Below are 136,894 nucleotides of genomic sequence, written 5' to 3' on the forward strand. Positions count from 1 at the left end.
TAAGACATGTAAATGTATGTAGGATATGCGTATATATTTTTAAAATATGCACATGACGAAAGAGCTAGAGCGCTATAGACGCTGATGTACCTACATGACACACGTATATGTATATGATAAAAGAGCTAGAGCGTTATAGACGCTGATATATGTACATGATATATGCATGTGTATACGGGGAAAATGGAGGTAAGGGCAGAGCGTTATGAACGCATATCCACCTGATCAGTTGGCATTACATGATATGATATCGTCCCGGACGCGGGATGCCCGGACGCGGGATGTGTATATTTATGGTTAAATGGATCGGCTGCCGACGCCTCGGCAATATGAGATGTCCTATTTTATATGTATATGTATATGAACAAGGAAAGATTCTTAAAGGAAAGCTAAGTGCGCATAGCACCTGCCAAGGGTACATATATATACAGGTTATGTTTCTATCCCAGGACATGTGTTGTAACTCTCTTATGTCATTATACATGATTCATATTTTCTGTATATTACTATTCATGCCTTACATACTCGGTACACTATTCGTACTGACGTCCCTTCTTGTGGACGCTGCGTTTCATGCCGCGCAGGTCAGCAGACAGGCGGATTTGATACTTAGAAGCTCTACCAGCAGTGTTGACAGTGCTCCAGTTATTCCGGAGCCTCACTTCCTTGGTACTATTTTGTGTATATGTATTCGGGCACGGCAGTACTCAGCCCTTTCTATGTATAAGTGTACTACGTCTAGAGGCTCGTAGACAGATATGTACAGTTAGTTAAGTATAGTTAGGTATATGGTGTTTTGGCATGCTAATGTTAATGTATAAGTGATAACGAAGTTTATTAGTCTATGTTCAGAATGACGCCGCTAATGTTAATGTTCAAAAAAAAAATGGCTATGTTTACATGGCTTGCTAAGAGGTAAAGGTAAAACGATAGACAAGGGGTGCTCGGTACAAGTATCGGGTACTCGTCACGGCCCCTAGACGGGTCGTGACAACTGGTTGACCATTCCGGTTCTAATGTGATCTAAAATTAATTAAGAATTCACGTGATTATGTATTGAAGAAATAAAAGATTTTTCACGAATTTTTTTGTGCTACTTGTTCTCATGATAAATTGAACATTTTACTAGCTAAAGTTGTGATTGAATCCCTCAATTTTGGAACATAAAAAGGTGAATATGGGCCCGTTCACCTGCCATGTGGACCGTTTTACTATTATATGGTTTTATAGTTGTATCTATATTATGGTCACGTGTACATTTGGTAACTTGCAATTTAATATTTGGAAGATTGTTTGCCCAAATTGTTAAATTAAGAATATGTTTCCAGACTATGAAATTATGTTGATAATGATGGTTTATATCTAAGTTGGTTTAGCAAAAATTGGATGCCTCTAATTATAACTAAACAATTGGTTATGAGAACTAACCTCCCAAAGAGAGTTTTGATATGAGACGCCTTATTTAATATGTAGCATCGCTTGTATGCATCAAGCCAACAAGGTTCCCCAATCACAATTGGTTCAAGTTCTGGAACCAAATAATTCCCATATAAAAATGTGAATGTGTGATATATGAGCTAATTGCTCCACCAAAAGCACAAATATGGCTCCCAAATAAGGTTGGGGCAAATGTCAGATTCCCTAACATTAGGGGGAGAGATGATAAACAGCTGGAATAATAAATTATATATAATGAATTATCACCGGTATGATCCTCGTTTAAAATATAATTCAAGTTAACCGCTAGACGCATTTGTGGGCCAAAGTGAATGAAATATTCCAACTGGAAATGCTCCTAGTAGAATTAAAGTCCTTGAAGGGTAGAGTCTATGGTACGCCTGAAGCGTGGTAGACCCAACGACTCCTAAGTTAAAACTCCTTGAAGAAGGAGAGGAGCAAATGATCAAGATGGTCATGATAATAAGGCAAGTACTTTAAAAGAGCACCACAATATAACACTTCATAAAACCTTGGGAAAGGTTCGGATAGCTGAAAATGATGAAAAATGAAAAGATCTCAATAAGTTATGTCTCATTGGAACCGATATCAAATGATCGTTGACGGTATCTTTGATATAATGTAGCTCTCAACATTATAAATGGTGACGAAGATCTGGAATTCAAATCTGTCAAAAAACGGGGACAGATATATGATTGGCCAAATGAAAATGCGCAATTCAAGTATATTTGGTTTCATACGGTAAATGTGAAATATTTTGGAGCTAAAGTCCAAACACTTGAAGGTATAATGTCAGTGGGTTATCAAGAAATTTTTGTTTGAAAAGTGAAATGAAAAATAAATCCGTAAGATATAATGTACGGTTCGTGCCTTGTGGCATAAAGATTTTTTTCAAAAGTCCAGACATTATTGTACGGAGATGTCTTCTCATGTGATGGATGCAACGAGGTTTCATGCAGTCTGGCAATACATGAATAACTTGAATGCGTATAATGAAATATTTTCTTGTCTAGTTAGACAGTGAAGTTTATATGAAAATTGTTAAATGATTTAAAAGGTCTTAAAGCGATTCCATTGAGTACCCAGATGATTGTAAAATTGCTTAACATAAAGAAAGATCAATTTTGGATCTCATGAAAATTGTCAGAAAGTACCATCTTAGTGCAATTGGTGCACTGATGTATCCTGCTATTACTATCCATGAGATAATGTTTTTATTGATATGCAGGCAAGATATATCCTCACTTTTACCCGTAGAGACATCAGAGTGATCAAATAGTGATATAAATTTATTGATTCTAACCAATATTATCAAGATTTGTTGGTTATGAAATGCAAGACAGTTATATCATCCCTATAAAGTTCGAGCTCGAACAGATTATATGTGTGAGTATACACATATACGGGTGTTGTCATATCATTCGGCAGTCAGTTATTGCCTTCAAATATCAAAGGATTTTCCTTGAAGAATGAAGTTCCACTACATTATATGAAGACAATGTTACTTGAACATAATTCAATAGAAAGGATGATACATTGAAGGTGAAATGGCAGGAAATATAATTCGCGGAAAATTATTTTCACACTTGATCGTCAAAAGAGTGGTGAAAGCATATTCAAGAAATTCAAGTGACAAATTAGCATATTTATTAACTAAGGATTTACCAACCTCAACATTTGGAAAGTTGGTATACAAGAGTGGGATGCATCGTCTCCGGTAAATAAAGTGATGTTTTCATCAGGGGAGTAAAATACTCGCTGGACTGTTTTTCCATTAGCCAAATTTTTGTTCCATTGAGTTTTCCTGGTAAGGTTTTTAATGAGGCAGCTATCAAAGCGTATTATACTAGATATGTGTACTCTTCTTCAATAGGACGTTTTCCCACGAAATTTTTCTTAGTAATGTTTTAACGAGGCATATTATCTATTAATTAATGGACATCCAAGAAAAAGTGTTGTAAAATATATAAGTATATGTATGTCCATAAATATGTTACTTGGAGGCCAAGAACTAGTTACTAGAATTAGTTAGAAGGAAACCTCTAATTACAAAGGAACCAATATAGTTAGAATTGAATCACGTTAGTTTTGTTGCTTGGTGACGAAAAAGTTTTTTTTCTATAAATAGAAGAGTGTTTTCTTCTATTGTACACCAACAAAAAGTTATAATATAAAGTTTTCCCTTTCCTCCTAAAGCTTTTCTCTATATTCTTTGCAATGTATTATTTTATAACTTCCTTATAATATTGTTTATCTTTTCCTTCTAAACAAATTAGTAGTACAATTATTTTCCAATTAAAAATAAGTGCTACTTTTTTGTAGTTCTTGTCTAGCGATTTGATCGTCTACTCATGATATTTACTTAAAGTATAGATTAGCATAGCGGCTTGCCCCACGGTTTAATCTTTTCTATTAGTGGCTTAATTATGTGAGCAAATCAATTGTGAGTAGTGTCCCAAATTGTCCCTAAATTATGCTCATCACATACTTATAACTGAAACTTTTCCTCTATAATATTGACATTCTTATACTTGCTTTATTTTATTAGAAATACATGTTTGAACCTATACTCATGATATTTAATTAGAACAAACTCTGTCTTTGAGATTAGAAAAGAAACCAGTAAGCTAAGAAGTTTGAACACAAAATATTATCGAGTTTATAGAGAGAGATATATAAAATGTCTGTCATACAAAATGAAGTCCCAATTAATCTCACGAATTTGAAATGCTCAAAATTTTCTTCAAAGTAAGATCATTAAAATGAACAATTGGCGAGTATTTTATTTTTCTTTTAAGTCTTCAAGTAGCAGTGTGTCATCGGACTATAAATAAAGTGTAGCTTTTGGATGACACGATGGCTTCCAGGAAAGAAACCACCGAATTTAATTACTACTTAATTAAAGGTTTCATTTTCAGAATTATTATCGAAAGGCATTAACACAGCTAATATCAATGAATAACCTACCACTTCATAACTTTGATTATATCTTTATCATGATTATATCTTGGCCTTATATCTTTATCACTTTCGTTTCACTTTGTTTTTTTGGTCACTTTTACATTTTTTTTTACTAACTTAATCAAATAAATTCTTCAACTTTTCGCCTGTCTGATATGATGGCTTGACGAATGAATATATTCATAATTATTGTTGATAATGAGTCTACATTTTGTACGAACACAGCTTTGAGACTTGATCTGTCTTGATGATACCAAACATCAGTATTATGCGTTCCTAATTAACACAGTTTCCTTCATTTGGCAAAGATATATTATTAGAATTGGAGTAACATTTAAATACTAACCTTTAGGACTAATTAATAACTAAATGATCATTTAATGAGCATAAGTTTTTTATGTTTTCTTTTTCCTCTGAACGGGTTTTATTTTCATACATCTAAAAGCACAGCTTCACAGATCTAACTATATCTTCTGTAATACATTGGAGAGCAATTGTCTCAAAACTCCATATTATTCTTCCCTCGTTGGTAAACAAAGCAAAAAGAGTGTTCCCTGGTCACAATGTTCAGTCTGTATTTTTTCCTAAAATATTTCCATTTAAAGCCTCCAGAAAGGTGCAGCGTACTAGTTTACCAACACGTACACTACATTTCGGCGTCCTTAAATCTTGATATTGAACTTTATGATTTGAGTTCAAAATTCTACAACATTTTATTTAATTTATTGGATTTGAAAATTATTATTCGTACTTATTTAATAGATTCTTTAACAGACATAAATTTAAGTTAAAATTACTGAATTCGGCTGAACCTATAATTTATACACGACTAGTTCATCGCTTCGCGATCCTTGTGGATACAATAGAAATATTCTATATATATAAAACGAATTGTCCGAGATTTCAAAAGCAAAATAGGAATATACTAATATACTGTAGTATACTAACTAGAAAATTTGACGCCGGTATCAAATAACTTTGATGTTTATCGGAAATAATCTGTCTATATCCCACAAAAGTAGAGGTAATGTCTGCATACATCTTAACCTCCCCAGACCCCATTTGTGGGATTACACTGGATATGTTATTATTGTTATTATCAAATAACTTTGATCGTGGCACAAAGCAACCCCGGTGGTGGCAGCAAGCTATCAAGCAAATCGAAAGTGAGCATAGAAGCCTTCGGCCTTGGCAAACGCTGCAAATTGTTCACCGGAAAAATTGGCTCCAGCTTAATCTCCGGCGAGCCGAGATACTTAGCTTGCATATATTTATGCTTCCTCCATGGAGCCATGTGCATCTTGTTTTCCTTCATGCATTTCTTTGAAGCACAACACAGTATTTTAATTAAATTTCGAAGCCTCTCAACCTTTCCTACGTATACTTCAGGCAACTGTTTAACTAGGCGATTGTAGTCTTCGTTGGCACGTGCCATTTCGAATTCTCCCCGGAAATTCAACTCTATGATCACCTTCATTTCTCCATTTCTTGAACTTGCGTTTTGCACCACTTCCATGTATGTGTTTTCACCTTTAAAAGGAAAAACAATAAGCACAGAAGATTTAGCCATTTTACTTTGGTTTTTAGGTCGAATCAGAACAATAAAGGGCTGAAACTGAGTGAATCGTGACAACAAGGTCATTCTGCCACTTATAATACCCCATCACATATTTAAGTCATGCGCAATTTTTTTTTGTATAAATCAACATTTTGTATTTGCAAAGAGATAGGAGGTGTCGGGTACCTGATGGAATTCCGGTTGAGCTTTTCCACTTGGACTTGCAAATGTAACAATTGAAACCTGCGTTTATAAGGCGTTCCGTGATTTCTTTTTGCATACATTTCCGACAACTATCCATCACCATTTTCCTACAGGTGCAATTGATGCCACTTGATTTCAATTCTTTTAAAGCCCCCTTTGTTGCTTTTCTGACTCTCGATTCAAAAGAAGTTGTCCTGCACAATGTTGTCTAGAAAAAAAATACATTGTAAGTAAGAGGGACGAATTTAATTAATTTCTACGTATATTATTTTCAAAGAAGAAAAAGTGGTAGTTTAAATTGGTACTATTGTAAAAAGATGGTACCTGAAGAAGCTCCTCTTGTGATGCCCAAAACAACTTATTCTTTTCAGTATTGTTAACATTATTTTCATCTTCCTCTTCTTCGTCCATTATATCTCCACTGCTATAGCTAATACTCGACTCTAACGAACTTTTTGATGACTCAAACTCGAGACTCTCGTCTAAGAACCCAAATATAAGACCATCAGGGTCATCGGATTGCTTCATCGGAATTTTAGACACTTTTCCGGCCATCTTAACTATACTTTTTAAGACTAATTTCTCTACTCATATACTCAATTAGGCTAATTTTATTTGCCCTATGATTTTTGTGGCAAGAATTTGTTAGTTCTTATAAAGTGCAGCATTGGGACCCATTGGAACCCACTTGATCCAGGTGGACGAATTATTCCCCACGCATATGCGTATCAATTTTCACTTGTTTATTTGGCTGGTTATCATTATGGGATGTGTTTAATTAACTTAGGCGCATATTCACCGTGTATAATATTTGACTGACTACAACTATAGATGACTGTATACGAGTAAGATTTCAATTTTGTAACTTGAAAAGTACAACAAATTAGCAAAATAAAATTAAAGTTGCAACTTGCGGCAGTGTAGCTTCGAGAGGATTAAGGCTGATCTTGTATAGCTGGATTTTCCAATACTCGTCGTCAGTCGTCAGCTTGGAAATTTAATTAATTGGCTGTTAATTAATTAAAAGATTCCTTGAAGAAAAATTTTGGCATGCAAATATTAATTAAGTACCGCTTGCGGAAATCATAATTGTTAGCGCGGAAACGATAAAAACACAGTAATTAACCTGGTTCGGATCGATGTGATCCTAGTCCACGGAGAACGGCCGACACTTATATTAAAATCAAGGGAGAAAGTAAGTTACAAGATTGAATACTCTTAGGTTCTATGTTCTATCCTTAATAAATCCTAGCTAGCATGTATTTATACTACTAGGTCTAATTCATTACGAGAAAGGATCTAAATCCCAATCACACTCGAAAACCAACAAAGAAAAAAAGTTTCCTTTTATTTCTTTCCTCTTTTGAGTAGGAATTGGCTTGAATATCTTCTCAACTTCACAATCTCCACCTTGAGATGAATTTCGAGCTTCCATATGACGTCATTCAGTCCAATGTCTCTAAGCCTACGTGAGCTAACTCCGTGTAGGAAACAAGAGACACTAACCGAAACTTTGTACATACTAGTCGCTCTACCTTGCCCTGCTGTTCTCCATCCTGACGCATCAGTTGATGCGAACTCCTGCCAAATTCATACAACGATTGAACTTGACAAGAGAAACTACCTTGGTCAACATATCCTCTGCGTTGTCGTTTGTGTCAACCTTCAAGACCTTAACTGTGCCTTGTTCAACCACATCACGAATAAAATGAAATCTGATATCAATGTGTTTGGTGCGATCATGAAATCTCTAATTTTTTATCAAGTGAATAGCACTCTAGCTATCATATTTTAGAGTTGGTTCATGTTGAACCCTACTCAATTCTGACACCAAAACTTTCAACCATATAGCCTCCTTTACTGCTTCTGCTGCTGCCATATATTCAGCTTCTGTTGTGGACAAAGCAACTATAGACTGGAGAGTTGCCTTCCAACTTATGGCACTACTTGTAAGAGTAAAGATATAGCCTGTTGTTGATCTCCTTCTATCAAGATCACCTGCAAAATCAGAATCCACGTAACCAAGGATCGAGAAGCCTTCATTTCTCAACCCACAAAAAGTTAGACCAACATTCGAAGAACCTTTAAGATATCTCAATATCCACTTAATTGCTTCCTTATGCGTCTTACCCGGATTAGACATGAATCGACTTACCACACTCACTGCTTGAGCAATATCAGACCGAGTGCAAACCATAACATACATAATGCTACCAACTGCACTAGAATAAGGAACTTTTGACATGTACTCCACATCTTCCTTTGATTACAGTGCCACCAAAGAAGAAAGTCTGAAATGTTGTGCTAACGGTAAAGTAACGGGTTTACATTTATTCATGCCAAACCTCTAAACTACCTTCTCAATATACTTTTTCTGTGAGAGATGTACCTCACCGTTCTTCATGTGAATCTCCATTCCAAGAATTTTCTTAGCTTCACCTAAATCTTTCATGTCAAACTCCTTACTTAGCAGTTTCTTCAAATCATTTATCTCTGTCATACTATTAGCAACAATAAGCATATCATCAACATATAACAGTAAATAAATAGTTGAATTTCCAGATACCGTCATGTGATACACGCAGCTATCAAATGCACTTCTCGAGAAACCTTTAGTAATCATGAATGCATCAAATCTCTTATACCACTGTCGTTGTGACTGTTTCAAACCATATAAAGATTTCTTCAATTGACGAACCTGGTCTTCTTTTTCTTCAATAAGGAAATCCTCGGGCAGATTCATGAAGATCACCTCTTCAAGTACACCATGTAAGAATGTAGTCTTGACATCAAGTTGATGAAGCTTCAAGTCATATTGGGCAACCAAAGCTAGTACCAAACGAATTGAGCTATACTTCACGACTGGTGAGAAAATCTCATTGTAGTCGATTCCCTCCTTCTGACAAAAACCCTTAGCAACCAATCTCACTTTGAATCTAGCATCTTCTACACTCAGAATGCCATCCTTTTTTCTGAAGACCCATTTGCAACCAACAGTTCTCTTCCCCTTTAGTAGACTCACCAAATCCCATGTCTAATTCTTGTGCAGAGACTCCATCTCTTCGGTCATGGCTAACCGCCATTGATCAGCTTCACCGCACATAGTAGCTTTTGTATAGCTTGAGGGTTCCAGATCCTTTATTTCCTCCTCGGCAGTAGCTAATGCATAGTCCACAAGATTAGCTTGCGAAGGTTGAGGATAATATTTTGGATTAGGCTTCGGAGTTCGTTTGTCCCTTCCAGTAGCTATACTGTATGGTTCACCTTCAGGTACTACTGTGTGAGCTTTTTCATTGTCTGACTCCACCTGAGTGACTTGATCCTCCTGCTCGGTGAGCTTCACATTTTCCTCCACCGTTTTTGTTATAAAAACTCTGTCCTGCAAACTCAATAGAAGTCTTACAGGATCAAGCATAGAGGCCTCATCAAAAGTAACATCTCTACTGATTACAAACTTAAAAGGATCTAAACTCCATATTCTATATCCTGTTATCCCTTCAGCATATCCCATAAATATACCTTTTCGAGATCTAGGTTCTAGTTTTCCATCACTTACATAATAATATACGGGACATCCAAAGATTCTTAAGTACGAGTAATCAGACGGTTTACCTGACCATACCTCATTTGGAGTTTTGAAGTCAATCGCCGACGCTGGAGAACGATTAACAACATAACAAGTAGTATTTACTGCTTCCGCTCAGAACTCCTTAGGCACCCTGGCATTAGAGAGCATACATCATGTTTTCTCAAGAAAAGTGCGGTTCATCCTTTCAGCTACTCCATTCTGTTGTGGTGTATGCCTAACAGTTCTATGTCTCAATACAACATGAATCTTGCAGAAGTTGTCAAACTCTTCATTTCAAAACTCCAAGCCGTTATCTGTTCGAAGACATTTAATCTTTCTGCCAACATATTTTCAATTAATGTCTTCCAGTTTTTTAAATTATCAAAGACATCACTTTTAGCCTTTAAGAAGTATACCCAACCTTGCGTGAAAAATCATCAATGAAAGTAAGAAGATACCTTTTTCCACCCTTAAATGGAACCTGAGATGGATCCCATAAATCTGAATGAATGTAGTCAAGTACCCTTTCGGTTTTGTGTTTGCCTGTGCTAAAGCTGACCTGTTTCTGCTTTCCAAGGACACAATTCTCACAAAAATCAAGTGTACTAATCTTCTCACCTTTCAAAAGGTGTCGGTTGCTCAAAATTGCCAACCCCCTCTCGCTCATGTGACCTAATCTTATGCCACATCATAGTCTTGTCATCATCTGATAACTGTGAGGATGCAGCATTCGCACTACCTAGAATGGTGCTGCCCATAAGTACATAAAGACCACCCTCTAGTTTGGCCTTTAACATGACCAGAGAACCCTTGGTCACCTTGTAGATTCTACCTTCACCTGCATGCTTGTATTTGAGCTTATCAAGAGTACCAAGAGAGATCAGATTCTTTTTCAGATCGGGAACATATCGAACATTAGACAATGTTCTTATGATGCCGTCATGACATCGTATACGGGCTGAACCAATGTCTGTTATTTCATATACTGCATCGTTCCCCATAAGTACAGTCCCACTCGTCTGCTCGTAACTAGTAAACCAATCTTTTCTGAAGCACATGTGAAAGGTACAAGCTGAATCTAAAATCCACTTGTGTGTCTGAATGTCATCTATTGAAGCAGTTAGCATATAATCTTCTCCAAATGTATGAGCTACCTGAACCGTAGATGCAGTGGCTGTTGTTTTATCAGTCTTCTTATTCGGGCAATCCCTCTCAAAGTGACCCTTTTGATGATAACCCCAACATTCAGCATCCTTCCTACTCACCCTTTTCCTAGACTTTGACCTAGCTACTGATTTGCCTCTCCCTATTTGGGTCGAGCGACCTCTAATCGTCAAACCCTTACCATGGTCCTCTTTCTCACCATTGTTGAAATGGTTTCTTAATTAATCTAAATTTAATGCATGTCTTACCATCTGTAACGTGACCACCTCCTTACTGTACATCATTGAATTAACAATGTTTTTGTACGCCGGTGATAATGAAAATAATAGAGTGCAGGCTAGTTCTCCATCTCCCACTTTAATATCAGCATGAGTAAGATCCATAGCCAATTTATTAAAAGCATCAAGATGATCCTGTAAAGTTGTACCTGTCTTCATCTTGAAGGTGTGTAAACGCTGCCTTGACAACATTCTAGTTGTTACTGATTTCTTCTGGTAGAGATCTTCAAGTTTCTTCCACAAATTCGCAGTTGTTTTCTCGGTACTGACTTCACATAACACGCTGTCTGATAAGGATAATTGAATTGTGCTAAACGCATCCATCTCAATCTTCAGTTTCTCGGCCTCTTTCGTATTTTCGGGATATGAGTCGTCCAAAGCATAGACTGATCCTTCTCTCGGTAACAACGCCATGATCTTGATCTTCCAGATGTTGAAGTTATTACTTCGCCCATCAAAATTCGCTACCTCAAACTTCATAGATGCCATAGTCTCCTTGTCTCCTAGATCTCACGACCTGTAGGCTTTGATACCAATTGTTAGCATGGAAACGATAAAAACACAGTAATTAAATCGATGTGATCCTAGTCCACGGAGAACGGCCGACACTTTTATTAAAATCAAGGGAGAAAGTAAGTTACAAGATTGAATACTCTTAGGTTCTATATTATGTCCTTAATAAATCCTAGCTAGCATATATTTATACTACTAGGTCTAATCCTTTCCTAGAAAGGATCTAAATCCCAATCACACTCGAAAACCAACATAGAAAAAAAGTTTCCTTTTATTTCTTTCCTCTTGTAAGTAGGAATTGGCTTGAATATCTTCTCAACTTCACAATAATCTATTTAATGTTTCTAACACTATATATTTAAAATTTCGATTTTGAAAATGTCTCTTTTAGTAACAATTACCAACTGTGTTCATGCATGCCAATCCTAATCTCTTTTCTACTTTTTATATATGTGTGGCACTGTGAGTGTGTGCGCGCGCTTCTGAAAGATACAGACAGCCAAAGCAAACTTCATTGGTCGATACTGAACAACTAAAACTACTTCATTGGTCAATTAATTAAACAACTTGATTGTGAGTGTCTTTGGAAAAAGATATTTGTTATTCATGAGAGGGGCGTCCTCTTTCTCTCTCTCTTTTTTTTTTCTTTTTTTTTTTTTTTTACTCCAGTTTCAAATATTAATTTGTTCTAATAAATTGAAGTTATTTTACAATATTTGACGTTAGAAATTATTTGTTGTTTTCTCAAATTTTACAATATCTGACGTTAGAATAATTTGTCATAGAGTGCTAATTAAGCGAGATGCTTAGGGAGGAGATACCGTTAACATAGTAGATTCTGCAAATCTGTGTAACTAGAAGCAGAATTTTAGTAGGAATATGATTTGTTAAGGCGAATAAATGTAGATCAGGAACCAGAATATTCATTTAAATTTGTTGCCAGAATGTCATTTTACGACTTACGTTCTTGCTACTCTTAGTACTATTATTTACTCCCAAGAAAAGAATTAGTATGTTGGCCGTGAAAATAGTGGCACGCAGACACAATCACATGTAATTAGTATAATACTGGTATCTAGGAAGCATCAACAATGTGTATGAGCGGCTTCTAGTTTTTTTTTTTTTTTTTTTTTTCCTTGGGTCCTATGTTGTTCCACAATATGCTTTTAGCATATTCTTTTATATAAGATCCAATCAGCTGTGATCACTTCGCCAGCTAAATATAATACATCATGGAGTCATTGTTGGTACTACTTGTTATTGCTTCTCTTATTGTGTAATTACAACTTGTTCAGCAGATTAATTAGACTTGGCTTCATGATATTTTTTTTTTTTGGCTTATGATACCATACAACAGTTGGCGTTGTATAATATATCACGAGTAATTAATTAGTACTAGGTGTTAGAGTTGTGTGTAATTAGTACTTATGTGAGCGGTTTCTAGTTTTCTAAGGTCGTACGTATAAAATGCTTTTAGCATATTCTTATGTTTAATGGTCCAATCAGTGATGACTTTACCAAATATTCTTCCTTCCTCCTGCTCTCGTCCTACTAGTGGAAATAGATTTAGAACTTAAAAACAAGTATGCACCTTTTAATATGTACACATGCTTTAAAGAATTTTTTTAAAAAAAATATATACATATAGTTCAATTTCGAGACAATGAATGCATCAGCATCTAGCCATCTAGTGTTTGTACATTACTGTAGACTTGCATATGCTAATGTGACACAAGCGTATATCCTTAAGTGTAATCTTCTTTCTTTCTATTCAGCATGAATGCCTAAAATAAGCATGCAATATTGGACATATTTGAGCCACAGAATTCAAATTATTGTTGACAGAGTCGGACTCAGAATTTGATCTGATCTTTATGGTACTGAATTTTAGAATATTATATATATAGTGATTTTAAGTATTAGTAATTAGATTTTAAATCAAATTTTGTATATATATTTAGTGAATTCTTAATAGTTAACACATATATAAAGTTTGAGCCAAGACTGTTTGAGTTCTTCTAACTAACCATATATATATCTGATAGCCTACATTACATTAATTCACCCTTGGTAGCTAAAGAATCATCACGATAAGAACAGTTAGATCTTCTTCTCTTACCCCTTCTTAAGTCAACACGGTTTTCATTTGATTAGTCATGTTCCCTGAAAATATTGTTTATAACTTATTTTGGAAGCTGTAGTTCAAATTATTAACACTTTCTTAATTAACTTGGGAAAAAATTTCAGTTACTACCGAGAGTGAGAAAGGAGAAAAATAAGTTAACGATATATGTAGCCATGTCGCTCATGATATGTAGTATCTTAACTAAGCCTGAGCATCTACTGTCTAGAGTAAAGGAAATCGGCTTTCTATGGTCTAGAGCATCCACGTCCAAGTATGAATTATTTATTGATCCGATAGACCTCGATCCTATAGTTAAACTGTATATGACAGTGAAAAAGAGTTATAAGATAATTAACTATGAACTTTCCACCTAAAGTTATTAGATAAATGGCACTGTCTCACTTAAAGTAATTAGATAAAGGCCACTTTCTTGTTGTTTATTAAGGAAAAAAATGACACTTTTTTTCTGTTTCTCTTCTTGATCTGATGCCAGGATGGTACTTAGGAACATTTTTGGATTAAGTGGAAAAAACTAAAGGTGGGGAAACAAGTTGCAAGATTTTAAACCAATAAGGAGACCCAATGGCTTTAGATGATCAACAATCATAGAGGCAAAGTGGGCTAATGATAAGAAGCAAGAAAAACAAATTTAATTTTTCATGTATAATATATGTCGCTCTTAAGTCTATGTGTTGCCTAGCACATTATGTCCACATTGAAAGCCAGATAAGGTTTAATGAGATGAAACATTTGTTAGCGCTAATATTTTAATGATGACAAGTTGTGTTATTGTGAAGATTGATACTCAAGAGTGGGCACCTTCTTTTGGGATGGTCTTTAAATTTTGCCCCTCATATTTGCGGTCTTTAAATTTTGCCCCTCATATTTGTGGTTTTTAAGTTTTGCCCTTAGCTTGGATACCTGAGGTTCTGGGTTCGAATCCCCGCTCAGGCATAAAATAAAAAATAAAAAAAATCGCAAGGCAAGGCTGGAGGGAGTGTATGCCGGATCCGGCATAAAGTCCTTAAGGAAAAACTAAAGTTATGCCGGAGGGGACATAACTTTTCCTCAAGGCATAGTTTTAGTTATGCCTTACGGGGCAAAACTTTTTCATAAGAAACTATGCCTTATGGGGTAGACTTTTAATTAAGGCATAACCAAAAGTATGCCTCATAAGGCAGAATTTTTCCTTAAGGCAAACTTTTAGTGTTGCCTTAATGAAAAGTTTCGTCTTATGGAGCATACTTTTAGTTATATTTTATGGGGCACACCTTTAGTTAAGGCATAACTAAAAGTATGCCCCATAAGACGGAACTTTTCCTTAAGGCATAATTAAAAGTTTGTCTTGAAAAGTAAAAAAAATAAAATATATGTCTCAAAGCAAAGTCTGCCCCCTCCGGCATAACTTTAGTTTTTCCTTAAGGATTGTATGCCGGATCCGGCATAAAGTCCTTAAGGAAAAACTAAAGTTATGCCGGATGGGGCATAACTTTTCCTCAAGGCATAGTTTTAGTTATGTCTTATGGGGCAAAACTTTTCCATAAGGAACTATGCCTTATGGGACAGACTTTTAATTAAGGCATAACCAAAAGTATGCCTCGTAAGGCAGAATTTTTCCTTAAGGCAAACTTTTAGTGTTGCCTTAATGAAAAATTCCGCCTTATGGGGCATACTTTTAGTCATATTTTATGGGGCACACTTTTAATTAAGGCATAACTAAAAGTATGCCCCATAAGGCGGAACTTTTCCTTAAGGCATAATTAAAAGTTTGTCTTGAAAAGTAAAAATAACAAAATATATGTCTCAAAGCAAAGTCTGCCCCCTCCGGCATAATTTTAGTTTTTCCTTAAGGATTGTATGCCGTATCCGGCATAAAGTCCTTAAGGAAAAACTAAAGTTATGCCGGAGGGGGCATAACTTTTCCTCAAGGCATAGTTTTAGTTATGCCTTATGGGGCAAAACTTTTCCATAAGGAACTATGCCTTATGGGGCAGACTTTTAATTAAGGCATAACCAAAAGTATGCCTCATAAGGCAGAATTTTTCCTTAAGGCAAACTTTTAGTGTTGCCTTAATGAAAAGTTCTGCCTTATGGGGCATACTTTTAGTTATATTTTATGGGGCACACCTTTAGTTAAGGCATAACTAAAAGTATGCCCCATAAGGCGGAACTTTTCCTTAAGGCATAATTAAAAGTTTGTCTTGAAAAGTAAAAAAAATAAATATATGTCTCAAAGCAAAGTCTGCCCCCTCCGGCATAACTTTAGTTTTTCCTTAAGGATTGTATGCCGGATCTGGCATACACTCCCCCCAGCCTTGCCTTGCGAAATTATTTTTTTATTTTATGCCTGAGCGGGGGTTCGAACCCAGAACCTCAGGTATTCAAGCGAAGGGCAAAACTTAAAGAACACAAATATGAGGGGCAAAATTTAAAGACCACCCAAAAGAAGGGCAATCCGTGCAAAAAAAATGCTCAAGAATTGCCAGAAGCCCAATGAAGAATAACAAAGCAATAGGCCCAAGTTGAATCAAGAAGATCCACAGGCTCACAAACTTTTTATTGTGCGGATTGCCCTTTATTTGGGGTACTCTTTAATTTTTGCCCTTCAAATTGGTGGTCTTTAAATTTTACTCCTCGCCTAACACTCCAAGATTGTGGGTTCGAACCTCAATTCAATTAAAAAAAAATCGCAAGGCGAAATTTTGCAAATCTGCCCAGCAAAATTCTGCCCACAGGCAGAATTTGCACGGGCAGAATTTCTGCCTGAAGGGCAGAATTTAAAGACCACCATTTTGAGGGTTAAAAATTAAAGACCACCCCAGAAAAGGGCAATCCTGCAAATAGCCCGCTGATAAATCAGTCGGCCCATTGTAGAAGGTTAACTTCATTTGAGTTAACTAACAGCAGGATCCTACACCTAAAACGAAAGGAGATTTGTAGACGCTTCCTCATTAATGAGGAAAATCAAGGAAGTCTTCTATTAAGGAAACCACAACTGGTGATTGAGAATCAAGTATCAAGCAGATGGACTCACAAGGAAAGGTGATCAGAAGAAAACCAATCAAGAAGTCCACAAGGAAAAGATCAATCAATAATAAAAGCTCTTACTTCATTCATGGAAAATAATGATCCTCAATATTCGTATTTTCCAAGCATCAAATCTCTTGGGTTGCTTTCTCTGCTTAGAAGAGCCTAAACGACTACAACATATCAAATACTTGCTCCAATCAGACGAAGAAGATGTACTTCGTCTCAACCTTCACATACTCTTTGCTCTACTTTTCATAAACATTGTAATTCTGAGAGAGCTGCTGTGTAAACAAAAAAAAAGAGGAGAGATTTATTTTTAAGTTGGTGAGACATTGTATCGAAAGATTACGAGAGTTTGAGTGTAGACGTAGAAGCTTCATTCAAACTAACCTTTATACGAAACATTCACTTAAAGAGCTGCAGAGATCACCCTTGCAACCCAAGGGGACTGGACGTAGAATTCATTTTTAATCTGAACCAGTATAAACATCGCGTGTCAATTAATTTCTGCTATTTACTTTCTACTTAGCTTGTAAGCAGTCGACTAGTTACTCTAAACAGTCGACTCCCTAAAGCAAAAATTTACAATTAACCCCCCCCCCCCCCCCCCCTCTCCACCGCCCCTCCTCCTTGCACTTTCAACATTCTGTCATATTACCAATAGACTCCCTAAAGCAAAAATTTACAATTCACCCCCCCCCCCCCTCCCCTCTCCACCGCCCCTCCTCCTTGCACTTTCAACATTCTGTCATATTACCAATAGAAATTGATTTTTGTGCTAGACAGCTTACATCATTAATTAAGATGACCAGCAATAACAGGAAGAAAAAAAATAGGAATTAGCGACGGACAATTTTTATTTTTAAATAATTATAACAAAAATTCGTTGCTAATTCTATTTAACGACGAACCAATAACGAATTATAAGAAAATCCTATTAGCTACGGGTATTTGGCGACAGATTAGCAATGAATTTCGTAGCTAACTTTTATTTTTTTATAGTTATTATGGTATTTTCTTAAGTTCGTAACAAAGAAAAACGTAGCAAATAACTTGTTATAACTGGTAAAAGTACATAATAATGTAAAAATTCTTTACATTATGTATTAGCCCTTTATCTTAAGATAAAATTCTGAGTTTGCAGAACAGTTAGACAAGTTTTTAATTTAAGCACATAGCACAATATTTATTACAGCAATCGAACACCAGCAAAGATTATCTACCATTTCTTTATAGAACTCTTTTCACCTGTAAGACCAATAGCATAATGACATAATAGTCACTGATCAGTTTGCTAAGTGGTCTCAGTACTAGTTTGGATAATTAAATGCTTGTCAATTAGGATTAGGTAACTAATGGTGAGTGGGAAACACTTGAATCTTATCTTTAGCTATTCATAAAAAGCTATAATGAAGCTAAAAGAATATTGTTATTTTTCCTTTACAGAGATTCCTTAAGAATCCGTCCAGTTTATGAATCTTGCGACCTTTAAGTTGTTGCCCTAACAATTATTCAGATTCACATTTTCGATCTTAGATACTACGCAATCAGTGGCGGAATTAGAATTTTTACTACGGGGTGTCAAAATATAAAAAAGTAAATATACGATAAAATTAAGGGGGTTTAACACATAGTATATATTCATAAAAAAGTTTTTTTAACGTATTTACACAGTGTAATTTTTCAGTGAAGCGGTTGACACCCCTTCGATGCATGTGGCTCCGTCACTGTACGCAATAACAGACCATTTTGTGTACTAACCTTCTCACAACTTCAATACTCCCTTCATTCTAATTTATGTGGCATGATTGAATAAGCACAACAACAACATACCCAGTATAATTCCAAAAGTGGGGTCTGAGGAGGGTAAGATATATGCAGACCTTACCTCTATCTTTGGATAAAGATAAAAGAAATTTTAAAAAATATGTGATCATAATTCATAAACATGGCATAACATAAATATGGTTTTAAAACTTTTGAAATTTGTGATGTTAAATATTCTCATACCATTTGTGTGACTATAAAAGCTTCTCGACTCTAATTAAAGATAAATGATAGATTTAAGCTTAATTATTTCTAAACTTAGAAATTTGTCATTCTTCCGGAACGGATTAAAAAGTACTTAAATATTACCACATGAACCAAAACAGGAGTATATTGTATGTGTGAATGAAATAGAATAGTACATTGTCTAGTTGGCTAACCTAACTATGAATTTCTATCAATGTCGGGATAGACAGAGGGTCTAGGATAGTACGCTATCGAAGTAAGACTGGGGTACATTAACGAAGTTAGACCGAAATGAATATACATGGAGCTATGTCAACATACGTACATATTGTTTGATTAAACAATCAGGTATAAGTTATACCACGCTACATATCATTCACTCAGCTCATGACCAAAAAAGAAATGCGGTGAACGTGGATCGAACACGTGACCTTCAGATCTTCAGTCTGTCGCTCACCAAACTGAGCTATCCCCGCAAGGATGTGAGAATGGCCTGGTATCGAACTCAGGCTTGTACCGTGGCAGGGTACAATTCTACCGCTATACCTAGGGGTGTCAAATGGGCGGGTTGGGCTGAAATTGGCCTAATAAAAAAGGGTTGAGCTAATAAATGGGTTGGGCTAACATTGGCCCAAAAGTTATTAGGGCTGAGCTAATAAATGGGTTGGGCTAACATTGGCCCAAAAGTTATTTGGGCTGAATTGGGTTGGGCTGAACTGGACTAAAAATGGGTTGGGTCATGACCCGCCCAACTTGACCCAGTTTTTTTGAAGGGTCTATTTTCTAGAAATACATTTTTCGCAAAAAATATTTTTCTGAAAATTATTTTTACGGATTTTTTGTGGAAAATATTTTTTAAGAAAACAATTTTCGTGTTAAATATTTTTCGAGAAAAACATTTTCCGTGAAAAATATTTCCCTTCATATTGAACACACCACAAACTTATAAAATACATGATGCAAGAAAAGTGTATATATTAAACAAATAAACTAAATCTCAAGCAATAAACCCAAATTTAAGTAAATCTTAAAAATGGGTTAGAATTGGGCTAATATTGGATTAAGTTGAAGATCACTTTAAAAGGGTTATGTTGGGTTGGGCTGAAATCAGCCCAATATAAAATTATCTTGAGCTCAACCCATAAAAGTTTGGGCTGGTTAGGCGGGTCATCACCTTTTGGGCTAAATTTGACACCCCTAACTAGACCACTGGTCCTGTGTGGTCAACAAATATGATATTCACTTTTTATTATTATTTCTAATTCTAATTTCTAATATACATTAATATCCGTTGATAATAATATGTTTTGCGCTTCTTCAATTAATTACTTCAAGGTCTTTAATCCAAACGATGTATTCCACCATTGAGTTCTTTAATGTTTGTATGGTCTTAATATCCTTTTATCAATTCTTACGGTTGAGTTGATAAATAATTTTGGTAAGGGATAGTCTATGAACCGTTATTTTATTTTTTTATTTTTAATTATTACATAGGGGGTAGGGGGTAGGGGAAGGGGATTTAAACCCTCACCAAAAAGGTGAAAGCTCTGATAGCCAACCAACTGAGCTACTAGATCCCTACGAACCGTTAAATGTTAATGTAAAGGGCTGTCGATTTAGTTGAAGCAATGAAAGTTAAAAAAAATGTGCATAAACAATTTTTACCTACTCTAGCAATAGATCACATAATTATTCGACTATATTCATCTTAACTAAATTTCCTATAAATAACAATTACTTTCAGAAGAACTATACATAGAACTGTATATATAATTCCCAGTCTACCGCGATCCCAGACTAGTGACATAAATAGAATTGGTTGTTCTCTGCATCCCTTGAGCTTGGCATTTGCCTGCTCTTGCCTTCTCGAGCCTTGCTCGTCGTGCAGCTTCCTGGATACGACGATCGTGCTCTTTAAGCATTTGATCCACTTTATTTGGTTGAACAAGAAGTGGACCAGAGAAATGGATTGTGTTTCCCTTGTGACCATCGCCATGCTACATTGACAAAAAATGAGCTAGATATCATCATACTAGAATTCCAGAACAAGAAAGCAAATGTGAAACCAAAATGCTATTATTGAATGAAGGCCTATTACATTAGACAAGGGTTTATTAAATATCCAAGTGAACAAACCGACTTTATATTGTTAACAATCACAATGTAGGAGGACCATCAAGGGATGTAGTGGGATCCCTTAACCAGAGGTTTCAGGTTCGAGCCTCGAGATTATAGGAATTCCTAGTCATGAGTGTTTCTCCCTTAAATGAGTCCTACGCTGATCAAATCTGAATTAGTTAGGCCAGTGAGTTCCGGATACTAGAAACGGCCTCTCTACCTCCCAAGGTAAGGGTAGGGTCTGCGTACACTCTACCCTCTCCAGACCCCACGTTGTGGGATTTCATTGGGTATGTTGTTGTTGTAGTGAGTTCCGGATACCAGATGGTTAAACCAAATTAAAAGACAATCAAAGGGGCAGTTATGTATGCGAACTATGTTGGCACCATGGCCGAGTGAGTTAAACTATACTTTGAGAGGGGAAGTTTTAGCAGGCTCTAAATCATCTTGTAAGTGAAATACGGCAATAACAATATATCTCAATTACCTTTAAGCACTCAAGATTCGAGTCCTTTAAGGTCACAAAGTTTTTCATACCTTATGTTTTTACAAGTTACAATGTTTATAATACTTACCAGATTTGATTCTTTAATGCTGGCCCTTCCACTGTCAAATTGATGAGAACCAGCAGGATTTTGCATGTGCCGCTTCCAATCCTGCTTCCTTGAGTGTTCGTCAAGCAAGCGTACTGGCCTTTCTACTTGATGGCCAGATTCTAGTTGTGAAGCAACAAATCGGTCTCGAGCATCACCAGCCACAGTTGACCTAGATGCCACTAAAGTGGAAAACTTTGATAAGTCGGCTCTATTGGAACCAACAGAAATGTCATGATCGTATTTCTTCCCAGATTTTGCCCATCCAAATCCTGGAGCTAGAGGTCCTGAATGAGAAAATCTCTCTGCATGATTCTCCAAGTGATCTCCACCTCTTTCTTTCCTTGGTTGTGACGGTCTATGTTGTTCAATTGGAAAACCAGAAGCAGCTTCTTTAGGTAGATAGAAATGCTCAGATCGGCTCTTAGGATTTGAACTGCTCTGCCTCCTCTGTTACAAGGTATGAGTATTACTTGAAACGAACCAAATAGTGTCTAGATCATATAAATTGACAACTTGAGTAAAAGCATACTTGCACACAAATATGGCTACCGATGTATTCTTTATGAAGAAAAGGCTAAGCTTTATGTCAAAAGAGTGATCACATGTCAAACACATTCAAACTGGATCTTGTTCATTCTTTTAAGTTCACATGACCCATACCTAAACTACTCAAAAATTTCCAAATGGAAAAAGCCTAAATTCTTTGTTGCTCGGGATCTCCAAAAATATCACCAGGTGAGTGTCAGATCCTCCAAAAGTAGTGCATTTTTTGGAGGATCCGACATGGGTGTAGGAAAAAGATGCTCATCAAAAAACTAAGAGGTGGTATAAAATTTAAAAGGAAATTCAAAAAAATGCGTAAATAGTTATGCATTTTTTGGAGGATCCCAAATGCATTCTAACTAACCTCTTGTTACAACAGGAAAAAATTGAAGAATCATGATTATCTGGTTTCCTTTGGTCTTTAGGATCTGGCTTTAAGTAAAAATGTATCAACTTGTATACTAAAAATCAGGCCCCACATATATACCTGCATTGACCTAGCCAACTCGGCATTAGCATCAGGTGCTGCAACAGCTCGAGGTTCTTTTGATCCTCTCGTATGCCCATCACCAAATTGGGTCTTCACTCCTGCAGCTCCTTGCCTGCAGAAAACAATTTGGACAACTATTATGACGTATCCTCCAATACTTGAAAAGCAAAATATTATTTTAAACAAATGTTAAATCTCTAAGAAATGACTAAATTAAATAAACAAATATAAATTTCTCAGTACAAGCTAACCTAGGAAAGCAACAAATGAAATGCCACTGGACAATACGACTGTTGCACACTTCTAAAGATTTTCAAAACGACGAGGAAGCTATCGATAGAATTGAAAAGCATTTGCTCACACTATGAGAAAGACCAAAGTTAATGTGGACATCTTAAATTAAATACCTTTGAGCTTCTTCTTCCCGCAGCTTTGCATCAATTTCCTTGCTGGGAGGGTACTTTGGCAAACTTGAAGGATCACAAGGGAAGGGCTTTGTGGTGAAGAACTGTATGGTCATAACTTTGTTAATCAGCAAAATGGTTCTACAACTTTATTATGCAAATAATGAGATTCACCTTGAAGAAATGATATGACGCCGAATAACTCAGACAGACAAAATCAGACGATTCTTCCAGAAAATCACTTAGAATGAACCAATACGCCTCCAAAGGAACTATGTTACTACTTAGTTCAAATTTCAATATTATGACAGAGAAGCTCACAAGTTAACCCATGCGCCCCCATTTTATCTCACTCTTTTCTTTTTAGTCTGTTCCAAAAAGATTTAATATTTTTCTGTTTTCAGAAACTATTACTACGTACTAACATGACTGGTTGGGACCCCACATTATATAAAAGTGAATCTTTACTATGATAGAGAAAGATGAAGGGACGATTTGAACGCGTACTGACTCTCAATTAATTGTTGGTAGTACAAGCAATTCTGGTAATTTGCATATATTTAGCTTATATGTCAAAACATGTTACTTTGATTCTTAAACTTCATGCCAGTCAACCACCTTAAAACAAATTGGACCCAATTCTTCTCCTTGATGTTGTAACGATTAGGACCAAAACCTGCATGCCATTAGACTATAAGCATGTAGGATTCAGTCTTCAATTTTGTTTGACCATTTTTTACGGACTAGACTACAGAGCATCAAACTAAAAAGGGAAAAGGGCCTGATTTACCCCTCTACTTTGGGAAAAGGTTCATATTTACCCCCCGTTATACTATCAGCCCACTTATACCCCTACCGTTACAATAGTTGAAATATTTGCCCCTATTTTTAACCCCTGTCCACCGTGGCCAATGGCTTGGGCCAGGCTTGTCCACTGTGTCCATTAAAATGCCACATAAGAGGCCATGTCAGCAATTTAATTAAATGATTCCTAAAATTAAAAGACCAAAATGATGCTTTCTTCTTCAATATCAAATTGATTTCCACTGTTGCTAGACTCTGTATGTTTTCCACTGTTGCTAGTACATAGTACTAAAAACCACAAGAATTTTCAGGACAATTATCAGCTAAAATAATTTCAAAATTCAAGTATTAACAAAGGAAAAAAAGAACACCCCAGAAATCATTCCATAAAAAAGATCCCATCTTTGGCTATGAAAAAGTAGCAACTAAAAAATGAACTTACCAGCAGTAAGATAGAAATTGAAGAGACAAGAACACGGTACATGGAATCACAACTCAGAGTACTTTTCTGAAGGATAAGAGCAGAAACTAGTGAAGGAGGAGAGGAAGAAGCAAAAACCAGAGAAAAAAGGAAAAAGAAAAAAGAAAGCATACCACTTGTCCCAGCCAAAAATTCTCAGATGAGCTTTGAACATATGGTCTAAGTGTACCTTGGGTGGGGTCCATTTATCTGCACTTTTTAGTTTGATATTGAAGAAGAAAGCATCATTTTGGTCTTTTAATTTTAGGAATCATTTAATTAAATTGCTGACATGGCCTCTTATGTGGCATTTTAATGGACACAGTGGACAAGCCTAGCCCAAGCCATTGGCCACGGTGGACAGGGGTTAAAAATAGGGGCAAATATTTCAACTATTGTAACGGTAGGGGTATAAGTGGGCTGATAGTATAACGGGGGATAAATATGAACCTTTTCCCAAAGTAGAGGGGTAAATCAGGCCCTTTTCCCAACTAAAAATTGACGGTATAAACAGAGGGACAAAGAAACGCCAAGGAAACTTACCTCACTCTCAAGAGCACGGACAGCTGTTCCCCGAAGTTCAGGATCTATAGAAAGTAATGTGTCCATCAACCTCACAGCAGATGGAGGAAGATCCTTAAATGTTTCGCCAATACGCCGTCTGTAAGGATGTAACGGCTTAAATGCTGTTGAATGATGTAGTTTTTCTTTTTTCCAATAATTCTCAGATGGTGAACCACAAAGCTTAAAAATCTTATGCAGCTGCTCCACCTACAAGGAGGAAAAAAATCATGTATCTAAGGAATTTTCAGTTGATGAGCAAGAGCATTTAAGCACCTAACAGTGAAAATTACGTCATGAAATCAAGGTCAATGCACTAGTAGTTAAATGTCTAATTGCAGCTTTGAAAGCTCTCTCCAAGCCTCACTATCAGGTTCAAAAAGAAAAATTATATTAATAATCTATTATATACCTCAGTTCTACCAGGCATAATGGGTTTGCCAACATATAATTCTCCAAGTATGCAACCAGCACTCCACAAATCTACAGCGACTGCATAGTGAATTGCTCCAAGTAAGAGCTCGGGTGGTCGATACCAAAGAGTCACAACACGGCTTGTCAGTGGAACACTTTGGTGATGATCAAAAAAGGTTGCTAAGCCAAAATCTGCAATCTTCAAGATCCCGTTATTGTCGATTAGAAGATTTGAACCTTTAATGTCCCGATGCAAAACACCCCGACTATGACAATGATGAAGTCCACTAAGAAGTTGCTGCATATAGCATTTCATCTATAAAACACACAATTAAGTCAGAAATAAGTTAACCTAAAATTACGGAATAAAGCATAATCAAGGATCCTGGAAAAGCACCTGCGGTTCTGTAAATTTGATATCAGGAAGAGATGCGAGTCCAGTGAGATCATGTTCCATGTACTCAAAAACAAGGTACAAACTGCAAGATGATCTTGATGTAACCAAACCTTGTAATTTGATGATATTCGGATGATCAAGCCTACGCAAAATGACTATCTCCCTCGCCATAAATTTGACACTTTCAGGATCCATATTATCAAACCTCACTCTTTTGAGTGCAACAAGTTTATTGTTAGTTAGGTCACGAGCCTTGTATACACTACTATAAGTCCCTTGGCCAATCTGCAAGAACAAGAAGCTATTAGACAATAACCAAAAGACCTTAATTGCCAACCTTTAAACACATTGGAAAAGAAAACTAACACCTTAACGGAAATAGAAAAGGAAGGAAAATATTGCCACAGGCATTACAATAAATATAATGATTTTTAAACCATCTAAATCAAAACATTGTATTTAGCATGGCACATTCAAAATGTTAAGCGGTAATTTCAACCTAATCAGACTTCTATTCTTCTATATCATTAGTCTCCCTGAGACATGATTAGATTTGCAGACCAATCTTGAAACAAAATCAACTTCTCGCATTGCTCAATTAGTTCATCTGTCCCAATATATTGACACTTTTTCCAGCTTGGGACATCTTAAAATGTTGACATAATTCCACTATTAATATTATTCCATATAGCTTTTACAACTTTCAAAAACACTAGTGCGTATATTACTTTTGTGTGTCTGAGCTTAAGTGCTAGCACAAGAAAGTTGAACTATATATTTATTTGGTATATCTTCTTTAACAGATCAAATTTTAAACTTTCAATTGGATTTTTCTCTATCAAACTAAATTACTTCAACATTTTGTTGAACTATCAATTATATAATACCTAAGTTAATTTAAAATTTTGAACTTCGACCCAATCAAACACCACCATATAAAATGGAAAGGAGGTAGTATTAATTACTATAATTGCCTAATAGTTTAGGCGAATCAAACACAATTTTGATTGCTATCCAATCTAATTTTTCAAATGAATCACCCATAAAGAATGTCTGTAGAATTGCACCTTGTCTAATTTCTCGAAAGTATCGGCCTTTCGAGGAACCCATCCATTAATAGCTTCACCAGCCACTGCAGCAAACCAAGAAGGCCATCCAGCAGCAATTAGTTCCCCTTCCAAGGCTTTCGGGACGCCTCCATTTCCATTAAAACCATTCACAACGACTCCAAGCTTTTCTTTTATCTGCTCATAATGATCATCCCTAACCTTTCTTGATCCATTAGCCTTCCTATCAATTAAACCAAGCTTCACATCACCATTTTCCAACTTGTCTTTCACCCTGAAACTCTCCCCTCTCTTAGAAGAAACGGCTCGTGGTGGTGCCCGTTTTGCCAATTCTCTCCTCTTTTGACCGCCATCCCGCCTATCTTGGGCGGGCGACGAAGGTTTTCCACAAACGCCACCCATAATCAACCAACGAAAACCCAACCAAAAACTACAAACCCCAAAGACCAGTCTTTGCAAAAATCAATCTTTCCCCCATAAACATGGAACCAAAAGTCAAAACAACCCAAGCCAGGCAAGAAAAGTTCAAACCCAATTCAGTAGAACAGTCACTCAACTACAATTCCAAATTTCCATTGCAAAATTCAACTGCTTAAAAAAGTGTCAACTACCCATAAACCCTTGATGCCCCAATAACTACAACACCAAAAAAGACTCCAACTTTTTGCACAAACCACAACTTCACAAAAGAACAATCAAAAACCAAGAATCCAATCTCTATAATAATTTCTTGATAAAGTAACCACAACACCAAAAGACTCCACCTTTTTGCACAAACTGCAACTTCACAAAAGAACAATCAAAAACCAAGAATCCAATCTCTATAACAAATTCTTGATAAAGTAACCACAACACCAAAAGACTCCAACTTTTTGCATAAACTGCAACTTTATACACAATTCAACTAATAAACCCCAAATTTTCTACACAACTCAATTATGATAAGATTCTATAATACCTTGTTTAGAATGATAAACCCCAAAACCCCTTTAAGAGCTGATCAAACGGCTTGATCTCTAAAAATTCTCTAGGCAACTTCTGAGAAAACAGAAAAATATGGTTACTGCTTTTTTAAAGAAATTTAAAAAGCTGCTACGCTGCAGTTGACTGTTCAACACGCTTATATGTGAAAATAAGCAAGAAGATAAGACTAAAAACAACAGAATTTAAAATTTAAAAAAAAAAAAAAACAAGAAACAGATATAGATAGAGAAATAGGGGCCGGCACTTTTCTCTGTTTATAACTGTAACACTTTATTTGTGGTCAAAAGTCTCATTTGTTAGTAGTATTGAAGGCTTTGAAGGGAAGAAAATGAGCGCAACAGTCTGTCTTTGGCTTAACTATTTGGTAACAGAATGGTACGACCGCTACCCTTTTTTATTTTTTTAAAATTTGATCAGAAGTAAAAGTATATTTGCACCGTTTGTGTAACTACATGTATATATGCATTATTTTTTAAATGGGGGTATATATGTTCTAAATAATAAAGTTAAGGAGTATATATGCATTACTTTTTAAACGAAATATATCTATTCTAAATTACAAAATTAAGGAGTGTGAACACATTATTAATTTACTATAATCGGCGTTGGAGCCAAACACGGCTTATTTGTTGTTGTGCTGTTGTACCTTATTACTAGAGAAGGAAAGGTAAAGAAAAAAAAGTACATTAAATTTGATAAAAAGGGAGAAATAGTCAAACGGTCCAACATAGAGGAGTGAGGAATGGGCTATTTTTTTCTTGAAAAGAAAAATAAGGGAAGGAAGAAAGTAAATAGAATATTAATCGAGATCACACTCATTGTAGGTGAAGTCAAACCTCTCGTAAGTGGTTGCGTTTGTCTGAAAATTTTATAGCTGTTATAGTGAAGTACTGTTATGTATGTATACTGACATTTAATATTTGGATCTTATTTAACTGTTATAAACAAAAGTACGCATAAATTTATTTTTCTATACTTTTTTTATATATGTTATAAACGAAAACAAAATACTTGTTAATTTTACAATCTCAATTGATTTTTCTGTTTCATTAATAAAAGTTGAAGTGACTAATAAATTCATAACTAGTTATACCGTACTGAGGAGCATATGCATTTTAAATTAATTGAAAATTTAAATATTTCAAGTTTGACGTAAGAATTCTACAATTGTAGGTTGTTTCGTAAATTTTAGTCTCTTAGTGATAATATAACGCTTGAATTAACGAAGATTTTTGTCCAAACTTTCAGCAAAAAGGAATTCAATAGCTTTCTCTTGATGATGACTATCATAAATATTTTAATATTTTATTTTTATATATAATATATTTCTTACAAAAGATTACTTCCCCACTAAAAAAAATTCACTTAGTCATTTGCATACCTCTTAAGAAAATACTAACTCCCAAGCAAAAATAGGTAATTTGACTAAACTATCCCAAATTAAATAAGTATTTGGATTTGGTCACTTAATACCTAATAAGGGCAAATTTGAAAAAATAATGTTAATTATTTCTTGATTAGGTAAGTGGACACTCTTTTTGAATCGAAGGGAGTATTACACAATATTTGAGTATGGCTGTTATAGAGAAGTAATTTTACAAAGAGTGTACCACTATAATGAACGTCACTGCTGTTATAGGTAGAATGCTGTTATAGAGAAGTTAATTATAACATGAAAAATTGGTTCCGAAAAAAATCAGACCATTATAATGAAATGTCGTTATAATGAATGGCAATTATAAGAGGTTTGACTGTATATAAGACTCTCACCGGTTTAACTAGATTATATAGTGAATGGACCTATAATATAAATGAGAGAAGCTAGAAAAGGAGACAGCTTATTTTAAGAAATGAAATTGTTTACTTCAATAATACACATAGTGATAGGGCTAGGTTGTACTTAAGGTTCAATTGAATCCCCTTTTTTCACAAACAATTACTATATAAATAAGATAAAAGTAAAAATAAAAAATAAACAAATCATACATAAACTGTTGAATTAACTTCATATCAGAGAAGATTCTAACGTTAAGAGATGGATCTAAGTAGGCGTTTGGCCATGAAAATCAAATATTTTTTACTTTATTTGGTATTTTTGGAGTTGGAGTTGAAAATGGAGTTGTGTTTGCTTATAGTTTTTGCAAAAAATATTTGGTTATTTGAATGTATTGAAAGTGAAAACAAGTTTTTTGGTGTTTTTCAAATTCCAAATACAACTTCAAGTTGTATTTGGAATTTTCATGGCCAAACATTGATTTTCAAATAAAGCGAAAACGTTTTCCGGAAAAAAGTGAAAGAATTTCTTTTTTTTTTGCGCGGATTGCCCTTCATTTGGGGTGGTCTTTAATTTTTGCCCTTCAAATTGGTGGTCTTTAAGTTTTGCCCTTGGCCTAATACCCCGAGGTTGTGGGTTCGAACCCCAGCTCGATAAAAAAAAAAAATCGCAAGGCAGAATTTTGCAAATTTGTCCATGCTAAAGCAGATTTTGCAAAACTGGCCATGCAAGGCAAAATTTGGACCTTAAAAGCAAAAGTTAAAGACCACCAATTTAGGGACAAAAATTAAAAACCACCGCCAGCGAAGGATAATCCTGCAAATTGCCCAAAAATTTTATGGCTAAACGGGCCCTAAGATTTAAATTTAATGGGTTCAATTTGTCTTTATGCTTAACTCATTGTATTGTTAGAACGCAATTTGAGTGAATTTTCGCACATATATATTGATACTCTCTGTCGAAAATTATGGAGTCAAATAAACCCATAGCTAGCCAAAAGAATGCATCCGCTTCTAAGTATAGTGGCAAAGAAAAATCAAATTAAATGTCACTTGAAGTCATATAGTTCAATCCTAAGCGTGATATTTTAGTATTTTTATTTTCAATTTCCTTATATAAGTTTCATGCATTTTTACTGAACACAAGATGAAATTGTAACTAATAAGTTATACTGCTGATTTTTTTTTTCTGTCTCTTTACTAGGCAAATTAATTTGGGAAATACAATGATATACTTTTTTCGTCTTTTTTATTTTTTAAGTTCATTTAATGAATTGAAAACGCAGCTATGATAGTTTTAGACCTCAGAATTTAAACAGGTCTCTGTCTTGTTGGTTTTATTGTTATCATTCTTGTATTGAATACTCTTTTTTTTTTTTTTTGGTTAAAGATTTTGTATTAAAGACTTGGTCGCACTCCTGTTGGGGTTTCTTGATGACATATTAGGTAGCGATTGAAAGAAGCTTCTTTGACTTTTGATATATTGAGATTTTATTTCAGATGGGCCACTTATAGAAGGAGAGAATCATACATTGATATTTATGAATAATAATTGAATAATAGCTTAAGTATGAGACGTGCATTTTCTAAAACCAAACATAAAGAAGTACGCCGTCCATGCAAAAATGCTTAGTGATAAAAGTCGCAACTTAGAGGGATTGTAGTATATCACGAGTTCCAATTGTTTGAGTTATAGCTTTTTTGGCCAAGTTTTTAAAATTAACTTATTTTTTTTTTAAAAAAGTGATTTTTAAAAAAGTATTTTTTGTGAGAAGCAGTTTGTATTAGGCCAATTAATTTAAAAAAGCACTTGTGAGCAGCAATTAGCGTTTGACCAAGTTTTTAAAAAATATTTTTAAGTGTATTTTTCTTAGAAGTACTTTTCAAAAAGTGCTTCTGGGAAAAAGCTAGTATTTTTTTTAGCTTCTGAAAAACTGTTTCTGCTATTCCCTAAAAGTACTTATTTTCTCCCAAATATTTGGCCAAACATCTCATTTTCTTTAAAATAAGCACTTTTTGAAAAAAATAAGTAATTTTGGAGAAAAATAAGCTTGGCGAAACCAGCTATTAGTTTCTTCTATTACTTATTAATTATGTAAAAAAAGTGAGTTTAGATGCGCAATTTTAACGGTTGCGAGAACCTTCACTTTGAAAATTTGTTAAGATTTTTCCTTTTGACACAAAATATTTTGAATAATAATAATAATAATACGATTAAAGAATCTCCAATAATTAATTTTCATACGTGAAACGTAGATTGTTTGATTAAAGAATAAATAACAGTCAAATGTGGTTGTTTGATTACATTCAATCTCTAAGCCAATAATTAATAGAAGTAATAATAGTCCAAATGATCATTTAAATTATTTATAAAAGATTAAGTTGTTTCAGATCTGGAAAATTTCAGGAAATCCGTTAACAAATTCTCAAGCACATAATTAAGTATTAAGTTGATCTTATCTATTGATTTGTATTAAGGATTCCAACCTCTAACAAGCTCTTCTTTGACTTTTGTGTTTTATTGGGGAGTTCTATTTTTTTATTATTATGTTTTTAGGATGGGCTTATTTAAATAAATTAATATAAGAGGAGAGCATCCATTAATCGTATATATGCATGAACAACAGCTTGTTGCATTAGAAAATGGTATACATTGATTGGCCGAATTAAAATCTTTTAGCTAGTAATTATGATACTAATCCCCATAGAAAGTGATTATTTTAATGAAAATAAGGTGTATGACTAAGTCGTTAGAGAGTGAGACCTTTTTGACAGGGAGAATAACATTTTTGATCCCTTGGTTATTGACAATTTCTAATTTGGTCCTTGTGATATATGACTTGGCACTTTTAATCTTTAATTGATTCAAATATGTGTTTTTGGTCCCTTTTTGTATTGTTACTCAAACATGGAGTAACAATACAAACTTAACATAATATATAGGTATGAAATGATGGAACGATTTAACAACTCTGAAAAATTATGAATGTTCACAATTAAAGAGATTAAAAATGTACATTTCAAGTAATTAAAGTTAAAATAGAATTTAATAGTAAATATATGGTTGATTATTTGCCTCACTATGTAAGATCGCAGTGTAAAAATCTTTTCTAATGTTGTTGTTTATATGCTTTTCAATATGATGAAGCATATTCTTTTCTCCTCTTTCTTTTTTTTTTTTTTTTTGTGCCGTGAATAAACACTAATTACTGGTTATGCAAACAAGAAGCTTCTTAATTTGAATTTAAACTTATTGATGGCAGGGTTGATTTTTACTTTTCAAGCGAACTATTTTGTATTTTTTTTGTTTAATATTTATATATTTTACACAGATCGGAACAACACATCTATCAATTAAGAAGGACATTTAAAGAAGATAATTTTTTTCGAGCCTATCAATGCATCGTATTTTGTAAAAGTACTTCACCTAAGAAGCAAGATTTTTCAATGCGATTCAAAATTAGTTATGGTCCTAAAACCGGTACCATATATCAAGTGAAAAAAATAAAAATAAAAATAAACAATAAACAATAAAAAGAACTCTCATTGATTATTGTTCTGTTTTTATAGTAAAAGACGATTGAATAGGTAATTGTTGACTAATGAAAATAGACAAGGTTGTCCCATTTCACTCTTTATTTTTAAATTAATAACCATTTCACTCTTTATTTTTAAATTAATACACCAAGAAGACATGGGCGGAGCCACCTTCGGCCAAGGGTGGTCAGGTGCACACCCTTCGTCAGAAAATTACGCGGTGTACATAGGTTAAATGTTAGTTACTATGAGTATATATTTAATTTTGCACACCCTTAACACAAGTAAGAAGAAAATTTGCACACCCTTCGCCAAATTCCTGGCTCCGCCACTGCAAGAAGATCGATAAGAACTAAGAATGTAGTTATGTAGGAAATAATGTAGAAAATAATAGTGTCGAGTGGATGTTTGTGGATTGAAAATTAAAATATATTTCGGGTTCAGACTATTTTTTGCTTAGACTCTTCTTTGTATTATAAGGTTCAATAAATGTAATACTTAATTTCGAATCCAGAAATTATAATGAATTATGATTCGTGATAAATTCACAATTCATAAACTTTAAATTGAAGCTCCGACTAAGTGTAGATATCTAATTTTGATAAATAAAATATGGAAAAAATTGCCGGTAGAGTTTTGAAAGAAGCACTGAGAATTTAGACTATTCAAATATTTATGTTAAATCTATATGGACTATGGATTTAGGTTTTGTTAAACGATATCTTTTATAAAGGGAAGATAGTTAAGCAAAAGGTTACATCAGATGAGTGGAAGACTTGGTCTTCTATATTTTGCTAAATAAATATTTATAGCAAATCTCACTTTCATTGCACATAGTTATAGATAGAAACTTGCTTTGTTTTTCAATTAAAGCGACCTTTCTTGTATTATCAGTATGCTTAGGTCTTGCTAACCTTTAAAAACACTATAAAATATGTCTTTGAATTGACTTTTCTTGTAACGAATTAAAAAAGCTAATACAAGTTTTTAAAGGGGTATTCACTATTCAGTGATATGTATACGTAGAATGTACAAATATAATACACTGATAAAATTCATATGCATTCTAGTAGTTGGGCATCAAAGATTTTCTTGTTGTTAAACTCTATGAAGTTAAGCAAAAGAATTTTGTTTTCAGCGAAATGAAAACTATCAAATAATTCTTTTATACTGTATGTATATAGCATTTAAGGGGAATAAATAAGGCAATTACCAAAGGATGGGATTGCTCCTCCCTTAACTACGTGTCTTGGGTGTATGGAAAAATCCTTATAGGGAGCGCTTCCTCCCAAATGGGGCCCTATGCGGTTCACAGGGCCGGCCCAAGGTCAAAGCCACTAAGGCAATGGCTTTGAGCCTCCAAATTTTTGGGGCCCCATTTTTTTTAATTAAGCTTCATGCTAATTTATTTAAAAAATTATTGTGACCTATGGTATTTTTATGTAGCTTTTAAATATATAAATTGTTTTCCTAAAAAACCTAAAGATTGTATGTCTGAATTCACGATAAAATAAAGAAATTGGACTATTGAAATCCAAATTGTGTCACATAAATTGAAACAAGAGGTAGTGCACAATATTTATAAAAGAAAAAAGGAGAAGAAATTTTTTTAGTCGCGTGATTGATTGGCTATATTGTCAGTAAAAAAAAAAATCGAATTAATTAATTTGAATTTTTTTTAGCAACTTTGCATTGTGCTTGACGATTATAAAACAATAATTAATGACTTCACATCTTAAAAAAACTAGAAAAGTAGACTTTAAATAAAAATATATATGTCGATCTTTCTATTTAAAAATAAAATAAAATTAGGGTCTCCCTCTGAAGTTTGACTTTAGGCTCCAATCTTGTTGAGACGGCTCTGGCGGTGCAAATTCCGATATATTCAGACTCCAATACGGATACCGAACATCGGGTGGAAAATAAAAAATAAAAATAAATAAAAAAAGGCATAAACGCTTTTTTAATGATCAAATTCATAGACGGATCACAAATTTTGATACTACTTTACATTTAGACATATTATTATTATCTTGCAGTCCAACCTATTGAATAGGTAAAGTGGTCAAATGGTGTCTTATTAAAACTTTCATTGACTAATGATGTTTCAAATGGAGTTTACACGGGATGAGTGACAACGAAACAAATAAAACAAAAGCATTATCACCTAAAAGAAGAAGAAAAGAAACACACTAAGAGTTGTTTGCAGCTTATAAGCTAAAAAAAATAAGTTGGGGTAGTCTAACTTATTTTTTTGGCTTATAAACTGTTTTCAGCTTATAAGCTGCTTTAGATAAGCTAAGTTAAATGAGCTCAATTATTTTTTTCAGCTTATTTTAAGCACAAAATGATTTTAAGCTGATCAGCCAAACACTCAAAAAAACTGAAAACAACTTATAAGCAATTTATAAGCAACTTATAAGCCAATCTAAACGGGCTCTAAAAAGGATTAAAAGTAATATCGTATTTATCTAATTATTAGCTTCCATATTGATGTTTTACTCTTGTTTTTCGAACAAAATATGCTAAGAGAAATAGCAAAAATAAAAGATAGCACTCTTATTGATGTACTATTCCTAAAATTAAAATACTTTATTACTTTTTAAAATACTTATATCACTTATAAAATATGGTTAACAGGTACATCAAGTAAAATTAATTTTCGAAAAGATAAATTAAATTTACCTAAGATCAACTACATCGCAAAAAAGATTAGATGAATTAGCTATTATTGTCGATTAATAATATTATTGTCTAGGGCCGAAAAATGGCCACACCAGAGACTCGTTGTTTATTGTCGAAAAATAATTTTGTCGACGAAATTCAATATTTTCTGCCAAACCTAAAGTCATTTCACGCATTCAACAAACTCCATAGTTTCTAGATAAAAGCATTTATTTTAGTGTAACCTAAAGTCAATTCGCATTCATTGGTGAGAACTGACTACTGAGAAGCGCGACACTTGTAATGTTAGCATTGAGGGTCTAATAGACCCACATACATAACAACTTCAGGTGTTCAACAACTCCAACATTGTTATAAAACTATATAATTGGAAATAAACAAGAGAAGCAAACTAATAACTTTGTAGAAAGGAGAGAGAGATTGTATTCACTTCTTGTTGATATCTCCTCACAAATTGAGAATTTAACCATCTATTTATAGAGATGGTAAATCTCTTGATGAAGTCATTAATGACAACACCAAGAGTTAAAATCAAACTTGTGTTGCTTCATTTTCTTCATTTCATACATGCCACCAAATGTACATGTACCTACTCTTATTTAGGACATGTGGAAAACCTAGACTATATGGACATTCACATATATATTTTATAACACTCCCCCTTGGATGTCCATTGATAGATAATATGCCTCGTTAAAACCTTACTAGAAAAAAACCCAGTGGGAAAAATTCTAGTGAAGGAAAAAGAGTACATATTTCTAATAATATACATTTTGGTTGCCTCATTAAAAACCTTACAAGAAAAACCCAGTGGGACAAAACCTTGTATGGAAAAAAGAGTTAACATGTATTAACTCCCCCTGATGAGAACTTCAGGCCAAATATTTGAGTTTTCGCATTCCAATCTTGTGCACCATCTTCTCGAAAGTTGCGGTTGGTAGAGACTTGGTGAACAAATCAGCCATATTATCACTTGAACGAATCTGTTGCACGTTGATATCACTATTCTTTTGGAGCTCGTGTGTGAAGAACAACTTTGGTGAAATGTGTTTTGTCCTATCTTATTTTATGAATCCTCCTTTCAATTGGGCAATGCATGCTGCATTATCTTCATATAAGATTATGGGTATTTTATCACATTTCAAACCACACATTTCTCGAATGAGATGTATCATTGACCTCAGCCACACAACTTCACGGCTCGCTTCATGAATAGCTATTATCTCAGTATAATTTGATGAGGTATCCACAATAGACTGCTTTGTAGATCGCCAAGATATGGCAGCGCCCCCACAAATAAATACATAGCCTGTTTGAGATTTAGCTTTGTGTGGGTCAGATAAATACCCTGCATCGGCATAACCAACAAGATCGGGACTGCAATTGCAAGAATAAAATAAGCCCAAATCGATAGTTCTCTTTAGATACCTCAATATGTGTTTAATTCCGTTCCAGTGTCTCTTTGTAGGAGCACAACTATGTCTCGCTAACACATTAACTGAAAATGCTATGTCAGGCCTTGTGGTATTGGCAAGATACATTAGTGCACCAATTGCACTAAGATATGGTACTTCTGGACCAAGAATTTCCTCATTTTTTTCTTGAGGTCGGAACGGATCTTTATTCGCATCAAGTGATCGAACAACCATCAGAGTACTTAATGGATGTGCTTCATCCATATAAAATCGTTTCAACACTTTCTCTGTATAGGCAGATTGATGGACAAAAATGTCATTTGTCAAATGTTCAATTTGCAAACCAAGGTATAATTTTGTCTTTCCAAGATCTTTCATCTCAAATTCCTTCTTTAAATAATCAATTGCCTTTTTGAACCCTGCAGGAGTTCCAATAAGGTTTATGTCGTCAACATATACAGCAAGTACAACAAACTCCGATATTACTTTCTTTATAAAAACACATGGGCAAATTGCATCATTTGTATAGCCTTCCTTTAACAAATATTCACTAAGGCGGTTATACCACATGCGCCCGGATTGCTTCAAACCATTAATAGATGGCGTGCCTCGTTAAAACCTTATTAGGAAAAAACCCCGTGGGAAAAAGTCCTAATGAAGGAAAAAGAGTACACATATCTAGTAATACGCTTTGAGAGCTGCCTCATTAAAAACCTTGCCAGGAAAACCCAAATGGGACAAAACCTTGGTCAAGGGAAAAAGAGTACAATGCGTATTTGCTCCCCCTGATTAAAGCATCACATAATTCTTGACGATGATGTAACAAATCTTGTATACCAACTTATCATATCTTGAGATTGGCAGAGCTTTTATCAGATCTGTCAAATGACCATTTGACGAACTGGTTGATGATCTGCACCTTCCTTTCTCAGATAGAGTTGCATCATCGCCGTATAATATTGTTGCAATCAGGACAAATACATCATGACTTGCTTCATAATCTGTTGTTGTCTTTCTATGATTTGACTGTCATGACAATAATCCTTCATGGAAATAGATAACACATCTGGATTGAATTCTTATGTCGATCAGATGAATGCCCTGTATGTCCAAAACACTTGACAGTATTGGTTAGGACAAATATATTCATGTCAGGGCTTTCATTTGCAATATGTAGTTGATCTATTTCAATAACTCCATGTTGGAGTAAATTATATCATGCCTGTAGTTATAGCAAGATATATAAGTGCATCAACTGCACAAATATATGGTACTTCAGGACCATTTCAATTTTCTCATTTCAGCAGATATAATCAAGTGCTTTTGGAAACTCTTCAAGAGCTCCAATAATATTCAAGTCATCAACTTGCATAATAATATGAAAGGTTCTGATTATCATATAGAGACAAGGGTAAACATGATCTTATTGGTACCCTTCGTCAATAAATATTCATTAAGGCGATTTCAGTACATCAGCCTTGATTCATTTAATCCATTTAAGGATTTATAAACAAGTTTCCCAAGAATTTGTATATGCTTCAGGCATTTTGAATCCTTCAGAAATTTTCATATAAATTTTGTCAAGTAATTCATATAGGATGTGAAAACATCTATTTCTATTTAAATGATATGACATCTTCTGGTGTCTGGACAGCAGGTCAAATAAGCTTTATGCTTACCAAGATGCGTCATTTCACTTGATAATAATTTCTAAGTCAGCATGCTTTAATAGACGTAGAATTTAGATCCTCACAATCTTTTACAATATTGCGCTATATTATATCAAAATATTGTCGACAAGATATCATGTTGTATCGGTTCGCAATTCGACATAACTTACTGAGATCTCATCAATTCATTATTTTCAGGTACCTGAACCTCGCATAAGGTTTCATGAAGTGTTATGTCGTCGGCTCTTCAAGAGCACTTTGCCTCCTTATTATGATCATTTGCTCCTCCTTTTTTTTTCAAGGATTATTATATTTGGAACCGATTGATCTACCATGCTCCATGCATGTTGTAGACTCTGTCCTTCAGGGACATTAGGAGCATTTTGCAGATGAAATATGAAATAGTTGGGTCAGCAAATGCTTTATCTGAGGATCATACTGATGATAATTCACAACATATTTCTTAGCTGCTTATTCTCTCCCCCTTATTTTAGTGACATATGTTCCCATTTTCTTTGGGAAAATCCATCTGTGTGCATCATGGTATATCTATTAATCATGTACCACACATCAAATGCTAAAAGATGGAAATATCTAGTTCCTGACCCTGAACCAAATATGAGGGGAGAATTTAACAAAATTTATTAATCTGAAGCATACAAGTGTTGTTGTATGCAATATATCATATCTCAGACTAACATCTGAAACTCTGTTCTCATAAGCAATGGTTTAGCTATATTATGGAGGCATCTAATGCTAAACCAACTTAGATATAAACCAGCATTATCAAGATGATTGTCTTGATTACATATTCTGAAAATTGTGCTTCCAACTCAATCATTTTGAGCAAGCAACTTCGTAAATGTCAAACTTCCAGTTGACAATAAACATACATGTGACCGTCTCATAGATGCATCTATTTAAGACATCACATTATAGGTGAAGGGGCCCACATTCACCTTTTATATTTTTCAAAATTTTGGGGATTCAGTCCCAACATTAGCTGGTGTAATCAACTTATCATGAGAACAAGCAACACAAACAAATTCTTAAAGAATCTTCTAGTTCTTCAATATGTTTTAATACTCAATTAGCACATCAGATTTAAATCAGGACGATCAAAATGGTTTTGTCAACTGATAAAATTATCTGTACCCGTAAACTTCAAGTTTACTATGACGAGTGCTATTTCTTTTAATAAACTTCTGGTTTAGTATTGCATGAAATTGTATATCAATAAACTTCTGGTTTATCGTGGTATGTGATCTCATCATGCTCGGGTAACATTGCACTTGTGTATTTCTTACCCATAGTAACTTGAAGATATTTAATATTCCGATCATTTGTAGTCTCAATATGATAATCATTTTTATTGTTAGTAAACTTTAGGTCTACTACAGTGTTCCGATCGTACCAATTACGATCTACGATGAATGGTATTATCATATATAACATCTTCAAGAGACTTCAATTTATTTATCATAATCAGATATTATTTGGACATTGCTAGTGTCATGATACTTGTAAATAAATAATTATCTCTTCTGGAGATGGATCATGATATTTTCACAATCAAATGCACGTTTATATTTATAGGCTTTGCTACATATTATCACATTCACTTCAGGGAATGGATATGTATTTGTAACATTTATCAAAAGTTCTCATTCTTCAGGAATAGAACAAAATCATCTCTGCGTGTTCTGAGCATATCAAATTATGATAGCTTAATACCTCTTTTAAGATGTTGCTACTTCAGGAGCAAATCAAGGTATCCACATAACGTAGAGTATTTTTCTCTAACATATCTTCAATTGTAATCACAATATGCTTATGATAATATTATCACTTCATGTGACATAGGCATAAATTAAAAATTATCATAAAAAACATGATTAAGATAATTTAAATATTACATATCTAGATCATTACAAACTAAACTTCCGTGTTGTCCAGTAGTTAAAATTCCATGATTAACAAGAATAGATACAGATAGTAGCTATATTCAAAAAGCATTTGTGCAACTTATTGTAATAAGAAAATATTGAAGTCATTGACATATATAATAACATAATCAATAAATCTACCAGACTTATTTGAGGTATATGTAGCCATAAATTTACGTGACAGAAAAATACTTACATCTCAATTACTTTCCTTTGAGGTTGAGTAATAAAGCTACGAATTCAAAGTGCAAACCTTCCTCATCAAAAGGTTTTCGTAGACAGAGTGTTCGGATCAATATCATACCCCAATCAAAAGAGCAACTCGTCAATCTATTGGAATCCAATTAATAGTGGTAGAGTCTCGTACTGATAACGTGTTATAAAACTATATAATTGGAAATAAACAAGAGAAGCAAACTAATAACTTTGTAGAAAGGAGAGAGAGATTGTATTCACTTCTTGTTGATATCTCCTCACAAATTGAGAATTTAACCATCTATTTATAGAGATGGTAAATCTCTTGATGAAGTCATCAATGACAACACCAAGAGTTAAAATCAAACTTGTGTTGCTTCATTTTCTTCATTTCATACATGCCACCAAATGTACATGTACCTACTCTTATTTAGGACAGGTGGAAAACCTAGACTATATGGACATTCACATATATATTTTATAACAAAGATAAACTTTTTAAATGAAAAATAGTACTCCTCCGTGTTATATTATTTTGTGATTATTTTATACATCCCTTAAGAAATATTAATTAAAAGAGATTTTTAACTATTTTATCCAATTCAAATATTTATTTAGTTTTTTTTTATTTTGGTTCAAAATAAGTGTCTACTTACATTATCAAGAAGGAATTAAATTTATATTTTTTCAAATTTTCTCCTATTTATTCAAGGCAATAAATAGGCAAAAGTCTCATTAATTAAGGTTAGTTTAGTCAATACACCTATTTTTTTTTTCTAGGAACCAATGTTTGAGATGTGAAAAAGGTTAAGTAGACACTTATTTTCATCCGGAGGAAGTAGTATTTTACCCTTTATTGGTACTTGAACAATCGTAACATCAACTCATAATTGTCAAAAACAACTACTACTAAGGGTGAAATGAGAAAAACATAATTAATTTTATTTTAAACTTCTAAATCGATCAATAATTTGAGACAACTACTCTTAAAAATCACGACATATAATTTGAAATGACTATACGTTTGAACTTTTCTAATTAATTAGCTATACATCTGAATAGTTTTACTTTTAGTATTTTTAATACGAGAGCAAGCCTACAAAAAAGGAAAAATCATTACATTATAAAGGAGTGAACTTCTTGAAGAATAGATAAAACAATTTCATCATTGCCAATAATAACAAACTCAGTGTAATTTCACATATGGAATCTGAGGAGGGTAGTGTGTACACAGATCTTACCTCTATTTTGGGAAGGTAGAGAGATTGCTTCCCATAGATCCTCGGCTCAAAGAACAACGAAAAAGAAACAATAGCAATAAACTGATACAATAACTAGATGATATGATAACCGAGGCTAAAGAAATAGCAAGGGTAATCGAAAATAAGGAAATACAAGAATAAAACTAATACTCCCAGAATGGGAAAGAAGTATGTCCAATTACCTATTAACCTTCTACCATAATTCTCGACCTTCACACCCTTCTATCAAGGATCATTGTTTTCGGTGAGCTGAAGTTGAGTCATGTCCTACCTAATCACCTTATCCCAATACTTCTTTGGCCTACCTCTACCCCTTCGCTAGTCCACTACGACCAACATCTCACATCTCCTTATCAGGATATCTGCACATCTTATCTTCACATGCCCGAACCATTTCAGCCTCGCTTCCTGCATTGTGTCCTTCACGGGGCCACTCCCACGTTATCCTGAATATCTTCATTTGTAATCTTATTTCTCTTGGTATACCCACACATCCATCTCAACATTCTCATCTCTGCCACTCTCATCTTCTGGACATGAGAATTCTTAACTAACCAACACTCCGCCTCGTATAACATATTTAGTCTGACCACTACTTTGTAGAACTTACCTTAAGTCTTGGTGACATATTCTTATCACACAAAACACCAGATGAGAGCCTCTATTTTATCCATCTAGCCCAACACGATGAGTGCATCCTCGTCAATCTCCCCATTTCTTTGGATTACTGATCCAGATACTTGAAACTTCCTCTTTTGGGGATGACGTGTGTGTCAAGCCTCATTTCCACATGAGGCACATCATTGAATTTGCACTTCAACTATTTAATTTTGGTCCTACTCAACTTGAAACCTTTTAACTCCAGGGTTTGTCTCTAAAGCTCTAGTCTTGTGCTAACTCCACCTTGCGTCTTGCCTATCAGAACTACATCATCTGCAAATAACATGCACCAAGAAACCTCCCCTTGAATGTATCGCGTCGGTACATCCATCACCAATGCAAAAAAAAACGGGCTAATAGCAGATCCTTAGTGCAACCCTATCATAACTATGAAGTGTTCTGAGTCACCTCCCGCAGTCCTGGTCCGGGTCTTGGCACCATCATATATGTCTTTAAACGCTTTAGTTGATACGAACCCAACAAGCACAAGGCCTTTCACAAGAAGTCAAGCAAGAGAACTTCAAGAGTTGCAAGCCTTGTTCATGAAAAAGGATGCCTTGGGGGAGATTGGAGAGAAGACTTCGAGGATTTACAACATTTGAGAGTTGGCATTGGAAGAGTCAAAAAGTGGCTAGACGCGTAAAATGGCTAAAAGTGCAACTATGGGGCTAAAATTGCAATTGGAGGTCATACTTGCAAGTTATGGGGTTAGAATGGCAATTGGAGGTCATAATTACAAGTTATGAGACTTTGGATGTAATTGAAGATCCATGTGGGTATTTTTGCAAAAGAGCCACTTTAGGGCCTTTTGGTATAATAAACATTAGTATAAATAGCTCTTTTCATTCATTTGGAAGACTTAGCTTGGATATTGTGTGAATTTATATTTTGAGAGATTTAGTCAATAGATAGTTTGTTTGGTTGATTATTGACTAAGTGTAATTTCTTAGTTGTGCATTGAATTGCCAGTTCCATTGAATTCATATTAGGATGCTCATTTGTGGATTCATTTGAGTCTTTTCATTGAATTCAAATTACTTAGGTTCTTAGGGTTGAATCAAATTGGGAGAGATTGGGTTTGATATACCTAATTTTGCCCATAGATTTACTATTCTTTGAGTCTAGTATTTATCCTTCTATCTCTTCTTTTCTAATTTATCCAAGTTCCTTTTATTTTATTTTGTTGTTTTGAATTCTTAGAGTTTCCTTAGATTGAATCTTATCACTAGTGTAAGCTATAGGTTCACCTCTAGTCTCCAAACATCTCCATAGAACCTCCCTAAGGACTTTGTCGTATACTAAGAAGAACAATCTCATCATGTTGATTCATTTGAAAAGTCGTTTCATTTAATTTACTCGTCCCAATTAAGTTGATTATAATTCGGAAAGTTCTACTCACTTTAATTGAATTTTAACTCTCACCAGAAAGAAAAAAATATGAAGATTAAACTAAACTCTAGATTTTCATGCATAGAGCATAAGGTATATTGAGATTTTGCCGCAAATGGTCCCTTTAACTTTAAAGAGCTAGTTTTAAGTTTTAACTTTGACCTTTGAATATAATAAGGCAAAAAATTCGACAGATAACCTGTTAAATTTTTAAAGATTATTTTTATGATTAAATATCATTTCCCAAACTAATTAGAGTGTTAAGAAGTTACTCCGTATATATAAATCTCTAAATGATAATGTAGTAAAATAACTTAAATATAACCTACTAATGAAAAATGCACACTGGAATTACGGAATAGTACGAAGACGGATAAATCTCAAATACCACGGAAGGGAACCATCAGGTCCCCTTTCTCAAATGTAATCCCTCGTTTCAATTTGAATAAAGATCCGACAGTTAACTAAAAATAAAATAAAAACTTTGTGGTTTACAAAAATAACACAAATCGCATGAAATTTTTTTCACCCTAAAATGATAGACGCAATAATAAATTTTGAATCTACTAATTTATCTAAGAACCCAACAAATGCTTTATTCGAATAACCACTCAACTACATTTTCGAAATTTCTTCACCAATGAAAGTCCCAGCCTAGAAAAAAGGTTATGGTTGAAAATTTGAAATTCGTGTTACTATTTTGAATTTTTTATTAAAGCTACGTTTTAACTAATTGGTTCAATACCCAAATGACTTTCTTCTACCCACTGTAAAATGGCTTTTTATTAAAGCTAGGTTTTCACTTCCTTGCATATATTTTTACGTTTAAACAATTCAGAAATTAACATCTTATTTTTGGTAATGTTTATGGCTCTTTCATCTTTTTTGATAACTTGGAATCTCAAAAACTTAAAAGACTCAATTGCAATTTGCTTTACCAATTCAGAAAAAAAAAATCATGAAGTCTGTAAGCTCTTTACAGTGATAGTTTGTGGTAAAATACTATCTAGTTCACGACTTAAACCCCTAAGAAACTACTTGGGTAAGAAAAACTTACAGCAATAAACTAAAATATCTTCAGTTTTAAAATGCTACATGAACATCACGGGTCAAAAATACTTTCAAAAAATTCCACAAACAGAAAAATATTTGAGTGAATAGGTTAAATCCCTAAACTAACTATCATTTTACAAATTTCAAGCCTAAATTTTGAAGTGATTAGACAATCCCTAAACTCATTTATAAGATTTGTATCATCTCCACACACCTTTCAACAAGTTATCAACAATTATCCCAATTGCTAGTACACTTTGTAATATCCAATAATTCAAGTATGAAATTCGAAAAATGGTGACACGTAGGGGAATTTTAACCTGTTTTTATTTAACCAATAAACACTTTCTCAATTATTTAACATCACGGGGCATTTTCATATTTTATTACTCCGTCCAGCTCAAAATAACACTTCACTTAACCTTTTTATTTTTGCTTCAAAATAAATGTCCATTTAGATAATCAAGAAGAAATTAATTTCTTTTTTCAAAAATATGCCTTTATTTACTCGAGATAATAAATAGACAAGAGTTTAAATAATTAAGAATAATTTAATGAGAAGAATTCTTTTTTTTTTTGAAAAGCAGTAAAAGGAAAAAGATTGTACAGAAATATGAAAAGAAAGATGTGGGGAAAATGATTGTTGAAAATTTCCAGTGAAGAAACACAACTGCCCATCTTCCCCAAATAAATTATTGATTTAGCAGAGAACACTTTCGAGCAAAGCGCATTTATATTAGCACAACGCCGATACACACAATCCCTGCTTTTATATTTTTCTCAAAATCTAAAAGCTACGTATATAAGAAAAAAATAAAAATAAAATATTTGTTCATATAAAGTTATGAAGATGAAAAGAAACAATCGGAAAATTACCAATATCGGAGAGGTGAACTGTAGGCTGCTATTTGGGGAGAGGGTAAAGCGTGTTTATATAACAAGGATTAGGGTTTCAACCACAATTGATATTACCAAATTACCCTTATAATTGGGCTTACCCATGTTTACTCAAACTGACCTAAATCATATTTTTAGGTTAAAAAAAGTGTCTACTTATTAAATCAAAAAAGAATTAATTTTCTTTTTCTAGATTTGTTCCTATTAACTGTTATGTAATCAAATCTCAATACTTATTTAATTAGGCCAGTTAGTCAAATTGCCTATTTTTTTCTAGAAATTAATATTTTCTTAAGGGGTGTGCAAATAGCTAAGTGGACACTCTATTTTATCTGTAGGGTAATTTGTATGTGGGACATAAATTTATATTTTCGGCCAAAAATTAAAGACCAACCTATTTGAAGGGAAAATCGTGCAATTTCTTCATAAATATATTATCAAACAACTCAACCCATCCAACTTAAAATAAGTTAAATATTTATACTTTTGTTGATTAAAGTTAAAATTGACATTAGGCTTATTTCCGGTCAATGGTTTCAGCCTACTGAACTGTAGTTCTGGTCAAATGGCAAAACTACGGATTGTGTGTTTGTGTTTAATGAAAGATTTGATGATAAGAAGAGGTTATTCTTCTGTAGAAATGTTGGTGGGGGATACTTATGATGTTCAAATTAATGCAGTTTTTGATGCATTGGTCAGTCTTGTACACAAATTTGGGGCACCTAATAGTGCCTATGGTGAGATCATAACACACTTATGGTGTGATCAGGAAGTTAACAAAACAGTTTCAAATCTTAGCAAAGGCAAAAAGACGTCCAATAATTTCTTTCCATCGCTTAAGCCTTAATTGGTACAAGCACCCAAGGTGCGCACAAACTAGCTCGGAGTAGTACCGTTTTGCTTGTATTTCTTCTTCCCAGTCAAACAATTATCTATCCTAAATGAAATTGGCATATAATAGAAAGCTATACCGAGTTATACACCAATCTCAGAAAAGTTTTCGGGTTATAATCTGCAGAATTGTCCCAAAAGAACGGTAAAAATATAGTAATGTCCTGCAAGTAGACAAAGAAAATGAGAGGAATAATCTGCATATGTTTCATTTGATGAAAATTGTACACATCTATAACGTGAGAATTACAAGGAGTAAACCTATGTCCTACACTTCTTCCTTTAAAACGAATTTCACAAAGAAAAAAAATGCTGAAATGATATCGTAATATGTAAAGTTTCTTTTCCAAAATCAAAATGTGTATTAGTTCCTCGGGGCACAAAAATTCTTTAAATGCTCGATTTGTGTAGGAAGTAATCCATGAACTTTCGCCAGCTTGCACGACTGTTCTGTAATTAATCGATATGTTGATGGACTCTCCCATGGAACAATTCCATATTCGTCATTGAACCGTTCCATTCTTTCAACAAGGAATTGCCAGAAGAATGATCCTGCCCCAGACCTGTTCCTTTTTGAAGACTTGTATATGACATCAAGAACCATTTTGAGGAATCTATCCCGTTGTGCTGGTTCAAAATCCTCGTTATCATTTGACAAACCAAATTCAGTGAACAAGACGGGCTTTTTTAGTTCTCTGTCACCATCTTCAATGTGAGAAAGCATCCATTTGGCCGCGAATTTCAACATTTCTTCAAAGTTTTTGTGTTTGAACCTACAGAAAAAAGAGTCTCACGCATGAAATCTGTTTAGTAGCGACAGAAACAGAAAATAAAAAAATAAGTTAGCCGGTTCAGCTGCAGAAGCTATAAGAGTTATAGGAACATTTTGCTTAATCGGATAAATTTCCACAATAAGTCCTACGACGTGCTCCTCATTAAACCTTGATGAGTTATGCGATATTATGTGGTTTCTTAGCACTTCTCAGGAGTTACTTTTGCTGCAGCACTTTTATGAATTTACGAAATTCAAGAGCACTCAGGGTGTGTCCAGAAAATGTATTCTAATTTTCCCACATTTGGTTGGTCAAAATTTTCTGAGAACAAGTTCCTTAAAAATGAGGAAAATGACTTCCCTAGTGGAAGTAGGGAAAACAAGTTCCACAATTGGCATTCCACATAGATTGTCGTGGAATTTGATTGGACACATCCACATCCTTTTCAAGTCGACTTGGCTCACATACAGAGGCCTCAGATTAAAAGAAAAAAACTTCTTGGCTGGCTTTAAATTTGATTGCACACATCCTTTTCAATTCCTTAAATGCCTTATCCCTTTCTTTTCTTCCATTTTCACAATTCACATAAATAAGCAAAAGAACATCTTACCAATGGTCTGGGTAGACATGCACGGAGGCAAAATCAACAGTTGAAAGTATAGAGTTGCGGACAAAATCGGATCCAAGATCAGCAGCCCAAACTTCTGGATTGGCAGTTGTCCTTTTCGGACTTTTAGGACCATAGAATCCTTCAAGACCCACTGTTAGCAGATGTTTCCTGTCAATTGATTTCACAAATGTGGACATCTCTTCTATCCAGTCCTGGAAATTGGCATAAGGCTATTAATGCATGCACATGTAATTACGAAAGCAATGTCTATTTTCCATAAATGATATGCTGGAAATTTAATAAAAAGAAAAAAAGAACACTCCCTCGGAAATTCATATGCCAAATGTAGGTATGTCTAACAGTGAACGAATATAAATTCTTCTGGCAAGAGTTACAACCGATTGAATTATTTCCAATACAAAAAAAGTGTCAATCTTTTTTTTTTTTTTTTTGGGGACAGGGAAGTAACAAACTATGGATGTCAAAGTGAAGCCTCACAAGCTCTGGACAATAAGTACTCATGACATAATTGAATGAATTGTTCTCAAGCAAAATCCAATTGAACTGCAGAGATTAGATCAACGAAAACCACCAGCTGCTAGATGAACTGGCTAATTTTCTCACTAAACGATGGATTGCTCTCCTGTTCAAATGTTTAACTATTAAAATGAGGTAAAGTTTAGAAGTTACCTGGAGTGTGTCACCAGAAGGATCGGTCATGCAGCGAGGTTCATTAATTAGCTCCCACGCAAAGATGGTCGGATCATCCCTATACTCTATACCAGTGTATATGTTCCTCCTTGTTAGAACTGTCTGGAAAGACGAAATAGAATGATGAATTAGGTCAGTACTTTAACATAGAAAGTAGCCATGTAAGGGCGGACAGAAAGGCCAACAAAGGTGTCAATCATGGTATGGTCTGATCTTTGAACAATTTTGTAATCCTCAAAACATATTACAAGGGGTTAAAATAGATCAGAAAGCAAATGCGTCATTTTCTGGACAAACAAATCTGATGATAAAATTCAGGAAAATTAACATAATTCATTTCTTTCACGAGACAAACATCTTTGCATCAATTATGGATATTCAGTCAGCCTAGGAAACTACAACTGAGGAGCCCCACAGCCTTCTGAATCCCCACCTCACCACTTCAGGATTTGTGGAAGGCGGAAAAGGCATGTGAGTCTATAGGATGTAAGGTCTATCTCAAGTTAGAGATCAAAATTAACTCCTATACTAGGACTTTTGAATTTTGATGTCTAACTTGAAGGCAGTCCGGCACTTAGTGCACCGGACTGCCCTCATGTTAGAATCAAAATTCAGAAGTCCTAGTATAGGAGTTACTTAAAACAGAGACAGAGAAATGACTTGCCTCTATAATAATTTCTCGAATAGAAAATAGAAGTTCAAATTTGTGGAATAAAAATGTTTCAAGGCCTGTATAAATAATCTCACGGATAGAGAATAGCAGTGCAAACTCGTGGAATAAATAACTTTCTCAACATACACAAGAATATTGCCCAAGAATACAGAAAATGACAGTGTTAATGTAATGTATCTTGTTCGTCGTTCAACAAATAAAAAATTTCGCATTTGGAAACATACACTAGCGAAGAGCAAGATTATCCATGGTAAAAAAAAACATTTCAAAGGAAAATTACCTTGACATAACTTTTAAAATAACGGCGGATGGATGGATCGTAAAAGAACGAATCATTGGAAGAGCTTAAAGCAACACCTTCTTCCCACGCCCACTTTACATACTGAGTCTTCCCACCATATGCTTGCAGATTGTTAACCAAGCTGAGTATCAACCTGATTCCATTTCTTCGGGCTTCTGCAATAACATGATCTAACGCCTGCAACAATGGATTTCTATATTAAACAAACGAAGCTAGACGGAGAAAATATGTTCTCCCTCCATCTCAATTTATGCGACACTCTTTCCTTTTTAGTCAGCCCCAAAAATAATAACGTCTTTCCATATTTAGCAACGATTTAACTTCAAACTTCCCCTTTTTACCCTTAATGAGATGGTTTCCTTTTCTTGTTAAACTCCGTGCCCAGTCAAAGACCATCACATAAATTGGGACGGAGGGAGTATATTTTATATTTTTATACAACAAGAATTAGGAGTAAGCTACTTGAGAGGGGGTAGATCCAGCAAGTAACAAGGTACTATGGACCAGAAAAAACTACTGAAAAGATGTACAATTATGAAATTAAGAATGAACTAAAAGAAAACTGGAAAAATGAGAAAACCAGGAACCAGATTGGATATACTTTTTGTGTTGGTAATTTTAAAGAATAAAGCAATCATACCCCAGATTAGGTAACTTCAGATTTAGGTAACTAACGAATTCCGTATTTAACTTAATCAGTCATAATTAGAGCCCATAACTATACATACAAGTGATCATTACTAAGTAACAATTATGAAATAATTGCTCTAAAAGGAGTTAGTACCAAAAGAAACCTGGAAAATGAGAAAACTGTTAACCAGATTGGATATAGTTTGTGTTGGTAATTTTAAAGATTAAAGCAATCATACCCCATAGGTTACTTCAGATATAAGCAACTAAATGAATTGTAGATTTAACTAAATCAGTCATAACTAGAGCCTATACTATAAACACAAGAGATGATTACTAACTAACAATTATGAAATAATTGCTCTTAAAGGGGTTACTACTAAAAGTAGATGACATAATTATCCAAATGAAACCATAAAAAATATAAAAAAAATGTTCTTACCCTGAACACTTTCTCATCAAATTTTCCAGGTGAAATCTGCAAAGCATTGTAACCACCATCATTAAAAGCCCAAGTTCTACAAACAGTGAGTCCCATTTTTGCACCAGCTTGAAGCATTGTTCTAATCCTTGGTCGAGTAGTATAATCAGCAGCATGGTCCATTAACCAGTAAGAATTCCATCCATTAATATAAAAAGCTTTACCATCAACAATGAACTGAGTTCCATTTCTCTCAACAAAACTAAGGTTTATTTCTTTGCTATAATTTACCCATAAGTCTCCAAATGACAAATAAAGAAAAGCAATAAATGATGCAAACCCAATAATTGGATAAAACAAACCATTTCCTGCTAGCATTCTGTTCATAGATGATTTAACCATTACAAAAAAGACTTTGGAGTTCAACAAAAAAAATGCTAACTTTGAGCTCCAAATCCAAGAAATATGGGATCTTTATACCTTAGATCTCATTATCACACAAATCTTTATAACCCCACATGGGAAAAATGATTTGAAACAACAATCAAGATCTCTTTTTGGATATTTAACATGGAGATTAATTACTCCAAGTGTAGGTAAAGTTCAAGAATTGAATATTTGAACTGGGGTTTGTCTTGTAATGGTTTCTAAATGATGGCATTTATAGATTTAGAAAGAAAAAAAAAAGCAAGAAAGTACACCTAACATGTAACCAATCAAAAACCTATCAAACACATTATTATGAGAATTTTGAGAAGAAAAAAAAAAAACTTCAGGGAGATGAATGAATGGAGAAGAAAATGATGGCAGTGAGGTGGAATGTTGGTTTTCAAAAATGCTTAATTAGATCTGAAATCTTGATTTATTAGCTTCTTGTTTTTTTCTTGAATATTAATTTTTTTGGTAAAGAATAAAGTCATATCCGTACTCCAAACTTTGGGTCATTCTTGATTTAAGCCTTTCATCTTTATTATATTAAAATTTAATTACTTTTTATAATTTTATATTCTTTGGTCATGCCTACTCCACTTGTTAGTTGTTAGTTTCACTAGAATCAAGATACTGTACGTACTGTGATTGTATTGCTTTTAAAAGCTTTTTTCTTTAGCATATTATTTGCTGAACTTTCATAAATTAACTGACAAAAATGGCTTCTAAGATTTCCAAAATGACATTACCACGTGAGAACTGGGCAACCCTTTTTATAGTTTCGTCATTTTTAATCCACATCATTGGTTTCATAATCATTCATTGTACTTTCTTTCCTCCTTTTACTCATTGCCTTGCCAAATTTCAACTAGTGAAACTTCAATCTAATTAGTGGTCGTTTGGTTTGAGGTCAAAATAGTCCCGGGATTACAATCCCGGGACTAATTTATACTATCTGTTGGTATTATTTTATACCATCTGATCTGTTGGTATTATTTTATACCATATGGTATAAAATAATACCAGTATAAGTGGGTTAAGAAGGTATAAGTTGAGTTATTCCAGCACTAATTTTTATATCACGTTTGGTACAAGGTATAAAATAATCCCGGGATAAATCTATACCTTATACCAAACGTGGTATAAAAATTAGTACCGGCATAACCCATGTTATACCTTAAACCAAACGACCACTTAGAGTATTAAACCTGCACAGGATTATATGAAGCTGCATCTAGAGTACTTTAAACCTGCACAAGGTTATATGAAGCTGCATCTTCATTTAATAATTTCACAACCCCCAAAAAGGGAAAGCTTTAGAGATCTACAATCACAAGCTGTGGCAAAGCTAGGAGCACAAGGGATTCATCCGAATTCCTTTATTGAAAAAATTGCATTGTTATATAAGATTAAAATTATTCTTTATGTATAGATAATAAGGGTTAATAACATTTTTGTTCCCTCAGTTTATGGTGAATTTAGATTTACTAATCATTTAACTTTCGATAATTAAAATACGTATTTATTTTAATCATTTTGCTTGTGAAATTTACAGATTTACCAGAATTATTGGTTGTTTCACATTTAATTATCGTTTTTTTTTTGTTAAATTTGTACTGTTAATTCATATTTGAGGGTAATAAAGTTAAAAAAATAATCAAAATGTAACATATTTCTTTCATATAGAGACCAAAAAACACGCATTTTAATTTATTGAAGGTTACATGTGTTGAATCATATAGTACATAGAACCAAAACAAAATTTACCAATTATTAAAACACCAAATGTGTTATTATCTCAGTAATAAATGTTGAATTTTCTTACACTCAGTCTGGATGATTGTTTCCCGTGGTTCATTAATGTACAGTATGATATGATATAATATGGTGTCGTATTGTATTGTATTGTATTGTATTAATGAACACAATGTTTGGATAGACCGTATCATTTGTTGTGGTTTAATAACATTTGTATTGTTTAGTTTGACCGTATGGTACTGTATAATAACTTGTAAGTTTTCTAAAATACCCTTAAGTTTTATTTAGAAATTAGTTTATATATATATTTCAATAAAACTCATGTAAAGGATAAAATAGGAACTTTAAAAAATAAGTGGTGGGTGGGGGTGGTCATTGGGTGGGTGGTGGTGGAGGCGTGGGGATGAGTGGTTGTGGGTTGGGGTTGGGTGGTGGTGAGGGGTTGGGGTTGGGGTTGGGGTTGGTGGTTGAGGTGATGGGTGGCAGAAGGATGGGGCAGGTGGAGGTGGGTGGAAGAAGGGTGGGTGGGAGTGCGTGGGGGTGGGGTTATAATGGAGAAATAAAATACGTAACCATGCAAAACCACCAAATTCGTGGTTACAAAAATTTAACTTTTTCATGGTTATATAACCACAGAATTACAATGGATTTACAACACCATACCACATAATTTTAAGAACAATGGATACAAACATGGTTTCATAGAAAACTATACATTAATGAAAACTACACATTAATGAACCACGAGAAACAACCATCCAAATAGGGGTTTAATTTTCTTCATGATTACTTCATACATTTATAATTCTGTGTAACAAGTCACAACTAAGACCAACCAATATCAAGAAGAGCCAAAGTGACTAATGATACTCCGAGTCCGCAACTTAAATGACTCAAAAAGTGGGTTTGGGTACCAAAATAACGCATAAAAAAAAAGTTACCAAAGTACCCTTTGTGCACTAATTTAGTGCACAATAGGACTAAACTGTAACATTACAGTTAAGTCCTATTGCGCACTAAATTAGTGCGTAAAAGGTGTTTAGTAAAACGCCCGCACTTGTGCAACTTCAAAGTTTTGAAGTTTCACGTTTTTTCTATACTTTGACCAAGATTAGTCATGTTTCAAAACACCGGAATATCAATATTTTATATAGAACCTGATATTTTTTTCTGCGAACAATAATGTAGGCTCAATATATCAAGTATACGTAAACATTTGGATCATCGTTTTAGGTGTTGTAAAGTGCCCCGAAGTAAGTTTTGTTTGTTTGAAAACTTCTTATCTTTAGGTTTAAGTGTTTGATTTTATAAGGTTTTGATTTAAGCGTTCTATTATTTAGTCAAGACATTACTTTATTTCGAATATGTCGAGATTTTTTTCATAATTAATTTAGGATGTCGCACTAGTTATTAATAAACGATAATAAAGACTAAGATAACTAATTATCATTAGGAAAATAATACCAGTAAAAATATAATATTAACATAAAATGTACAATTTATTTACATATACACAATCTCCGTCCACCTTCTTCCTTAGGTCCTACATGTGGGAGCCTTTAGAGTAACCCTAGGCCTAAGGCGATCCCCACCATCCCCACCACCCTCATCATCATCTTCATCCCTCTTCTTCCTCTTAATAAAAGGATGCTCTATGTTGTGATCATCTATCCTTCCCTTCATTCCGCCTTTGAGCACAACATGCTTCGTGTGGGGCCGGATTTGTATGGCTGGAATCTCATCAGCATCAGGAGATGAGTCAAGCTCAGCTGGAGACGGGTCCACAGGCGCAAAAGAATGAACCTGAAATAACATATAAACAATTAAAAACCTAATTATAATTTAGATTTAATTAATACATTATTTTTTCGTAAAACATCAAACCTGTGTGTCGACGGGCTCCCGAGATGGATGATGAGAGGGCTTCCGAGCTGGCTCCTTAGCGGTCTCCCGACCCGGCTCCTGAGCAGGCCCCGAAGCCGGAGATGTAGATGGTGCCAGAGTTGGATCTTAAGAAATGGAAAATTATATAATAATTAGTATAAGTATTTTAATTTGTTAAAATAATTATTTCAAACACTTACATCTTGGTTCCAGCTGCCGAAGTCCAGGAATGTGAAGTCGTACTCCAGCTCCCTGCCACCCTGTAGATCACGAACTGGCTGCTCACCCTGTGGATGATGAATTGCCGGTTGTGCATGGTATGTCTCTAATGATGGCCACTCTAGGTGCTCTGAAAATAGCTCCGCCGGCGTATATACAGGTGCGATGGTCGGTAAGAAGTCGACGGGCGCTCTAAAGTCGACGAATGATGTTGGGTTGGCTCATCTACCAGACGGAACAACCCAACATCATCCGTCGACTTCAGAGCGCCCGTCGATTTCTTACCGACCGTCGACAACATCAAAACTTTTTTTTAATGCGTTATTTTGATATCCAAACTCACTTTTTGGGTGATTTAACTTGCGGACTCATGATACTCCATAGTCCCCATATTAGCAAATAGTAGTACTTTCTCGCTCTCGAAAGTATAGTTAGTTGATCAACTTTTTCAATTCCATTAATATTTGTTTTTTAGATTTAAGGTATTTGATTAAAAAAAACAATTAAAAATACTTTCGAGCAATAACAAGAGCAATTTCTGATATTGAAGAGTTGTTATAATTTTATTTTATTTTCAAGAAGCGAAAAATTAATTTTTCTCAAAATAAAAATATCATTACCAAAATTTTCTATTTACCAAACTATCTATCATTAATTTAACCTATATATCTCTCAAATATAAATACATGCATATCCTCCTCTTGCGTTTTTTAGTTTAATTATATTTACAGTGATTAAAAATCTTAATATATTTTCTTACTTTACGTATTAAATATTAACCAAATAAACCAAACACTTCACTTAAAATAATTCTCTATTTAAATAGCGCTAATTGCAAAATGTATGTTAATGTTGTCCTCTTCATAATTCCTCTTCGTAATTTGGCATTCAAAAGTATTTTTTTAAGAAAAAAAAAAGAGGTTTAAAATACTAAAATTAAATTTATCAAACACAAAATATTTCTCTCCAAAAGTACTTATTTAGGTTGATAAAAGTGGTTCTCCAAATAAACAATTTATAGAGATTTGACCAAATAGACTTCTTTTTTTAATTAATACGCACGAGAACGTTGCCACTGTTGGTAGTCAAGGTTCAGTCCATTTAACACCAATCAAGCCCATCTTTTAGGCGGTTTTTGTGGAAAATCTTGATGACCTCTTTTACTATATTTGTATTACGTCGAATTAAAAAATCGGAATGGTCCCTGAATAGTGGAGGAAATAAGGGGGTCATTTGGTTGTTGGTTGGATTATGCAGGTATTAATAATGTAGGTATTAGTTTTACAGGTATTAGTAATACAAGTATTAGTTATGCAGAATTTAGTTATGCAGAATTTAGTTATGCATGGTTTAGTTATGCATAAATTATTTTCTTTGAATGTTGGTTTATTATATTAAAAATTAATAAATATTATATACTTTTAAAATTAAAATATTGCTTACAATTAAAAATTAAAATGTTATATATTTTTTTTACAAAATATTAATATATTATATTAAAATATTTGTTTGTAAAAGGAAAGTATTTAAGTGGGAAGTGATGAGGGTAATATTGTCATTTCAACTTTTATTCATGTATTAGTAATTCCATCTTCTACCCCCCCCCCCCCCCCGGGATAAAATAATATATAGATTCCCTCATAACTTATACATGTATTAGTTATGCGGGTTTCTAAATTGCAACCCAAATGGAGTACTAATTTTATACATGAATAACTTACTTCCTAACTAGCTACCAAACGAGGTATAAGTATGCAGAAATTAATACATGAATACTTTACTAGCTACCAAATGTTGTGTTAACTATGCAAAAAATAATACATGAATAAGTGGTCTCTTAACCAGCTACCAAACGATCCCTAAGTTTAAAAAGAATTGGATTATTTTTGGTAGAACCATACTTTTAAAACTCCAATCTTTTTCTTTTTCAGTCTGTAATTAGAAAACATTTTACTTCACAATCTGTAGTGTAATTAGATACAACAAATATTAAGTCTATGGGATCCCTAAGAATGAACAAAGCTCAGTGAAAGATGGAGTTAGGACTGGAAAAAATTCAATCTACGTAAGAAGTTAGTACTTAACTATATCCACAACTACTTAATAAGCATTGTGACACGTTCATTTGGCCATTAACTTTGACAGATTAACATAATTTGGTATAAATACCGAGTGTAATATTTTTTCGCCTTAAAATGTTCCTTTTGGTTCAAACTCGTTATATCAACACAGCTCTCCTTTTTTCTGCTCGATTAGGGAAAGATGTTGTTTTCACTAGAAAAAGAAATTTGACCTTAAAATGGACCCAGGGAAAAGAAAAGAGAACAAGTTAAACACTTCAAATCACTATCCTAAATCCAAATTATGGACAAGAAGAACAAGTTGTGGATATTTACCAACTTTGTTTAAATGTTGTCGGGCTCTAAATAATCAAATGATGTGGCTCTAACTAAATTGGAAAACAACGATTTTGAACAATAGTTAGGTGATAGGTTATTAATTCCACTTTGAACACACTCAATGAAGTAATTGATTAATCCTTAATTAATAGCTTCCTCAGTCACTGTAGTCAAACGTTAACTGTAGTCCATCATCATCCACGGTTCAAATGGATTAATCATAGCTTGATCATCATAATAGGTTCTTTTAACTCAAAGTTAATACTAATAATTGCCTAGAAATATTAAGAATTTTGTGAATGCACAAACTACTAGCCTTTTTGGCCAGATTTTTACATAATCATATATTCCTACTTTTCCGAAAGTAGTATAATATAATATGACAAAAGGTTGGCCTAATAAGCCCAACGATACTATTAATAAGGTGGGATATTATTCATTTTGGGTCAAGTCTACCCATTCTTTCCCAAAAGACTCGCGTCATTAAGAGATCCAACACTTTATAAGTAGTGTCTTTTTTCTTTTACCTAATTCTTTGTGGAACTTTATTCACACACTCACTCAACAATATCACTATTGAACTAACGAGTTTCATATGACTTATCACCATTCATAAGCTAATTTGGTTATTAATTGTGTGCCACCCACATTATCCGAGTATATATGTCCACCAAGCCCACATGCTTTTGTTTTGTGTGCGAGTCTCCAAACTATGAGTAAAAATAGTTACCCTGTCCATATATAGAAAAGGCTTACTCGGGCCCATTAATGCCATCACTTTGTCGCTTTCATATTCATCCCGCTAAATCATTCACTCTAATATCAATTGTTGGATCAAAACAATTCAAAAATACCTTATGATGTAATATTATCTGTTAATATGGACTAAATTCACATGATTTTCTCCCAAAAGCCTCACACTGTTAAACGTATCTAACCCTTGTAAGATTTTTTTTTTTTTTTCGTTTCTACTTCTACGTATGGTTTTGTTCCCACTTCACATCCTCTCAACAAAAAAGTGCATATTGATTCTATGTACAAAAGCTCATAAAATTGCGAAACAAAAATTTAATCTTCTCCAACTTGCTATCTAAAATATTATCATTCTCTCTGACAATAATTTTATCATCATAATAGCATATTCTGTTCACCGGAATAAAAAAAAAACATTTAATTAATGATCTGGTTCCCTTGTTGACATAAAAATAAATTGTCTAGATCCTATGGCAACAAATAATGGTCATATAATATTATTGTTAATTAAAGTGTAGGTTATAAATGTTGGTAAAAGAAGCAGACTTTACCTCTGTATTTTATTACTTTTTAATTTGTTGTGGTCAATAATTGTGTCAACGTTTCCTTATATTGCAAATGAAGTTTAGGATCTAGTTATAATGAGTCAATCACGTTGTGGTTTTCTTCATCTTGCTTTAAAATATGGCAAAATTTGACCACAAAGACCACCTTATCATTTTTTTTTAATCCACTATATTAGCCTCATTTAGTATGACCTTCCAAAAAAGAAACTCTTGTGCTTTTTTTATAATTCTAAATGAGGGCAAAAGTCATGTACGGGTATAATTCATTGACAAATTATTGGACATATATGAATGGCAATTTCAGAAGAAATAATATTATACAACCAATTACATTTTAAATAAAAGAAACTTATCTCACAAAAATCTCTTATATTTTATTTATCCATTTCATAAAATATATTTAATCATTTCCTGTGATAATGATCATACAATTAAAGAAACATTTATAATGAATTATTAGTAGTAATAATGTACAAATGCAACATCCACCGACAGTAGTACTTCTCGTGAGGAGAAATTACGGCCCTCGTCGACAAATAAATAATAGGAGTAATAAAAAATAAAAAAATATTGTAGCTGAATTCAAGATAAGCTTTATCACCTACATCTACAGTTGAATTACTATTTTTAACCAAACATCAATCTTTCATCATTAATTAGCTGTTCAAGTTTTGTCATTTTGGTTAAACCAATAAGGTTGACCCTTTGTTTGATTTCGTTAGAGATTTTACGCATAATGATTGATAATCATTCAAAAAGATTAAGGTTGCAATTTATTTTGCTAATTAAGAAAAAATTTATTATCAAATAGAGTTATACACAAACCACAAAAAGAAAAACCCTGAGAGTTGGTACCTTTGGGATTGGCCACAATCAGATGAATAATTTTCTTTGGTAAGACAGAGATATGAGACCTTGCAGTCCATGTCTCCATGAAGTTATTTTTCGTAGCATTCTTTCATCAGGGGATAACATTGCACAAGTAATAATCTCTTAATACTTAAAGGATTACCTAAATATCTTATAGGCAAATCACCTTTAGCAAATCCCAATGCATTAATAATTTCCTTATGTGCATCTCTACTAACTTCATCAAAGTATATTAAACACTTTTTTCTATGGCCGTAAAAATTTTTAGAGAAAGTCATGCACCGCTCTGATATTAGTGATGTGAAATTTCTCATACCCATATTCTTTCTAAGCTCTGGTAAAGATTAAAAATAAAAAAATAAAAAAAAATAACACTTTTATCTGTATTTGCCACCAATCCAAAAGCCTTAGAGAAGCAAGTAAGTTGTCAAAGAGCATTTTGTTAAGGAGTTAGATGACGTGACAGTTGGTTAGAGTATACTAGAGATAGTTCGAGTTAATTGTAACTAATTGTACAGTTAATACAACTAATTGTACAGCTAAGCATAGGATAGAATAGGCGGGTCAATGGTCTATATGTATTGTAATCTTGTACAGAAAGAAGACAGAGAATACAAAAATTTCTTCCCCAATTCTTCTCTCTAAAATCTCTCTAAGATTCACCATTGTTGGTGTTTACATGGTATCAGAGCACTGGAAAACAGATCCAATTATGAGAGATTATTCCTTCGCTTTATGAAATCTGTTGAGTTTGCATAGTGTATTAGATATAGAGAAACTTCTATATAGCAGATTGGTTGTTTTTCTTCGTGTTTCTCTTCATTTGATAGCTCGAAGAAGCATTAATGGCAGCAACAACAGAATCTGCAGCTGCACGCACAAATTCTCCAACAGAGCCTGTGATTACACATACGCATCCTCTCTATGTGCATCCATCGGATACTCCAAGTTCAATTTTAATTCCTGTACAGTTGAAAGGATCTGAGAACTATGGATTGTGGCGAAGATCGATGCGAATTGCACTGCAAGCAAAGAGGAAATTAGGTTTTGTAACAGGATCATGTAAGAAGGAAAATTATGGGGAAGAATATCATGAACACTGGGATACTTGTAATGCAATAGTTTTATCTTGGATTATGAATACAGTAGCACCTAACTTGTTAACTGGAATAGTATATGCATCAGATACGTATCTGGTGTGGGAAGATTTAAAGGAACGTTTTGATAAAGTGAATCGTATGAGAATCTATCATTTACATAGAGAAATTGCAACTATATCGCAAGGAACTGATTCAGTCTCAGTGTATTTCACTAAGTTGAAGGAGCTGTGGGCGGAGTATGATGCTATGGTCACATCTCCAAGGTGTAATTGTCCAAAAGCAAAGGACTATGTGGATCACTTGCACCAGCAGAGGCTTCTCCAGTTCCTAGGAGGGCTGAATGAGACCTATGCACCAACAAGAAGGCAAATACTCATGAAGACCTCAGAACCAACCTTAAACCAAGCTTATGCAATGATAGTGGAGGATGAGAGCCAAAGGAATAATTCAGAGTTGAGTTACATGGGTGCAAAATCATCTGTAGAAGGGAATGACATTACTGCTCTTTGGACTGCAAGACAACATTCTCATTCACAGCAAGTACAACAGCAGCACCACTCTCAAAAGGCTAAGTACAAAAATCCAAATGCTCAGTGTGACCATTGTAAAATGAAGGGGCACACTATGGATGACTGCTACCAATTAATAGGATATCCACCATGGTACAAAGGGAAGAAGAAAACAGTGGCTTGCAATACACAGTATGGAGTATCAGCTGAACATACTCAGGGTCAACAAATGATTCCAAGGAGTAACCATGGGTACAATGACACACCATGGCTTCACCTCATAAAGCAGGCTATGGTATGGGAAGTGGAAATGCAAGGAGTGCAGGACAAACATACAATGCCCATACAAGTCACTCATATAATACCAATGTAGGACATTCATATAATGGCAATATCGGATATAATGCAGGGAATCCATCATATAATGCAGGAAATGGTAATGGACATGCTGCAGCACATGGATATAGTGCAGGACATGATGGACATGCTGCAGGCCATCAAAGATTTGGAGGTGTCAACATGGCTATTAGTGAGGGACAGTATGGCAAGATTATGCAGCATCTTCACCACAACAACAAGCCACCTGAAATTGCAGCTTACTCAGCAGGTATTGCTAGTTGCATTATGGACAAGAATGGAGACACTCCTAAGTGGATAGTTGACACTGGTGCAACTAACCACATGGTGTCTAAATCTAACATGTTGTCTGAAGCATATAAGTTACCTGGTAGTGAATCAAAGAGAGTGTACCTTCCTAATGGACAACAGATCCCAATAGCTCTAATAGGAAAGGCTAACTTGGACCAAGGGAAGATATCATATGTCCTGTACATTCCAGACTTCAAATATAATCTTTTGTCAGTCTCCAAATTGACAAAAGAGTTGAGATGTTGTATGCTCTTCTATCCTGATTTTTGTCTCCTGCAGGACCTTCACACTGGGAAGGTGAGGGGGATTGGTAGCTTGGAGGATGGTCTGTACTACTTGCCTCTCAAAGTCAACCACATCTCAACACACTCAGTTGCTCTAAGCATGGCAGATGAGACAGACTTATGGCATAAAAGACTGGGACACATACCACACAGAATTCTGCAGCAAATGCATATAGTGAAACATGTTAGTCACACTCATTCATGTACTATCTGTCCTTTAGCCAAACAAACTAGGTTCCCTTTTCCACAAAGCACCAGTAGAGCTAATAAGGTGTTTGATTTGATACATGGAGATGTATGGGGACCATATATATTCCCCACATATGATGGCAACAAATATTTCCTTACACTGGTAGATGATTGTAGTAGAATGGTTTGGATCTTCCTTCTCAAATTGAAAAGTGATGTATGCATTGTTTTGAAAGATTTTATGGCTCTTATACACAGACAATTTAATGCAAAAGTTAAGATTTTTAGAAGTGATAATGGTACAGAGTTTTTTAACTCACATTGTGTAGAATTGTTTAGAACAGCTGGCATCATTCATCAGAGCTCATGTGCTTACACACCCCAACAAAATGGGGTGGTTGAGAGAAAACATAGACAAATTCTTGAAGTTGCCAGGGCTATTAGGTTCCAAGCAGGATTACCTATCAGATTTTGGGGACTTTGTGTCCAAAATGTTGTTTATTTGACAAATAGATTTCCCTCCACTGCCCTAAAGGGACAATCTCCCTTTGCTGTTTTCTTTGGTAGAACACCTAACTTGAGTCACCTCAGAGTTGTAGGCTGCTTGTGTTATGCTACAAATGTCAGTAATACAGGTGATAAGTTTGGAACAAGGGATGTGCAGTCTGTTTTCATGGGATACTCATCTACTCAGAAGGGGTACAGGTTGTACAACCTTAAGACCAAGACCTTCTTCATCAGATGAGATGTCTCTTTCAGAGAGAATGAATTTCCCTTCAAGGTAGCTGAGGTGCTGGATACTACTATTCCTAGCACTAGGAATCCATCACCTGACATGTTTCTCCTTGATGAGGATATGACCACTACACCACCAGGGCATCCTAATGCACTTGAGTCTACTCCAGATGGTACTATTTTTCCTTCCACATCCACCCAACCTCAATCTCCAACCCAGGCTGTTCCTTGCCCTCATGTTCCTACTGACCAGCTAAGGAAATCCAGTAGAACCCTTAAACCACGAGGGTGGTTGAATGACTATATTCACCCAACCTCATATCCCTTCTTCTTCTTGAGCTGAGGCAAACCCTTGAGGCCAGAAAAGAATAATAAATTAATTAATTTTTTTAATAATATAAGTAAATTAAACAAAAAGATAAAAAGTAATGAGAAAAAAAAAAGAATGTACTTACTACTAAGTAGTAAATTAGAAACTAGAGTAATACTTTTTAGTATTAGAATTTATATTATGTTTAATTTCTTTTTAATGTTATCTGAATTAGTGATCAAAAATAATAATTTATATTTGTTCTCTTAAATTTTTTTCTTCTATGATATGAATTTGCGCAAGAATGGGTGGTAGAAGATTTAATTTCATATTGCAAAAGTTTCGTGTTCAAATTGTACCAAAAATCACTTAGAAAATGTTATTTCCGAAGGCGAAAAAACTTAAAGGACTGGCCCGTCCTAGCCAGCGGCCCACTTATGGCTGGGTTGGGCTGCCATTTTGCAGGCCCTTCAATTAAAAGGGTCAGCCCATTCTAGCCCATTTAATTCTTTAGCCCTTTAGGACTGGATTGGGCTGGACCAACCCATATTGACACCTCTAATCCCAATAGTTATCATTAAATATGATAAATTGCTCATACGTGTCATTATCCAGCTAAAAATGGTGTTAGGGATGTTCATGCTAATAAGCACCTGTTCTAGAAATTATCATTCTACCAATGAGTCGCAAGATTTTCATATATCCAGTTTAAGTATGCACTTAGGAGAAATCTCCTTCCTTCCATATCTTTAACAGGACTTCCAGATTAGACAGTTCATATCATTCATACATAATATTTTGATCTAAGATTTTAATTACTCATGATAGTAATATTGTCTGTAATAATCCTTCAAGAGACATAGGCAAATTGGCTATTATCTAGTTGTAGGTCTATTACTCATTGCAGTCTTCTAATAATTTTTTTTATAATGATTTTATATAATACAGTACAACAAGAGATATGCCTAAATCATTTGTGGGAAAGAAATGAAGTATGACACTAGTTACCTTAGTCACAGTGATGTTCCAGATTCTTTTGAAGAAAGGTATATCTAATAATTTTAATCTATTGTCTAAACAAAAAGAGAGTAGATAGCCAGATACATGCGGCATACATATTACACAATCCAAAATAAGCAGTGTTGTATTAATGATGATCTACTGTTTGCCTTCTTACCATTTTTACCCTATTATACTATAGCCTAAATAGTTCTATGATATAAATTCATGGCTATGGAGTGGTGATGCATGAGATAGGATGTTGCACAGTTTCGTTAGAGTTGCCAGGAGGACAATTCATTGGTCAAAATGGCTCAATTTGAATTTCTTTTGGCAGTTGACCTTGACTTTTCTCAATTCTACCATTTCCCCCTTATTTATATGGCTGAAAATAATACTCTTGATTCTATTTTGTGGACTAGTTAGGCTTGGGCCAGCATGTCAATAAAGCCCAGTAAAGTATATACAAGCGCAAGTTGCAGCCCCATTCCTCTCTGGACCAAATGGGGCAATTTGCACGATTGTCCTTGTTTGGGAGTGGTCTTTAATTTTTGTGCCTCAAATTGCTGGTCTTTAATTTTTTCCCTTCGCCTAATACCCCGAGATTCTGAGTTCGGACCCTAGCTCATTAAAGAAAAAAAATCGCAAGGTAGAGTTTCGTAGCAAAATTAGACCTATTCGGGTAAAAGTTAAGCCTTAAGGCAAACTTTTGACCAAAATTAGGACTTAACGCAAAGGTTTCGTGAAAGCCTTGTCTTGCGTATTTTTTTTTTTTTTTGACTGAGTGGGGATTCAAACCCAGAACCTCGGGGTATTTTCGATTACTTTTTTTAAGAGAAAGAAAAATATTAAAGACCAGCAATTTGAGGAACAAAAATTAAAGACCAGTGCACTTGAAGGAGAATCCGCACAAAAAAAGGGACAAAATGTCTAATAGCCCGTTTGGCGAAAATGTTTTTTGTGGTTTTGGAAAAAGTATTGGAGAATAGTAATTTGTGTTTGACTAAGTAATTTGAAAAACACTTTGCTAATATTAGAATAGTAATTTATGTTTGGTCATGCTCCAAAAATGCTTTTGCGGAATAGCTTCTTTTTATTTTTTTTATATTTTATTCTGCAAAACAACTTTTGCTAATGCTCAAAATCACTTATTTTTCCTAATAGCTGTTCAAAAGTCTAAAATAAACACTTTTGGCTTCTCAAATGTTTTGGCCAAACGGACTATAACTTGCATCATATGTGCAGTTGAAGCAACTTGGGTAAATTACAAGTCTGCCAGTCCATTCTACACGTTTCTACCTTCTATAATGAACAGCTCAAAATGAAGCGCTGAATGTCTAATTCGCAAGTGGTCCAGCTGAAATATATATTACGAGGCCAAGAAAATATTTACCCGCATTTGTTAATTAAGCTAAAATGACATGTTCTTCGAGCACTCAGTTATATATTGAATAAAGAAAAAGAAGACACTATACTCATATGTATTTTATTGTTATAACTAGGCAACGGTCATAGATAGCCTTTAAATTTTGCAACATTTTTCTCATGGCTAACTAAACCTAAACTTGTTCCAATTTGATACCTAAACTACTCTGAATTTGTACCACATAAGCACTTTTTTGACAATCAGGAAAAAATATAAAGAGACTGTAGTTCACTCACGATGACGTGACAAACAGACTAATTAAAAAGTGACATGTGACATGGGTCCAAAAGAATTATTAAGAAATTAATTGTAAGAAAAAAATATTTAAAATCCATTAACTAATTAAGAAAATATTTTAATAATAAAAGAAAATAAAAAACCAACCCACGCCACCCACGAAACCCTTCCCTGCAAGCTGCAACTGAACTTCCATAGCCCACCGTCCCCAAATCTTCTAGCCCTTATTCTTCATTCAACCAATCGGTTTCTCTTCTTTTGTCCATCTTGAGAAATCCATTGATACAAGGAGTGGACAGAGGAATAAGATAAAGAGAAGATAAATCCATTGATAAAAGATAAAGAGAAGAATAAGAAAACTAGATAAGAATCATACCTGAATCACTGAGAATATGACTGGACAGAGGAAATAACAAGATTTTTCTTTTTTTTTGAAGCTACTTGCAGCGTTGTTGTTGCTGCGTTCTTGTGTTGCTCCTGCTTGATGTTCTAATGGTTTTGTGGGATGGTGTGTGAGAGTTGGGTCGCCGGCGCAAAGGTGGTGGATGGTGGCAAAGAGATTTTTTTTTTTAAGGCTTGATTAGATGCCTCTCACGAAGAAGGTGAATGACTGGCAATTGAAAAAGAAGGGGAAGGAGCGGTGGATGGAGGTGGCGGCGGTGACGGAGTGGCAGTAGAGTGTGGTAAGGAGATAATACCCAATGAAGAAGAAGACCCAAAAAAAAAAAAGGAAAATTGGACAAAAAAAGCCTCTCACGCGCCTGTAATGCGTGCATTACACACATTTTATCATGTCAGTAAAAAGTATTCAATAGATATAAATTTAAAATAGCTTAAATATTAAATTAGAACAAACTTAAATTTAGATAGTCATAAAAAAAAAAAAAAAGTGGCAAAATTTAAGGGGATATAGGACTTTTGCCTTATAACTAACACTATAGATACAGGTCAAAACTTGCACAAATTAAGCATTCCATCAGATATTTGCACTTTCTTTATACACGTCTTGCTCGTTCATTCAGCCAATCCGTACTCAAAAGCACACTCCAGAGTCCAGAATCCAAGAAAAAAATACTTGGAATTTTCGAAGAGTGATAAATGAATATCAATGTTAGTTACACCTAACCCTGCCATCTATTCCATTACTTCAATAAAGAAGGTCACAAGACTTCCTTTTTTTAGTGCGTTAGAATTTAGAAGTACTCCCTCCAGTCCATTATAATTATGGTGCTTACTAAACTAACTGGACTGAAATCATTTTAAAAAATTAAAATATAATTATTTATTAATTTTCATCTCTATTCTTACTCAACAAATATGAAAAAAAAAATTATATTAAATTAAAATCAAAGAATAAATACGAATAATTTAACACTATTACCCATTTAGTCAATATATTTTTTTAAGAGACGCGTAAAAAAAAAATACGGCAATTAAAATGAACCGGAGGGAGTAATTAGCGAAAATGAAAAATAATTGCTAGAGAGCTGCACAATGGAATCCCATTTCAATTTTCACATATATGATACATGGCGCAGACATTTATGATAATCCACTGTTAGTAGATAATAATAACAGCTTGTCAAAGGCCTGCTCCAAACCCTAATTCTCCTACATCTAACTAACCAAACAAAATAAAAAAATAAAACAAACCCCACCCCCCCCCCCCGCAAAAAAAAAAAAAAAAAAAAATTCTACAAACTGATTTAGAGAAAAGTTACAATTTCCTAATTTCCCAAAATTCAGATTTCTAATAATTCAGTCAATAATCAACATCTTCTTGTTGTTTATTCCTTCTAATAACAAGAGCAAAATAACCAAGAACAGCACAAAGAGCAGCAACAACATTCCCTTCTTTAATCAAAACCTTAACAGCAAATCCAATAATATCACCTGTCAATTTCCTTCCTTCCAACACCAAATCCCTTCTATTTTTACCAGCAAATGTTAACAAAACCAAAATAGTAATCCAAGTCACCAAAGTAGCTGGTACTGCAACAGCTAAAGCTGCAACCATTGATAGAACACCAAAAGCTAAACCTAATAACACAGATGCATATAAAGCACGCCAACCAGAAAAACCTGAGTTTGTGGGGTTTAAGGAATTAGCTGACATAGTTGATTCATACCAAGAAAGAACTGTTTTGAGAAAATTCCAAGAAATTGATAGTAAAATTGTGTAAACTGTGACAAATAGGAACACCCATGTTCTTCTTTTGCTCATGATTTTTATGAGGAACATAGAAGAGATTATTGATTGATTTTGTGGAATTTGAGGTTCTTGTTGCTGTTTTGTTTCTGCCATTTTGAATGGTATTTTTTGGGTATGATAATGATTTGGTTGGCTTTTTTGGACTTTGATTTATCTCAATGGGTTTCTATTTTTTCTTGATGACTTTCTGGTCTGTTTTGTTTCCTTTTTAACTATTCTTTGGTTGTTTTGGTTTTGTGGACAGTTTGGTAAACAAAGGGGATAATACTAGAATGCTTTTATTTTTACCTAAAGAAGATATAACGCGCTTGTAAGGGCGTGGTGTCAGTGGAACCTTGCGTTGCAGTTGTACTAAAATAAAATGAGAAAATATCACAAAATTATTTGTACCTCTTAACTATATGTGTCAAAATCAAATATTTTTATATTAGTTGGAAAGTCTTTAATCCATATTAATTTTAATGTCGGTGTGCAATATCAACTTGACGTTAAATTAACGTAAATGTGCGTTTTTTATTTTTCTGCTTGTGAATCGTTCGGATTCAACGAATTACTGACTATTCAATTATTTAATTACTCGTATGTTGTGTTAAATTTATATTATTTACTTCATATTTGAAGGTAATATAGATATAAAAATAATTTTAGTGTAATATATTTCATATGTCAAGGGACAAAAAACATATTTTAATCAATTCAAAATTAAGTGCTCTTCATGAAATATCACAATTACCACAATCAGAATTTACCATTATCCGAAATAAAATTATCCCTTTTTATACATTAATTTATTGGTTTGTTTTTCTTCTTTCTCAAATCCAATTAGTAACAGGTCATTGAATGAAAGAATATATTTTGCTTTTAAAATTATATCCAGCTTACCAGTTTTTTTTTCTCTTTTCCAAAACACCACCTTCTATTTTTTATCTCTTTTTTCTTTTCACGAATTAAAATTAAGAGAATTAGTAGTTAGTACCATAGTTAATTTGATTCAATTATTTGTTGGAGATTGGAGAAGTCTTGTCACTTGAATGACTCAGTTGAACCTTAATGCATTTTTTGTGTCATAAACCTAGAACTAGAATAGTGAGCTATTCGACTATTAAGGTTTTCTCTTGAAAACATATTTCTAAACTTTGTCACATTTTTTTTTTGGTATCTAAATCGAGGGTTGTACTTATTGGGTACCTAAATCAACTTCGATCCTATTGAGTACCTTTTTCACAATAATCAGCAAAATTAGGAGAGTGTATTACACTCTCCGTGACGTGGCACTTTGTCAAATGAAAACATGACGCGTGACGGCAAGGTTCATCATAATAATTAAAAAATAAATTATACAACAACCCCCTCCTATTTTCATCTCCTTCGCCCCACCCCCACCCCCTCCCTTATGTTCATCTCCGGCCGCTGCTCGCCCACCACTGGCCGCTGCACCACCACCCCCAGCAGCCATCCGCCCACCCCACCAACAATTATTTCCCTTTTCTTCCTTCATTTAGGTCCACCAATGCCTTTCCAAGACCCACCCCTCCTTTCTTATCCCTTTCTTTCCCCTCTCCTTAGGATCCCTTTTTACTTCTTCACCGTCGAATCCGGCGACGGCCACCGCTGGATCACCACTAAAATTATGGTCCTTCAATTCTTGCTAAATATAAGTTAATCAATGAAAGGTGAAAATGCACACTTCATAAAAAGAGAGTGCTAACAGTGGTGAGTCTCCATTTTTTTCCGGTGAACAAGATGGTGATGGTGCTTTTCAGATTTAGAAAAAATAAAGAAAATGATGATCAAAAGAAACATCTAATTCACAAATTATTTTTATAGAAAGAATCAAAAGAAACAAAAACTAAAATAACAAAAAAAAAAATTGAAGAAGAGAAGCAGTGGTGGAGAAGACGAAGAGGGGTGAGGGAGGTGACTCACGGGCTGCTGTCCAGTTTTTAGTTTTTAGTTTTTTTTTTTTTTTAATTAGTCATATTTTAAAAGAGGTAAGCTTTCAACCAAAAAAAAAAATAGTATTGAAGAGTACTTCACGCGCTTAAGGAGAGTGCATTTCACTTTTTTTATCAGATTAAAAAACATTTATGTGGTATAAATTCAGACTGATTTAAATACCAATAGGTACAACCCTCGATTTAGATACCCAAAAAAAAATGTGACAAAATTTAGAGCTATCTATGACTTTTTAATGCATGCTAAGCTGAGTCACCATGAAAGGCATAAACCGCCTACGGGACAGTGCAGAGATAAAAGAATGGCAGGAGTGGGCACAAAGATCAGATTTTTTTGGGTCCAAAAAGTAATAGTACATCAACGGTGGCATTTATCACTCTTTTGGAGCTCAAGGATGTGTTTGGCATGAAGGAAAAATAAAATATTTTTTAATTTTTTATGATTGATTAGTCAAAAAAATTTAAAAGCATTTTTTCAGAAAAATAAGTTTGTTAAAATGAAGAAAATGACTTTCGTAGTAGAAATAGAGAAATTAAGTTTCATAAGTAGCTCTCATCATCACCCCCACACTCTAACCCCTACCTTTATCTTCATAGTATTTGTCTAGATTTTATATAAATGTTTTTGATATAATATCTTTTGTTTCGTTACCAAACATCAAAAAAAAAAATTTAAAAAAAAATCCACAAAAAACATTTTCCTTCCTACCAAACACACCCCAAGTCTGTTCCTACCAAACACACCCCAAGTCTGTGTGCGTCGTCCAAGATTCCTCGCTGCTGCATTTCACTAGCCAACTTACAACACACCATTTTGTGTAAAAAGAGTGAGCGTGAAGCCTTGAAGAGTTTTTTTTCCTGCTCTCTTAAACTTCAATTTTGCTTCTCACAACCGATTGGAGAGATGTTGTTTCATGTAGTTTTTTAGTCAAGAAATAAGACTCTGAAGATTACCAAAGATACAGAAAAGCTGCACCTCGCCTTTGCATTGTTTAGACAGGAATATTTATGTATCTGAAAATAGGGTCGGAGCACCAAGGTGCTGGTCTTTAATTTTTGTCCCTCAAATCGGTGGTTTTTAAATTTTTTTCTTCGCCTAATATCATGAGGTTTAGAGTTCGAACTCTGACGTTATATATGGTAAAAACCGGACGCAAGGCAAACCGGTGGAGCGAGGGGGCCGACTGATCTGCCTTCTTCGTCATTGGAACGACCAAGCCCGGTGACCCGAGCATTCGTGGTCGTTGGTCCGAGTAGCCGTTGGTCCGAGTAGTCATTGGTCCGGGTGGCCGTTGGTCCGAGTAGCCGTTGGTCCGGGTGGCCGTTGCACGCGGGTCACGCGCCAGTAACGTCCTGTCCTGGTCAACTACCCACCATGCGTGTGTCAGACGGCGCCGTCAGTCTAATCCCACCAAATCCGTGCAGAGCTGTCCTCGTTGATATTATTTTATTAGCTCAAATCATATGAGACCCATAGAGGTCACACTATAAATAGAGCACATACCTCTCCTTTGTAGGGGCTGGCTCCCTGGGATCAACAACATTTTTGTACTAGAAGATATATACAAATCTCTCTCTCAATATTAGATTTTGATCCGGAATCATTGTGTTCATCTCTATTATTTGTTCAAACAAGTAATACTTATATGTTAGTAGATGTATAAATCCGCAGTAGTCCTCTAAGCATCATCGTTTCCTTCATATCTTAACCATACGAATCTTGTATCCATCAAATATATCGAGATTCAAACACATATCCTATACCCGCGTACAAATTCAATTGATTTACCAAATTCGGGGTAAACAGTTTGGCGCCCACCGTGGGGCTAGGATAATAGTGGTTTTTGATCTTGATCTTTATCTTACCCATCAAAATCAGAAACATCTACTGTTCGTCTCTGAAAAAACGGGCCAAATGGCTAACAGTGTGCAATCTGGGCACGCCAACAACAACGAGATCGTGGCCGAAAATGAAGGCAGCGGGCCACGAGGATTGCCAAACCCCACTGACCCTTTAAATACTAACAATTCGATTACTTTGTCCGGGACACAAGTCCGGAAAGAACCGGATACCCCGAATGATAATATTGACTTGCGTTTAATTTTTGAAATGTTGCAGGAACAGAGAGCGGCGATTGCTGAACAGGGAATCGCAATAGCCCGGTTGCAAAACGGAGGAGATGAAGCGACCCCGGGGAAGACGAAGGGTGTTGTCGAAATCGGAAGAAACGAGCCACGGATGGTCGAGAGTAATGGTTCCGGAGCCGGTTCCTCCACCGAGGTTCTAAAGATGCTCGAAACTTTGGCAAAACGGGTAGACTCGACTGAAAAGAGGGTCGAGACGTATAACTCTCGGGTGGATCAAATACCGGGGGCTCCACCTTTGCTAAAAGGGCCAAACTCAAAAAGGTACATTCAAAGGCCTTTTCCTCCGAGTGCGGCCCCGAAATTAATCCCGAAGAGGTTTAAAATGCCGGATGTCCAAAAATATGACGGCACAACGGACCCTTGCGAACACGTGACCTCATACACCTGTGCTATAAAAGGCAATGATATGGAAGAGGATGAAATCGAATCCGTGTTGCTGAAAAAATTCGGGGAAACTCTGGCAAAAGGAGCATTGACTTGGTACGATCATCTGCCCGAGCATTCAATCACTTCTTTCGAAATGCTCGCCGATGCCTTCATAAAATCACACGCCGGAGCCCAAAAGGTGCAGGCTCGGAAGGCGGATATTTTCCGTATTGCCCAAAGAAACGATGAGTTACTTCGTGAATTTGTCAGCCGGTTCCAAAGGGAACGAATGGAGCTTCCCCCGGTTCCGGAGGAATGGGCTGCACAAGCTTTCACAAAGGGGCTCAATGTTCGGAGCTCGACGACTTCGTTCAAATTAAAGGAAAGCTTAGTGGAATACGAGGCTGTGACATGGGCAGATGTCCATAACCGGTACGAGTCGAAAATTCGGGTGGAGGATGACCAACTCGAGCTTCCCCCGGGGCCCGTAAATATGAAAAAAAGTCTGGAGAGACCAAGGAAGAATTACGAACTGGAGGCCAGATCGTCGAGGGAGAGGTACCGGCCATATTCTCATCCGGAGAAACCAAGCTTCAGGTCGGACTAAGGTATGAACTCCTCGTGTTTTTCTATTGACCTCTTTTTTTTTTTTGCAGGAAGTCAAGTACCGGATAAAGTTAGAATCTAGATCTGAAAACACGTGTTGCACTCTTTTCCTTAGTACGGTTTTGTCCCAAAATGGGTTTTCCGACTAGGTTTTTAATGAGGCAACAAGTACAACGTGTTACTCAACAAAAATAAGGGACCAGCACCCGGAAACTCGAGGTCACACCCTCCGAAGTGGGGGCTTAATAACACTCACCCGACCTCGCAGCTCGGATAAATACTAGGGGACTTATACCCACATCGAGGTTTACCCCGGTTAGTGGAAAACGGAGGGGCTCAACAAGTCAAGACCGGACCAAACGATCATAATGAATCGTGTCCCATTCAACATTTGCTACGGCAAAACTAAGGCCCGGCCACCGGCCACAGCCTCCAATGTAAGGACCAAACGATCATAATGAATCGTGTCCCATTCAACATTTGCTACGGCAAAACTAAGGCCCGACCACCGGCCACAGCCTCCAATGTAAGGACCAAACGATCATAATGAATCGTGTCCCATTCAACATTTGCTACGGCAAAACTAAGGCCCGGCCACCGGCCACAGCCTCCAATGTAAGGACCAAACGATCATAATGAATCGTGTCCCATTCAACATTTTCTACGGCAAAACTAAGGCCCGGCCACCGGCCACAGCCTCCGATGTAAGGACCAAACGATCATAATGAATCGTGTCCCATTTTTCATTTTACTACAACAAGGCAGAAGGAATTAAAATTCTCATATGTACAAACATTTTGCAAACGCAAAAGCTGGTATAACAAAATCTTGGGTGTCTTTCTGTTAAAAGGACTTCGCTCCGATGGTAACCGCCGTATTCCGGCACTGCCCCACTCACATACTCTATATCGAGGATTGTGCCCGAAATTCGACAAAGGCGACCAGGTCGCAATGACCCAAGCCAAAGCTCGGCAAATTCCCCCAAAACGGGGACTGCTACATCAAAAACTTTGCCAAGGTTGAAAAAATACCGACCCTGAAGAAAATGCCTATCGTAATCCGGAGATATCTGAACTTATGAAGCATCGGATAAGTCCCACGGGCACGGTGAATTAACGACTATGAGTCGACCTGTCCTAAAACGGACCAACGATCATGACCAAAATATTGGCAAACATTCAAAACAAAGAAATAAGAAGGTAACGACGAGCTGACAGGGCCACCGGTTTCGGAAATTATCCACTCCCCGTTACTCCGATAGATCGGAGATCCGGGAAGTGTGGGGCTATCTGTATACGGTAAAACCGGACGCAAGGCAAACCGGTGGAGCGAGGGGGCCGACTGATCTGCCTTCTTCGTCATTGGAACGACCAAGCCCGGTGACCCGAGCATTCGTGGTCGTGGGTCCGAGTAGCCGTTGGTCCGAGTAGTCATTGGTCCGGGTGGCCGTTGGTCCGAGTAGCCGTTGGTCCGAGTAGTCATTGGTCCGGGTGGCCGTTGGTCCGAGTAGCCGTTGGTCCGGGTGGCCGTTGCACGCGGGTCACGCGCCAGTAACGTCCTGTCCTGGTCAACTACCCACCATGCGTGTGTCAGACGGCGCCGTCAGTCTAATCCCACCAAATCCGTGCAGAGCTGTCCTTGTTGATATTATTTTATTAGCTCAAATCATATGAGACCCATAGAGGTCACACTATAAATAGAGCACATACCTCTCCTTTGTAGGGGCTGGCTCCCTGGGATCAACAACATTTTTGTACTAGAAGATATATACAAATCTCTCTCTCAATATTAGATTTTGGTCCGGAATCATTGTGTTCATCTCTATTATTTATTCAAACAAGTAATACTTATATGTTTGTAGATGTATAAATCCGCAGTAGTCCTCTAAGCATCATCGTTTCCTTCACATCTTAACCATACGAATCTTGTATCCATCAAATATATCGAGATTCAAACACATATCCTATACCCGCGTACAAATTCAATTGATTTACCAAATTCGGGGTAAACAGACGTAATCAAAAAAATAAAAATATCTCAAGACAGAATTTCATAGCAAAGTTAGGCCTATTCGGATCAAAGTTAAGCCTCAGGAAGAGTTTGCGAATCCAAAACTCTGCCTTGAATTTTTTTTTTTTTTAACTAAATTAAGGTTCGAACCCAGAACCTCAGGGTATTAGCAAAGGACAAAAATTAAAGACTTGTGCCTTTGAAGGGAAATCCACACAATAAAATGTAAATCATTTATCCAGAACCCAATAAATTCCTGTTGAGAATCCAGAACCCCAATTAAAATTCTAACTCCGCCGCTATCCGAAAACCGCATGAAAATCTAGTTTAGCTATTTGAATGAGATAATAGTCACACAGTTACCATCTGGAGTGTTGTATTGTAGTGAGGCTTTAATCTGTTTGTGATCTTATCTCCTACATAGTTATTGTAACTTATAAATACACATTGAGAGACCTTTGAAAAAAAAATCTTAAAAAAAGCTAAATGAAAAATGAAAAAACTGGAGAAAATAGTTGGATTGATATTTTAGATGGATTTGAGAGTTGAGACGTGAGTAGAGCGCAATGATTCATTGAAGAAACTAAACATGTCAACAGAAGCTAAGAAGAGAGGTCTCAGGTTCTAGCTCTGGGTATGAAAAGATTTGTTCCTTATCAATTAATGGGGCTTTATGCAGCGTGAATCTGAATATAGTCAGGCTCCAATGCGGATATCGAACACCGGATTGAAAACCCCAAAAAAAAAATATATACTTTTGCCTATCAAATAGGTGACTCACTATAGACCGGCATACTTCTAATTTTTTTAATTCTATTGTTGGAATTTCCCAATTTAATAAATATTGTTGTCCTCGGACCCTTTAAGTAATGTGTTTAGAAATAGGAGTTACATACATGTTACTTAAAAATAGAAGAAAAAGGAGATACAAATATTGTAATGACTTTTTTTAACGACATGTAATTCAATCCACACAATAAAATGTAAATCATTTATCCAGAACCCAATAAGTTCCTGTTGAGAATCCAGAACCTCAATTAAAATTCTAACTCCGCCGCTATCCGAAAACGGCATGAAAATCTAGTGTAGCTATTTGATTAATGAGATAATAGTCACACAGTTACCATCTAGAGTGTTGTAATGTAGTGAGGTTTTAATCTATTTTTTCCATCAAACATCATTATTTGGGACTCTGAAACATGAAATATCTTAAACTAACAAAAGTTCCAAAAAAAGAAAAAATGAACAAAAGCTGCAAATCTACTACTCCATTAAGTTCTACAGAAAAAGTGAGTAGAAAGCATAAAGAAGAGGACTCCGTAGGAGATCTTTTTCTGATACAAAGATCCAATCAAGTATACTCTATATTTGCAAATATGATTTGATAATTAAAAAAAGAAAAGTACAAAAGTAAGACAAACTAAGTATCAAAATTGCCACCTTTCTGTCATTTCTCAACATTATCAGTACAATAAGAAGGGAAAAAAAAAAAAAGGAAAAATCAAGGATACTTATCTCTTGATCCCTTTATTTCATTGGAATTTGCAGTTTAGGAGATGCAGGACATAGTTACATGAATATTCAGGCAGAAAAGTACCTCCAATTTGCACCAAACAGCAACTACCACCAACAATCTTTTATCAAATGATCCAATTAGTCTGATTCTGATCAATATAAGATAATCAAATGCATAACCAATTTATTTAACCATCCCAAAGTAACAATCTTTTTAATCATACTTTTCCCTCCATGAATTAACAAGAAAAAACACCCAAGAAAGTGCCAAAACAAAATCACCAACAAGTTGTTTTGGCCAATCATAAGCCAAATCTTCAACCTTCCTCTCAAAACACACTCTCCATAACCCCATTGCTACATGAAGAAAGATGCAACCTTTCGCGAAAAAGCTTTGAAATTCCCTCTCCTTAACAAAAGACACCATAAATAACAACAACCCAATTACACATAACAGCAATCCAACAAATGAATCAGATGTTTTTATCACCAATTGATCATGTGGGGTTGATCCTAGTAGCTTTTTTGTTGTTTCAATACCATGTCCAAATACAGATATTTCATTCAAATAGAACATTATTAAAACACCACTAATAGTAGCTATTAGTGAATGTAGAACACAAATTATAAAGAAACCAGATGATCCCATTCACTAAAATCACAATAACTCAAAACCCCTTTTCTCAATTTACAAAAAAGAACAAATTTTTGAGAGACTCAAATTGATTTTAGACTAAAACCCCAAAACCCCTTTTTTCAGAATTTTACAAAAGAACAATTTTTTGAGTGAACCAAATTGATTTTAAACTAATTTATAAGAGTGAATGATAAGATAAATATCAAAAGTTTACTTGATAATCACGTGATGTAAAATTGGTAAATGAAATTCAGAACACTAGATCATGGTTTTGTACAAAATTACAATTTTTACAGAGATATAAGTAAGGTCCATTTGTAATTTTGTACGTTATGTATTGAGAGTATCGAGGAAATAAGAGATGTGGGATTGGGAGTGGCAGAGTATTGGAAACCCTAACGCTAGATTCACGGGAGAGGAAGCTGGGTGACAGCTGGCGATATGTTATTGGTATGCGTGCATTTGGACATTTCTTTGCTAGATAAAATTGCATTCTTTTTTATGTTTTTATTATCCAAGGCAATTAATAATGTCTGCAACTATTTTAGACAAAAACCAACGACATGTCTCAATCTCAAGTTAGCTAGAATACTTTATGATCAACATTATTTCATATCCTTCCTTCATTTAAACTTGTCTGTCTCAATCTACTGAGAAAATTTTAGCATATTCATGTCGACCAAAATCAATGAGAGGGAATTTCATACTACTCCATTAGTAGTAGGAAAGATGACTTGTTGAAAATTTAGATGCTAAAATTGATCGATGATTTCCTTATTGGGACTAATCAGAAGGTCAAAAAGTATTGAACATTTTGTGGCAGCTAGAGTTATCTTAGTTGTACATGAGGTAACAAATTAAGTCAAGATTCCTGAAAAGTGTGGATCGTTTGGTCCCAATTTATCTCATCTAAGAGATAGAATAAAATAATCTCAGGATTAATGGGATAAGATGAAATATTCCATCATTAAGTTTGGAATGCACTTTATATTTTGTTTGATATAAAGTATAAATTTATCCCTGGAATATCCCAACTAATACTATGTACCAAACGACCCTTAAGGTCCTAGAAGCTGGTTAGCACTTAGTAACAGAGCAATTGAATAATTATATTTATTTCTTTTTTTCTTGTTATTATCGGAGGCAAATAATAATACTATGTCTGCCACTATTTTAGCCCAAAACTGTTTGATGTCCCAATCTCAAATTAGTTGGAATACTTTATCATCCTCATTAATTCATATTTTCTCATTTAATCGAGTCTCAATCCAATGTGACAAAAAATTAATTTTGTTTTCATGTGTCCGAAATTATATTCTTCCTTTTGTTTGAACCTTGTGAATCAAGTCGATTTCAATTCTAACTATTCCCAACTATCTAGTTGAAGCTGAGATATAATGTAGAGTGTCTTAGTAATAGCAGGAAAGATGACTCTTTAGCAGGATGAATCAAATTGGGGATTAGCTGCTAAAATTGCTGACTAATCAGAAGTTAAAAAGAAAAATTGAACATTTTGTAGCTGCTAAAATTATCTTAGTTGTATGTATGAGGTAAGAAATTAAGTCAAGATTTCAGAAAAGTCTTAAGGTTTCTAAAGTAGGTTAGCACTTATCAGAGCCAATTGAATAATTTGTTAGCTAACTTACCAGGTCAAATGCAGCAACCAAAAGCAGCAAATCACCAAAGCAAACAGCAATACAATGGCCAGTACTAGTTAGTAGTTAAAACTTGATGCATTTGCTATTCCAATTCTTGGTTATTGAAATGTTGAACAAATTAATAGTCCGATCTAACAAGATGAAGATCCAATATAAGTGATACGTGATTAGTGATTGGCACAGATGAAATTAGTAACAGAGAGGGGCAACCTGCAGAACATAAAATGAAATTGTTGATGAACAGTGAACAGAAGTATATGCCCATCATGATGCACGTAATATGTTACACTAGGCTGTTTAAAGACCATTAGAAATCAAAATTAGTCTATTAGCAATATAATCTGAGTCAAGGTTCATCAATTTCACAGGAAACCAAGTGATACAGTTCATTAATATCTCCGGTATAGAAGAATTTGGTGTTTTCCACCATCCAGTTAAATTTCAACGGAAACCAAGTGATGAAACAGTTCTTTAATATCACAATGTGAAGTTTTTGCATTTCTTGTTTGAGCCTCTTTGACTACTATAAAAATGGCTGAGCAATTATGAGTGAATGACCCATAACCAGGTATTTATCTGACAGCAGAATCTCCACAATGCAATTTTAGCTATAATTTATGCCACCATATATCATGGAACAGACCATACAAACAAAGCAACTAAAATTCCTTCTCATTTATCTAAAACTTCTTTTCACTGACAGCACAATTCAACTTTCATTACAAAAAAAAAAGTAAATAAAACCAGAAACACACTATATCCCTATACTCTACTACAACATCCTATTCATCGACACAAATAATCAAACACGCTTCGCCAATCTAGGCGAAGTCCTTTTCACCGATACAACTTTCTTCAAATTCTCACCCTTCAATTTCACTTCATTTGCCACGTCATCTTCATTCCTCCGCCTCCTCATTTTCATCCCTGAACTATTCGGTTCACTCATTTTCACCCTTGAACTTTTCAATCCACTCGTTTTCATCCCTGAACTCTCCAATCCACTTTCCTCCTCAACTTTCTTCAACTTTTCACCCTTAGATTTCACCTTATTTACAACCTTCAATCCACTCTCCTCCGCCACGTCATCAAATTCATCTTCAAGCTTCCTCGCCAAACCACCAACATCCTCAGATTCATCATCAGCCAACCTTCTTTTCCTCTTCAACACAATCGGAGCACCCGGACACGTCATCTCTTCCTCTACCTTCTTATTCTCCACACTTTCACGCTCGGCGCGTAGCTTCTCAATGTTACCTTCAATTCGGCCCTGTAAACGGTGGCGCGTGAAGCTCACACCGCCCATTGACCAGTGAGCTTCCTCTGCCCATGACATTAATGGATCAAGAATGGAAACTGGTGGATCTACTCGCTCTGAATTTGGCTTGTAAAATCGTGGTCTAGGGAGGCTACTGCCGTAAAATTTAACAGGTTTTAGGGATACTACAACCATGCTAACAGATCAAATTTATTAAATGAAAAATGTACTGTAATTTGGAAATAAATTGAAGTGAGATTTGATGAATTTTATTGGCTATTTCTTGTGAATTTATAAGTAGAGGGTTAATGGGGACTGAAAGGGAGGGAAATGCTTTTTTGGGGGGAAAACTTGGCGCTAAATATTACCGCGGTGTTTCAATAGTAGTTTTATGAAGATTTTCGTAATCTTGGACTTTATCAATGTTGTGGGCCTTTGGTCTGAGTAACGGTTACATGGGCTTGCAGTCGCACATCGGGTTCTGTAAGCCCGTTTTATTTCATGGGCTATAATCAGACTTCACTATTGAAGAAATACTTTATTTTGGTGTGGTCTTTAATTTTTGTCCAGCAAATTGATAGTCTTTAATTTTTGCCGTTCGCCTAATACCGTGAGGTTTGAGGTTCGAGCCCTAACTTAGTAAAAAAAAAAAAATCGTAAGGCAGAGTTTTGTCGCAAAGTTAGGCCTATTCGAGCAAAAGTTAAGCCTCAGGCATAGTTTTGCAAGCCATCAGACATAGTTTACCTGCAGACAGAGTTTTGCAAGCCAAAGTTAGGCCCCAGGCATAGTTTTGCAAACCATCAGGCAAACTCTGCCTAGTGAATCTAAAACTCTGCCTTGCGAACTTTTTTTTTTTGTCTGAGTGGGGGTTTGAAATCGGAACTCATGGATTTTTAGGCAAAGGGCAAAAACTAAAGATTTCAAATTTGAGGGACAAAAATTATAGACCAGTGCTTTTAAAGGCCAATCCGCCCAAAAAAAAAAAACAACAAGAAATTGCACGATTTGTCCTTCAAATAGGCTGGTCTTTAACGGCACGGAGCATAATTTGTAGGATATTATGATGCGAAAATATAAATTTGTGCTCCGCAAAAAAATTACTCCCTCCGTCTCAATTTGTTTGACACTTTTCGCTTTTCGAGAGTCAAACGAGTTGTTATTTGACCGTAATTTTTTCAAATGACTCTTAAATATTTTAACGTATTAATTATGGGGACATATAGTATTTTTTTTACGTATTTTTCAAATATGTAATTTATCTTGAAAAAATTGAAGATTCTATGTTCAAATATAAGGTCAAAATTAAGAAGTCTGAGTCTCAAAAAATGAAAAGTGTCAAATAAATTGGAACGGGGGAGTTGTTGTTACGAGGGCCAAAAATTAAAGACCTTCACAGAATAGGGGTGTTAGTGCCAATGACCCTTCACTATTTCTGAAAAGTTCCAAAAAGAACAGAATTTTCTTGCAAATTACCCTTTTTTTTTGGGACCATTAACCAAGCTTTAGATCGCGTTTAAAAATTAATTTATATTTGATTTACTTTGATGGAGAAATAAAATTTGGGCAAAAATTACCCCTAGTTAAGACACAAAAAAAATTAGCATTGTGTCTTGGAGTTTGACCCGTTTAATGTGGGACTCCAACACGGTATTTTGTAGTTTGAAAACTTTTATCAATTCAAACTCATTAAAAAACTTTATGAAGTTTGAATTGTCGTCTCGAATTACGGGATAGTGTTATGAAATTTTTATGAAATTTCACTTGCATGATTTTGATAATTTCCTTAAGTTTCACTAGAACTATTTAGAAAACAATGAAAATATCTTAAGAGTTGCACTTGCATCCTTTTGCACTAAATGAAAATTTTCATGGATGGCACCTACAAAGCCACAATTTTAAATGTACAAAGAAAATCATAATGAGGTAATTTTATGGGTAGTACTGAAAAAGTAAATGGCGATTTCATGGAGGATACCCAAGAAAATAATTTAATCATAAATGTACAAAGAAAAATGTAATTGGGTAATTTTATGGAGATTCATATATATAGTTCAAATTCTCAAAAAAATATATCTGTTCAAGCACTTAGAAAAAGTTCATGGAGTTTTAAATTGTGGTTATTCAAACTCTATGAAAAGTTCCAAAGTTTGGATAATGTAATTCAAACTCGATAAAAAAAAAGTGAAAAAGATGAAGACGTAGCTCTCTTTCGCTTTAAGATAATGACAAAATGATTTTTTATAACTAAAAAACTAGCTAATATTAGTAAATAGTTTTGATATACTGCTTGAACATTAAAAAAACATACCAAAATGTGACTACCCCATGTCATTCTTACAACACCAAAAAGAAAATGTGTGGCCTTCGATGAGCCCCTCTTTAATATATTCAATTGGTCGCAATGGCATGTATTCAAGCTTACTTAGGGTCATGTAGATTAAAAGCAAATAAACATTGATTCTTTTCACTTATAGAAGAGGTTGGTTCCAAGATTGTAGAATAAAATTATTCTTGAGGTTGGTGAGGTTATGATAATTTTCATAATTTGTGAGATTTTCATATTTAAAAATACTATTTAAAAATTCAATTATATGTTCAAACAGAACTTCAACGTCAATTGAATCTCATTTCAAATCATGAATTTGAATCATGTCCAAACGAGCCTAACAACTCATGTGCAATAGAAGTAAGGAAATCTCCGTAATATTTCTTCTGGATTCAATGGATCTTCAAATCACTTTTTCTGGAAAAGGGTAGGTTGTCTTTTTCAGAAGTCGTAGTCGACTTTGAAGTTGTAGACCCCTTAAAACGACCCTGACTTTGCAACTTGCATTTGCCAAGTAATTTGTTCCTAAAAGACAAGAAATTTCACTTCTTTATTTTACTAGTACTATAGTATATTTTATATCATATATAGTAGTAAAGTAATAAATGGAGTTATATTTTATATCATTTATAGTGGTAAAGTAATAAATGGAGTTCAATATTGAACTTTACTTGGTGATGGGGTTTTCATTTTCCTAATTGAACGTTCATATGGAATCCACTCCCTTTGTCATAAACTGCTCTCATTTTCCTGTTTTTTTTTTTTTTTTTTTTTTTCCCACGTACAATCTTCTCCATTTCTTGGTGCAAACTTTAATTTATACTGATTAATGCATTTGGCATATTTAAATAATCATATAAGAATATAAGTATCATATATCAAATGTTATCGCTTTGGTTTACCTATATTTACATCGATTAAGACTTTAATATAATATTTGTTTATTTTAATTAAATAAAAATAAAATTTTTAATTAAAGTTCTTCATAATAAATATTCTAATCTATTTTCAATTAAAATAATAAACATTGTAAAAATACTTTTCAAAAACGAATTGGCTGTCGTACAAATTATTCAAAATAAAAGAATCTCACATTTTATTTTGAAATTATTATCACTTACTTAATTAAAATTTTTCACTTTATTTCAAAAATAGCATTTGGCCATGAAAATTTCAGATACAACTTGAAGTTATATTTGGAATTTGAAAAACACCTTAAAACAATTTTCACATTTTTTTCACTTTCAGTACTTTCAAACAACAAATTTTTTTTTTGCAAAACTACAATCAGGCACAACTCCAACATCAGAAATTTAAAATAAAGTGAAAAACATTTTGTTAATATGGCCAAACGCCTACTTACTGTTGTAACCAAACGATCAGGGTGGAGCCACATAGGGCCGAGGGGATTCATCCGAACTCCTTTCGGCGGAAAAAAAATACTGTTTATACATGATTAAAATTGTTATATATATATATAGTAGATGTTGAATCCCTTTAATTTTTTCGTATATTTATTTTTTTATATTTTGAACCCTTTAGTGATTATTCTGGTTCCGCCACAGCAAACTACCCCTAAGGAAATACATAATTTCAGAAAATCAACCAAAACAAACAACAACGGAAAGAAATACTAAAAGACCGAAAGTATCTCCGTAATCTATTCTACAATTTGTTCAGTCAACACGTCAACGCCCGGAAATAATCCACTACACGAGAGGACCATGGAACCTCACTGCATACAATTTAGATCCAATTAAAAGATTACACGTATCACCAATCTTGGATCAAACTAGCGTACTATAGAAAGCGCGTTCCTTCTATCGTACGATTAAAAAAACGTAGTTGATAAGTCACACAAAAATATCATTCTCTCTAAAACCCACATAAGTAGTAGTTGATACATACTACAATAACAAGTGTTTTTATTAGGGTTTTGAGATTAGTGTTAATTTTGTGCAATGGACGTTGAAATTGAAGAGATTTCTTCTCAAAATACTGAAAAACTTAAAAACAATAAGGTAATTTTCAATTCCACAAGTTTTTTTTTTTTTTTTTTGTTTTTGGTTTTACTTGTTTGAGTGATTGCTATTAATTACGTTTGTTTGCTTTTATAATTCGATTTTTGGTTGGGTTGTTAATTGTTATTGAAGGGTTGATCATAATAGTTTTTTGTGTATAATTGATCAGTTTTTGTCTTTTTGCCCTCAAGTTTCGAGCTTTATTACGTGTTCCATTGTTGGAGTTTGTGGCGTAGGGTTGCTTGTATTGTGTGGTTAGATATGTTTTTGTGCGAGTATTAAAGTATGATCATTGAGGCTTAAACACAATAAGGTACTTTGAAATCCTCAAGATTTTTCAGTTTTTGTTTTACTTGTTTGAGTGATCGCTTTTAATTACGTATAAAATGCTTTATAATTCGATTTTGGTTGGGTTGATCATAATAGTTTGTTATGTTTTGTGTATAATTGATCAGTTGTTGCCCTTAAGTTTCGTGCTTTTTGTTACGTGTTGCATTGTTAGTGTTTTTGGTCTAGGGTTTCTTGTTTCATGTGGTTAGATATGTTGTTGTGTGAGTATTAAAGTATGATCATCGAAGCTTAAACACAATAAGGTATTTTGAAATCCTCAAGATTTTACATTTATTTGTTTGATTGATCGTTCTTAATTGCCTTTCGTTTGCTTTGGAATTTGATTTTGGTTGGGTTGCTAGTATTGAAATGTTGATGATTGTAGTTTTATGTATAATTGATCAGTTTTTGCCCTTAAGTTTTGATCTTTTATTACGTTGTTGCATTGTTTGTTTGGCCTAGGGTTGCTTGTTTCATGTGGTTAGACATGTTGTTGTGTGAGTATTAAAGTATGATCATCGAAGCTTAAACACAATAAGGTATTTTCAGTTCCTCATGTTTTTTTTTTTACTTGTTTGAGTGATCGCTCTTAGTTGCCTTTGTTTTGCGTTCGAATTGATCGCTTTATAATTCAATTTGGTTGGGTTGATCATAATAGTTTGTTATGTTTTTCTGTATGATCAGTGTTTGCCCCTTAAGTTTCGTGCTTTTATTATGTGTTGCATTGTTATTGTTTTTGGCCTAGGGTTGTTCGTGTCATGTGGTTAGACATGTTGTTGTGTGAGTATTAAAGTATGAATATCGAAGCTTAAACAGAATAAGGTATTTTGAATTCCTCCAGATTTTTCCTTTTTTTTTTTTTAACTTCTTTGAGTGATCGTTCTTAATTACCTTTGGTTTTCCTTGGAGTTGATCGCTTTATAATTTTATTTTGGTTGGGTTGTTAGTATTGAAGGGTTGATAATTGTAGTTTTGTGTATAATTGATCAGTTTTTGGCCTTTTGCCCTTAAGTTTAGAGCTTTATTATGTGTTGCATTGTTAAGACTTTTTGGCCTAGGGTTGCTTGTTTCGTGTGGTTAGATATGTTGTGGGAGTATTAAAGTATGATCGTCGAAGAATTGTAATTGATAGGATGTTGAATTAGCCTGTGTTGAATGAGGAAATTGTTTAATAAAGTAAATAATCTTGAAGAGAATTTTTGAAATTGTTGTCCATAAGAGAGTTTGCTCAGTGGTAAGAGCAAGCCATGGAACCAACAGGTTGAGAATTTGGGTCAACAATCTTATTCCCCCCCCCCAAAAAAAATAAAAATTGGGTCAACAATGGAGCAAAGAGGGAAGGGGCCCAGTGATGACTCCTGGGCAGGGGGCTTAGGGTTTCGAAAAGCAAAATAGGAATTTTGATATCGTGCATGCAGCCCTGCTATTCTAATTATATGCATAAATGTATTGGGGTTCTGAAAAGAATTCTTTTGTTTACAGTCTATCTATTCTGATAAGAAAGAGCTTGAGTTTTACAACAAACAACAACATACCTAGTATAGTCCCACAAGTGGCCTGGGGAGGGTGGGGTGTACGCAGCCGTTGATTCCTATACCTCACAATTTTACTGTACTAGAGTAGCATACAATACTGTAATTTTGCATTTTCTAGCATGCATAAATTAGTTTACGATTCGAATATTGAAGCCCTTTGCATATTTATTTAGTTTGTTTCACTTACAGGAGGCTATTACTAAGGATAATTCACATACTGTAGCTGGGTCCACATCTGGATCTCTTGCCTCTGGTAATAACAACAGTTCCAATTCAGACCTCACGTTTCATGAAGATCAGAATGATGGAGGCGATGGGATGGATGATTGTGATGATGATGTGTCAAACTATGATGATGACGATGATGACTATATGTATTACGATAATGACGATGATGATGAGTGTGATTACTTGAGTATGCAGGCACAATTTGATAATGTTGATTTGCCTGCTGGTGTTGAGGCATCAGTTTCTTGGTTAAATCAACCTGCTCACAGTACAAAAGCGCTTCCCCAGATTAGCTCTTCGAGTCATCTGGCAGGTGCTGAGACATTGAATCCCACAGTTCATACGCTTGCAAGTAGTAGCTTTACTCAAGGCTCTGCTTCAAGCAGTTCTCTGGTGTCTGGAGGGTCAAATTCTCGTGGAAAGGAAGAGCAAACTGAAGATGAACTACTCGAAAAGTATCAAAATTTTAAGCATTTTGATGTGGTAGAGGACTTTTCAGATCATCATTACAGTAACTTGGGCTTCCAGGGGCAACAGGTAACCTGTAAGGGAATTTCTTGTGTTTTGCAGGTCATTTTCTTCTTAGTTTTTTTTTTAATCATGAATGTGGCTGTACTAACCTCTGCTATTGCTTTTTTTTTTTTTACCAGCCACCTAAGGCCTGGAGCAAGAAAGTTCAGGATGAGTGGAAAATATTGGAAAATGATTTACCTGGTGAGTCAGCTGCTTATAGTTGGTGACCATCATTTGTTTTTCTGCTGGTTTTGTATTTTTTATTTTGTCTTGGTTAATTTATCAATGTTGATATGTTTGCTCCACCTAACCTTCTTTTGCTGGCTGTAATGCATAAATTGGCTCATGTGATATGTGTGGTTTCTGATGACATCCATTGCAATTTATATTTTGATGCACTGATTTGCTACACAAGTAAATGATAGAATATATCCTTCCTTTCTCCTCTGGTTTCCCCCCTCCTCAACTTCCTTATCCACTGCTAAATTTAGGACTCTATCCTGGCATGCTGCACTGTCTGTTTTATCTGGAATAACAGTAAAATTGTGTGAATTAATTCTGTGGGATGTCCTGTCATTGGTAGAGTGCTTTAAATCTATCTGATCTATTTGAGGATTTATGCTGAACTCACTCCCTCTCTCACTTTCAGATACAATATATGTAAGGGTCTATGAAGCAAGGATGGATCTCCTCAGGGCTGTCATTATTGGGCCACAAGGCACTCCATACCATGATGGTCTCTTTGTGTTTGATGTCCTGTTCCCTCAAACCTACCCTGATGTGCCACCAGTATGTATTTGGGTGTTCTTGTTTTTTTTTCTTGATTTTGTAGCATGAAAATATAAAGATATTTATTTACTTATATTCCCTTTTCATTAGATGGTTTACTACTACTCTGGAGGTTTGAGACTGAATCCCAACTTGTATGACTGTGGAAAAGTCTGTCTCAGTCTTCTGAACACTTGGACTGGCAAAGGTAACGAAAGGTGGTTGCCTAAGTCATCAACCATGCTGCAAGTATTGGTTTCAATACAAGCTCTAATTTTGAATGCAAAGCCTTTCTTTAATGAGCCTGGATATGAAGCTTCATATCCTGGACCTGAGGGAGAGAGGAGATCTAAAGCTTACAATGAAGATGTTTTTGTTTTGTCTTTGAAGACAATGACATACACATTGAGGAGGCCACCAAAGGTATGATTATGGATCGTTTTTGTCAACTTCTACTTCCTTCAGTTATTCTGTCAGTAACATCCAAATGTACTGGTTTTGGAAACAAGGTTCCACGTGGTGGCATAATTTCTTTCAATTAATTAATTGTCTATTCTCCATGGGAAAAGCTATAAAGTTGAAAACAAAACTTATTCTACTCTTATGCACATGTATTCAAACAGTCATTTACGTATTTTCAAACCAAATGGACAATCCAAACTTTTACTCGGTCCATCAATTTTTTTCTTGTTTTGCATAGTGGGTGATAGTGGATGTATGTAGATGTAAGTGTCGCAAACTTATCTTTGTTCTTGGGGAGAGAATTTAAAGTATACATCTTCTTAAGGTTACTTGTGCAGTAGTATCCAAGAGAATTCTAAGTATGCATTTATTTCTTGAGGCTACTTGTGAATCTATATTCTTATAATATATTAATATTATCTGGCATTCCCTAATTCTTTTATTTTGCATGCAGCATTTTGAAGATCTTGTCATTGGTCACTTCCGTTGCCATGCTGCAGACATTCTCTCTGCATGCAAGGCATATATCGAAGGAGCTCCAGTTGGTTCTGTGGTCAAGGGAATAGTCCAGGGTGCTAGTGCAACCGAAGAGAGGAGCTCAACGATATTCAGGGAATCAGTATCCAGAATGCTGAATGGACTTATATCCCTTTTCACTAAGAATGGTGCCAAGGATTGTGACCAGTTTCGCGCCTAACCCTACAGGATTGATTACCCATCAGATCTTATAATATTAATGTTACAAGTTGTCTTTTCTGAATGGTCCATTTTCGACTGTTATGAGCACCTCTTTTACCTTGCTTTAGGTGCCGTTCACAATTTCGTGTACATAAAAACTCTAATTTTTGAATGTAGATAAAAACCGGATGCCTTTGTGCTCTGCAGTAGGAAATTGGCTTATTGTCAAGCCATTCCTGGTGGAAGTAAATTGCAGCAGGTATCTTTAGCTTATTCTGAACAAAAGTTTTAGATAAAATCTATCACCAGATAGTATCGTAATATTTCAGAGAGCACAACTCTCTGTCTTCTTGAATGACTTGAGAAATGCGAAGCAGCATCTCTTACCTTTACTGGTGGAGGTGATGGTAGTGACAGTTTGTCTATGTAGGACACCACAAATATAACTCAAGTTCATTAAATTCGAAATTGAAATTATGTGAACTTCATTATCAGAATTCAAAGGTTGATATTTCTCAGGGGCTGCACATCATTGGGATAATGCAGAACATAAGGGTAAAGGTTCTTCTCATTTTTATTGCAGAGCATCATACTTTGACTGGATTCTTTTAAGCAGCTATATAAAGGATTCAAATGCTTTGCCAAGATTACTTCTCCATGATTAGAGTTTATTATCCAAAAGTTAGCTTTTTGGACCAGGATTAACCATCATATTCAGGAGATAAGCAAAATCACGAGAGAGAGAGAGAGAGAGAGTATAAAACTGAAAATTGATGTAATTCATCTTGTTTCAACTTGAATTTTTGAAATACAGACTACAAAGCTACATCCCAGCAATGCGCAGTATATAGAGACCAAAACTGCAGAAAAATGGAGCTTCACTAAAACCATTACATATAACCATGGAGAAGTGAAAATGTAGCAATTGGCTCGATGAAAATTTACACTGGGAGAGTAGGAGTACACCACAATTCACAACTATCTACAAGTAGGTCATCAATTGGGATTTTTATCCACCACCAGGTCCAACATTACCGAACTTCTGAAGCACAGTATCGCATAAAGCTGAAATTAAGAGATAAATTGTTACGACTGAATAGATTATCTCAGAACATGCAAGAATTTCCTTTTCCATTTCAAATTTACAAACATAAAATGTTTATGAAAAGGTTGCAACATCAAAGAAGGTCTCCGGGGGAAAAGAATAAATGCTCGAATAAACAGAGAAGTCTAAACAAGTTACCAGGCTAGAAAACAGACAACTTATGGACTGGAGCGTTGTGTTCGTTCAGACCAAGACATGCGACGGTGAAGATCATCTAATTTGTGTCTCCGAGTCTTAGCACTGTGCAACGAAAGTAGTTGCCAATCAGAAAATAGGTAAAATCATTGAAAATTTCTCTTAGTTTAACATCATTAAATCATACATACCCAACAGGACGTCGCTGCTCTCTTCTTTCTCCCTATATTACAAAAAAAGAATTCAGGTCTCAAAGTAGTTGCCAATCAGAAAATAGGTTAAATCATTGAAAATTTCTCTTAGTTTAACATCATTAAATAATACTACTTCAGCAATGAAGTCTATAAACAGTTCCAGTATCATTTAGCAAAGACAATATAATGTTATGATATAAGAAATGCAAATCTCCAAGTTAGTACATAATGGCTGGTCTAGAACCGGACTGATTCAAGAATAAAGGAGATAACCACAGGGTAGGCTAGTAAAAAGACATGAAAGTCTAGAACTGTTTGAGGGTTATATGGTGAAGCAAGATGAGAATACGAAGAAAAGAAAAAGTCTTTTTTACTCTGTAACTGAAGGAATAATCTGAGAATCAGGGTTTAGGTTGCACAACCTAATTATGGATGAAAATTTGCGTTTATCCGATACTCTTTGGTGTCGTTTCCATGTGCTACTAGATTTAGCAGTGATATTTTAAAATCATGATTTGACAAGAGCTTCAGTTTCTATCTTTTGACCTACCTGGTAAATCAAAGAGGGAATAATATTCATGACTGTAATTTGTAACAAAGCATTTCTATGATGAGCCGAGAAATCCAGAAAACACGCTAGAACTAGTAATAATAGTTTTGCTCCATGAGAACGAGTGATGCAGGTTTCAAAAACTAACCTTCTTGTCACCATCCACACTTCTTGTTGAAGCCTTTAGGTTCATTTCTGCTTGAAAAGCTTCCAAGACAAATACTACAATCTGAAAGAGAACCAACCAAAGGTGAAGTGTTAGTACTGTTTAAGGATTGACGCATGCTATAGGGTTATACAAAGGATGAATTCCTAGTAAACAAGGAAGTGTCAGAACACAAAGAGAAAGTAAATGAGAAGTCAAACAAAAAAGTTAAACAGTTTCTAAGAAACTTAAAAGATGCAACGGCAACTTCTGAAGTATTCGACAGTAATAGGATATTTTATGCTACCTCGCCTTGGGCCCTTGGTAAAGAATATAATACACATATATACCAGTAATATTATCAAGAAAAAGATGTTTGACCCTTAACTTCATTCATCTTCTAATTGATATCATTATTTCTACATCCTTAACTACGTTTTTGAGACCATTTTGACTAGCCAACAACAACAGCAACATACCCAGTTGAATCCCACAGTGTGGGGTCTGGGGAGGGTTAAGTGTATGCAGACCTTACCCCCACCTTGGAAGGTAGGGAGGCTGTTTCCGAAAGACCCTCGGCTCAAAAGAAAACAAGGGAAAACAAGGGAAAAGAGTCAGATACAGACAAGCAAATCAAAGCAATGCGAAAATGAGAAATAACAAGAGCAAAGAAGTCATGATAAAACAACATGGAAAGACAAGACCCAACACACAAAAGCATGAATCAAAGGGAAAAACACAGTAGAGCAAAACTACGCCTACTAGCCATTTAGAACAAATCTAGCAACTTCAAATCAAGCAGAGCCCTCGTCATTCAGGTCATTCTATTATATCCACAGCATTGGATACTAAAACGGATTGGTTTTTGATTGACCCCTTGAGAAGGGCCGCTGAGATGGAAAGTCTAAGAGGCTAATAATGTGAACACGGCTGAGGAGGGACATGAAATCCCCACAGTTGGTTCAGAAAAAGTCCAAATTCCCGTTAATAATGGCTCCCAATAGGCAAACTCTATAAAATTTTAATTACTATATGCATAAAAATAATGTTAGTACTTCGGCAAACATTTCCCATTTATGAAAATTTTAAATCGACCATATACAAATACAACAATGAAATATAAAGATCTAGAAACTACCAGCAAGAAAGTACGGTGGTTAGCTTGAAGAGGAATTGGAAAATATATGATGTCAGATGTCTTATACAGGTGGGAAAATATTTACTCCCTCTGTCTATTTTGAGAGTCATACTTCTTAGTTTTGACTGCGAATTCAGGTATCGTATCTTTAAGTTCTTTGAAATAAAATTTAAATTTTGGAAACTAACTAAGAAGTATATAAGTCACAATAATTAACAATTCATAATATTTAAAAGGCATATGAAAAGTTTGTGGTCTAAGAAAAAGTCATTTGACTCTCGAAATCTAGGCTGTATCATATAAATTGGATGGAGGGGCAAAATGATATCTCAGTACATACTTCATACTCTAAGGAACTAAAGCATTATATTATTAGGTATAGAAAGACGTCATTTTAGGACATGGAATAAGTCAACTCATGAAAATAAATAGTTCTTAGAAGTAAGGAACTTTTAACTTTAAAAGCACACAAATGTGACATCATTTCATGAACATGTTAAGGCAAAAATAAGTCAATATTACAGTTTGCAATGCATTAGGAGAAGAGGAGGCATACACAAGGCTGGCACATAAACCATAGAAAACAACTGGATATTAATGTAATACACGTACAAGTACCTAGGATCTAGAAGCTAGCAGCCCATGGGAAAAGTACCCTCAATTTACCCAAATGGACACATTGGTCATGTGCTTATGTTATCTGATAGACTGATACAATGAACTTATGTGTAGTTACCTCTACATGAGAAGTTGGCTTTAACATCATCTGGTTTTCATCTATGTCTATAAATCTCCAGTGAAGGTCTAGAGCATTTTGCAAAAAGTTCACATGGATACTTACCAAATTTAATAGCCATAAAACAGCAATAAGATAGAAGCTGAAGAAGTAGACATAAGTCCAGGAGGTCCCTGTCAGTTCCTTGTAGCTCTGAAATGTTAAAAGCAAATTATCAGTACTTGGACAACACATGATAATAAGATATAACCTACTTAGAAGCCATTAAGTTAGGAAAGCAGCTAGGTCAGAACTGTCAAAACAGGTATTATTCATCTCAATTCTCATATATTAGCATGCTAAAGCAAAATGCATGAGATGCAAAAACTATATCAACTTGTAACAAATGACATCTCGGTACAGGTTACTGTAAGATTTATTAAGTTTCTATAGGTTCATTGAATCCTCAAAAACATTGTCTTTACATTATATATGCCGTTTGACACCCTAATCCAAATGATGTGTGACGTTGTATATCTCCTGCAAATATTTATCCTTCTACAAGTGTACACATATTGTCTATACATATTTTGTCTGTAAATTCTCATTTTCATCTAACCATAAGATTAGGAATTGGGAGTCATTAACGTGTAGTCTGCCTACACACTCTTTGTGTATGTGTGTGTGTGTGTATAGTGGCGGAACCAGGATTTCCGCCGAAGGGGTTCAAAATATAAAAAAGTAAACATACGAAGAAGCCTAAGGGGGTTCAACATCTACTATGTATACATAAAAAATAATTTTAACCTTGTAAAAACAGTGTTTTTTTCCGCCGAGGGGGTTTGGATGAACACCCTTGGCTCTATGTGGCTCCGCCACTGTGTATATATATCAGAAAATATTTACAAAAGGAAATAAAATAAAGTACTATGTATAATCGACCCATACGTTAACTATTTTATATTTAACACATCTCAATGGTAAAGTAAATTTTTGCTTCCGAAGATAATCATTTTACACTCTATATTGTTTTATCAGAGCACAGAGAAAAGTAACACTAAATGCAGTCACTTCAGGAGTTGGCTAGGCTCCATCACCAAAATCATCATTCCTCAGACCTATTTGAAATTGCTGGTTCATTAAACTTTTCCGTTACAAACACGATCGTTTTGTGTTGAATATGATTACAAAAGATGGCCCTTATGCGCAAATAGTGATTCTAAGCAGATATAATGGTAATTGAGGAAACCCTAAGATAAGAATACCTGCATCAACGGTGACCAGATTCCCATCACCAATAAATTGAAAAGTGTCACCATGCCATTTGGATAGTCATTGAAGTTAAAAAGCAAATAGCTTAGCTTGTCAAGGAAACAAAGTCGACCAATTGACTTCCAAGTAGAAACTACAAGAATATTTGAAAAATAAAATAGGATCTTGATATTATCCTATAAAACAGATTGTTCCTTTTTTTCTTTTTCTTTTAATAGATTGTTTCTTTTTTTCTCTTCAAATGATAATATCTATTGTTCTAAGAAGATAATCAAGACACGAGAAACCATTGTCTCCTCGTTGTTTGTGAAGAAAAATGACTTGCTAAATACTTTGCAGGAATTTAACAATTGACAAAAGGATACTCATAACCAGCAAGATCAGTCTTGGGTAACTTGGGGTTTCCAATATTGACAATCCCCCCAAAGATCTGCACAAGGTAAAAACAGAACCAAGGGTAAAAGGGCAGAAGGAGGCGAGAAAAAGGTTAGGCACGCAATAGTGTAATATCGATTAAAAAATGATGAGGAAAAAGGCACATGCGTTTCTTCTATGATGCCATATTGACTATGCTCTGCCTCCAAAGGAATTCTAACTGAGAAATAGATCAAATTTTGAGGACATAGTTGGCGAAGATTTTAAAAACATACAGGGTTCACTACTGCTTCAAGACAAGAATTTTGAAAGCTTTTACATGCAACAAGCAGAAGAGAGAAATGAAATCCAAGATGGACTGGTTCGCAAAGTCATAGCAGCAAAGAATCAAATATACCTGTAAACCAAGAGAGCAGTAAATGCATAAGATACAGAATATGGTCCCCAGGTATGGCAGCAGACAATGTATGAGGGTCAAAAATGTGGTAACGAAAGCATGAAATCGCTCAATGTGCATCAACAGTCTTATGAAACGCAACATTCTTGCGATAAGAAGATAGCGAATCCTGTAAACACCAGCAAACAGAAGCAATTACTATCACAGGAGCGCTAAATTGTAAAGCATCTGAAAGAAAAGACCGTGCACATTGTGCAATCCTGCTGCTGACCACTGTAAGTACTCAACAGTACATTTGTCATTCTTTTATGGTTGCACATTTCTCAGGCAGTTACATGAAACTGTTGAATTTACTAATTTATTAGGACAGAAGATATAGCTTTTTGAATTGCTTCCAGTTAATATGCCATACTTTTGAACTAGATTTTGAATTACAATCTTCTTTGGTAAGACGTAAGCTAAATTACCATTATTCTGGAGCAATATAGTCTACATGATCAGTCCACTCTTCATCTTTCCGGAGATTATACAAAGTGTAGATGATATTATGCCCAATGCAGGTTCACTATCTCTAAAAGAAAAGAAGATACAAGCCTCAAAAGGAAAATTGGGAATTTTCTCATCAGTCTCTATCTTCTAGCTCATAATTCTTATTAACTCTTCGCCTAAAGACTAGCATTCAAACGACAGCAAAAATAAAATAAAAAATACACAAATCCATCATTGAGGAATAAAAACAGAAACCAAATCATTAAGACAAGATTCTATTTCACAGCCTCAAAATCTTTTACTTGTCTATGGTAACATACTCTGGAAAATAATTAAATTACTCAAGAACAGCAAAAAAGCGTGAATTTTTAGTCACTTCAAAATAAGCTATTAAGGCCTTTACCAAGTTCCGTTGGACATGAAACCCAGACCACGAGGGCCTACCAGAGTAGTCATTTCTTCAGTAACTGTGGAACATGCAATTATCCATAAAATGAGTCAACATCTGTAACATCTGAGAAATGATTTAGCAATCTCACTATGTCCACAACTTCACATAAGTAAGAAGTTAAATTTTAAGCTAAGAACTTGACAAACAATCGATTCAAATAATTTTACGTTATTTATCAGAGAACATAAAAAAAAACTATTACAGATAATAATCCACTATATTTTGCAAAAGAACAAGCAACCACCTCCTGTAAACGAAGTAAAATTATTGGAAGTTCGCATATCTTTCATGTGAGCACCGTACTTCACATAAATTACCATCTCCCAACACGAGATCCTATTTTTCCTTCACGTTTTCCAAATCCAACTACTTTATTTGTTCCAAGTAAATTAAGAGCCTAGATTTCTTATCTCTTCCCTTTGTCCATTATTTACATGCCATGATTACTTTACCACCCACACTAACAAACTATAATAGAAAAAACACATAAAGTATGTTGTTAGTAGACATGCTGAGACAAATCACTTGAGTGTTAGTTTAGTTTAAGAACAACTCTTATTTGAGAGTAAATAAAAAGGAGAGGTTGGTAAAAGTCCTCAATAAATCAACACATAACAGAGTCAAAATGAAGAAAACATGCAATTATTCTAGGGTGGATGGACTCAAATTTATCCCTCAACAAAGCTAAATAACACCAATTTATCCCGAGCAAATCAATGAAGATACTCTACAGTTCTTTCTCCTTCCTAGAATATCAAGAAAATCCGTGGAGGAAAACTTCATTTGACAAAGAAATAATTGCACTTATACAATAAATCAAATACAACAGTAATTGCAGCTTTAATATATGAAGGCATGTATTCTTAAAATCCCACGTATTTGATAAAAGAGGAAAGGTTAATCAACTGTCTATTTTTGGGATTAAAGAAGATAAGTTGAGAACTCAACTGAGTGACTGACGTGGAAAAAGGAAATTAACAGATTTGAAAATACACATTTAGCAGAAAAAAACAAGAGCTAAAATCAATAATGGAAGAGATCCAGAAAAGGCGTACTGATATAGCTACATTTCAAATGACACCTTCAGATAAAACCTTACTTTAGTTGCAGATAAGTATGAAGAGAGCTAATTCTAAGAAATTCAAGTAGGATCAAAACAATTTGGGGTGAATAAAAAACATCAATCCAAGTGCTAGCAGTACTTCCGATACATAATTTACAAAGAGAAATCAATCAGGTTTTAAAACATCTGCAACCTACCAATGACGCAAGTGATGCAAAAATCAAATTGATTTTTACCATCCCTCCAATAGTTCTCAAAGCCATAGGTGTAAACTTTTAGTGCCATCTCGATGACATACAACCAGCCTGTGCAACAAATTAGAAAATGGTAAAAGCCTAACAAGCTTAACTTGAAGAATTAAGCATGACACAACTATTTTAAGACGAGGTCCTGCGAAGCACAATGCTCAATTTTTAACTGAGAGCACCAAGGCATAAGGATAGCAAAAGAAATTCTGGAATATTCTTATTAATTTCTCCAAAGTCGAGTTTCTGAGGTCTTAAGGAGTAAATTGACTGTAGAAGACAACATACGAACCAGTCTGTAGAGAAAATATGAACCAATTCACTAAAGAAAATGGGTTGGAACAACTCTAACTGGGATGAAGAAAAAATAAACAAATAGAATAGAGAGTTTCAATACAGAGAGAAATCTGGTTTCTTGCACTTGTCGATGGAAACTATGGAGGTAACAAAAGGAGAGTTTGTCCTGGTGTACAGAATTAGAAATTAAAATAGCAGGGTTGAGAAGGACTTTTGGGGAGTGAATGAGCTGGCCAGGGAGGGGTCAAAGGAAAGCTATTGAGAGAAGTTGTCTACTTCCTTCATGTTGGTAATGAGGAGGCTTTAATACTATCTGATTCCTATAGGAAAGAGTAGGGTGTAGAACATTATTCAGGGGAATAGAGAAGTTCTCGGAGTTCACCCATAACTATTTTCTTATTTATCTTCCTTTGACAAAGGCTAGATAAACTTCAGCTAGGTGACAAGATTCAACATCAAAATTAAAACTTGGCAGATTTTCGTGTCCACCATTTGGGAGGAAATCATACGGAATATGCTGCATGCCATTTTCTTCAGGTTGATCTCAGACTGCTTGCCCACACACGAGCCCCTTTTGGATTCAAGAATATGTGGCTAAAGACAACAGAGTTCGAATAGAGCGGGAGTGGAGAAGCTGTGATGCCACAGGCAAACCATCATTCTGGTTAGCACAGAAGGTCAAATTGCTGAAAGGGCATACAAGGGTGTGAAATAGAGAGGTTTTTGGAGGGTAGGTGGGGGGTGGAAAGACTGGAATGGGTGTGGGAGTTTAGGCGAAGGAAAGAGGAGTTCACGAGGGAGTTAGTTTTGTTGGCAATAGCCTAGGAGGCTAGTTGGAGAGAAAAATAGAGGCCTTGTGGTTGAACGAGGGAGAATTAGATTGGAAAATGGGAGGACTTTCATATGATCTAAAGAAGTGGATGGGTGGTGTATGAAGCGAGGAGGAGCTGAGAAGAGCAATTGTGGATTTTTATGAACACTTGTATATTCAGCCAATTGCTTGTTATACCATTCACCAAAAGTTGTTGGTGAGGGAGGAATCAGGTTTCCCGCACATGTCAAATTGGATACCTAGAGCGCCTAGAGAGGTGTGTTTCTCTGGTTGGTTGGCAGTGGTAGAGCAGTGCTGACAGTTGAGAAACCTGAGAAAGAGGAGGATAGCATGCGCCAGTTGGTGCGTCATGAGCAAATGTGTGGGCACGGCTGTGGATCACCTACTGTTACATGCAAGGCGGCAACACAGTTGTGATGGGAAGTGTTGCCCCACTTGCACTTTGTAGGTCCCATGGAGGGAGTGAAACATGAGAGCTTTTAACGGGGTAGAGAGTAGAGACCGACTTTATATATTTCAGGAATAGCTTCTTAGTTTTGGTTTCTTTTTAGGGCACCCATGAGATCCCAATGTGCATAGAAGATTGGATGCATTTTGTAGAGAATCATAATTTTTTTGCAGGATCTTTTTTTTGATTAAGCACCGGGTGTCCGGGTCTCTTTGAGCCCCGACTAATCCCGGGGGTGCACAGGCCCTCGGCAAGGAGTTTCCCGCAAGTGCACCACGGGTAATTCAGGGTTTTACCCCAGTCCGATGGCCCTCAGAAATTGTTTGCACCCAGTGGGTTTCGAACTTGAGACCTTGAAAGGGAGCACCCCAAGAATCATAATTTTTTTGCAGGATCTCTACTTTTTGTGTTTGGTATACGAATATTTTTTATAAAATTATTTTACATTATAAAAAAAGAAAGAAAATAACTTCTAGCAATTGTGGTCAAAGTCAAACTACAACCAGACCGTGATTAATGAAAAAGGAGTATTTTTGAAAAAATAAATGGTGCCAAGGTGTGAAACTTATTATGCAACTTACCAAAGATATTCTCTGCCTTCTGCCAAAAGATTTGAGCCGAGTTATTCTGCACATCAAGCTAGAATTCACCAGCAGTAAATTAGTGAGATTAATTCTGAACTTAGAAAAGATTTAGACATAGATAGTGGAAGAAGGAAAAAGATTTAGACATAGATAGTGGAAGAAGGAACAGGATATTTCTTGAAGCACAGAAGTCTTTGTTTCATCGCATGGACGCAAAAACTCAGCCGCAAAGGAAAGATTCCTCAATGACATCCATTAAAATAAAATTTTAAAAAGAGAGAGAGAAACTGGTGGATAATATCATGTGAGGATCTCAAGTCCACTGTCTTTCTTTTTCCTGTGAGAATGTAGATTAGATCTTTCCGAAGTCAAATGGTCAGTAAAATGGTGCCAGTCCTTTCAAAATAAAACATCTGAAGAGATGGTTTATAGGTAGTTAAATGGAAGCTTAACAATGTCACTATGTTATACTAATCAGACATAGATACTACATTCTTGACATTGCACCCACACAGTAAGAAAGCACTAGACAGTAGCCAAAGCAGAAGAGAAAAGTTCCTCAGTTGTCAGAAATTCAATGTTCATGTGTGTCAATAAACAAGAATGTGGAAGAACTTCCTTGTAGTATTACTCCAAGAATGAGAGTTATTTATACATGTACAACTAAATATATCTAAGGAAACAAAATAAAAATAAAAAATCCTAAATATCTCTGCCTATAAGGCTATAATTGTGCTATGGATACTATATGAGAAGTTGCCTATCTACATTAGGTGTCTATGTACATTCTGTAACAAGGTGCGATGGGGTTTGGTGGAACTTCTTATAACAAAGGGAAGGATGCCAAACATAAACTTAACAACTACAACAATCAGGCAGTTGGTAATTAATACCAGGTTGAGGGTCAGTGATGTATTGTCTCCATCATTTTTACCTGGAGAGTAATGTATTGTCTCCATCATTTTTACTTTATAGACATTATTGTAAGCAATTAAAAGATATCATTGATCTATGTTCAAACAAGACAACCCTCTTATAGTCCTACAGGCTGGGGCTACTCACTGAAATATAATTAACTCGATCCAAAGTTCAACTAAAGATTTAGATGGCTTTGATTCATACCGTAGTTTCAACAATAACAGCAACAAAATTGACAAGGAGAATGAACACTATTATGCACTCAAATGTAGGGCTTCGGATGAAGTCTTTCAACTTCTTTGATGCTGGTGAATGATAGAGTCTTGGACATGTCTCAAAGATTGAGCGCTGCAACAGAAAGCAGCTTATGAGATTTACCATTACAACCTGTAAAGTTTTAATTGAAAGGGGAAAAATGGACTCACTGAAGCTTTCTCTTCAAATTTTAGTGCAATGACATTGCATAGTCTAGCAAATTCATCCAAATTTATCTGCACTTCAAACAAAGGAACTCATGAGATGAGTAGAACAGCAAAATTGGAAGACAATGCAAGCAAATTCATGATTGAGAACAGACTTCCTTCACGAGGAAGAAGGAAGAAAGGGTGATTGGCAGTAGAGGTAGTGGCGCGAAGAGAGAAAAGAAGAACAAAAATTTAAAACTCAAAATTAGGGGGAAGGGTCTAATTTGCGCTTGAACTATGCGAAAGGGTCAAATTTGCCCTTAAACTATGTGAAAGGTTCAAATTTATCCTCCATTTAAACAACGTAATCCTTAATTGTGTGACCTGTGGCATCACCGGGTGCTAAGCTTCCACCATTTAAAAATAAGTGCAAATTTGTTCCATTTCGCATAGTTCAGGGGAAAATTTGACCCCAACTAGTAACAGCGAGGGCATATTTGACCCCAACTATTAACGGAGGGTAAATCTATTCCATTTCGCATAGTCCAGGGGAAAATTTGACCCTTTACCCCAAAAAAATTCACAAGATAAATTGTAACAAAGAAAACGGAGCTAAAGCATAATAGCAAGACAAGAACCATAGTTGCTATTATGTGTTGGCAAAGAACAAAATTTCTGCTAGAGCCTTAATAAATATAATGGGGGCATCATTGTGATGGTCCTTATCCAATCTATATAAAACAGATAGAGCAAAGGCAGTAAAATTCAATAATGACAACAATTCAAATGTGTACAAATCAAAACCGGAGAATAAACAAAAATGAATTCACCTCACTGCATCAGTTAATTAAAAGATTCATAAGTACCATAGAGTCACAAGTAACATCCAGCTTGTTGAATACGAACTCAAAATCATCTCTGGGAATTTCTGGTATCGTCCTGAAGACATTCAAAACATAATGTATTTCAATGTCTACTGCTAGATGTACAACCATAACAGCTGTACATGAAACGAAAAGTCAATGACATGAGGAAGATCCATGTATCAAAGAGAAGATAACATTAAGTCAATCCAAACACATAAAATTTTGTAAATAGGTAGAGAAGGAACATTGATAATATTATCCCCAAAGAAAAATAAATAATAACTAGTACTCCTATTATTTTTTATTTTTTTTGGATCAAGAAAATATATTTCATTCATAAACATGGCCAACATGGCTGTATACAAGGGGTATACCAAAAGGTAAAGGATCTACAAAATATGATTCTCTACAAACTCCGTCCAATCGTCTGTACAACAAGGAACTTTCTGTGTACACCAAAAGAAAATAAGGGATCGAAGACTACTTCTCAACTGAGAGAAACTCGACTCTACTCCTTCAATGGCTCTCCTATTTCTCTCATTCCACACAACCCACATTAATGCAAGTGGAACTATGTTCCACGCCTTTCGTCTTCTCCTTCTTCTTCCGCTCTTCCAACTAAACATAAGATCTTTCACAGTTTTTGGCATTACCCATGGAGTGGCAAACCACCTAAACATGTCCCGCCATAATAGTACTCCTATTATCTAAAGCAGAGGACTATTAATGATAGAGGTAGTCCTAAGTACACATATATACACTCGTTATCCACATAAAACCTTTCTTAACTGTCCCTTCCTTTCCCAGTCAGTAGTAAACTGGCCCAGAGAAAAGAGAAACCTGAAGGAACTGAACCCATACTGGTTTTGTATATAGTCAATTTCCCATAGATGTATCTTTTTATTAGGTGTACTTAATACAAATAACTACGGTACTACCTTTTCAAAATGCTTTAATTAGCTAGTTTAAACCATAGGAGCTCCCTTCTTGTCATGAAACTACATGCCTAATCTTAGGTATTCCGAAGTGACTTCAAGTTGAGGGGAAGTAATCTAAACTTCTAAAATGATCATCAATTTCACACTTGATTATCAAATCACAATGAGTCAATGATCAGTGAGCAGTTTTAAATGGCCAAAAGGTATGAAGTGAATCTTATCTAGAAGAGACTACTAGCTAATTAACTGCCCTCTTCCTTATCACTCTGTTAGCTCATGACCTGGTTCAGCCTCCACTATTAAGATCAGATACTGCTGTTTCAGTGTATCTCTTCACTAGCAATTCAGGCATGAGATGCATCTTGAATCCAAGGGGTATATGATTACACAGTTTACCCAATTGGGCCTACTATAAGAGATCTGAACTAGCTATATCACAAGCCTAATTCTGAGAAACAAACTGACACCTGTAGTTGCACATAATCAGTACATGAACAACCAACAGTTTACATGTAAACCATAAAATACAAGTACTGGAAATGTCTCCTATATCATTATGTCAATTTTTACTTTTATAGCATATCACTATCAAAATAACAATATTCTGTTCTCTCAGATAAATGGATGATATTCTTCTTAAAAGCTAAAGGCAAAAGGTAACTCTGTTTTTTTTTTAATAAGGAAAATAAAAGGTAACTATGTTTTTCTTGCTCAATTGACCTCTTAAAGAAATAAGTAGAAGGTTCCCACACGTGCCACTTCTTAGAAGCAAGTAATTGGCTTCTGAAAATCCAATTTTGGAGCCATTAAGGATATTTTTAGGTTTTGTGATGACTGGGGCATAACGGATGGCCTATGCAGGAATGCACCTATGACAGTGTGTGCAACCAGGTCAATATTCTAACTGAATCCCTAAAGCAATAAAAGGTTCATAGCTAAATAATCTCGCATATCAGTACTGAAAAACTCACGTCCCAAAACACAGTTTCACTAATTGTCTGCTAGAAAGCTTATAATATTGAATATAGTACAACATGTTGGTCTAGATTTTATCAAACAGCTTTATCTAGTTGCAACTGTTAGGTCAATTTCAGTTTAAGGAAGCCAGATTATAGCAGCAGAACTCCTGTATGGCCAAAATGCATCGGGAGGTCACATGGAGAATGAATTTTACCTGTATTTGTTAAGTTCCTCAAACAGAAGGATACATTGCTCTTTGTTGATGAACCCATTGTTCTGCCAATATTGAAAGAAACAACTTTTAGGGAGCGGAAACAAAAAAGATTTAAGGTCACACATTAAATCAGTTTGTGAACTTATACCATAAGCTCTAAGATGGAATTTGGGGCAGTTCTATAAGGAGAGGCAAACATTATCTTCATAAAGTTATATCTCTAGATAGAGAAACAGGTTTATAAATCAGAAAATGTTTACCAATTAAGTTTTTGTGACAAAAATCTGTGGCAGTACGTTCTCCTTTACCATTTCCTTCTTCTGCCTTCTCCCTCTCTCTATCTATCACACTGACACGCACATATGTAGGTACATATATGCATCAACCAACCTGTTTGTGATTATTCAGGGAAGGGGAGCAAGGAAGGGAGTGCTTTTAAAGTTGCATTATATATTATTAACGGAAAAGGTCCAAAAATACCCCTGAACTATTGAAAAAGGCTCATAAATACCCTCCTTCCACCTTTTGGTCTAAAAATACCCTTCCATCCACCTTTTAGGTCTAAAAATACCCTTAAGGTTTGTTTTTGGCTCAAATATACCCCTCAAACTAACAAGTTAAAATTAACTCTTTTAAAAAGCCAAATGGCAATTTGTAATTGGTCAATAATAAAATTCCGTAATTTAAAAAAAATCCAAATTTTAAAAAAAAAATTGCCAATAATAAATTTCCAGTAATTTAAAATTCCAGATTTAAAAAAAAAATTGCCAATAATAAAATTCCGTAATTTACATATTTTTTTTTAAAATTGTGTGGAAACTTAAAAATTAAAAACTAAAAAATTTAAAAATATGAACGAAACTGTTTTTTTTTTTTTTGCATTTCGTGAATTAATCAACGAAATATGTTTTTTTTTTGCATTTCGTGAATAAAAAAACGAAATAGGAAATTATAATTTTTTTTTGCATTTCGTGTATTAAAAAACGAAATAGGATAAAAAAAAATTATTTTCGTTCATATAAAACGAAATGCAAAAAAAAAACATATTTCGTTGATTTATTCACGAAATGCAAAAAAAAAAAAAAACATATTTCGTTGATTAATTCACGAAATGCAAAAAAAAATCAGTTTTGTTCATATTTTTTAATTTTTAAATTAAATAATATATGTGTCCAATCACAAAATGCCATTTGGCTTTTTAAAAGAGTTAACTTTAACTTTGTTAGTTTGAGGGGTATATTTGAGCCAAAAACAAACCTTAAGGGTATTTTTAGACCAAAAGGTGGAAGGAGGGTATTTATGAGTCTTTTTCAATAGTTCAGGGGTATTTTTGGACCTTTTCCGTATTATTAACAACTAAGCTATTTCACATACCTGTTTCTGCATATGAGAATACAAAAAGAGGTTTGTCAACTAGAGTCACGTAGAACTGTATAAAATGCCTCTTTCTAGTTTTTAATAAAATATCTCATCTTATACTGGGATTCTTTCCATCACTTCTACTTTATTAAAAAATATAATCCCTCTTCTTTTTGGTGCTAGATAATATTTCTCTGTGAATTTCATTTATGAACACACTAAGGCAACAACGTGTGACTTACAAGGGGCATATGAGATATGAGAGAGATTTTTATTAACAGCTGGTACTGCCGTATCTCTTCTAGAAAAAGGAAAAAACAAGGATATAAGCTTCTCGTCCTTTTTAAAAGGGAGAGAAACATATTCTGTGTGGAAACCATAGAAGCTTAACTGGAAAACAGGTTGTCAAGTGTCCAACTCACGGCATTATCGATCACGCTAAATGCTTTTTTCAAAATCCTTAGCCTCATTTGATCCTTTTCAGCCACTTGTTTTTCAAGCTACAACCAAAAAAGAATAAATAATTATCCAGGTGCAAAATCTACAGAAAATATCAGTGCTATGGTAAATATAATAACATGGTAGCTGTGCTTTCTGGTAGCTTATAGCTAAAAAGATAGAAATGTTACCTCACTCATGAAGCTATCATATACACCAGCGAGAATTAAGTTGGTGACAACGTAAATGCTCAATAGCACGTAGAGAATAAAAAACAAGCAATACCAACGTGAGTCCCTGAAAGGAAAAATACACAATGCAGGTTTCAACGGGACTTGAAAGAATTAGAACAAGGAGAGGCAAGTCAGTCCAACATTCAAGAGACTTCATACAGAAAAAAATCTAAGTTCAACATTAAGATTAATAAGAGCAAAGGCTCAGTAAGAAAGCTTGGCAATGAGAAAAGATGTACCTTCGCTCATGATAAAGAAATGTATCTTGGGCCTAACTCAACCCCAAAAGCTAGCTCATGAGGTGAGGATTACCCAAGACCATCTAAAGAGACCAATTTCCATCCCTTACCAATGTGATAACTCAACAACCCCTCGCAAGCTCAAGACTGGACATATGGAGCGTGGACAATATAAGATAGGGGCTCAACATCGAGTAAACCATGACTAGGGATGGATCTTTGCTCTGATACCATGATAAAGAAATGGAAAAGATATTGACTGGATATACTAGTCAAAAATGCTCCCAGACACAGATTCCCAGGTAAGAGAAAATAGATCCAGATCTGATTCTCTCTCTCCTCAAACCACCATCGCAGCCCTCACTCCAGCATGACTCCAACTTTCTCTCTCCTCCATAGCCTCCATCTACAGCCTTTTTCGTCCTTTTTGCTTTCTCTCTCCTCCAAATCTTTTCAGATCTACCCTCTGTCAGTTTCTCTCTCCTCCAAATCTTTTCAGATCTACCCTCTGTCAGTGCCGGAAAATAACTGGTGACATCGGCGACCTCTGGCAGTGCCGGAAAAATTTTCCGGCGACCGGAAAAAACTCCGGCGACCTGAGTTACTGCCGGCAGAATCACCGGTGACATCTGACAATGCCGGCGACCACATCAATCAACATAAAACTCCTTCAGTGGTCATTTCAGTCTCTTCAGTGACTTCCATTAGAAACATGCAGGGCTCACACCTTTTTTTCATCAGTGGGGATAAATCCTTTGAACTCAGGAATACGGGGGATAAATATTATAACTGGTTTTCATTAATAGAAAGGGGCAAGAGATATACAAGCAAGATCAATATGGATATTCAGAACCTGAGATGGGTGTGCGAAGCGCTTATTCAAGCATCAAAAGGTACTGGTCGACTATATAGAAGGTGGGGTAGAAAGCAACAACACAATCTTTTCAGAGTTTACCAAAACTTCAATGTTTATGGTAGATTTGTTCGCATAGAGGTTTGGCATGGTTCATCTAAAGCAGCAGTGATAATCCCTGAGATCAGCCTCAACAGTGGATGGTCAGATATTGCGAAGAAAATCCTTCGATTTCTGAAAGAATTCAGCGAAGCAGAGCCACTGCTTCCTCCTCCCCCATTGACAAAATCTTATCGTGCAGCTGCTAGCATTGACAGATGGCCAGAAATAAGTCGAGGAACGAACAAAGGAGAATTGAATGAAAAACATCCTCTGCACAGAAGCTTGGTTGGCACCTTCAATGATCCATTTCATCACAGTCCCAATCCCGAAACTATTCAGAAATGGTTCATTAGTAGATGGAGAGTTACTGCTGGCATCAAAGTCATACCTTTAGACCACAATCAGTTCCTCTTTGAGCTTCCTTCCAGGCAAGAGGCAATAAGGGTAAAGGCAGGGAATTGGTTCTGGAACGGAAGACATCTTTCTTTAACTTGGTGGTCGCATGACATTTTCTCATTGCAATCTGGCAACTGCTCGGAAAACATATGGTTGAAAGTTTTTGGAATCCCCCTAAATGCTTGGTCAATGGACACTTTTGAACATATAGGGGCTCGTTGCGGGGGTTATATCGGTGTTGATGAAGATACGAAGAACATAACCCACCTGATCTGGGCTCGTATCTGCGTCAAAAAATCAGCTATGAAGTTTCCAGCAAGTTTGAATTTTGAATTTGATGATAGGATCTTCGAATTGCCAATAATTAAGGAAATCCAGTCTTTCTCTTTACATGCTGGTCCTTCGACTGGTTTGCCCGAGGTTGGTAATAAGATGGGGTCAAATTCTCTCTCAGTTCCACGTGCTAACACCATTAATGATTCACATGACACACGTGTGGAAGAACCTGTGGAGAAAAGAAGGAATTCGAAGGATTTAAACACAAATGGGCGGGCCTTATTCTCTTCTAATAGTCAGGGCAGTAAGAAACACTACAAAGGGAGAACTTCATTAGCTTTGAACGGCGGTTACTACACTAAAGGCCCACTTACAAGCAAACACTTCAAGCAACACAAAAAGAAGCAAGTGTGGAGATCATCTGTACCAAAGCTGGACCCATGCTGCTTCAGAGCTTCATCTTCCTTGAATGCTTCATTCTCTTTTGATCCTTTTGAACTAGAAATTCAAGCTTCTAGTCTCAGGGATTTGGACCTCATGGAGGGGACACTATCCGAGCCTGAAGCAGATGATGAAGCGGTTCACGCAGGACACTCGATGAACTCACATATACCCAAACCGATATTCTCAGCACTGTCAGTTTCAAATGAATCTGACTCTGGTATCTCATCTCAGTCCTACAACAGTTTTCTTCCTTTGCCTTGGCATGATCCACAAATTCAAACTGTTGATATCCCTGAGGTGGTGGAAACCTCAAAATGGACGAAGTTGACAATGATGAAGGCTTGCAAAGTGTTGGGGGTAAATGTTGTTGGGTTTGAACATGAACTTCTGGGAATTATTCTGAGAATGGAGGAAAGAAGGAAAGTGCAGATTCTTGAGCAAAAAAATAAAACAGGAGAATTAAAGAAAGGGAAAAGCAAAGCAGTTACTGAACTTAAAAGATTGGATTGGGGTCTCCAGGACGGGAGTGGGAAGAAAGAGAGGGGCAGGTCTCACAAGGCTCATTCCAGATGAGAGTTAAAACACTCAGCTGGAATGTGCAGGGTCTCAACAATAAAGACAAGAGAAGCACTTTGAAATCTCTTATTCACAAGTGGGAGTTGATATTATTTGCCTGCAGGAAACCAAAATAGAGACATGGAATCCATCTCTAATCAGGCAAATTTGGGGAAACAGATGGATCTCTTGGGCAGAAGTCAAAGCAATTGGTACCAAAGGAGGGATATTAATAATGTGGGACAAAAGAGCTTGGAAATGTGTTGATTTTGAAGCAGGAGCCTTTTCTTTATCATGTAGATTCGAAAGTCTTGCTGAGGATTTCAAATGGGTTTTTACTAGTGTTTATGGCCCTCATACCAATCCAGAAAGGGAGGATCTTTGGCTCGAGTTAGCATCTATCAGGGGATTGTGGTCCGACCTATGGGTCATAGGAGGGGATTTCAATGTGTGCAGATTTGTGGGGGAAAGATTGAACTGCGTTAGAAGATCAAGGGCGATGCTGGGCTTCTCCAACACTATTCTAGACCTGGATTTGATTGACCCTCCACTTCAGGGAGCACAATTTACCTGGTCAAGAGAGGAGGAGTCTCTCCAAGCCTCTAGAATTGACAGGTTCCTTATCTCAACAGAATGGAGTGAGATGTTCAATACTATCAAACAGTACCCTTTGCCTAGAGTTTTTTCTGATCATAAACCAATTATCCTGGAAAGTGGTGATTGGGAGACCACACCTTCTTATTTCAAATTTGAAAACATGTGGCTTCAAGCTGAGGGTTTCATGGACATGATAGAAGGATGGTGGATTTCTTACACTGTATTAGGCACCCCAGACTTTGTGCTAATGCAAAAACTAAGGAATCTCAAGAAAGACATTACTAAATGGAATAGGGAGGTCTATGGAACAATCGAGACTCAAAGGAACAAGGCACTCAAAGAACTTTGGAAGCTGGACCAGTTAGCTGAGCTCAGAGCACTCTCTACAGAAGAGAAAGGTCAGACATTGAATCTCAAGCTTGAACTTCAGCAAATAGCAACCGCTGAAGAGATCTCATGGAGACAAAAATCAAGATGTTTATGGTTGAAAGAGGGGGATAAGAATACAAAGTTTTTTCAAAGAATGGCCAACTCTCATAGAAAGGGCAATACCATTGACAGACTCAAAATAGGGAATGAAGTAATTGAAGACAAAGGAAGGATCAAGGATGGTATTCTGGAGTACTATCAACAAATTTACAAAGAGACTGAATCTTGGAGACCCTCAGCTGTCTTTGAAGGTCTGTCAAGTCTCAACACAGTTGATAAAGAGGACCTTGAACTTCCTTTCACCGAAATGGAGATTTCAGAAGCTCTCATGACTTGTGCCCCTGACAAAGCTCCAGGCCCTGATGGTTTCACTATGGCCTTCTTTCAGAAATCATGGAACTTCATCAAAGCAGACCTGCTAGCAGCTTTTAATTTCTTTCATCAGAACTGCCAAATGGTGAGATCATGCAATGCCTCTTTCATTGCTCTTATCCCAAAGAAGAAAGGGGCCGCAGAGCTTAGAGATTATAGGCCTATAAGTCTGGTAGGCAGTGTCTACAAATTGCTGGCCAAAATTTTAGCTAAGAGGCTGGGAAAAGTGGTGGATTCCCTAGTTTCTGGACAGCAGAGTGCTTTTCTGAAGAATAGGCAGATCACTGATGCATCTATGATTGCCAATGAAGTGCTAGACTGGAAAATTAAAAGTGGAGAGACTGGGATCCTATGCAAATTAGATATTGAGAAAGCTTTTGATCAGCTTAACTGGGCTTATTTAGTCAACATTTTGAAGCAAATGGGTTTCGGGGAAAGGTGGATAAGGTGGATTTATTTCTGTATTTCGACAGTGAAGTTTTCAATTCTGGTGAACAGAAGTCCAGTTGGGTTTTTCTCTTCTCAAAAGGGACTCAGGCAGGGGGATCCATTGTCCCCTTTCCTCTTTATCATTGCGATGGAAGGATTATCTCAGCTGTTAGCAAAGGCCAAAGAACTTCACTGGATTCAAGGGTTCTAAGTGGGCAGAAATCCTTCCACCTCAGTCTCAGTCTCTCATCTACTGTATGCAGATGACACCCTTATATTTTGTGGAGTTGATTGTCAGCAGGTCTCTAATCTCAACACCACCCTCATGATCTTTGAGGCCATCTCTGGACTTCATATCAATATGCTTAAGAGCACTATATATCCAGTGAATGAAGTGGCCAACCTAGAAGCTCTTGCTGATATTCTTAGCTGCAAAACAGGCTCCTTTCCCACCACATATTTGGGACTTCCTTTGGGTGCTAAATTCAAATCATCTGGGATATGGAGTGGGGTCATTGAAAGAATGGAGAAAAGACTAGCCACTTGGCAGATGCAATATCTCTCATTGGGTGGCAGGCTCACCCTCATCAAAAGTGTCCTAGACAGCATTCCCACTTACTGTATGTCACTCTTCCCTATGCCAAGCTCAGTTCTAAAGCAAATTGACAGGCTTAGAAGGAAATTCCTATGGGAAGGTAACAGTGTTACTCATAAATTCTCTTTGGTCAAATGGCAATCAGTTATTCAACCCAAAGGCCAAGGGGGGCTGGGGATTAGAAATCTTAAGTTTCATAACAATAGCCTACTCATGAAGTGGCTTTGGAGATATGGTCAAAATGAGGCAGGGTACTGGAAGGAAATCATCAAAGCTAAATATGGTATTCAAGACCACTGGACTGCAAAGAAAAGCAATGAACCACATGGTGTTGGAGTATGGAAACACATCAGTAGTCTCCAAGAGGAATTCTTCCAGGCTGTCTCATTCAAGGCTGGAAATGGGCTCAAGATCAGATTTTGGCAGGACAAATGGCTTGGGGACACACTTTAGTAAAAGACTTATTTCCCTCACTATTTCTGATAGCTTCTAACAAAGAAGCAACATTAGTTCAATATAGAGTTAACAACTGTTGGACACCAATTTTAAGGAGAAATTTACAGGATTGGGAAGTTGATGATTTTCTTTCTCTATTAGAAAGTTTGGGGCAAAGTACTTTGGTGGCAGATTTTCAGGACAGAATCCTCTGGGGAAATTCTAAGGAAAAGATTTTCACTGTGAAGGAATGTTACAACAACTGGAGCTCTCAAAATAGCCTTTTAGAGGTCTGGCCTTGGAAGCTTGTATGGAGAACCAGACAGCCTCTCAGAGTTACTTGCTTCACTTGGACTGCACTAAAGGAAGCATGCCTAACACAAGACAATCTTAGAAGGAGAGGTTTAATCGTCGTTAACATGTGTATCATGTGCAAGCAGACCAATGAGAGTGTCAACCATCTATTTTTGCACTGCCCTGCAGCAGCTAGCCTCTGGTTTTTCTTCTACTCTATGCTTGGTCTACAATGGGTAATGCCCTTCAACATCAAAGATGCATATGCTAGCTGGATACTCTGGAGAGTTGACAAATCCATTAAAAGAATCTGGAGAATGATCCCAGCAGTAATTTTTTGGACCCTATGGAAGGAGAGAAACAACAGATGCTTTGAAGGAATCTCAACTCCTATTTGCTCTCTAAAGTCTAGGTGTTTAGTTAGTCTTTTTAGTTGGCATTTTTTTGCCCCTGTAAACAATGTGGGTAACTTTCTAGACTTTGTCAGCTCCTTTTCTCTAGTTCAGTAGAGATAGGATATCTTTAGATTGTTCTACAGGTTTTGGCCAAGTCTGTCAGCTTTTCCCATCTGTAACCTTGCATCTCCTTGATGTTTTACTAATGAATTTTATTACTTTACCAAAAAAAAAAAAAAAAGAAATGGACATTAGGCCTAACTCAACCCCAAAGCCAAGCTAGAGGTGAGGATGATCCAAGATCAAGACCATACAACCCTAAAGCACGGTGTAGCCCTCAAATCCCCCTGCCTAGGATTGGACATCTGTGCATGTACAATATAAGATGCGGCCCAACATCAGGCAAACAATGAATTGGGATGGGCTTGACTGTAATACCATGTAAAAGATGGACATTCGGGCTAACTCAAAACCAAAAGCTAACTCATGAGGTGAGGATTGCCCAAAACCGTATAAAGAAACCAGTTTCCCATCCCGAAACCGACGTGGGGCTCAACACCCCCTCCACGCTCAAGATTGGACATATGAAGTGTTGACAATATAAGATAGGGGCTCAATGTGGGATAAACCATGAATTGGGATGGATCTGGATCTTATACCATGATAAAGAAATGAATCTTGGGCCTAACTCAACCCCAAAAGCTAGATCATGAGGTGAGGATTGCCCAACACAGTATAAAGAGATCAATTTCCCATCACCATATCAATGTGGGAACTCAACAACTCAGATCGTGCTCTTTTCTTGATAATGGTAACAATAACTCAGATTGTGCTCTTATTATGTTATTATGGGTTTTTCAAGATTATGAAGGTTGGGAGCCCTGTGTTCTATTGCAGCTATAAGTATAACCAAAACTCAGAGCTTTTAATGACAGATTGCTACCTTACCTGTTATAGATTATAGATTTTGTCAAACTTCAATGGTATTACAGAGGGTCAAAGGGAGACTAAAGACAGTTTTTTAAGGCCACGTACTTGTATGCAGGGATCCATACATCTGGATGGTTTGATGCCGTAAATAAAAGGAACATCTGGTATAACGTCGCACCATATGAAGTAAACATAGTTTCTCCCTGCTGGGTGTCTTTAAAGAAGGCGTATGCTAACCAGCTCGAGAATAGAAGAAATAAAGCAGATAAAGCCTGCAAAGGCAGATAAGAAAGAGGAAGGCTAGGGTCAGAAAGTATGACATGAATTCAGGTGCAAAATTAAGTTTATCATATCAAAATGCATAAAATGTTTGTTATACACTATAAAATAAACTATTAAACCCCGAAGATAATGATGACTAACCACAACATTAAGGTATGTACCAAGCATTCCTGCAAGGAGGAGGAAGCCATCTTGTAGTTCCCTGTTGTCAGAAAAATAGAATTATGATCATATTAGCAACCAAAGCTATGAACGCAAGCCCTCAAGAAAAGTTCATTTCACCAACAACATTATCTGGGCATGAATGTTGGGTCTCAAGATGAATGTCGTGAGAATGCAGATATTGAGATAGATATTCGATCATACAAGATTGGATAAGAACGGATTACATCTCATAGAGCGGGAAAGTACCACAAGTACATAATAGAAATGAGAGGAATTCACTGGAGATGATCTGATAATATATGCATAAACCTCTAGATGCATCAATCACGTAGGTGTGACAATATGGTTATTGAAGATAATAAAATTGAAGATAGACCTAAAATTATATGGAGAGTAAGTTGTCTAAAGAGATATAAAATCTCTTTAAACCAATGCAAACATAACCAACAAAATGATATGAAGGAAACAAGGGATGAAATATGCGATAAACAACTAACTGAGATTTATGCAGCAATATTTTTGGTTTAAGTTGGGCACTTCCAGGAAGCTTTAAGGAAATTCATGTATGGAGCAATTTCAGAGTTGATAAGTCCATCAGAGCACTTGGAAGATGACTCCCCGATTTTATTGTCTGGAGCATCGGGAAGGAAAGGAAGCAGAGATGCTTTGAAGGTCAACTTCCGTACACACTAAAAGCTAGATGTTCACTAAATCTTTTGGCTTGGAGAAATCATTTTGATGTAAATAGTTCATTAGATTTCTTAGATTTTGTAAGCTCCTTGAGCAGTTAGGAGGACTTTACTTATCAGGAGACTTGCCTTTTTTGTAATCAATTGAATCCAATGGATGATTTTTTTAATGAAAGCTTACCTAAATTGAAAAAAAAAAAATTGGGATTAAAATGAGTTATTTGTGTAGTTCCACATATCAGATATTGAGAACAATAATTTGCCTAATACTCAAATTACTTAATACTGGAATTAAAGTCACCTGAACAGAGCCGATTGATATAGAATTTCATATAGTCCCAAACTGATTTGGAATTGAGGCAGAGTTGATACACTGATTAATTCACCCTAACTATCCGATACCATAATGAAGAGTTCAATTTCGCTATACATTTTCTGAAGTACTTGTCATTACTTTGTGCTGATAAAATTAAGTCTATAACAGTTGTAACTTCAAGTGAAAATTATGTAGTTAGCAGAGTGAAATTGTACTGATTGCAATTTAGCCTTTGACACAGATAGAAAAGAGTTGTGCTCTCTAGTTTGCTTAACCCTGTTGCCTCTCATTGTTCTGAGAAGCCACTTCTTTCTAAGTTAGAGAAGGAATCAATTCAAAGGGGGTGGCCTTGCCTGTACAATCAAATAGTTCAGGGTAGATCCCAACAGCAAATTTGAACAAGCCTTTCTAAAATGTCGCCAATGCATCATCTTATATGTATACACTAACACAACACTCAATAATGATGATGATAATAATACTAACTGGAATGGAGTCATGGACTACACAACGCAGAAGCAGATGGATGGGTATATCACTACGTAAGATATTTCATTTTCTCAGATAATGCTATGTTGTCTAACTTTTGGAGTTGAGTTAGGGCCAATGTCCATTTTTCTCATGTATCAAAGCAATACCCATCATTGTGTCATCCACGCTCTAGTTATCCAGTCCTGGGCATATGAGGGATTGTTAAGTCCCACGTTAATTGAGGGTACGGGTGATGCATCTTTGTAGTCTATTATGTACTATTTTAACTATGCATATGAAGTCAAGGAACCACCCGTTTGAATTGATCTAAATTAGAGAACATGTTACCTGAAGTTTCATATGGACCCATGCACCTGTCTTATTTACTGATAAAAATGTAAGTGGACCGATGCATCTGCTGGTGCATTTCTGTAACCTATCCGCTAGCTGCTTATCAATATAATGTTAGAAATCCCTATGAAGTCAGAATTCTTTTGATAGCACAAGCAATGCCGCCCTTAATTGACTCCTTTAATCTAACCTTACAAGGATGGTGAATTTTGAAGGGAATAAAAGTCAGTGAAATAAACTAGATGTGAAGAATTGGATCTTGGGCCTAGTCAACCCAAAAAGATAGCTCATGAAGGGATACGAACCTTCATATTTTCATCAATGGAATGTATTTATAATTAAATCATACTATATCTGAGAGGTTCGTGCTTATTACGAAATGAAATTTTGTGATTACTAGCACCTAACTTACGCAAACAGTGGAATCATATTCAGCAGGCTAACTGGCATGTCCAAGATATACTATACAAAATTCCAGCACTTCCTTTTTTCTTTTCTTTTTCTTTTTCTTTTTTCTTTTGATAAGTCACAATTGAAGCTCATTCAAGAAGTAGAAGCAGCACAATGGACCCAGAGAGAGACAGACAGGGAGGACAGAGAGATTAGAATCATATTTGAACACCACCATTGCTTTCAAAAGTTGTAAGGTAGTAATTTCATAGAACCACAGAAGATCAGGGCCACCTTCCATCCTCGGTGGGGTGAGAGAGAGGGAGGGAATGAAAGCATTATGGACAATGAAAAAACATACTCGTGAAACTCTCATTTTTAAAGCAGTCGAACAATTGAATTTGCTTGATATTCTGGAAAACAACACTAAAAGCCCACTTCTCTAAGTACCATCGGGTATAACAGAAAAAATAGCTGAAGTTGTGCATTGTGCATAATAATCATAGTCCTATATCTGATTATACTTCATATACTAGAGTAAAAGAAAAGAGACTACTAAAAATTAAAATGTGAGACCACTTGGTGGGAGAGGTTTGGGTAAGTTATCACGTAAAAATGAAGAAAAAGATCACGAGTAAACTTGGAAAGTAAAAGAGTAGGAATCCTATAGCGGCATACCTATTGTTCAAAACAAAGAACACCACGCGGAGATAGGGTGCAATACGGAATGGCAAATAATAGAAGTTTACAGGGAAACGAATGTAGATGACAATATCTGCAACCAAGATTAACAGCAAAATGACCTGAAAAATCAAGCCAAAAAGGAAGAAACTGTTACTAAGGAAAAATAACTACAGATTCCGTGAAAGTTATAAGAAAATTAATTCACCAACTCCAATAAATCTTCTTATGTCCCCAAGGCTTTGGTCTAGTGGTAAAGCACAACGTGCGATGTATGGGTTAGGCGCACGTCATGAGTTCGAACCTTGCTCTAGACAAAAGTCTGGTATTCAAGTGGAGAAGGATAGAAGGGAGGCCCATTATCTAACAACGTTATAATATCTTCTCAAAAAAGAAAAAAAAGCTCCAAGAGTGGCTTGGAATTCACACAGCTGACTTTGTGGATCAGAGAAAGAACTTTTATGTGAAACTTACCCTCTAATTGTGAACGAATGGAAAGGAACGTAGAAAGAGGGCAGACAGAAAATGATTTTGATGTTCGAACCTTGGTGTAGACGAAAGTTTGGTATTTAAGTGGAGATGGGTAGAGGGCGGGCCTCACTATCCACCAAGTTTCGAGCCGTGTGCCTCTAGCCCGAGGATTTTTCAGTTTAAAAAAAAAAAAATTATCTTCACAAACTAGTTATACAATTGCAAGGAACTGAAATGATTGAATTAAAAGCAAATACCAAGATTCATAAGGAGAAAACGTAGAAATCTGGTTCCAAATACCTTCACTCTATTAAGAAGACTTTTACAGTAGAGATGGAAGCCTTCATATGATATTGGAAATAATACGTGTACCATAAGAACTAGAAGAGTAACAACCTGTAGAAGACGGTTTGAAAAAAAAAAAGTTAGTAAAGCCTGCAAGAATAAGGAAAGCTAGCCAGCTATACACAGATCTCTAGTGCTAATGCTTTTTCATTTCACACCAGTCTCCTATAGCCTAATAAGTCATCAAAGAAGTTCCTCTTCATAAGCGACCTGGCCAAGTACATAGTTGTAGACAGTAGTACTGTATGCATTCAGAGTAGGCCCCTATAACTTAATGATGAACCAAAGATTTCTCCTCTTCTAACTTCTCTGGAAAAACCAATAAGCAGCAAGAACAAGAACGAAAAAAAAAAAAAAAAAAAAGATCACGGGGCATTATAGAACTATCTTTACTTCTTGTGTAATGATAATTGAATCATGGCTTTTAAGTATGAAAGAGAAGTCTTAGTTTCACATTTTCAGCTTCCTATAGCAAAGTGATTACAGTTTCCATGCAGCAGCAAATAAGAACTAATGCATCATGCCTCAACACTAGGAGGCAGCAACTGCTCCTAATTGAGGCTAGCTCTTAAAATAATCAAACCTTTTCGATAGTTGAATCAATAAAATTCACAACAGATTAGGAAATATTCAGAACCATCACAGTTCTGTTTAAAAGATAAGCTTCTAGCTTTAGATATCAAAGACTCTAAACACAACAAATAAACCAGCTTCCAAGCCTTACCTCATATACAAGGGACTCGGTATGAGTCAAGTATGGTAGCTCTCCTAGATAATAGTAGTCTCTGCTAATACAAGACTCAGCCAAATGCTTAGAATACCACATTGGTCTCTGAGAAAAGTGATCAATGAAACTAAGTCTGTTAGTTCTTACATTCAAAGAACAAGTGGGAAGTCAATTTAACACGTAGAAAAAAAAAATGAAGCGGGAATAGGAAGTAAGGGAACTGTGTAAACCTCAAGGAAGTTTAGAATGACGAGCGCAAGGGAATTAAATGTCCCAATCACTAACTTAAAATCTGTAAACATGAAGTACAAAGGGGCTGCTTTCTCAAAGCTCGATCCCTCAAGAATTTCCTCTGGTAGACCAACACCATCTTCAGCCTGGCAGAATTAATATCTCAGCAAACATTACTAAACAGGAAACATCAACATTTTCTGTACCAGTATTAAGAAAGTAGAACTTGAACCTACCTTAACCCAAAAGCTGCCTCAGGAACTGTAAATTGTCAAATGCGGATGCAGTGATGTAACCACAGTTCACTTAACCCAGTATTTTTTTTTCGGGGAGGATAAATATACATGAATTACTAAGATTTTAACAAATACTAAGTTCTTAATCTATAATTACCAAAAAAAAAAAAGCAATAGATTCAGTGGTGAGAACATGAATGTTAAACTCGTTAAACTTTTAACCCTGGATCCACCACTATAGATTGTCCAAGACACCAGGTAAGGAAACAAACACATACCCTCCATTAATTAATGTGGGACACTCTAACACGCTCGGGACCGGATATTTAGAGCATGATAACATAACATGAGGTCCAACATTCAGAAACACAATAACAAGGATGAAATCCGACAAAATCATGTTAAAAGTAACAAGTATGATTTCAGTGAAAGGAAAAAGTTTGGCATTGAAGCTGTGAAAACTGATGCATAAGCTTTACACCTTCTGACAAAAAGCAGCCTCACACCACTAGTGTCAGTTATGTAAGTCACATAATAAAAAATTCAGACTCCCCATTCATTAGATCGAGAAGATCACCAAGATTTCACGATCCGCTAGCAAATTTATTCTAATTCCAAGAGCTCGGGTCGAATTAATTGGAGTTAGTTAGAAGCAGTGGCGGATCCACATTCAAGCAAGGGGGTTCATATGATACCCCTTGCTCAAAAATAATAAAATACATGATAAATACAAGGGTTGAATCCCCTTGACTTGAAACAGAAGCTTCGTATAACCTATTTTTATAAAAGTTGAATCCCCTTATTGAAATTTCTGGCTCCGCCACTGGTTAGAAGTTAGGTTCTTATAAGTAACTCCCACTCAAATAAAGGGAGACATCTCTAATTGCTAAGCAGTTTTTGGAGTTAAGAAGATTGAATGAACTCTCTCGCTCTCTCTCTCTCTCTGTTGTTTCCGGTTTCCATTTTTTTTTCAGGAGAATTCCTTGACATGTTGATTGAATTTCATTTACTAATAGTTGAATCAGACTATCCTTTAATGTAGAGAAAGGTCTCCAAATGACGCTAAAATGAGTTAATTATCCACAACTCAATAAGACAAATAACAAATCTTGCTTAAACCAAACTAAACATCATCTGAACTCTCTTTCCCTGCTTTATCTGATTTCTGTTGTTTCCACTTTCAATGTTTGTTCAGGAGAAATTCCTTGACATGTTCATTTACTAGAATCAGACTATCTTTTTATGTAGAATTATTCACTTTTTTTTTTTGGGAATAATTTCTCATTTTATTTGAAAATCAATGTTTGGCAATGAAAATTTCCAAATTCAACTTGAAGTTGGATTCCAAATTTGAAAAACCCTGTTTTCCAACTTCATCTTCACAATTCCAAACTCTCTCTCTCCTTTGCAAAAAGTACAGCCAAACACAACTCCATCTTCAACTCCAACATAAAAAATTCCAAATGAAGTGAAACATATACTATTTGGTTTCTATGGGCGTACTAAACTTGAGTTATTATTATCCACAACAGAATAACAAATCTTGCTTCAACCAAACTAAACATCATCAAGAGATATTGAATATAATGCTTAAACCAAACAAAACATTAATGAAGTAGTAATAGAGTATTAATATTTGAGCAGACTTACAAGATCAACTAAAGCAGCAGCTTTAAGATAAGGTGATTCAGAAGCAATAGCACCTGATCTACGATTAAACCTGGAGCCACCACCATTGCCATTATTATTACTCCTTTTATTCATCTCACCTGAGTACTCTTCTTCCATCCTCACTACCTACAAGTCGACTCTGAATATCAAACAAAGACTGAATGTTCAGATCAAATAGAAGAAAAGACTATCACACACGTAATTGATTTGTGATTGGTCAGGTTCGCACTAACTTTTGTAGTTCAACATGGTAAACCAGTGATGTCTTGTCTTTTTTATTTGTACTCTACGTATAATATTAGGACGACTAGTTAGTACGACCATATTCTCATGCTTTTTATTTCTTTATTCAAACAGCTGCAAGTCTGCAACGTGAAAAACGATGAACAATAGATATTTAAATGATTAGGCCACTACCGCCACTAGTACTTGTTTATATTGCTCACGGACAAAAATATCTACAAATTTGGAAACTACAATAAAAATAAAAATAAAAATAAAATTATAAATTGTATTTCTTAAGAGTTAAACATAGAATGATAATTTTACTATATCACCTCTAGTTATTGCTGAGTAACCTACTGATCGAAATAAATAAAACATACTTTAAAAGTCGTGCAGTCAATAAGAGTTTCTTGAAGTTGTCAATCCAGTAATTAGTGATAAGGGTAAAATATGTGAAATGATAAATTATTTATTAATTTTTCAAAATGGACAACTATTTTTAGTATATAGCATAAGTAAAAATGGACCAAGGAAATAATAATTAACAATTTAAAATATTTAAAAGACATATCAACAACAACAACAACATACCCAGTGAATCTCACAACGTGGGGTTTAGGGAGGGTAGAGTGTTCGCAGACCTTACTCCACCTTAGGTAGGGAGGTTGTTTCCGAAAGACCGCTCAAGAAAAAACATAAGAAAGGTCAGATACTGGCAAATAAATCAAAGCAATTATGAAAATAAAAACAATGAAAATAAAAGTAAATAAGTCATTATAAACCAATTAAGAGACAAAAAACTATAGAGCAACATAACTACTCGTAAGAAAGGATAAACGCGACTATTTACTAGCCTTCTACTCTGATTTAAAAGACATATAAAAAAGTTTAATCGGAAAGGAGGGAGTAATTTACCAACCTCCGTAAAATGTTGGAGTATTTGGTTTAAAGTTATAGTTCTCCATTTACCAATGCAACACTTTAAGCACTTTGAATCTCTTAAAATTTATTCTGTCGTTTTTCCTCCCGCTATTTCTTTTCCGATATTGTCCTAAAAGATGTCCTCAGATAAGAAAGAAATGAAACTAGAAAATGTCATAAATTTTCCTTCAATTTATACACACTTCTTATACTCTTTCTTATGCGAAAATATCTAATTGAGAATTTAAAAGAAAAATATATATATTTTTTAAATTTATGATTTAAAATAAATCATAACTTTTTTGTGTGACTACATAGAAAGATGTCATTTTTTGGACCGACTAAAATAGAAAGAATACCACTTAAATTTGATAGCGAAAGCAAGTAAGGAACTGTTTGTCCATAAACATATTTTCCTTTTAAAAGAAAATTATAACAACTTTTGGCTATGTATTGGATGATTTTTAAAATAAAATTTTAGAAATGAGTTTCAAGTTTGAAAAAGTAATTTTGACCAAAAATTTTAATTTTTTTACAAGTTGAATTCATTTTCAAACATAATTTTTTAAATACATTTTTAAACTTAACTTCAATTTTTTTCTCAAATGGCCCTTTTTTTTTTTTGTGTGTGTGTGTATGTCCAAAGTCCTGATAAATACATTTCTTGGGTCAATAACATCCATGCCCAGGTATAAAACCCACTGAAATTTAGGTGACGACTCCTAAGTAGTTGGTCCTCCGTATATGACTAGCTACCGGCTATATGACAACTGTTTAAGAGCCGGTTTGGATGGGCTTATGCCTATAAGCTGTTTGCAGCTTATAAGTTAAAAAAAATAAGTTGGGGTAATCTAACTTATTTTTTTTTTACTTATAAGTTGTTTTCAGCTTATAAGCTGCTTTAGATAAGCTAAGTCAAATGGGTCCAATTATTTTTTTGAGCTTATTTTAAGCACAAAATGACTTTAAGCTGACAAGTCAAACACTCAAAAAAGCTGAAAACAGCTTATAAGCAACTTATAGGTAACTTATAAGCCAATCCAAACGGGCTCTAAGTCATGTTCCCTCTGTCTCAAATTATCTGTCATGATTACAAAAAATAGTTATTATAAATTATTTGTCATTTTAGAAGTTCATAATTTTATCATTAATGGAGATGACACATAAATAGAGTAAACATTTAATGGAGAGAGTTTATAACTTATAAATAAATAAGGGTAAAGTTAGTCAAATATCCCTCTTAATTAATATTTCTTAAAGAGCGTATAAAACAAAAAAAAATGATAGATAATTTGAGACAGAGGAAGTAATAGAGACAAACAGTACTGAGCTGGAAATTGTACGTTGTGGACTCATATATTTTCTATTATTGTATATAGGTTATTATCAATTTAAACGGTCTACCTTTTTTAACTAATAAACGTATTATTTTGTAAAATATGGACTATATATGTGGAGAAATGTAATTGACTCGTCAGTTATAATTGATGAATCCATAACTGAAGATTTTCGCTTTTGCAAAGAGATACATTTTTCAAACTATTGTTTTTGAAGAAGTTTCTAGTAAAATATAATGGTTGCAGTCCCTAAGTTAGATATGTATTCTTTCTTCTCTGCTTATCTCAGAGAACAATCAAAGCTAGACATAGACAACATGATGTGATACATCTTAATGGCCAATTATCCTATTTATCTTATTTTTCCTTTTTTTTTTTTTTTTACTTTTTTCCTCTTCCATCCTATTAGTTTAGCTTATATTAAAAAAGTCTAAAGGTCTCTATTAGTTCTCTATATAGGGATTGTTTGGTACACGGTATTAGCTGGGATACCGACACTAACTGTGGGATTAATTTTGTACCATATTTGGTAGAAGGTATAAACTAATCCCAGGATAAATTTATACCTTGTACCAAACAAAGTATAAAGTGCATCCAAACTTAAAGATGGGATATCTCATCTTATCCCATTAATCCTGGGATTATTTTATCTCATCTCTTAGATGGGATAAATTAGTCCCATGATTATAATCCTGAGATAATTTTGTCTACGTACCAAATGATCCTGAGATAATTTTGTCAACGTACTAAATGATCCAAATGTTATGGTTCTTCTCCCCTTCCCTCTTATTAATTATTGTTAATGTGTAATGTATTCAATAGGAGATTAAAAGACAAGAATGTAACCTAAGCCTCATGCTGCCGAGCTATCTTAGATATAATCATCTATTTAACAGGGTAATTGTTTTTCTTCTCTGTGCCTAACATCGACTCATGCGCGCCCAACCCACTTGCAGAGGTCCACTGCATATTTAGCTTCTTTTTTCACTTTGCATAGTCACAGTTTATCTTGTGACATTTATGTGTCAATGGATATTTTTATATCTTGGCGGAACTTATTTATATATGTTATTAGTTCTGTGAGACCCAGGTTTACCAAGATATAAAAGTAAATATTTTAATTAAAGAAATATAATTTATGCTAGTAATAATTACATATCATATAAGTATATTTTGAATATATAAAAGCAAAATTTTCATCTCACTCCTTTAATATTTTAACTTTCATTTTGATGAAATTATTTTCTTCAAATCAAATGCGGAGCTAGAATTTGACGTTTATGAGTTTTGGATCCTAATTTTTCAATGTTATTTAGTTCTAAATTGATAATCTATACATAGTTAATGAACTTTTAAGACAAATACAAAATTTGTGCAGCGCACAGAGCAGCCCCTCCCTTAATCAAGGGTCTGGGGTTCACGTCTGGGTATGAAAAAATCTTTGGAGGGAGCGCTTTCTCTGCATGAGCGCTACACAATGCGAATTATCTAAATTAATCGGGCACAAATACGAATACTGGGCACCGGATAGAAAACCAAAAAATAGGGAAAATAAGATAGGAGGTTTGACAACTTTTGAAAAGTAGACCTTCAGAACAAAAGTAAATTTGACTTTAAAAAATAATATTAGGACCTAAAAATAATTAATTAAAAAGTTTGACATTTTATTGAAACTTTTGTGAGGACTACAAAAGCCCCTTGGTTGTCTCTTATATATAGTAGTAATATAAATAGAATCTTATAGTTTCTCTTTTAATACAGTAATTTATTAGATAATTATACGTTAAAAAAGCGCGCACGTAAAATTTGATTAATTAACTACCATATTTCGAAATTCATTTTTCGATTGAGACGGAAGGGCTATTATTTATAATTTTGATCAATTTTAAAAATATTTAACAATGAAATATTTTAACAAGTTTAATAATATTTTCACATAAAAAACTCAAATTCGTGTGAGTATGCTTTGTGGGGGCCACTATAACATTTTCCATAAATGGTCCAATTTCATACAAAAACAACCTAAATTCCATCACATCCACTTCCAAATGTATACAATAAACAACTACTCGAACTATTAATTGATCGTGATACTGAGATCCACGATTTCTTATCTAATTTGGACACATATATACATGTATATATAATGGCACTTCTTATGTCATTAAGGAATATAATAGGATGGATGAGATTCCATTCACCCCTTAATCAAAAGTTTCGGGTTCGAATTTTGAGAATGAAGCAATTCCTAGTAAGGAACACTTTTTCTCTTTAATAACCTATATACGACACAAATCTAAATTAATTAAACGCATGAGTTAATTTCCAGATTCCAAATTATTATAAAAATGCAACTTTTCTATTATTAATAAGCCCTGTAAGGGGACGAACACAGCAGCCCATGGTTGTACCATGGGCTGTAAAAATTATACCCGCATTAAATTCTTCTACCATGAGCCATATAATTTGTACACTTTATCCAATTATTTTTATATTCCATGTAGACACGTGTTATAGTACTTAATATTATTTCTCTTCTCATGTATAGACATATGCACTTCAAATTTAATTCGCTGACATATTTATTTTCTCTGTGCACTTTTACTTATTCACTTTTAACTTTCCATGTTCTAGCTGAATATTTATTCTCTTCTCATGTATAGACGTATGCAGTTCAATTTTAATTCTCCTACACAAATTTATTTCCTCCATGCACTTTTACTTGTTCACTTTTGGCTTTTTACATTCTTAACATATTTATTTCCTCCGTGCACTTTTACTTGTTCCCTTTTAACTTTTCATGTTCTAGCTGAATATTTATTCTCTTCTCATGTATAAACATATGCAGTTCAATTTTAATTCTCCTACACAAATTTATTTCCTCCATGCACTTTTACTTGTTCACTTTTGGCTTTTTACATTTCTATTATATTTCTTTCTATTATATATAAGCGGCTTGGGGGAACGAACACGGCTCCCCAAGCTTGTACCAACAACTTCACGAATTATACCCGCATTAAATTCTTAGCTATATAATTTGTACATTTTATTCAACTATTTTTATATCCAATGTAGACATGTATCATAATACTTAATATTTATTCCCTTCTCATGTATAGACATATGCACTTTAAATTTAATTCTCCGACACATTTATTTTCTCCGTGCACTTTTACTTGTTCACTTTTGACACTTTTGACTTTTCGTGTTCTAGCTGAATATTTATTCTCTTCTCATGTATAGACATATGGAGTTCAATTTTAATTCTCCTACATAAATTTATTTCCTCCATGCACTTTAATTTGTTCACTTTTGACTTCTCTTCTCATCTATAGACATATGCAGTTCAATTTTAATTCTCCTACACAAATTTATTTCCTCCGTGCACTTTTACATGTTCACTTTTGGCTTTTTACATTCTTATAGAAAATGTACCAAAAGCTATATAACTTGTACACATTATTCAATTATTTTTATATCCCACGTAAACATATGTCATAATACTTAATATTTATTCTCTTCTCATGTATAGACGTATGCACTTCAAATTTAATTCTCCGACATATTTATTTCCTCCGTGCACTTTTACTTGTTCACTTTTAACTTTTCATGTTCTAGCTGAATATTTATTCTCTTCTCATGTATAGACATATGCAGTTCAATTTTAATTCTCCTACACAAATTTATTTTCTCCATGCACTTTTACTTGTTCACTTTTGACTTTTTACATTCTTAACATTTATTTCCTCCGTGCACTTTTACTTGTTCACTTTTAACTTTTCATGTTCTAACTGAATATTTATTCTCTTCTCATGTATAAACATATGCAGTTCAATTTTAATTCTCCTACACAAATTTATTTCCTCCATGCACTTTTACTTATTCACTTTTGACTTTTTACATTTCTATTATATATTACTACTATATTAGAAGCACCGGTTGGTCCCTTTTCGTCATCCGTTGTGGCATTTACGTAAATAAGTTCAAAAGTATGGGTAAGGTACTATTCCTTTTAAAAGTATAGTCCCACTTGATTTTTTTACTTCACACGCTTAGTTACTATTCCTTTTAAAAGTGTAGGCCCACTTGATTTCTTTACTACCATTTGACAAATGCTTTTTGGTCATGTGGGCTCCACTCTACTTTGCAATTACAATTGACAATTTTAGCTATTTTCTAAAGTTGAGAACTGAAATATACGAATTACAGTTCAAATAAATTACTACTTTGTTTTGTTTTATATCATTTTGGTGCTTCCTCTTTTAACTGTTAATTTACTTTATGCAAGGGCTACACAATCTTCCTTTTTCATTTGACGAAATTTAGTTCTACATTAATAATATCTGTTTAGTAAATCCTTTTTATTTATTTCAAATTCATACTTATAAATAATTAAATTTAGAAACATGTTACTTATTGGAGATTAAAATTCATTTTGAGGGCATTTATTTAAGCCATAAGAAGTCATGCGTGGGGTCCTCAATGATGTATTGATATTTTGCGTGGACCGGATCATTACTGCTCCATTTATATAAGCATAAAATAATAAATATTTATGGTAAGATTTTTTATTTATTTCTTTTGAAGAAAAAATTTCAAATATAAGGTATGATTAAATTTACTTCCACATTTGGTTATTGTACAAAATTAACAAAATATTTAAAAAAGGTGTTAATTAATATTTAAAAGATTTTTATATCTTTTAATAAAATAAAAGTAAATTATGTTTAAAGTGCAGGAAATTATTATTAATAGTCTGGTATATCTTATCAAGTAAGTTGTATTCATTTTTTATTAATAAGTTTCTAAAGATACATATTTCAGAAATATTTATTCTCTATTTTAATCAAATGCGTGAATAAAGATATTCAAAGAAATGTTTATCTTCTTTATTGAATTTCATAAAATAAATACATAATAGCTTCTTATTTATAATTGTAATTTATTTATAAAAAATACATTTTATATGTACAAATATACCTCACAGGGTGAAGGTGTGTAATTTTCGTAGCATTGGAGGTATAAGTGTTTGATTTTAAAATATAAGGGGTGTATCCGAAACTGAGTCATAACATAGAGAAAACTAAAAGAAAAAAGGTTGATTTAGATTGAACCCGTAAAACACTAAGATGTGTGTACACATATTCTTTAAAAAGGATTAAGATACAGTAGTTGTTTTGTATTTTTTTTGTAAAAAAAAATTCTTCATATTGCATCCGGAGAGAGAGCAATTAGGAAAAAGGAATTACTACTATTAAGAAGAGCCGGTTAGGCTCACTTTTTGGTCGTCATTTCGTCGTCCGTTTGTGGGCCTAAAAAAATTGTAGGCCCATATATTTGAAACAACTACTAATATTAAAAAAAAAAAATTGTGGGCCTACATATTTTAAACAACTATTAATATTTAAAAAATGGGCCCACATATTTTAAACAACTACTAAGATTTAAAAAAAATTTGTGGGCCCCATATTAAACACCAACCAGTAATAAAAAAAAAGAGAAAAAAAAAATGGAACCCACCACATCCAAACTCATAGGAAAAAAAAGTGGATCCCATATTTGTGGGCCCCATATTAAACACCAACCAGTAATAAAAAAAAAAAAATGGAACCCACCACATCCAAACTCATAGGAAAAAAAAAGTGGATCCCATATTTGTGGGCCCCATATTAAACACCAACCAGTAATAAAAAAAAAAAAAAAAAAAGTGGAACCCACCACATTCAAACTCACAGGAAAAAAAAAGTGGATCCCATATTAACAAAATCAACCAATATTAAAAAAAAAAAACGAATCTCATATTAAAAAAAAAACAATGTTTAGAAAATCAAACAATTAAATCAATAATGGTGAATTTATTGCCACATGCGTATCAACCCATTAGAGGGAGCAAATGAAATTATTGTACAGCAACATACTTAAAATATTAAAGTGCTTAGAAAATCAAACAACTAAATCAATAATGATGGATTTATTGCCACATGCGTATCAACCCATTAGAGGGAGCAAATGAAATTATTGTACAGCAACATACTTAAAATATTAAAGTGCTTAGAAAATCAAACAACTAAATCAATAATGATGGATTTATTGCCACATGCGTATCAACCCATTAGTGGGAGCAAATGAAATTATTGTACAGTAATATACTTAAAATACTCATATATTAAATCCGTTTTCCAATTTTTGAAAAACACAATTGTGGGCCCATATAGTCTGATGGATTCATTGCCACATACGTATCAACCCATTAGAGGGAGCAAATGAAATTATTGTACAGAAACATACTTAAAATATAAAAGTGCTTAGAAAATCAAACAATTAAATCAATAATGATGGATTTATTGCCACATGCGTATCAACCCATTAGTGGGAGCAAATGAAATTATTGTACAGCTATATACTTAAAATACTTATATATTAAATCCGTTTTCCAATTTTTGAATAAAAAAAATTGTGGGCCCGTATATATTAAACAACAACTAATATTTTAAAAAATGTGGGGCCCATATTAAACACCAACCAGTAATAAAAAAAAAAGTGGAACCCACCACATCCAAACTCACGGGAAAAAAAAGTGAATCCCATATTAACAAAATCAAGCAATATTAAAAAAAAAAAGTAAATCCCATATTAAAAAAACAAACAATGTTAAAAAAAAAAGTGCTTAGAAAATCAAACAATTAAATCAATAATGATGGATTCATTGCCACATGCGTATCAACCCATTAGAAGGAGCAAATGAAATTATTGTACAACAACATACTTAAAATACAAAAGTGCTTAGAAAATCAAACAATTAAATCAATAATGATGGATTTATTGCCACATGCGTATCAACCCATTAGTGCGAGAAAATGCAATTATTGTACAGCAACATACTTAAAATACTTATATATTAAAATAAGATAAAATTTAATTACTTTTTCATTTTTCCTTACTTTAATAAATGTGAAAAGAGATTAATGTCATAAAATATAAAATAATATTAAATAGAGATCAAATAATTAATAAGGTAAATTAGTGAAATTATAATTCTAATTGACGATTTCTTAAAAAATCGTGTAAAAAATAACATGACAAGTAAAATGTTTCCATGCTTCGTCGTCCGTTAAGCATTTAAAAAAAAGTATGGTCCCCATATTAAATACCAATTAATATTATGGTCCCCATATTAAACACCAACTAATATTAAAAAATTCAAAAAAACACCAACTAATATTAAAAAATTCAAAAAAACACCAACCAATTAAGCATTTTAAAAAAATAGTGTGGTCCCCATATTAAACACCAACCAATATTAAAAAAAAAAAAAAAAAAAAGTGGAACCCACCATCTCCAAACTCACGGGAAAAAAAAGATGGACTCCGTATTAACAAAATCAAGCAATATAAAAAAAAGATGAATCCCATATTAAAAAACAAACAATGTCAAAAAAAAAAAAAAAGTGCAGACTTTCTATTCGTAACAAACACTAATATAATAAAGTTTTAGATACGGAGCACAAACTATAATGTTATATTAATCGTGTTTTGAACATAGTATCCCATATTGACAAAATCAAGCAATATAAAAAATAAAAATAAAAAGTGAATCCCATATTAAAAAAACAAACAATGTAAAAAAAAGTGCAAACTTTGTATTCATAGCAAACACTAATATAATAAAGTTTTAGATACGGAGCACAAACTATAATGTTATATTAATCGTGTTTTGAACATATATATATATATATATATATATATATATATATATATATATATATATATATATATATATATATATATTATGCATAAAAATAGTGCAAACTAATAATGTCTAAAAGGGTGGGCTCCATACTAAACAACACCAAGCAATATAATATATATATATATATATATATATATATATATATATATATATATATATATATATAAAGCATGGGTTTGGACCCATGCTTCATCGTCCGTTGTCCCTTAAAAAAAAAGGGGGGGTGGGGGGGCATACTAAATAACACCGAGCAATAAAAAAATGGAACTCACCATCTCCAAACTCATGGGAAAAAAAAAGTGGACCCCATATTATCAAAATCAAGCAATATAAAAATAAAATAAAAAGTGAACCCCATATTAAAAAAAATATAATGTTAAAAAAAAAGTGCAGACTTTCTGTTCGTAGCAAACACTGATATAATAAAGTTTTAGATACGGTGTACAAATTACAATGTTATATTAATCGTGTTTTGAACATAGTATATGTATATATATATATATCAAAAACAATTACATACACATAAATGCACTATAATCTAAAGTGCGCACGGGCATAAGCCGTCTAGTCTATTATATATAAGTGGCTTGGGAGGACGAACATGACTCCCCAAGCTTGTACCAATAGCTTCACAAATTGTACCCGCATTAAATTCTTGTACCATGAGCTATATAATTTGTACACTTTATTCAACTATTTTTTATATCCCTTGTAGAAATGTGTCATAATACTTAATATTTATTCCCTTCTCATGTATAGACGTATGCACTTTAAATTTAATTCTCCGACACATTTATTTCCTCCGTGCACTTTTACTTGTTCACTTTTAACTTTTCGTGTTCTAACTGAATATTTATTCTCTTCTCATGTATAGACATATGCAGTTCAATTTTAATTCTCCTATACAAATTTATTTCCTCTATGCACTATTTGTTCACTTTTTACTTTTCACATTCTTTGAGAAGTAATAAATCTCACGTGGATATATGCCACAGTGCTAAATATTTATTCTCTTCTCATATACACACGTGTGCAATTCTATTTTAATTCTCCGACACATATTTATTTCCTCCGTGCACTTTTACTTGTTCATTTTGACTTTTAACATTATTTAAGAATTAATAAATGAAGTACTCCTTCCGTTCCATATTACTTAGCCACATTACTATACCCGACTTTTCACATTCTTTAAGAATTAATAAATAAAATACTTCTTCCGTCCCCGTTTTTCTTCTTTGCCAACACTTTAAATGTGAAGAGAGGATGAACAATAGCAATGCAAATTTGTACCAAAAGTTATTTTAATGCTCCTACACATAACTTGTTCACTTTTGACATTTCACGTTCTTTGAAAATTAATAAATAAAGTATATATTTTATCATGATATCTATATTTATTGGTATATAGTCTCAATAGCCTCAGAAAGAATGAGTCATTAACAAACTTGGCATATAATGAGCGACTTTATTAAAGTAAAATTTCGTGGTGAATGAGGTTATAGACTTATATTTTCCCTTGTTTTTGAATTATTTACTTAAGTTATGTTAGAACTTACTTATGTAATGTTGGAATTTGACATAAGAGTATTATGCTAAATTTTTTTTTTTGAATTTTGAATTTAGATAATATTTTCAATTTTAAGTTATTTACTTTAGTACTATTGACTTGTTATTTCACATTGCATGCAGTTTATCTTTTCACTTATAGTTGATGGATTTTTTTTTTGTCAAACATTTGAATTATATTATAGCATTATACTTATAACGGAAAAGGCTCATAAATACCCCTAACCTATTGAAAAAGGCTCATAAATACCCTCCTTCTACCTTTTGGTCTAAAAATATCCTTCCATCCACCTTTTAGGTCTAAAAATACCCTTAAGGTTTGTTTTTGGCTCAAATATACCCCTCAAACTAACAAGTTAAAATTAACACTTTTAAAAAGCCAAATGGCATTTTGTAATTAGTCAATAATAAAATTCCATAATTTAAAAAAAAAATCCAGATTTTAAAAAAAAATTCCATATTTAAAAAAAAAATTCCAGATTTTTTTAAAAATTCCGTAATTGGTCAATAATAAAATTCCTTAATTTAAAAAAAAATTCCAGATTTAAAAAAAAAATTCCAAATTTAAAAAAAATCCAGATTTAAAAAAAAAATTCCAGATTTTAAAAAAAAATTCCAGATTTAAAAAAAAATTCCAGATTTTAAAAAAAAAATTCGTTTTATTATTGACCAATTACAAAATGTCATTTGACTTTTTAAAAGAGTTAATTTTAACTTGTTAGTTTGAGGGGTATATTTGAGCCAAAAATAAACCTTAAGGATATTTTTAGACCAAAAGGTGAAAGAAGGGTATTCATAAGCCTTTTTTAATAGGTTAGGGATATTTATGAGTCTTTTCCTTCCTTATAAATATATATTTTTTCTTGTCAACCATCCAATCCGCACGTTCTCACAAAAAAATATGCTTTTAAGTTTTTTCTCCCAAATGGTGTCGACCAGAGTACATCAAAGGCGAAGGAGGATGGGGTGACGATGAATAAGGAAGAGCAAAATAGGAACTGGTTTGGGTTATTTTCTCAGAATCGAACCGCAGCTAGTGGTATGGCTCTTACCGCAGCTAGTGGTATGGCTCTTACTTTCATCCCCCCTACATTGGTAGATGGTAAACCTATTGTTACGTTGGAAGTGAGTGATATAGCTGAGCACACCAAGGAGTGGAGTAATGCTTTAATTCTGTATACTATGGGTGATGTTCCTAGTTTCACATATATGAGTTCCTACATAGCTAAAAACTGGAATACTGTAGCTGCTCCAGAACTATTCTTACATGACGAGGGATATTATGTTGTGAAATTCCAGACGGAACAGGATTGAGATGAAATTTTATTTTCTGGACCTTATACATTGAACAGCATGTCATTACTGTTGAAAGCTTGGCCCTCTACATTTGACTTCCAGCATGAGTTTTCTCGAACTATCCCTCTATGGGTTGGATTGCCTAAGCTCCCACTAAATTGTTGGGGTCATGTCACCCTAAGTAAAATTGCAAGTAGTCTTGGAGACCTAATCTTTGCGGATGAATGCACTAAGAAGCAAACTAGAATTTCTTATGCAAGAATTCTAGTTGATATAGACATTACTCAAGAATTACCCAAAGTAATTGAGACCATAGACCCCTCAGGAAAGAAGTTTACACAATCAGTGTAGTATGATTGGAAACCATTGTATTGTCCAAAGTGCTTACAGTTTTGTCACATCTGTAAAGGGGTGACAACATCTCAACCTAGACCAGACAAGGGGAAGCAAGTGCAAAGGAATGCACCTGTCTAAAATAGAAGGGAGTGAATAGAGGTGCTAAGAAAGTGGTGCATCACTGGATTGATAAACCTGCTGAAGCTAAGGCTGCTACTCAAGTAGCTCCTGCCTCCAAGCAAGACCCTCCAGTAGATTACAAACAAGAAGGTACAGTTGAGTCAAGTCCAACAGGCCAACAAGAGAGAGCACAACCCACTGTATGGCCCCTACTTGGGAAAACTGCTATTGCTAGGCTACAAACTTCTAACACCACAGTTGGGAGTAGATCATCCACTCCTAAAAGTGGTATGAGAAGTATGTCCTATGCTGAGTTAGTGTTACATGGATCTGCATTAATGCATAGGGGGCCTCTGATGAGACTGCAAAACTCTTTCTCACCCCTAACACAAGGTATTGTGGTGAATAAGGTACCTGGAAGGCCTCCTGATTGGGTTTGGGGGGGAGGGGGGGGGGGGGGGTAGCACAAATTTCTACATGAAATGGCTTTCATGGAATGTGAGAGGTCTAAATAGACCTTTCAAACAGGGGGGAAATGGGGGTATATGTTAGACCCCGTATTTTATACGTCGAATTAGTCGCGAAGGAATCGACGTGAGTTAAAAACGGAACCCTTCCCGGACACGAAATAGGAACCTTTAATTTTAAATTTCTAAATTAGAACTAAGTGTTTATAAATATTACTTAGTACAAAAATATTAGTGGAAGACTTATTACACATTTTAATATTGGCAAAGCATGCTAGTGGAAGATTCATTACACATTTTAAATATTAACAATTCATTATTATATGAAGGCATGCTATTACATGTTTGGAAGAGTCATTACACAACTTAAATATTAATTCATCCACTACACATGCAATTGTAATATAGACAATTAAATTGAAAAGGGAGAAAGTGAGGGTCTCTGCCATGTAGCCGAGACTAGTGGAGCAAAAGTGTGGAATTTGATTTTAAGATTACTTGATTGGCTTAAAGCCATGAGTGGGACATGTGGCCAACACATGTGCATGATATAAATACCAATTTTTTGACCAAAAATCAGCCAAACCCTCACTCCATCTTCAACACAACAAACTAGAGAGAGAGAGAGGAGACATAAGCCATGGCATTCGGCCATGGCTAAGAAAAATGAAAGCTCAAGTTGTTGATCCAAAAATCAGATTTTCAAGGTAATTCAACCCTTTAGAAGGTCCCTAGCAATGTGAAGGTGGTCATTAGATAGCAAGAGCAAGAATTAAGTTCAAGACTCAAACCCTGGCCAAGTTGAGAAGTCAAATTGTCAAGATAAGGTTTAACTTTCTTTTGCATGTATTAAGGGTGATGTAAAACGTGTGTTAGATGTGTAAATATAAGTTGCATGCATGAAACTATGTGTGTTGATGTTGGAGCATGATAGTAGCCATGGAATCATATGTGTTGATGTTGAAGTATGGTTGTAACTTGGTGAACATGAATTGCATGCATGAGATTTCGAATGTTGGTGTTGGAATGTTGTTGAGCCGTAGGGACTGTTTTAGGACGAATTTGGATGTGTTGTGAATATGTAAATGTACATTGCATGTATGAAATTATGAATGTTGGTGTTGAAATATTGTTATAGCCGAAGGGGGTGATTTGGGTATGTCGTGCATGTGTAAATGTGAATTACATGTGTGAAATTGTGTGTTGATGTTGAGACATTATGGAACCCGTAGGGGGACTGTTTGGTGTGGAATAATGGACTGATTTTATTTAGTAATTATGGTTGTTGCTATCATAGATTGTATGGTAAAAAGAATGAAAATAATTGGAAGGTTAAAGGTGAAGTTGTGTTGATATGAACTTCTTGTTGTTTTGTTGAATTATGGCTGTGTAGTGGACTGTTTTGTGTGGAAGATAGTGAACTGATTTTACTTGGTATTTTGATGGTTGTTGTCATGAATTTTATGATGGGAATGAAGGTATTTAATGGTTAGAGTTGGAACAAAAATTGTTTGTGGGTTGTTGTAAGGTTATAGTGATGACAATGTAGCTTATTTGCGTACGAATTTGGTGATATAGTTGTCGTGTGACTGCTGGTCGTATTTTACTGAAATTATATGAAAAGAAGACATGAAATAATGTGTAAGAATCATATGTAGTTTGCTTGGTATGTTCGTAAACGTTTGCAAGAATTTCGGGCACCTTTATGTTGATCGGTTAGGGACTGTTTTGGATGTGTCGTTGTTGTTCTTATTGAGCTTGGGAGATTGATGATAAATGAGATTATGCATTGTATTGTATATTGTTTGGGCTGTTATAAAGTTGTTATATGAAAATGTTAAGGCTACGGACTATTAGGAATAACTTGAGAATGTAGTGGCCGTATGTGAATCGTTATTGAATGTTGTGAATGTGGGTTGTTTGGAATGTTGTGTGGGCTGTACGGGTTGGTATTGAACGTATGATTATTGATGTTGGATTGGTTGTATGTAGTTGGTTTGG

The 136,894-nt window shown here is 34.8% G+C and overlaps 8 protein-coding genes and 2 non-coding genes across 14 annotated transcripts; 2 read left to right on the forward strand and 8 right to left on the reverse strand.

Annotated features, from left to right (window-relative positions):
- Nucleotides 1–5,385: 5,385 nt before the first annotated feature.
- On the reverse strand, nucleotides 5,386–6,790 carry LOC132618670 (uncharacterized). Its single transcript, XM_060333690.1, has 3 exons — nucleotides 6,506–6,790; nucleotides 6,164–6,389; nucleotides 5,386–5,949 (listed from the first exon to the last, which is right to left on the reverse strand). Exons 1-3 carry the CDS (start codon nucleotides 6,734–6,736, stop codon nucleotides 5,519–5,521), a joined length of 888 nt encoding a protein of 295 aa, XP_060189673.1. The 5' UTR covers nucleotides 6,737–6,790; the 3' UTR covers nucleotides 5,386–5,518.
- Nucleotides 6,791–20,467: 13,677 nt separating this feature from the next.
- Nucleotides 20,468–28,033, reverse strand: LOC132619263 (probable serine/threonine-protein kinase At1g54610). The gene is made up of 8 exons (XM_060334201.1): nucleotides 26,727–28,033; nucleotides 25,660–25,944; nucleotides 25,261–25,578; nucleotides 24,831–25,058; nucleotides 23,027–23,127; nucleotides 22,617–22,731; nucleotides 21,566–22,033; nucleotides 20,468–20,869 (listed from the first exon to the last, which is right to left on the reverse strand). Exons 1-8 carry the CDS (start codon nucleotides 27,126–27,128, stop codon nucleotides 20,654–20,656), a joined length of 2,133 nt encoding a protein of 710 aa, XP_060190184.1. The 5' UTR covers nucleotides 27,129–28,033; the 3' UTR covers nucleotides 20,468–20,653.
- A 17,885-nt stretch (nucleotides 28,034–45,918) lies between these two features.
- LOC132620733 (small nucleolar RNA snoR135) lies at nucleotides 45,919–46,065 on the reverse strand. Its single transcript, XR_009575165.1, has one exon. It is a non-coding gene; the product is annotated as a small nucleolar RNA snoR135 (small nucleolar RNA).
- A 1,202-nt stretch (nucleotides 46,066–47,267) lies between these two features.
- On the reverse strand, nucleotides 47,268–52,108 carry LOC132618323 (mannan endo-1,4-beta-mannosidase 2-like). The gene is made up of 5 exons (XM_060333388.1): nucleotides 51,224–52,108; nucleotides 50,131–50,328; nucleotides 49,157–49,279; nucleotides 48,467–48,678; nucleotides 47,268–47,856 (listed from the first exon to the last, which is right to left on the reverse strand). The coding sequence occupies exons 1-5, from the start codon at nucleotides 51,602–51,604 to the stop codon at nucleotides 47,448–47,450; spliced, it is 1,323 nt and encodes a 440-aa protein (XP_060189371.1). The 5' UTR covers nucleotides 51,605–52,108; the 3' UTR covers nucleotides 47,268–47,447.
- An 8,221-nt stretch (nucleotides 52,109–60,329) lies between these two features.
- Nucleotides 60,330–60,415, forward strand: LOC132620677 (small nucleolar RNA Z221/R21b). Its single transcript, XR_009575114.1, has one exon. It is a non-coding gene; the product is annotated as a small nucleolar RNA Z221/R21b (small nucleolar RNA).
- A 7,590-nt stretch (nucleotides 60,416–68,005) lies between these two features.
- LOC132619039 (uncharacterized) lies at nucleotides 68,006–69,022 on the reverse strand. Its single transcript, XM_060334022.1, has one exon. It carries the CDS (start codon nucleotides 68,820–68,822, stop codon nucleotides 68,280–68,282), a length of 543 nt encoding a protein of 180 aa, XP_060190005.1. The 5' UTR covers nucleotides 68,823–69,022; the 3' UTR covers nucleotides 68,006–68,279.
- An 8,057-nt stretch (nucleotides 69,023–77,079) lies between these two features.
- On the reverse strand, nucleotides 77,080–78,437 carry LOC132617362 (uncharacterized). Its single transcript, XM_060332356.1, has one exon. The coding sequence runs from the start codon at nucleotides 77,976–77,978 to the stop codon at nucleotides 77,544–77,546; it is 435 nt and encodes a 144-aa protein (XP_060188339.1). The 5' UTR covers nucleotides 77,979–78,437; the 3' UTR covers nucleotides 77,080–77,543.
- Nucleotides 78,438–80,269: 1,832 nt separating this feature from the next.
- LOC132618697 (uncharacterized) lies at nucleotides 80,270–81,240 on the reverse strand. The gene has a single exon (XM_060333708.1). It carries the CDS (start codon nucleotides 81,075–81,077, stop codon nucleotides 80,427–80,429), a length of 651 nt encoding a protein of 216 aa, XP_060189691.1. The 5' UTR covers nucleotides 81,078–81,240; the 3' UTR covers nucleotides 80,270–80,426.
- A 3,796-nt stretch (nucleotides 81,241–85,036) lies between these two features.
- On the forward strand, nucleotides 85,037–90,017 carry LOC132616651 (putative ubiquitin-conjugating enzyme E2 38). The gene is made up of 6 exons (XM_060331204.1): nucleotides 85,037–85,230; nucleotides 87,285–87,860; nucleotides 87,974–88,037; nucleotides 88,486–88,625; nucleotides 88,716–89,027; nucleotides 89,521–90,017. Exons 1-6 carry the CDS (start codon nucleotides 85,171–85,173, stop codon nucleotides 89,761–89,763), a joined length of 1,395 nt encoding a protein of 464 aa, XP_060187187.1. The 5' UTR covers nucleotides 85,037–85,170; the 3' UTR covers nucleotides 89,764–90,017.
- A 485-nt stretch (nucleotides 90,018–90,502) lies between these two features.
- Nucleotides 90,503–121,247, reverse strand: LOC132616650 (two pore calcium channel protein 1B-like). 5 transcript variants are annotated; one of them, XM_060331200.1, is made up of 26 exons: nucleotides 121,110–121,247; nucleotides 120,856–121,015; nucleotides 118,969–119,115; nucleotides 118,736–118,843; nucleotides 117,967–118,062; nucleotides 117,193–117,317; nucleotides 114,274–114,334; nucleotides 113,956–114,122; nucleotides 106,468–106,573; nucleotides 106,230–106,338; nucleotides 106,081–106,139; nucleotides 104,480–104,541; nucleotides 102,368–102,440; nucleotides 101,523–101,588; nucleotides 101,302–101,445; nucleotides 100,177–100,234; nucleotides 97,971–98,078; nucleotides 96,663–96,726; nucleotides 95,771–95,939; nucleotides 95,364–95,428; nucleotides 94,992–95,082; nucleotides 93,853–93,939; nucleotides 91,877–91,957; nucleotides 91,176–91,207; nucleotides 90,988–91,089; nucleotides 90,503–90,809 (listed from the first exon to the last, which is right to left on the reverse strand). In XM_060331200.1, exons 2-25 carry the CDS (start codon nucleotides 120,991–120,993, stop codon nucleotides 91,008–91,010), a joined length of 2,298 nt encoding a protein of 765 aa, XP_060187183.1. In that variant the 5' UTR covers nucleotides 120,994–121,015; nucleotides 121,110–121,247; the 3' UTR covers nucleotides 90,503–90,809; nucleotides 90,988–91,007. The 5 variants fall into 5 exon arrangements, with proteins under 5 accessions (XP_060187183.1, XP_060187184.1, XP_060187185.1 ...); XM_060331201.1 differs by having other exon boundaries at nucleotides 120,856–121,002; nucleotides 121,110–121,130; XM_060331202.1 differs by lacking the exon at nucleotides 121,110–121,247 and having other exon boundaries at nucleotides 106,081–106,136; nucleotides 120,856–121,103.
- Between the last annotated feature and the right edge of the window lie 15,647 nt (nucleotides 121,248–136,894).

The sequence above is a fragment of the Lycium barbarum genome, chromosome 11 (assembly GCF_019175385.1).
Source record: "Lycium barbarum isolate Lr01 chromosome 11, ASM1917538v2, whole genome shotgun sequence".
NCBI lineage: Eukaryota > Viridiplantae > Streptophyta > Magnoliopsida > Solanales > Solanaceae > Lycium > Lycium barbarum.

Coding starts and splice junctions, on each gene's coding strand:
- LOC132618670 (XM_060333690.1), bottom strand. CDS start 6,736: ATGGCCGGAAAAGTGTCTAAAATTCCGATGAAGCAATCCGATGACCCT. Junction 6,390..6,505: donor CACAAGAGGAGCTTCTTCAG/GTACCATCTTTT, acceptor TTTTTTTTCTAG/ACAACATTGTGCAGGACAAC. Junction 5,950..6,163: donor CTCAACCGGAATTCCATCAG/GTACCCGACACC, acceptor TTCCTTTTAAAG/GTGAAAACACATACATGGAA.
- LOC132619263 (XM_060334201.1), bottom strand. CDS start 27,128: ATGGGTGGCGTTTGTGGAAAACCTTCGTCGCCCGCCCAAGATAGGCGG. Junction 22,732..23,026: donor CGGGAAGAAGAAGCTCAAAG/GTATTTAATTTA, acceptor TGTTTTCTGCAG/GCAAGGAGCTGCAGGAGTGA. Junction 20,870..21,565: donor GCATTAAAGAATCAAATCTG/GTAAGTATTATA, acceptor TTGTCAATGTAG/CATGGCGATGGTCACAAGGG.
- LOC132618323 (XM_060333388.1), bottom strand. CDS start 51,604: ATGGTTAAATCATCTATGAACAGAATGCTAGCAGGAAATGGTTTGTTT. Junction 49,280..50,130: donor ATTTTAAAAGTTATGTCAAG/GTAATTTTCCTT, acceptor TCGTCTTTCCAG/ACAGTTCTAACAAGGAGGAA. Junction 47,857..48,466: donor CATGTCTACCCAGACCATTG/GTAAGATGTTCT, acceptor TTTTTTCTGTAG/GTTCAAACACAAAAACTTTG.
- LOC132619039 (XM_060334022.1), bottom strand. CDS start 68,822: ATGGCAGAAACAAAACAGCAACAAGAACCTCAAATTCCACAAAATCAA.
- LOC132617362 (XM_060332356.1), bottom strand. CDS start 77,978: ATGGGATCATCTGGTTTCTTTATAATTTGTGTTCTACATTCACTAATA.
- LOC132618697 (XM_060333708.1), bottom strand. CDS start 81,077: ATGGTTGTAGTATCCCTAAAACCTGTTAAATTTTACGGCAGTAGCCTC.
- LOC132616651 (XM_060331204.1), top strand. CDS start 85,171: ATGGACGTTGAAATTGAAGAGATTTCTTCTCAAAATACTGAAAAACTT. Junction 88,038..88,485: donor ATTGGAAAATGATTTACCTG/GTGAGTCAGCTG, acceptor TCTCACTTTCAG/ATACAATATATGTAAGGGTC. Junction 89,028..89,520: donor CATTGAGGAGGCCACCAAAG/GTATGATTATGG, acceptor TTTTGCATGCAG/CATTTTGAAGATCTTGTCAT.
- LOC132616650 (XM_060331200.1), bottom strand. CDS start 120,993: ATGGAAGAAGAGTACTCAGGTGAGATGAATAAAAGGAGTAATAATAAT. Junction 106,339..106,467: donor ATGATAGCTTCATGAGTGAG/GTAACATTTCTA, acceptor TTTTGGTTGTAG/CTTGAAAAACAAGTGGCTGA. Junction 91,090..91,175: donor GAGCAGCGACGTCCTGTTGG/GTATGTATGATT, acceptor TTCGTTGCACAG/TGCTAAGACTCGGAGACACA.